The sequence below is a fragment of the Tauraco erythrolophus genome, chromosome 4 (assembly GCF_009769465.1).
Source record: "Tauraco erythrolophus isolate bTauEry1 chromosome 4, bTauEry1.pri, whole genome shotgun sequence".
NCBI lineage: Eukaryota > Metazoa > Chordata > Aves > Musophagiformes > Musophagidae > Tauraco > Tauraco erythrolophus.
This window is the reverse complement of record NC_141468.1, coordinates 17,725,152-17,869,330: the sequence shown is the minus strand read 5'-3', so window position 1 is coordinate 17,869,330 and position 144,179 is coordinate 17,725,152. Positions and strand designations below refer to the sequence as shown.

The window sequence follows — 144,179 nt, the reverse complement described above, 5'->3', positions numbered from 1 at the left end:
TTGAAGTGTTGCTGCTAGAATAGTTCCCTCTCAGGTTTATTTTCAGTCACTTTCTAAGTAACTAATGCAACTGTCACCTCTGCAACCACACCAAAAACACTTGGATGCTTGTTTGCAAGTATTCAGGATTTAGAAGTGCATCTGAAATTCAGTCTCCAAACACTTAAAAATAATCTAGTTCATTCTAGTCATTCGTCATGGTTCAGCCCAGCTGCCAGCTAAGCCACCACGAGGTCCCTCGCTCACTCCTCCTGCTCCGTCGAGTGGAGAGGAGAAAAATGTAACAAAGGGCCTGAGGGTCGGGATAAGAACAGGGAGGGATCACCCACCAACCACGGTCCCAGGCAAAATGGACTCGGCTTGGGGAAAAATCAGTTCAATTTGTTAACAGTTACTTCAGAGGGGATAAGGAGAAACAAGTCAGATCTCCGAAACACCTTCCCCCCACCCCTCCCTTCTTCCCGGCTCTACCTTCTCCCCCAGTGACACAGGGAGACAGGGAATGGGGGTTGCAGGTCAGTTTGTCACATGCTGTTTCTGCCACTCCTTCCTTCTCAGAGGGAGGACTCCTCACACTCTTCCCCTGCTCCAATGTGGGGTTTCTCCTCACTGAAGACAGTCCTCCAGGAACTTCTCCAAATACGAGTCCTTCCCGCAGGATGCAATCCTTACCCATCAGTTTGCTCCAGCACAGGCTTTTCCCACGGAGTCACGGCTTCTAAGGGTGCAGCCACCCGTTCCAGTGTGGAATCCCTTCCCACAGACTGCAGATGCATCTCTGCTTCACCATCAGTCTCCAGCAGCATGACGAGTCCTTCCTACAGGGACAATGTTCTAACAGCTGTCTTAGGCACAGGCATCTCTGCTCCAGCGTGGGCTTCTCCACAGGCTGTGGGCACATTTCTACTCCACCGCTAATGTCCATGGGTGGCAGGGGGGCCGCCTGCCATCTCACCACAGGCTGCAGGGGAATCTCAGCTCCAGAACACCTCCTCCTGCTCCATCGTTGCTGACCTAGTGTCTGCACGGCCATTTCTCTCAGATCTCAGTCCTCTCTCAGCTGCAGCCGTGCCGGGCCTGATGAGTCTTGGCAGTCCTGCCAGGATGAATTCTGCTCAGCAGGTGACCCAGAAGATTCAGAGCATCTCCAGTCGAGTGGTGGTGGCCCAGTGCAGGCAGTCACCTGGTCAGGAGGCCAGCGGGAGCCAGCCCCCCCGCCTCCTCTCTTCAGTGTAGGTCCAGCCTGGTTCAGGTTCCTTTGTCCCCATCTTATATAGGGCATTTGCAGAGGCACTGACTGGCTCGGCCCTGACCTAAGGGAGGCTGGGGGCAGGTCTGACCTGACCAGAGACTGGTACAACCCATTTTGGAGCCAGGAGAGCTTCTCACAGCTCCTTAGAGGGGCCATCTCTGCAGCCCCTGCCCCCCTACCAAAGCCTCACCACACAACCCAACACACCACTCAGTACTCCCAGTGAAACTTGATGAACATGGCAGTAAGGTGCAACTAGCCCCAACATACCCAACCAGGTGTATCTCGTCTCCATCACTTGCGTGTATGACCACTTGCACTTTCCAACATCCGCACACCCCAGACTTGCTGTCTTGACATGTTTTTCATCTCAGTTAAAACTCCAAAGCATACATGATCCCATATGTGGATTTTACCTTACACAATGGAAAAAGTAATCCTGAATTTCTAACTTGGGCATTCACTGGACAAAATGCAGTTTTAGTGTAGTAGAGAAGACAGGCATGATATTGGAATCTGGCCTTTGAAGCCAGAAAGCTGGTCCCTCTACAGTGCTCAAATTACCCTGTGCTTAGCGTACGCCCTGTGACAGGGACTGCAAGAACCCGAGAGCCACCAGAGGCCCACGATCTCCAAGTGTGGTGTACAGATACCAGGACACACTGCAACCACTCGCATTTCCCAGCTGCAGGCAAAGAGGTGTTAGTTGCTCCTGTATTTCTCTCTGAATACGCGCAGCTGGAGCCTGCTGTGGAAAGCCGTGACGTTGTTATCTCAAAGCCATCTCCAGGCTTCATGCGTAACGTGGTGGTGTCAGAGCTGCATTTGGTGGGCTCAGCTTCCTCCTGAAGAGCTGGCTAGAGAGGGAGCTCTCATGAATGCACCCCACCAGGGTTTCTTATATTTGGCTGATATACGTACAGCAATCTCCACATATTACCCTGTTCAATGCTCCTCACTTCCTTAGTCACTGCCAAGACAAGAGATTTGCTCAAGAGCATGAAAGAGATTTTGGGAGCAGATCCTTTCCCCAGTCTGGAAAAGGGTCACGCTGCTGCTGCTATGGCACGTGCAAGCGATGTGGTTGTGTGATACTGAACCCCACTGCTCCACCCTAAATCCCCCTCCTGTGGCAGGAGGGCAAGGCACCAGAAGTGCTGTGGCACAGGTGGGACCTCAGCTGCCCTGGCTGTCCTGCAGCCCACGTGGGTGAGAAACCAGTGTGAGCAGCTGTGCTCCCCATATAGACATCCATCTCCACAGGCGCTGGCAACTCCTGGGAAGAGGGAGGCACTGAAGCTATGAAACATCCAAGTTATTTCTTGGATGGCAATCTGGGAGCCACCCTCAGTGAGACCACATCAATGTGCTGAAGCAAATACTCTCCTGCCATACTTGCTCTGCTTTTTCTGAAGCAGCATGGCCCTGTATTTTCATCACGGAACACAGAGTTAAATGCAGCAAGTGACTCCTTCTGAGGACATACATCAGGCCACTCTTATCCTGGTACTTCACAGGCTCTGTTGCCTCAAGATCATGTTTTCATAGCAGGCTTTATGTTGGAAGGGTTCCCTGGATGACAGCTGGTCCAATCTCCTGCTCAAGTTATATTGGGTTTCTTGGGTAATATCCAGTTGAGTTGTGAACGTCCCCAAGAGATAAGTTCACTTTTAAAAAGAGAAAATCTTCTCTCCTCTAGGCAAAACATGCAGAGTTTGAGTTGGCCTGGAAGATGGACCCTGACTTAGATGTTTGTGGTGAGGGTACGCTGATCTACAGCTGAGCTCTGAGTCATGTCAGCAACACCTATACTGCTCTGCACTGCCAACTTGCTTCCATGCTTGGGATCCTCTGAGGCCATCCAGTTTGTTTCCTCTGGTTGAAATATTTTTAGCCCACCCTAGCAGCCCTGGAAAGGGAGCTCCCGCCTCAGAACAAGCATTTTTTACTATGGATGAACAGATAAAGGAGAGAGGAATCAAGAGCTGGCAGACCTGTGAGCTGAAATAAGACATGACAGCAAGACGAAGACAAGAGGGACGTGTAAAAGAAGTGAAGGCAACACCAACAGTGAAGGAAGAGGACACTCAAAGGACATTTCTTTTATCTGAACAACTGTTTCGATAGTGATGGAAGTTGTATGGCCAAGGCAGACTTTTTTCATACGGAAACCTTTTGCATAGTCACCTGAACCAGACTTTGTCCTTGTACCTCCAAATGACAAGGCCTCTGCCTCCCTGCACCAGGGAGAAATATACCACGGAGGTGTAGACCCAAGTGGAAACAGCAGTGGAGCTTCCTCCAGTGCTTCATGGAGTGTGAAGTGGAAACTTTGATACACAAAGAGCCACCACAGACATATAAGGGATGCGGTTCTTATCAGTAACATCTCCACAGCCATGCCCCATGCCTGACGCCCTGCTCTGCCTTGGCATCCACCTGCTCGCAGCAGGAATTGCCCCGTTCCACTTTCCTCCCAAACAAGGAGGTCAGTAGGAGGCTGAGGTATGGTGCTCCCCTTGCTGCTCCCACTTCCTCTGAAGAGGAGCCTGTGTGGCACAGGGACCCACTGCTGCCTGGAGGAGACAATTGCAAGTCCAAGTTTAAGAGTAGATGCTTCACAGCCTCTATGAGTGAAAAATCAAACGGAGTAGACTAAATAGATTACACTAATTAAGAGATGCAATATCCAGAGAAGAACAAGGCAGTATTTTTTTTGAGGGACATTAGCTGTTGCCCAGGTGAAAAATAAAGTTTTCCCAGCTGATCTGTCCTGGCTAATGTCTCTGCAGATATGCTTTGGAATAAATTAAGCAAAGTCATTGGCTTGGGTTTGTATCTGCTCTGTTATCCCACACCCTTCAAGGCTTTTCCTATTTAAAATCAGTCATTAAAAGAATGAACAAAAAATACACTTAGTAATTGAAAGGAAAACTAATGCTATTTTACCAGCACTTGGAAGCACAGACGCTGTCTTGCATTCAGCTAGGCGAGAGCTAAGCCTTGTCGCGTTACTGTAGTTGTCGGAGGTTTTCTTCTGCACTCCTCTGGCTAGGAGGCTGCTGTGGCTGCCTTCAAGTTCATCACTGTCCAACGTGATTCACAGCATCTCTGGCACAGACCAGGATTCAGCCCTTCAATCCCGAGCCCCTCAGTGCTACCATTGCTGACAGCTGTATCAGGACAGTGGCTGCTGGTGCAGTAACATCTGCCATCACTTGTGCCTCTTAAAAATGGAACAGCAGGACCCAAAAGCAGGGCAAGGATGGGCACTAGAGCCAGGGAATGAAACAGCACTATCAGGAACAGGGCAAAGAGCTTGTTGGTGCATCCAAGTCTATTTAACACTTCTGGGTGAATGGCAAAACAGCATGCTGAGAGCAGATAAATACTGCGGAGATCCTCGGTTCGTGAGGTTTAGTGCTTCTCTCCGGCGTGCTGGAAATCCCACCACACGTGCCACAAACAAACGCTACACTAAGGGGCAAATTAGCAGTGGAGGTCTCTTTTCTGACTGAAATCCAAATGAGTTTTAATGCTGCCACCTGAACTCCTCCAAATATTGCAAAACCAGACTCGGCCCTGGCAAATGAGGCATGGATTTGTGTGGAGAAACCTTTTGGCTGCTGCAGCATCCTGTGAAAGTTCTTTCCCTATGCAGGCTAACTAAGAAACACCTGTAGCTCGTTACACTGGGAAAGGTACCTTGAAACAGGTGCTGTAGCATTCAGCCAATCACTCTGGGAGATGGATGGTCAAGTGACCAATAGCCTTGACCCATCTAGTAAACCACGTGACTCCTGACTATTTAAGGTGGGGCGTTTACTCCTAAGGGAGAGGTATTTCCTTCTGAGCCTTGGAGGAGTGTGGGCTTGCCTTACAGTAGAGCCTGAAGCCTTTGCATTAGAACATTGGCCTGCTTGGAGCTGCCTGAAGCCTTCCTGTTGCGACAGATTCGAGAGACATGGATTTGATGGATGGACCACTCTGTGGATAAGGAATTGGCTGGATGGTCACACTCAAAGATCTGTGGTCAACGGTTCAATGTCCATGTGGAGGCCAGTGACAAGTGGTGTTCCTCAGGAGTCAGTACTGGGGCCAGTGCTGTTTAACATCTTTGTCGGTGATATGGACAGTGGGATCAAGTGCACCCTCAGCAAGTTTGCTGATAACACCAAGCTGTGCGGTGTTGTGGACACGTTGGAGGGGAGAGATGCCATCCAGAGGGACCTTGACAGGCTGGAGAGGTGGGCCTGTGAGAACCTCATGAAGTTCAACAAGGCCAAGTGCAAGGTCCTGCACATGGGTCGGGGTAATCCCAAGCACAAGTACAGGCTGGATGGGGAATAGACTGAGAACAGCCCAGAGGAGAAGGACTTGGGGCTGTTGGTTGATGAGAAGTTCAACATGAGCCGGCAATGTATGCTGGCAGCCCAGAAAGCCAAACGTATCCTGGGCTGTATCAAAAGAAGCATGGCCAGCAGGTCGAGGGAGGTGATTCTGCCCCTCTACTCTGCTCTCACAAGACCCTACCTGGAATACTGCATTCAGCTCTGGAATCTCCAACACAAGAAGGACATAGAGCTGTTGGAGTGGGTCCAGAAGAGGGCCATGAAGATGATCCGAAGGCTGGAGCACCTCTGCTATGAAGACAGGCTGAGAGAGTTGGGGCTGTTCAGCCTAGAGAAGAGAAGGCCCTGAGGAGATCTTCTAGCAGCCTTCCAATGCTTAAAGGGGGCCTACAGGAAAGCTGGAGAGGGACTTTTTACAAGGGCATGTAGTGATAGGACAAGGGGTAATGGCTTTAAACTGAAAGAGGGTAGATTTAGATTAGATCTAAGGAACAAATTTTTCACTCAGAGGGTGGTGAGGCAGTGGAACGGGTTGCCCAGAGACATGGTTGTCCCATCCCTGGAAGTGTTCAAGGCCAGGTTGGATGAGGCGTTGAGCAAGCTGGTGCAGTGAAGGGTTTCCCTGCACATGGCAGGGGGTTTGGAACTAGATAATCTTTGAGGTCCCTTCCAACCCTAACCATTCTATGATTCTAAATCATCCCCATGGGTGAATACTAGAAGGACAATACTGTCAGCAGTCTCACCACAGGGCTGTGAAGATGTCAAGCTCTCCTTTCCCCATTCCTGCTGCCCAGACTGCTGGGCTACCAGCCTGGGGGAGCCCTTGGACCCTTGCCCACACCAGGAGCCTGGGCACTGCAGGGCTCCTCCAGGCTTTCTCCTGGGTGTCTGGAGACGTCTCCTCTCTGCAGTGCTGAAGACGCATCCTCAGCTTGTGTCATCTACCTTCAGCCTCCTGCCCTCACGTAGTCTGATGTTTACAGAAAAGATGTGCTGTCCCCTTTGGTCTCTGTTTTTCCTTGTGCAGAGTCTTCCCAATCAGTCATAGTTTTTTGGCTCCTTAGGAAATGAGTCCTTTGTTTGCATATTAAAATTTTCCCCAGCCTGTTTGTTCGGTGTCCAAATGTTTAATCAGTGATTGTGCTCAAGGGTAGTCTGTATTTTTATTGTTTACTTAATCAGATGAAAGAAGGCTTTTTTTCTCTTTTTTTATTTATTCTTAATTAAGAAAATGCCTAGACTTGTTGCACAAGAGGAGGGCTGCCTTGTACCTCCTAGGCAGGAGCAAGCAATGCTGCCAGGGGAAATGTCTTACACACAATCTTCCTTTCAGATCTGGTTAGAAAAGATAAGTGGCACCAACATGATCAAAGCGATAAACACCAACTGCTGACTTACTGAACCCTCTGCCAGCCTTTGGCAACTCAAAATGCACTTATTAGAATGGCTTATCCCCATTTGTTTTTGTAGATAAATATATAAACTAATATATGTCATTAATACGCAGAGGTTTCTTTTCTTTGAGGCTAGTATTGATTTCAGCAAAGCATGAATATGTTGAAAGAGAGAAAAACCCAAAATATTAAATATATGGTTAATTGAACTTGAAAATCTCCTTGAATAGTTCTCTTTTCTTGCCAAGCCATCTGCTTCTTAGCTGGGTGTCTCCTGCCCTTGCAGCAGGAACACATCCCTGGCCGGACACCAGGCGCCAGGAGAAGGATCCAGTTCTACAGCACCTGTCTCACCACTGGTTTTAGGTCAGCAACAGCTCATCAGTTTTCTCTGTTTAATATTCTCTTCACTGCTTTCTGTGGCATTGCTATTCCTTTGGGAACTGGGGCTGTGCTCAAATCCTTTCCCTGTCCCTACAAAGAATTAGGCGCTAATGGCCCCGCAGATGCCCCTCTCCCCTGAGGAAGCCCCCTTAGCCACTTGCTCTCCCACAGGCTGGGGTGGCTGAGAGATGGCATGGCCAGTGTTGGCCTCTGTGGGATTTGATGTCACCAGTGCTGTAGTGCCCATCAGCGACTGCGGTGGCAGGGCTGCACCGCTCTCCTTGTGCTCTGCTTGTTCCTCTGTCTGTCCGTCTCCAACATCCCCACGCGGTGCCCAACACCACCACCCTCTGACCACGCACGCACCCAGCCACCAGCCCTCCGCTGCTCTGGCAGCCATTCCCACCCAACGCCTGTCCGCCACCTGCGGGGCTGCCTTCTGATCTGGGAAAGAAGTGAGGGGACTATTTGGGTCCCTTTGGAGGTATGACTGTGTTTGCAAGACCTCTTGGCCTCCTCTAAGCCCAAGATGGATGCTCGCGCTCCCAGAAGTGCTAGCACCTCTCCTCTATCCTGCTTCTTCCACTAGAGCCCATGAGCACAGCTGAAACCCTCCAAGACTTTTTCTTGCATTGCAGCCGATGCTTGACTTGAGAAGGGATTTTCATCAGCTTCACAGAGCACCTATTACGGCATTACTTCAAGTGTCAAGTGCTTCTATTGAAATTAAACCCTGCACGCTTCCTTGGAGAGGCTCCTTGCAGGCCAGGGTCCTCTGTGCAATCACTCCTGGATCCTCTAGCGAAAACTGGATGTCAGTCAAGGCTGCAGGAAGAAACTCCTGTCACAGGCAGTGAACACCACTTCTGCTGCTTCTGAAATGCCTTGGAGCACCTCACCTCGGGTGCGCAGCTTTGATGTCCTGTCACTTGGCATAGGCACCTTCACTCTTCCCGCCCCATCTCTTGCTCCAGGATCACAGAAATCCCTGTCCATGCCTTACAGGAAGAACCGCTGCTCTTCTTCACCACGAGGTGCTTGAGCATCCAGCCACTCATTGTGAATGCAAGCAGTGCTGCTGTGGATGGACCTGAGGCTCTCTTGGCTCTGCTGAGGTCCTCTGCAGGAGGAGGACCAGTGAGGATCCTGGCTGCCAGCCCTGCACAGACAGATTCTTCAGCTCGTAGCGTGTTCTGGCTCCCTTCTTAGCCAGGGGAGACAGGCAGGGGCTGGTTAAGGGTGGGAGCAGCTTCAGTGGGCATAGAGCTCCCTGTCTCAGTGCTCAAGAGGGTTGAAGCTGGGCCAGCAAACTTTACTGATGGGTAACACCTGCCCTTATTGTGGTGAGGGGTGGGTAAAAATTAGTAAAATTGATATTGTCTGTCTACTCCAGGCATGTCCAGGAGCCCTCAGCTTCAGTCCGTCAGGAAGATACAGCCTGTGCTAAGCCTTGCTTGTCCTGGACATCACGCAAGGGGCTACACCACTGGGGCAAAGCACATTAGTGGGACTCCTCTGCTCAAAGGATCTGCTGTAAACCATCTAATACCAGGCATTTAAATGAGGCTGTGCTAGTTGTCACTCAGGGATGGGCTGAGGTTTGTGGGGAGCTTGAGTCAGCCATGTGTTTGTCTCATTAGTCACGTCAAAAATCATGCCCGTGTGGGCTTACATGGGATCAGGGCAGAGGCAGCTTTGGTTGAATGTCAGGATCCCAAAGGTCTTACCACATGCCTGGAGGAGCTCAGGCTCGGAGCAGCCCCATGAGGGTACAAGCTAGAAGGAAAAGTTTCCTCAGACGTACATGTAACACCTCGAACTCGCTGTCTTTTTGCACAGACCTTAGTTACAAAGTTGGCTGAGCCCACCTATTTTAATAAAAACAAACATTAAAGCAGTGATCCTACAGCAATGTGAAAATTAACAGTGAAAAGGAGAAGAGAAAACATTATGGTCTTTTTTTTAAACTAGGATTTGATCTTCTCCCAGAGATACTGACATGTGGTGTTGAGGCCATCAGTTAGCTGCACAGTGGTGGTGGCACTGACCCTGAGGCCTTCTGCTCCAAACTCTTTTAGAAGTAGAAACGCGAGTCAGCCCTGTTCCTGCCTACCTGGGGTCACTGCAGACGCTCCTGCCCTCAGAGCCACCAAAATCCAGCTCTGCAGAGAGCCGTGTCCTAGGACAGCCTGTACTGAGACAAGACCTTCAGGCACAATCCCACTGAAGGTAGCTCAGCACAAGATAGTTTCCCCAGTGATTGTTACTATATGAAACCTCCTAATTGGAAGCACCTCTTTGGCTAATTGCTTCATTTTGGGGTATTTGTTTTTCTTCCTGTTTCCCAGCGTTGTGGTTGAAACCAGCCTGCCACTAAGCACCACACAGCCGCTTGCTCACCCTCCCCCACACCAGGGGAGGGAGAAGAGAATTAAAGGGGAGAAAGGAAGGAGGCTCGTGGGTCGAGATAAGAACAATTTAATAATTGAAATAAAATAAAATTTAAAGTAATAATGATAAAAATAATAAAAATTATAATAATATATGACAATGTCTAAAATTGATAATAATATATACAAACAAGTGACGCACAACGTAATTGCTCACCACCTGCTGACCAATGCCTGTCCTGTCCCAGCAAGAGATCCTGAATCAGAGAGATCTCATAACCTCTATCCTGGAGGAGTGAGAACCCCAAAGAGAGCTCCAAAGAGAGAGATATCCGAAGAGCAAGATATCCGAAGAGCCAAAATACCCTTTAAGGCCAACCCTCATCTATATACTGAGCATGACGTTGCATGATACAGAATATTCCATTGGCCAATTTGGGCCTCAATTCTAAATCTAAGCTCAAATCCTAAGCTAGGAGTTGTGGGTCCTTTGCTCTGGCCATGCTCCCTCCCAGCTTGTTGTGCACCTGCACACTGGCAAAGCACGGGAAGCTGAAAAGTCCTTGATGTCCTTAGCAACAACTGAAACCATCAGTATGTTATCAACATTCTTCTCATGCCAAATCCCATACTACATCCAAACCACAGCGCTATTCTATCTACTAAGAAGAAAACTAACTCTATCCCAGATGAAGCCAGGACACGCTGTGAGGGCAAATGCCAGCCCCAGTGGTTTCTGACAGCAGGTAAGACAAATTGTTGAATCTCCCCTATTTCATATCTTCATTCCTTGCGGAATTTGCTTCCCACCCTTTGACTCAGTGGCTCGAGCGGTTATTCTTCCTTCTCCTCCTGTTGTCTCCCACCAGAACTTGGGAAAATGGCCATTTCCTTGCCAGAAAAGTGACTTTTGAAAGACCATTGAGGCTCTGTTTCTGTCTTCATTTTATCCAGGTTTTGCTTGGGTTTAACTGAAGGTTTTTCAGCAGCTACACAGGTGTAGATCAGAAATAGCTTCATTCCTGACTCATTCAATACTCCACCGCATCTCATCCCATCTAGCGAGAGCTCCCCTTTGGCTGCTTTGGCACAGACTTCTTGCTCTTGGGAGGCAGAGCTGGGGGGCTGGGAGGTCAGAAATCATTCTCAGAAGGGGCTTTAAAACCAAAATTTGGGAGTCACTGCTCGTGTCCCCCCCGTCTTCTGGGCTGCCTGCACCCACTGAGGGAGTAAGACCTGCCCCGTCCCTCCAGCTGGTGCAGCTCTCCCAGGTCTTCAGACATTGACTTTCCTGCCTCTGCCAGATGGAAATAATGGAGAAAACAAATGTTTTCCCAAAAATAGTGCCTCCCTTTGTGGCTTTGAACAGCCATGTGTCACTTGTGCTCCTGCTGAGTCTGACTTTAGGTACAGCTGGCTGCTCCGGGTAAGGAGGGCTATTACTTCTTCCCAGAACAGATTGTCCATACGATGGACAGACTTTGTACGTAATGACTCAATCTCTTAATAGAGATTTAAAAAAAAAAACCAACGAAAAACAAAACCCAGGAGAGAAGCTATTGAATCAACCCGCTGGGCTGGGGCGGAGGCAGCATGAGGCTGTGCCAGCCAGATGGGAGCCCAGGAGGGAGTCCCTGCCGGCCCTGCTCCCCTCACCCACAGCCCACCCAGCTCCCCTGAGGATCAATCCCTTGGGCCAACGCTGGTGACTGTGAGGCACAGGAAGGTGACCGTTGCTGCGATGGCTCGTGCTCCATCGCTGGACATGGGAGAAGGTGCCAGACAAGCCGTGGGTTGGATGGATGGAAACCACAGCAGGAGGAAAGCAAGCAGAGCAAGGTGCTGCTGTTCTGAGTCTCCACTAAAGCTCTGAGTTGAGGTTAAACACAGCACATAAACTTCAGATGGGAGAGTTTTCAAAGCATGCAGGGACTTTTCCCTCCTCCTACACTCCTGCAAGACCTGCCCGGGGGAAGTGGGCACAGGCATGAGCTGGCGGGGAAGGGAAAGCAGCGCATCCCCCCAGCCCTGAGCTCTGGCTCCTAATGAAATTAATGCAAATTTTAGGAAGCGATTGAGATGTCTGGAGCTTCCTCTACCTGTCACTGGCTTGTTTCTAACGGAAGCTGTAATAAGGCGCCTGGAGGACAGGATCATTTAGTTTCCTTTACAGTAATCACAATTTAGATGCTCCATAATATAATAAGAGCGAGAAGGGAACGGCAACTGGAACAGCTCCTTGCCTTGTCAGGCCTGATGAGCTGCAACACAGCGGCCGGACAGGCTCTGACCTGCCATGTTGGGAATATGACTTTGCAGTCCTATCTGGCTATAAAATCTTCTCGTTGCTGTCCCCGCCAGCCACGCACGCCGAGCGGAGCCACAATCGCCCCGCAGCTGCACACCTCGGTGCCCCCCGCCGCCCCGCGGCACCTCTCGTGGCACACAGCAGCCCAGCACACAGTGAAAGCCAGCAGCTGCCAGAGGCAAATCCACGTATTTCAGCTCCCACTGACTTAGCCGGGCCTCTCTGAGGGCCCTTGGGGACCCAGATGTGTGCCCAGCGTGGCCCAAGCATCCCGCCACGCTGGAACCAGGCAGCAGAGGCATGTCTGCCCTTGGAAAGTCCCGGCTTGCATTGCAGAGCGCTGCCTTCAAGCTGGGAAATGTACCTACACACCATGAGTGCAGAGCTCGGTGTGCTCCTTTATATATTTTATTCATAGATTCACCTGCAGCTATCTCTACAAAACAAATAAAACCCTCTCGCACTGTGCTGAGCAGCGAGCACTCCTTCAGCTCCCTTTATGCCTCGGCAGGAGCTGTAGCTCACGTGTAAGATGCACAGCGCAGAGCTCAGCTGAGCTGCACCCTCATCTACTCCTGCTCTGGAAAGCAAAAAGTCCCTTTTCCTGATTAAAAGAGCAGAAAAGTGTCTGACCCTTCCTCTCCCAGAGCAGCTGCCAGCAGCCTTGGCACAAGACAACTCTGCCATTTTACCTTTTCCTCCTGATTCTGCAGGAAAAAGAGCAGCAGGAGAAGCAAGGAGAAACCAGAAACCACTGCTACCTCTTGCCAGGTGTTTCCCAGGAGGTTGTAGCGAGGAGCTGGGCTTGGGGAGAGTGGCCAAAGGCCACGGGCAGGCTCTTAGGGGCCACCAGCCTGGGGATGTTTGGTGCCCATCATTCCTCTTCCCAGCATAGAGCAGGGGCCACTTTGGGGATGTTCGTGGGGTTGGGGGCTTGTTGCCTCCAGCCCTGGAGGAAGTAAATGAGCTCAGGCACCAACACCACTGCCAACTGCTCCTGGCAGGGATTGGCATTCAACGGGTTTCACCTTCCCCTAACCCTCACACATTTACAGCTTCATCAAAAAAATGAGCTCAGTACCATTTGCCTCTGTCTTCGGTTTCTCCAGTGGTAACTTCTCTTTCTGTAGATGATGGAAAACTAAAGGACCATCGCCAAGGATATCCTAAACTCACACCCGTGACCACCTGCTGTCTCTGAGGGCTCCAAGTGTCCTTGGTGTAAATCCAGCAGCATCCCTCGCCACACGCCGGCTGATCAGGAGCTGCACAGAGCTGGGGAGCAGCTGGGGAGCAGCTCTGCCTCCTTCCTGTTGAAGCCTGTGCCTCTCACAGATCCCACCCTGCCACTCTCAGACATCTCCTAAAAATCCAGTTTATCATTTTGCAGAATGATCTGAGAACCTCAGCCAGCTGTGAAGCCCAGCAGGAGCCAGGCTGCTTAGATGTGCCAGTGTGCATGCGTAAAGGAAGAAGCATGCCCATGGAGGAGGACATCCCGTGCTGGGAGACGTCCTGGGGCAGGACAGTGGGCAAAGAGGCCACAGCACAGGCAGGAGTGGCCAGGGCCCCAGTAGCTCTGCGGTGGGCAGCTGTGGGGCTCTTGGCTGGGGCGTCAGCTCCACTAACAGCATTGGAAAGGGAGAATCTACTCTCAGATAATACAAAAATCACAAATCCTTTTTTCACTGTGTTTTCTTCAGCAGCTTTTTGAATTACCGTCTATGCGTTCTCCCGTATCACCCTCTCAGCTCTCCACCGTCTCTCAGCTGCCAGACACATTTAAGGTGCCTGCCAGGCTCCTGGCAGCGATTTCTTTCCATCCCTCCTGCCTATAGCCCAGCGCTGCCACGGAGGAGAGCCGGGCTCATGGCCTGACTGCTTGGATGCACTGAAGTCGGCGCAGGTTTTGCACGTCGCTGCTGTTCTTTCCTGTGTCCGCGGTGGTTACTAATTCATTTATTTAAGAAAATCCATATTACACTTGTAGTCTTATACTAATTAGACCTGCTGCTATGATTCTTTGTTGTAAAACTGGACTTAAAACTGGGGCTGCCCCTCTTGGAGAGGCGGATGGATTTGCAGCCCCCACCCACCTGCACTCCAGGAGGAATAAACTTTCCGTTTCCCCTCACTCCATTTTCTTCCTTTGCAAACCCAGATGACTACCTCATTCTCCGGTAATCACAGCCAGTCACTCTCATTTAGCTTCTGCCCACCACACAAAAGCAAGCCCTAAGTGCCGTGTTTAGCACCAGGCTGCTCGATGGTGATGGTGGATATTTTCCTCCTGCTTCCCAAAGCTTTCTTGATTCACTGATGTCCCCGCTGCTCCAGGATGACCTTACAGGGCACTTTTCCATGAGAAAATGGTCCTAAATTGTCGGCTTTTACCTTATTTGCTGTGATGCTCATGTGAGTATCCTCAGCCCTGAGCACCATCCTGCCCTTCGCTTCCCGAAGCAGAGCAACAAGGGGTGCGTGCTGCCCGGGCATTGGCCGCCAGCAAGGGACACCCAGGGAGTGTGGACTGGGAGGGAAATGCCATTCTTAAATTGCCATCCAGGCTCTGGGACACAACTCAGCGGCTCTGAAGACGCAGCGTTTTGGGCTGTGGGTGTCCGAGCTCATTTAGCACCTCGTTGGCTACCCCTGCCTGGTGCAAAGGGGTGTCTGCATGGGGTGAGGGCAAATGCCCACGTAGAAGTGGGGGGAAGGAGCTTGCCTCTGCCAAACGGGCTTGGGGATAGAAGAGGAGGGAGGAAAGGGAGGGAGAAGCAGAGAGCACCTGCCTACGAAGCACAGCAATGCTTTAAATATCCTCTTTTTCCTATTTCAGTCTAATGATTTTAAATAAAGTGTTTAAACTGTTTTTGCCACCGTTAAAAAGAGGTTTCGGGAGTCTGGTACTTCCTTGCAATGACAGGTAATGGAGAGATCTATTGATAATGACACGGTGCACATATGAACAAGCATTTAAAATCTCTCTGTACTGTGAAATACCTAACAATGCCAGAAAAAAACCCTCCCTAATACAGTGGGTGTGTGCTAGAACGTGTGTTTCTTTTCTTGCTAATTCGTCTGGGGCAGTGGAAAATGTTGCGATGCAGCTGACAGCATCTCTCAGGTAATGAAATGCTGCGATTCAATGGTTTTCCACACTCACAATGGCATCACCTTCTTCCCATTTATATTCCTCCAAGAGGCTTAGCAAGATGAGAAAAGCTGCTTCAGAAGCAATTGCGGTGTGTCTGAAACTGACTTGTGGGTTTGAGGCTTTTCTTTTTTAAGGCTTTATCTGCTGTAACACCTCTTCTTATGCTGGAGGGAATTTAGCAAGGGGTAAATAGCTAATTTCGTTAGCAGATGTGATTTCTCCATAGTGTGGGTTCTACTGACTACATCACAGAGTAAAATGCTAAAAAGGAGTTTTATTCTAAGCTTTTTGAAGAGCTACCAAAGTGGCATTTGCAGAGGAGATTTGTATGGGTCTAAGTTTGAGAAAGGTGACAAGTTTCGATGAGATCTACATAGGAGAAAATGAGGATTACTTTGGTTTAAAACCAGTGGTGTTTCTTTTATCAAATACTTGTCACAGTTGCAACAAAAGAGCGTCTGCAACTCCAACTGGAGGAGCAAACCATTAGCTCAACAGAAGGCTGGTGGGGGAGAGGATTACTAACTGACAGCTTGCCTTGTAAAATGATTTTCCCTCCACATCAACGAATTTATCTCTGAATTTTTATATGACGAACACGCAAAGCACAGATTTAAGGGCATTTGATAATGTTAATCCAATTATAGTTCTATTCCAACATCCCTTAAATGCTTCTTCAGATCTTTTATCAAGAGCCTTAATTCTCTATTATGACTGAGTGAATTAGAGCTATGAGGAAAATATCAGTTCTTGTTACTGAAGAAACCGAGTGGTTCAGTATTGCCTGGCACTATGAATCCTAAAGATCCAACAGCACATTCTGTGTCCCTCCCTGTAAAGGAATCGTAGGGAATATTTCTGTTGATTTTTTTCTGTTCACCAGCCCACATGCTTAAAATGTGAGTTTTACCTCCCAAGCTGTTACGTGCCAGTCATGGTAACACTGTGTGATGTTCATTTATTGAAGGACAGGTAAACATGGCTGATGGAGTACGTTGAGCCATGGTGTCATGATTATAGACTTGACTGCACTTCATTATCAATGGGAATTGAAGGCCAGTGACCAGGAGATAAAGCATGCAGAGATTTTGGTGCCCAGTTTGCAATGCCAGTGACCTGGCTTCCCAGAGCACCCAGCACCGTGTTGTAGGCCACGCTGGATGCAGAGCTCCTGCTGGCTCTGGTGCTTTGGGCTAATTTCTGGGACTCCTTGGACTCTCTGGTCTTCCCTGAACATGTGCTTTTGCATCCAGCTGGAAGCACGGAGGACAGCAGCGAGCTGGCGGTGCCGTTGGCCTCCACTGTCCGTGCTCTGTGAGCCTCCAAAAGCAGTCTGGTGGTGGGGAGATGTCCCGTGTGTGGGTGAGTGAGAAGAACGGAACATTATGGAACTCGATTCCCACATATTGCAGGCAATAACGTGGTCTCAGGTCTTCCATAAACTCTCACAGAAACAAGCCAGATCTACTACTGTTCCAACACCTCATCGCTCTTATGCTTAAAGACCTCAGGCGTGTAGACAAGGGCTCCTGTCTTACCATGCTCTGGCACTAACTCGCTTGGCACGTCTTGTTCCTTACTTGATGTTCACCACACTGGTGTGACTGCTGCAAGACTGTAGCCCCCAGGTAGCCTTTGATCACACACAGGGGCTGGTCATCTCATCCTTCCACCGAAGGGAAATGTCCAAAGAGCCTCTCTCTTCGCCAGCCCATAATGCTGAAATGCAGTGACTGGAAGCATACACATATTTCAGACAAAATCTCACCAGAGCCCTCCTCAGCCCTGCCGGTGCCTTCCTACCCACCCACCCACTCGCTCCTGTCCCCCTCTCCCGACGTGTTATCCTTGCCTCTATCTGAATTAGGCCACCTATATTAGCCAGACTGACAAATGGGGCTTTTGGAGGATATTTAACCGTTTCATGCACGAGTTCCCTCCTTGGGGGGAGGCCACACGACGAGGCCATCCCTAAGTGGCTGTCCAACCTGGTCTGAACAATTTCTAAGACCCAGATGACGCAATGTCCCCACGATGCACTAGGAAGTGCCTCCAGTTAGTTAGGGAGGTTTGTCTATCAGCCCATGTAAGCCTTCCTTGCTGCCGAGGATGATAACATCACCTGTCACTGCTGAGATGAGAATATTTCATTACAGCTCCCCTTTGCGCAGCCACACAGCTACCACCGTCCCTCTGATTTTTTGCATACGAAGCATACCCAAGTGCTTTAATTTTTTCCTTACAGGTTAAAAACATCTGCTTTTGCTCTCTCCTGGCCTCTTTCATAATTGTCTGCATCATCCTTAAAGTGTGGTCTCGTAGTCCAGACACAGTGCCGATGGCTTCAGCCCAGCTTAGAGTGGAACAATAATTATCTCCCTCCCCATACGAACACGACCGCTGTCAACGTCTTCCAGGGTGATCTTTGCTCTTTATGCAGCAGTATCACAATTTGCTTCATATTCTGTTTGGGTCCCAGCTGTAAGATGAAGATTATTAAATCCAGAACTGCTGCTTATCCAGGTATTTTTCATTTTCATTTCATTTGTGCTTATTTATTTCCCTCCTGAATGTAGTATTTTCCACTTTTTTTTTTCGCAGTTTATCTCACTGATTCCTGACCTTCCCTCCAATTTATCAAAACCAATTTTGAATTCTAATCAGGCCTCCCAGCCTGCAACCCTGGCGAGATGATACATGCGTCGGCTTTATAAACCTAGTCTCTAATCCCTTTGTTAATTGCATTAATGACAATATTTGCCAGGAACAGCCATGAGAAACTCTCACCGAGCTCCCCTCCTCCTCTCCAGGTGTGACAACCTATTGATATTTCCCATTCTCTTGTGCTCACAGAATGTAATCAATCAAGGCTGTGTGCTCACTCCCATACTTTTGGGGGCTTTCTGACAGTAGAAATATTTAATGACATTGTGAGGGGATTACGCACTCCCTTCTCCGCAGAGGAGTTCCCCATCTGCAGCACTCCTGTGCTCATGAAAAGTGGCCAGTTCGCTTCCCCTGAACTCCCTTTGGCTGGTGATTGCATCCTGATGGCCCACTCAGTTGACGACGCCGCGTTCAGTGCTGATCACTTTGCACATGCAGTCGATTGCTTTGATTTCATGATCAGCCTGAAGCAAACCAAACTACGTAACAGCCTGTGGCACGGGGACGCACAGGCCTCCCAGTTATTATGACAATCACGTTCGTGTCAAGGCTGAGCAGAATTTTTGCTCCCTGTGGAAGAGACCCAATGCAGAAGTGATGGAATTGCTCAGCGCCCAGCCACAGCCTGCCGTGGCTGGGGAGGGCTGTCCCACCACCTGCAGCACACCCGGCACTCGGCACCACGCTGTACGCTCGCGGGGCAGGTGTCTCACAGCAGTCGTACACCTTCTGCAGTATGGAATATCTACAAGATCACTCAGTTGCTTCAACGCCTTTGATTGTTTGCAAATCATCAAATAAGAATCTTGACGATGAAATCTATGATTGTCAAAGGTTTGGCTGTAGGCACACACTCAGAAATGTAGCATTCTACACCCTCTGTTTAGCTGGCCAACTTGAAAATACCAGTCATCTACAGCCATTTGCACACTTAATGGCAATGAACATAAATGCACAATGCTGGCTTGAAATAAACCCTGAATTCATACCGTATCAATTCAGTGGCAAAGAAGCAATAATCCATCATGGAGTGCTGGAGAAAATTTGTACTATTGCCACAAAGCATTTTGAAAGAGTAAGAGCACGTTTCATATGATAAACGTGAGCAGTATGAAACAACAGCCTAACAACGTGATCGGACACAGTCAGTCCTTCCCAAAAATATTTCTGCTGCGATGGCATCAACTTGCTGCCCTACATGTACTCGCAACAGTAGGGCTTGTCCTGATCTCACGTGGTGACCCTTGCTGTGGAAGTTCACCATGGTCATCAAAAAGAGTTAGACACAGCCTCTGGTGGAGAGACTAACCCCACGGAAACCTTCCCTGATCATCTGCCCAACTTGTTTCAGCAGTCCTCAGTGACTTGTTCCAGTTGACCCACATCTCATTTGAAGTTTCAAAACTGGACCTGGTACACTACCTGAAGCTTTATTATTTTGAGAACAATGAAAGGATTATGTCAGGTGGCCTATATAAAAAGCTTCAACTTAGACAACTTCCCCTCAATGTCTGTTTTGTGATCTACTATGACCTCAGACAGTTTTGCAGAATTGCTGCATGGCCAGAAACTACCGCAACTGTGTTTTTGTTACCTAAGTACTCTTACCTATTTGCCCTGATTGAATTTGCTCCTCTTGCAGGTACTTTTTCTAATTCATAAAAATAATTTCCAGTTTTAACGCCATCTTTGGAAGGGATTAAACTATCTCCAGTTGATATAATCTGCTAATTTATAACCATCTTTTATATATTGCGCCATCGATGGAAATGACCAACTAATACCAAAAACAAGACAGGTCTCTAGGCAGCATCAAGTGCTGTATTTTTCCAGCTTGATGATGAAAGACTGATAGCATTTTTCTGAACCGTTTAAGCAGTTTTGTGGTGTTTCATAACACTTCAAATGAGGCCCTTACCTCCTGCTTCGCTTTTAAAATGTCATGTCGAAGCAGCTGTTTCTCTCTTTTATCCTGAAGCTCATTAAACAGCTTTTCAAGAAAATTGTTTCAAGAATGTGTATTACTAATAACTTTTTATTAGTAGATGTAAATCTAGGTCTAGATTTAGTTGTGGTTGTCGTTTTTCTTTTTTTCAATTGACTATTTAATTCAATTATTATCCCTCTCTCGTGAAGCCTGAAGGAAAAAAGACAGTGAGCATTTCGGTTTTCCCTAGATTTACTATTTGCTCACTCTTTTGTTAAATAATGGACTCAACTTTCCTTCCCTTTCTGGTATGGAATTTGCTAGCCTTTGGCTGTCATAATTTATTTTGTGTTTTTCTGTCCTTTTGCACACATATCTGTGCTATCTTTTACATTTATCCATAACCACATATTCTCCCTTTCTATTCTTGTTGATTTTTCTGTTTAAAGAACTTCAGATACAGTCATAATAGCTCCTGCTATGCTCCCTGGTTTCCCACTGCATGGGCATAATTTGTCATTATGCGTCATTTTATTAGTTCCCCAAAATGACAATCGTTTATCATTCCGATTGTTTCAGTAATTTTATAAGATATTCTGGAGTGAATTTCATCTGTTCCTACTTAGGTGAGAATTTCCACGTTTTCAGAATTTGTCTTTTCATAGAATACCTGTTCTCCTGAACTCTTCCTCTCCTTCAGATACCTCCCTGGGGGACCACATCTAACAAACCTTTTTATGTATAGAAGTAAGCTGACTTGGAGTCCACATAAATTTTGTTGTATAGGTTTCTATCTTTGTCTAAAGTTACAAAATGAGGAGAAGGACTTCAGGGTGATGGCCGATGAGAAGCTCAACATAAGCCACCAATGTGTGCTTGCAGCCCAGAAAGCCGACTGTATCCTGAGCTGCATCCAAAGAGCAGGTTGAGGGAGGTGATTCTCCCCCTTTACTCTGCTGTCATGAGACCCCACCTGGAGTATTGCGTTCAGCTCTGGGGTCCCCAACACAAGAAGGACATATTGCTGCTGGAGCGAGTCCAGAGGAGGGCCACAAAGATGATCTGAGGGCTGGAGCATCTCTCCCATGAAGACAGGCTGAGAAAGTTGGGGCTGTTCAGCCTGGAGAAGAGAAGGCTCCGGGGAGACCTTGGAGCAGCCTTCCAGTACCTAAAGGGGGCCTACAGGAAAGCTGGAGAGGGACTTTTCACAAGGGCATGTAGTGATAAGACAAGAGGCAATGAATTTAAACTGAAAGAGGGGAGATATTGATTAGACTAAATCTAATTGATTAGACATAAGCAAGAAATCTAATTGATTAGACACAAGCAAGAAATTCTTCACAATGAGGATCATGAGGCACTGGGACAGGTTGCCCAGAGAAGTTGTAGATGCCCCATCCCTTGAAGTGTTCAAGGCCAGGTTGGATGAGGCTTTGAGCAAGCTGGTGTAGTGGAGGTTTTCCCTGCCCATGGCAGGGGGGTTGGAGCTAGATGATCTTTGAGGTCCCTTCCAAACCAAACCATTCTATGATTCTAAGATTCTATGAAAATTCTATTTTGTAACTCAGATCAAACCAGTTTCTTCTTCCAGATTAGCAAACAATTCCTCACTAGTTGGAAGTAAAAATGGCTGCATATGATATTCTGGGGAAATTCAAGTTCTAACCATTAACTCTCATCTCTAATACTGGAATGACTGAGGCTACTATATAAGTCTACATAATGATTCTCAATACATATTACAGAATCACGATGCCAAACATACAGGGATGTCACAAGTCTGTAAACAGTCTCCTTTTCCCACTAGAATACTTAGTTCACTGATCCCATCTATTTCTTTCCATCAAATATGTTAGATTTAGAATCCAATACCAAACAGAAGAAAAAAACAGAAGAATAGAATAGGCTGGAAAAAAAAGAATTTTGATTAAGTAATACCCATCTTTAAAAGTTCGTTCGCTTGCTAAATTAGTTGCTAAATTAGTTTTGAGACTGATCTTTGGATTAATAAAAGATACTGCTTAAATAAGAGCTAATAAATTACATTAAACCAAATAAAAAAAGCTTGTAGTTTTGGCCTTAGAATGAAAACCTGTTAAATACACAGGCTACTGGGAACCAATACAAACGTCAGCACAAAGACTGGAAACAACAGAAATATAATATTAACTGAGTCACTTCTAAAGTGTCAACACTCTAAGTACCAAAAATAAATGCATTAGATGAAAGGAGAACACCACCACCATTCAGTAGATTTAAACTTATTCTTTATGATGCACTTTCATCAAAATTTGTAGTTGCCAGGTATCAAATTTCATTCATGCAACATCAATCCACTAAGAAATACATATTTTGGTGAGAAAATTAAAGTCCATATTTATGTAAAAACTGTTTTGAAATAAAAATAAAATGATATTTATTTTTACAAAAAAAATTTTTTTTGTTTTTACTAACAGAATAATTATCTGGAAAAAGGAAGTTTCCACATGAGATAGTTAAAGGAAGTTAAATATATTTAAAAATGGAAGATTCTGCATTTACAGAGTTATATGCCATTAATATTGAAGATATGCTTTCTGGCAAAAAACTTCTCATGCTTAAAAAACGCACCTTAGTTTTATACTGTACATTACAACATACAGTAGTTAGAAACAGAAGTAGTAAACAGGTCATATGCAAAGAAAAATGTTACGTTACAAGACAGTTACAACTGTGACACAAAAAAATTAAAATGTTCAGTTTTAACAGTATTTGAAGGCAATTCACAATCATTTCAGGAGTTTTGTGAAATTTAAGGCCATTAGTTCTGAAGAAAATGTTTCTGACACAAACTCACAAAACTGTGTATTTTGTAAAAACTGTACATGCAAAACCATTTTATAATTATAAATGAACAGGCATATAGTAAAATTTTTGGGTAGTTCCGTACACAAAATTGTGCACAAAGCAACATTGTTGTGCAATTTTAAAACCAGTTAAGTAACATTATCATTCATGCACCCTGAATGGAATTGTGATTAAATGACAATATTAAACCCAAATATTAAGAGCCAGCATCCCTTTGAATGGGCAATCTAGACAAAAAAAGTTAAAATTTTAAATTAAGTTTAAAATGGTCCATTATAAAACATCTGCTGTAATCACTCCAAAAGACTTTTCTGATGCAAAATTTCCAGTGCTTTAAGGAATGCATAAGATTTAACGAGCTCAGTGAGTCGACTACAATACTCCAATAGTTCTGATTTGAGGTAATTTTCTTTAATTACTTATAGCAAGTAACTCTTCTAATTTGCTTCAGTAACTAGGTTAAAAAACTGTAAACTTAGATAAACTTAGAAATTGAAGAATCTCTGAAAAAATACACATACCTCCCCCTCAAAGTTTGGAGTTAGTCATAAATCACATGCAATTATGATATTCACATTTTAGGAGTCTATCCTCAAACTGTGAGATGAATGGATTACTGAGCATCGATTGAAGCAATTCAGGTATTGGAAAACACGTATGTATTTGTCCTTTTCTTAGCTTTCATTTGTATTTGTCTGGACAAACATTCAAAGAGATATTGCTTCTCTCGTTATCTTGTGACAAACTATTGCAAGCTAGAATACATATGAGTCAATATTCCAAACTTTTATTCTTAAGAATAGTTATAAAAGTACTGAAATTTAAAAATAGTAACATGTAAACATTGATACAGAGTAATAGCATTCCTATACATTTATGTACACACAGTATTCAGAGAGGACAGTATCTTCTGAGTTGAAATCCTGACTTGTGCTTTCCCCTCCAAGAAATACATCAAAAAAGTAGGGGGGTTCGTCAAAAAAAAAAAAAAAAAAAAAAAGAGACTCAGAGAGAACATCAACATTTTATTTAAAAGCTTTCAAGTTGCTCATGCAACCGTAGAAGAATTTTGGTATGTGAAGAGAATTTTCTAGCTCCAAAAATCTGTAAGAAGCAACTGCTGCATCCAGAGACTCTTAAATTGTGGTAAACTCTAAGCACTTTGGAGCAGTCATATCTGAGTCTGCAACACATGGATAGGGGGTGTATAAGGTGGCGGCGCCGGCAATGGCTTTATTCCTCTGACTCTCATGTAGGACAGAAACTGCTCTGGAATCTCAGCTAAAACATCTTTAGCAAGTCTTGCCATGCTTAACACGTGGTTTCCGCTTCTGTCAATGTAATCACGGAACGGCACAAACTGCAAAACAAGAGAGATGTTCACACAGGTCATTATGCAGACACAGAATACATTTCACAACATAAAAATAATAAAGTTTTATCTAGGGAGTTAGAGTACATGAATATAGTACCTTACACATTTTATACACTGGCTATTTGGGAACAGAATTTTTGCCATCTGTTTTTTTTGTGAACAAAACAGAAAGGATGCCTAATGGTGCCCTTTCCCTCCCCTCACAAAACAGAGAAGATTTAATTGTTAACTGTTGTACTCCAGGATAAATAGAGCTAATTGAGAAGTCAGATTCACAGATCTCTCATCTCCTGGCCAAACTCTAAAATCTGAAGACTCTTTTGCCCATTATACCAACCGGATAAATTTTGCTTTTTTGGATACACAGCAATGAAGGCTACAGATTAAATTCAATTTTTCTAAAAAGCATTTAAGTTTTCAAGATTTAGAGGAACACTGAATTACAGTGAGAGTTTAGCCTACACTGTATTTCTGAGATCCTGAGAGTTTTCCAGAAAAGACAGAAATAAACAAAAGAAATCTACTAAATATATTAAACAAATTAAAAAATTCTTGGGGGAGTACAAGAGTAGTCAGCAAGACTATTCAATGACAGTAGCCCTTATTCCAGATAGGAGTATCCTTTACCTCTGTTGCGTCCAAGAATGAATCAAGCACAAGGGCAGGAGAACAAGAGGCAAAAAGGAACCTGATTTTAGGGTACAAAGCCAGGAAGCAAGGTATCTGCAGTTCCATGATTAGCGGTCTTAACTATTTCTGTGTTTATTCAGTAACTCTTCAATACAAGAGACAAGCTACATACTGTGACATTTATTAGTACTGACTCCTCCATTTCATTAAAAAAGCCCTGGCAGATTTCAGAAGCCAGCCCCGCACTGCCCTGTTTCAAGTGACAGGTCCTTCGTAAACTCCATCAACTTTTCCGTAAGAATACATCTGTCTGTCCCCAGAATCACGAAGTTAGAAGAATAACAGAACAAAACAAGCATCGCTGTAGCCTGCAGGTTTCCACATTCAGCTGGGAAGGGTTAAGCTTGGTGTTCGTTTTCCCCTCGTGGTTATTCGCTTTCTACTGCAATGTCAGTCCCAGGTGAAAAGTACATGCAGACAGATAAAGAACAAAACGTGTCCCATCCCAAGAGGTCACCTTACCCACCAGTCTGCAGACATGGAAATTCAGACCACAGTTCTGCAGCAAAGGAAGGCTATTTCAACAGTGTAATAGTTGAAGTGCAATTATACTATATAGATGGCCTGAATTAGTTCTCCCTCCTCTCTCCTGGAGGAACTATGGACAGGTAAAGCACGCATACAGGTAACACAAGGACAGCTGGCAATGACAGCAGGGCCTACAGCTAACGTGTAGAAGAAGCGGGAGTGGCAGAGGAATGGCATGAAAGGTGGAAGAAAAACCAAAGGGCAACTGATGGAATGTAAAATGCTTTTTCTGTAGTTTAAGAGTTTAACTTTAAAGGCTAATATACAAAATTTTCAAGAGGAACAATAGGTTCTTTACTACAACTAAGTATTTTCCTGAAACTTCTTAAATAGAAAAAGGATAACAAAGGAGCAGAAATGAAATAAATTGAGGAAAACTGGTACACATAAAATACAGAGTCCCTGTATGTACACTAGTGAGGAGGGAAAAATGAAGGTCATGTCTTTACACGAACTGCAGTCAGTAGTAAATATAACACACAGTGACTCACTGTTAGCAGGCAAATTTTTCATTTACTAACTTAATTTAAATATTTCACAGTACTGACTGTTAAAATTAACAGTTAATTTCACTAGCTAATTTTAACTAACCTAATACACAAAAAAGATAAACTTTTTATATTTGAGTAGTTAATTTTATAAAAGCAAGTCAGTTTCATTCTGCCAGACAGAAAATAAAGGTCATACCAAACCTAAAGGGTTTGACATTATCCCTTTTTATTTATTTAGCTAGCCTATAATGTATTTGTTAGTATTTAGACAGAAAAAAGAGCACAAAATAATACTGTCTTCAGGTGATTTAATATGGTTTGGGCAAAGTTCTGATTGAAATATGTTAATAGTAAATAAATGCCTTATTGCATTTCTGATATGCAATGAATTGTAAAGAAATACAAAAGGGTATTCATTGCATATTATTTTTTATTTCTCAGCAGAAATTAAAATACTTCTGATGCAGACAATTGTTATAAACAAATCTTGTTTATAACAGTTGAAGAACTCTATTCCATTTATGCTTTTTGAATGTAAACCCAGCAGCTTTTGGAGCTGCTGTTGTTTGGAAAAATTATGGATAATTACGTTGCGTACCTTTAAATACATTTAAATGTAAGTGCTGTGCATGCCAGAGATATCTGAATTAGCTTTAAAAAAACCTGACATGGAACAGGGCTTTGCAGAAATACTAGTCTGGGGTCCAGAAAAGTTACAGTTCCTGTATGTATAAATGAAAACATATCTACACATTCCAAAGTTCATCAGCTGCAACATGACCTTAATTATTATTAAAATATTATCACCTGCAATATGAGCTATTCATATAGCTCAGTTATTCAATATATACATATTCTACTAACTAACAATAATATAAAAATTCAACCTGGATTGGAGAGATATAAGATAAAATAAGCAAGAGGAAAAATAAGTGAAGACTATGAATTTTCACAAATAGGAGGAATAAAGGGAGAAGAAGATATGGCAGATCTAAGGTAAGGTTTGAACCTAAGGATGTCTGTCAGTGTTTAAGAGGCATTTGGACAACTCACTTAACATGCTTTAATTTTTGGTCAGCTCTGAAGTGGTCAGGCAGTTGGACTAGATGACCATTGTAGGTCCCTTCCAACTGAAATATTTGATTTCATAAATGTATCCAGACACTTCCAGGAAAATACACCTTCCATGAAAGACTTAGTTTTAGGTAGGTATCATTCTTTCTACAGTCATCAGCTTGATCCAATTTTTCAGTAGTTTGCTGCTTTTCAAATGTTAACTTCTTTAACACTTTACTTTAGGAAGCAGGGATTAGCGTTCTGAGCCATCGACTGTCTTTCTCTTCACTTTGTTCCACCTTAGTATCCCATGAAAATAAAAAACGTGTAGCTAGTTAATTTTATTTGATCAAGAAAATAATAAAAAATGAAGTTTCTCCAGAGGGGTATGTCATCAGGAGGCAAGATGAGGTGCTTGGAGCATGGATGAAGTACATGATTTGGACAACCTGTGGAGTTCTAGAAATCTACAGCAATGAGGGTAATGAGGATTATGGTGAGGTACGTGGTATGTGTGTGAAAAACTGCTATACCACCCTGCCAGTGGTTGCCGAGGTTTGAATGACTACTACTGGGCGGACTGAATGATTGTAGAGAGTAGGAACACAACCAGAGGACTTTGGCAGAGAAATAGAGGTGTCTGTGGAGAGCAGCACTTTCGGGGCTTGGTTCAGACATGCAAACACAGATCATAGAACCATAGAAGTTTGGGTTGGAAAGGCCCTTTAAAGGTCATCTAGTCCAAACCCCTTGCAATCAGCAGGGACATCTTCAATTAGATCAGGTTGTTCAGAGCCCTGTCCAACCTGACCTTGAATGTTTCCAGGGATGAGGGATCTAAAACCTCTCTGGTCAACCTCTTCCAACTATCATCTGAGGTTCCTTGACTCATGAGACATCTATATGGCTGTATGTAGTAGATTCAACATAGGAACTGGGAGACACTCATGGTCTTCTGGACTGGCAGTCAGAGGCAAGGAAAGACACCCTAGGCATCTCAGATGCACTTGTTAGAGGTCTGGGTATTGCTAACTTCTGCAAAAGTTGCAGTTTTTCTTTATGGAATCACATTGAGATTGCAGTACAGAGGCAAATATCTCTTCTTCCATGGCTGTATAACCTTAAGACTTTATATTACTGTACTGCCAGTTAGAGGTAATTTCCTAATGAATGCAAATCCATTACTATGTGTTATATAAAGGCTTATACGTATCACAGAGCGTTTCTGAGCTGTTATGAACACCCCAAGATTAAGTATGTCAGTGCTAAGGTAAAATAAAAGGCAGGACTATCGATAGAAAGAAGAATTCAAAACAAATAGGATCAGTAAAATCTAAGTATTTGAGTAAATTTTCTGTCCCACCTGCACAATGTCTCTTTCTGCAAACTTTCCTCTTGAAGAAATTCTCACTACATCACCATCCAGTTCTTCCATAGCTTAAAAAAAAGAAACAAAATGAATTAATCTATGAGTTCAGCTGCACAACAAAAACAATCTTACTGAGAAAAAGTTTATAGTCAGTTTACACTTTAGAGCAATAAAACCAAAAATTGTTATTTATGTAACTTTAAGATCACTTGTGCCATAAGACACATAATGCTTTGTAGTTATTTTGCACTTTTTCATGCTGACAATACATGCTTTCTGCCTTTATTGTCATCTTCAGAACAAAACAGATCATGATAAAGTCCTTATCCTTCCAGCTCTCAAACCAGCAAGTATATCTGTTTTGGTAAGACTATATTCATACTTTCATAGGTGGAGAAGAATTCATCTTCAGCAATTATTCTTACAGAAGATATCATAGGATACAGCATAAAGAGGTAATAACTCACATTCATACTGGAAAAGTAATGACTGTTAACTCACAGGAATGAGCAGTTCTTAAAAAAAAATTAAATTTTTTGGGTAACACTTGTTGTATCTTTCTGAACAGGATCCAGGTCCCCAGACACGCAGAAGCCATTCTAGGTAGAAAGGCATACCTACTCTCTGGTCAGTATTGAAATGGATGGACTTTGGATGACAGACTATTGCTCAGCTGCAATCCTACAACCCTTCTTTTAGCATAACCTATGAAAATCAAAACCCTGCATCACTAGAGCTTCTCGGGGGTTTACAATTGGGCTGAGTTCACTGAAACTAGCATTTCAAAACCTAGTTCTTCTAAAGCAAGAACTAGAAAGCATAAAGCATGCTATCAGGAGCCAAGTTCAAACCAAACAAAAGAACGTGTTCCTTCAAAGAAAAAATTACTTGGTCTGTAGAGTACACTGCCAGATGATGCTGTTGATGCAAAAAATGTACGTGTGTCCAAACCAGGAGATTGAACAAGTATTTTAAGGAGAGATCCACTGAAAATTTCCAAAATAGACATAAAGCACATCCTGCTCAGAAAACTCAAATCGAAAAACAGTATTCAAGGGAAGTATTGTATTTACTTATTCTGTTGTTAACTTTCTCTAGTTAACCACCTATGGCCATGTCAGATTCAGAATACTGGGCAAACCAGACCCCTGGTCTGGCCTGTTACAGTCATCCTCACATCCTTAAGTAAAGATCTGCCAAATACACGTGCCATTTCTCTGAGCTCCAGACTTTTAAGAATCCCGTTTGTAGTCCCCAGGGGTTGGGAGATCTAGGGGGCAGTGATACCTGGAAAGGAGTAGCTTAGTCTCTCTACAGCAGAACTGAGGCTTGACTGGCATTTGAATTGCAAGACAGTGTGGCTGGAACACACACCCTCCTAGACACACAATTCTTCAGTGTCCATATCAGACATAGAGTCTGTTGTTTTTTCCAGAACGAACTTCTGCAGATGGAAAAGTCATTTCTCTGCCCTCTTGGGCACTGAAGGACTACTGATTTGGCACACATCTAACAGGTGAATTTCACTGAGGCAGTATACCATGGAGTGTGGGTCCAAAGATGGAAACTGTATCCTGCAGTACAAACAGAATCCTGCCTTAAGAAAAGTGATAGCCATGACACTCCAAGAATCCTGCAAAGACAACCTCCAGAAGTAAAAAAGAATACAGAATCTACAAGTCCTGACTGAGCTAAGGGGAGCCTGGGCAAATCCAAGGACCAGGCAAAGAGGGAGAAAGAGAAAAGGCAAAGGAGGAGGTGAGAGAAAGTAACGTACAACTAAAGTTGGAATTCTCAGGGGGAAAAGTTAAGTTTGCAAATTTCCCTCATATGCATTTATGAAGATAAACTGTCTATTCTCGTTGCTTGTGTCATACAATCATTTGAGGTGTAAGTGTCCACCCAGACAATCTCTTCAAGGAATAAGATGCTTGAAATTATCACTAATATATCACTTGCCAAAAATTGTAAGAAAGTCAACCCTCAATAAATTATTTTTCTTGTGTTATTTTTTCCTCTTGTTTTCATACTCTTAGAGTATTTGAACAAAAATTAGTATGTATAGTCATTAGAGACTATTCGTATTATGCATCTGTGGTAGTACTAAGTACATTTTATGTACAAAAGAAGGCTTACTGTGTAACCAAAAGTACTAGAATTAAAAAGAAAGGACGTTAGACTTTGAGGAATAGATATACAGGGAATGTCTACACTTCATAGTGCAGTGACACACACGATGGCACTTAACAAATTAGCCCAAATAACAGAAGCAGCTTAGTTATTGCAATACAGAATGGCATTCCAGAACATCACATGAAAGAATATGTAAATAATCCTGGTAATTTCTCTCCTGCTGTAATATTCTCTCAATTCTGCTAGACAGTGCGGCTCATTCCTGTTATCTAGTGAAACCCAGCTTAACCTAGAGCATCTCCTCAATTGTATTTATTTTTCTCAGTATATTATTACTGCAGTAAAAACAGATGATTAATATTTCCAGTCGACTGACACTTCACAAGGCCACTAAATATCTGTGTGGAAAAAATTCAACATTACTTGAGTATACTTACTTTACTGTGGTTTTTTTTTTCCCACTTATCTTCTGGAGCTCTGTAAATGCGTAGCCCCCATATGGTTCTGTGACTTGAACAGAGAGCCTGAGGGGCTACACAGCTCCACATGGTAGCTTGTAATCATACTGTGTTATCAATCAATCCAGCTGGAAATGTCAGCAGTGCTTACTGCTTGTTCCATATTATGCTCATTTGAAGAACAATGTTTGTTTGAAAAGACGCATATTACTAAAATGTAAACAAATATAAAAAATTCTAGGAAAAACACTAGAACACTTACCATCGAACTCTGCTGGTCCTACCCCCACTATAATTATTGACATTGGAAGCTTTGAAGCCTTCAAAAAAAGAAGCAAAAGAAGTTTAACATGTTACATAACCTCTGCAAATAATATGTGAGATCTGAGAAAATCTGAATAGAAAACACGCAGAAGTTATGTGTTTTTCCACCTAAAAAGTTGAGTGGTGTAAACTGTCTGCTTAAGTGGCACAAAACTTCTTCTATGTTCCTTCTTGCATGAAGACAGAAAGGCAGATGATTGTTTTAATTTATTTTTTCCTTATAAAGTTTTGAATCACATAGATCGTAATTAAACATAACAAACTATGCTAGCATTTAATACTAATATGACAACCAAAGACAACAAATTTATATTAAAAACTTTTGTACACTGACAATAATTGCAAATGTGTACCTAATGACAGCTTGACATTTATTTAAATGTATTTTGCTGTTTCTCGATATTACATAGCTGTTTGGAACTATGTGATGCTATTTTTTACATAGATCTTATGCTAATTTTTCTCGAGAGAATAAATCACCTATTTGAGTAATATGCATCTTATATTTCTTCTACAAATGAAATTTTATTCCAGTCAGTCATCCATGCCACAAAGTAAACAAGATATCGAACTGGCTTATGGTAAGATTTTAAATTTTACTTAATCTTTTTCATTCAATGAAACCAGGCAAAGACAATATCTGGCTTTCCCTGAATAAACTCTCTGTAAAGCCTTTAAAATTACAAAGACAGTATTATAAACATTGGATTCTCCTGCCCTGATAGTAGCACCAGATATCTGCTGGTTTACATAAATAATCTGAAACTCCCTCTGTTGAGGAGGGTAACAACTGAAAAAAAAAACATCTACCAAATGTCAGGGCTGACAACTGTTCCTTAGTGAAATATTCTGCTGAACTTTTACATTTCTACAGTAACTTTAAACAAGTAGTGGCCAAAAATCATAGATGTACACTTTCTGCTAAATTAAACTCGGCTTCACTGAAGTCTGAAATCAAGTGGTTTTAGAACATATTGTTATATTTTTCTTCTGGAATATAAAAAATGTTTTTCTCCCCCATTTAAAAGGTATTCTCATTTTAGATACATCATCACCATTTCCCATTCTTCATCTGTCATAATACTACATACAAAACCAACTTTCCTTAAGCAGATTTACAGTTTAATTACTGTAGACATGCTATTGAAAACAATGAAAACATGCCATTCTGTAAATCACTATTATATGCTATATACTATACATTGACTGCAAATTCATCACAAAGTGTTACTAAATAGTCAATCTTCCAGTTAAATTTTATAGCACAGTAAAAAAATGTAATAACCCCTTGTTAGTTAAATACTAATACGCTGCTGATGATAATGGTATAAGCTGTTTGGCCACGGTCCTGGGCAAACCGCTCTAGTTAGCCCTCCTTGAGCAGGGGGCTTGGACAAGATGACATCCAGAGGTCCCTTCCAACATCAACCAGTCTGTGATTCTGTGATTCTGTGATTAAGGGCCACAAGTACAGTGTAACTGTAACCGAATTACAGTGCTCAGCTCCTGTTTTTCAGATGTTTTCTAGACTCTTACTGCCTGATTGTAAAGAGAACATCCTTTAAAGACATTCCTACTCACACAGACACAGTATTATGTGACACAATGTATATGAAACAGTAAGTGGCAAGGACAGCATACACACAAAAGGTTAAACTTTTGCATACAAACCCAAATAGTGGCATTTCCTGAATGACAGCATAACCTTTAAAGAGTTTGGTAAAACAGAATGTGTCTGACATATGTGTTGTAATGAGAAAGATGCCTAAAAGCATAATTAGTGTTAAAAAAAGAAATACACTCTTCATGAGTTTTATGCATATCAAGTTGCACTGAACATCACTGCCCTTTTTATTACTTTGGATATTATTATGACTGAAAAAACCACTATTGAATAGCATTTAATAAGTTCTGTCATGGCACACTGTGCTCACATTCAAAAAGTATACAGAAAAATGAATGCATCTTCATAAAAAGGAAAGAAGGCAAATATTCCCAAACTTCCACTCATTTTAAGTTAACAACACATCTGCTGTATTTCCACGCAGTTGCAGACTAACAGCTATTATTCCTGGAAATGAACTATTACTGGAAACAAAGTTTTTCTGTATGTCTTAGTGGCAAATTACTTAATCTAACAAAATATCAACCAACTAGACTTGCTGGTCTTTTACGGACTTCAAATTGAGGGATGTGTAAAATCAAGAGCTGCTCTTTTTTCTCCACGAAGCCTTTTTATCACCTAAAAGAAGGTTCTACACTTCTAGGCTAGACTAGAGGATGAACATCCAAGCTAAAAGCTTGTTTTTCTACTTTAAAAGTGAGAGTCAGTTTATCGTATTTTAATATTGAAGGCTGGAGGAGTAGAGGAAGCAAACTGGTACCTTCAAACACAGCTGTAGCTTTGGGTGTAAAAACTTACCGGGGGGGCTGTCAGAGTCCTTATTAACACACACTCTGTTTACATGCTGCTGGCTAGAACTTGAGGGCATCTTGCTCTCCAGTGAAAGGCAGAACATTTCAGCAATATTTTCATGTGCACTCTACAAACTGGAACGGTTTGAATCTCTACAGGAGGTAATGAAAGTCGGCCTTCGAAAATATGTCACCTAATTCTACAATACTCATTTTGACATGATGCTTAATTATTTTAACATAGGCTTTTCACTTACCACTTCACTAGTAACTAGATTCAGTGTGGTATGCTAAAAAATACTAGTATAGATCTTTTCAAACCTGTCTGAACGCTGTTTCTGTGTACTTTCACCTGACATTCCCTAGGGGCAAAAGAAAAATGGAACCTGTTCATAATACAGAATATTAATTATAAGCACAGCAGTTTTGAAGATAAAAATATTGAAAATAATGCAGAAACTGGGAAACAATTAAGAATTTTTTTAATTTCAGGAAATCAGATGACTGGTATGCTTGCCATTTTGGATCAGAAAGTTTGGAGCAGGTTTTAAAAAGCAGAGAGGTTGAGGGGTGGATCAAAGCTGTCTGTAGTTGTTAGAAAGATAAAGAACAGTTCACTATGAAAAACTGTATTGTGGGATGTGTATGAGGAAGGAGGCAGCAAGAATCAGATGATGAAAATCACAGGAACATACAGTTCATACATCACTCCCCACAGAACCCTATGTAATTAAGCTGTGATTCAACTTTTGGTTTCTTTTTGTCTTTGTGGATAATAAACTTCTGCTGTTTGGAAAAACGGTTAATTTATGGAACAAATTCAGTGCCTGAAATATTAGCTGATTAAGTTTATTGCCTAAAATATTAATTCTTAGAAACTTAATTCTTTTACATTTCAACACTTTCAGCAAAACTTACATTCACTATGGATTCTTTTGTCTGAGCCATATCAGAAATAACTCCATCTGTAACAATGAGAAGAACAAAATACTGGGAGCCATCTTTTACTGAAGCAGCATATCTAAGGAAAGAAAAAACAACATTATAAGAGTAAAAAACCCCTTTGTACAAAGGAACTAATATGAAAAAAAGCTGTATTTTAAAAATTTGACTACTGAGGACTAATAAAAACAAAGAAACATGACGCAGTAGATTTCAAAAGGAAAGACATTCATAAGATGGACAATCTACTTTTAAATGAGAACATAATATTAATAATCGGCATGTGCTGAACCAGTGAAAAACGGGAACTGTATCACTACCGAGAAGAGCACAGACAGCTTCTGCTTTACAGAATCCTGAGTAGTTAGAAAGCCTGAGTTATTTAACAGTTATTACCTCTGGGGAACACAGTTTGGTATGAAGGGAATATATTACTGTAGTGGAGGGATTTATAGCACAAATAAAATTTATCAGGAATCAGGATGTTGCATAAATATTACATTAATTTTTTTTGGTCTTACAAAATCAAGTTACTTACTGTTGACCACGCTAGCACATTTATACTTCCCACTTAAGTGCACATTTGTAAAATGGCTGAACATGCATCCTGCAAACTTGGCTTAGTTATTCATCTCTTTGCACCACCCACAAATGTGCTTTCAAGACTCAAGCTTCACCCTATGCTGTACACAAATACAAGACAAAACATATCCAGTGCCATTCCAGTCCTGCCTCAGAGGAAGGACTCAAGAAGCAGCTGCTCTTTGAAAATGAGCAGCTTTTGAAGATTTTGAAAGTCCTGAAAGACAGTGAGTCTGTAGAAGCCCGCTGAACAATATGGCCTGCATGCCAGAAACTAAGACTTCAGTTCATTTATCTTCAACTCCCAAGGGTCGGAGTGTCCTATATAGTTAAAAACTTTTTCTGTGTGGAGCCGGCTGCTCCACTTGCTGCTTCACATGACAGCAGCCAATATAGTTACTACTTTTATGAAGACTCTTGGTGCTGTGAAGGAGTCAAACAGAACTTTTATTACAAAGTGGCAATGAGTAGTATGGAGAGCAGGACAAAAAAAAAAAATCTTAGTCTCCGTATGAACACTGTGGAATATATGCCCAAGTACAGAATAAGACTGTCAAAGAACTCACTATCTTATCAATCACTGAATATGAAAGGTCTGCATCACTGAATAGGAATTGTTCTAATGATGCTCATGATGATTGCATGTGCTTAGAAAATTCTAACTCTGATGTTACACAGTGCATTTGCAAGCGAGTATTGCCAATAAATAAGATGCTGTAACTGCAACATTTGCAAGAGTTTGGAAGAATGTATGACTCATGCAAAGCCCTTACACTCCTCCTCCTCCTCTCCCCAGGATACAGATGGGTAGAAAAGCCACGCAGACAATGAGCCTATTGAATATCTTCTATTTACATGCTGGCAGTAGGGACTGATAGTTAAATATCTAGATTAACGAGACCTACTGTGGAACACGGTTTCCCTACCATATGGAGACTTCTTTTATCTCTTTTTTTTTCCACAATGCTTACATTCTTTTCATTGATGTCTGCCGTGACAAAGGATGATGAAAGAGTAAAATAAAAATTCATTATCCTTTCTGAGCACTTAATACTGTCTCCACACCTACACTGAAGAAATGCAATAGAAATTTGGTTTATTTATATTTTTCCACAGAATAAAACATTCTGACGTCTTTTGCAGGAAAGATCTTCTATGAGGAGGGGAGGTAACAGAAGACACTAGGTAGAATCTGGTGTAGATAACTCCCTAGCTAGAGGAAGGATAATAAACTCATTATCTGCTTAAAGAACTTCTAAAGAGTTGTGAGATCACAACGGGATAGTAATATCTGTCATATTTTCCAGAGATTTCATCAGAGGCATATTTTTAAGTATGAGGGATGTGGGAAGAAGGAATTTCTTTGAGACTGAAGGTAGGTTCCAAGAGTAACTGCAGCTAGATCATAATTTCTACTACTATGTCTATAAATCAATAGAATAGCCAAGAAACTGCACACTGAAGGAAAATTTTACTGAGAGCTGGCCTGGTACATGAATTGTATTAAGGATGATCATGCATCAGAAATCTTCATGAAGATACTTAGATTTTCCACTATAACGTAGTGTGATTTGCTACCAGAAGGAGCTCCCAAAGTTTGCAACCACTTGATATTTAGACAGAAGTTCAGTGGAAGAACTACATATGATGGTGACAGGCTTCTGTGATTCTGCAAAAGCTGACAAGTACTCCTGAGAAACAACTGGTAAGAAAAGGAACTCGATTTATGCCAATGCTTTGATGGTACTAAATAATGAATTTCAATTTTAGCAATGACCAGGAGGCTTGAGGTTAATTGTCAAATCCTGAACCCGCCAGCTCAGCTGATACAACAGTTCTAAAGAAGAAGAAAGAGCGAGAAAAGTCAATTGGATCGATTTCCAGTTAACATGGCTAATGCAGACACAGAATGCCACATGCATGGAATTCAGCTGTCATAAGGATTGGCATGTTTCCTCACAGTCTGAAAACTGCTACCGGAGAGAACCTGTCAAAGGGAAGATTAAAAGGAGACAGCTAGTTGCTGAAGAGAAGCAATTGAATATACATGTACACAATTTGAATTGTATGATTCAAAGATGGAACAACTAATCCTAATGATAAATAATTGAAACCAACTATCTAGCCATGCTGGGGTGCACAGAAAATTCTTTGCACCATAGAATTAGCAAATTATTTTTCACTAGGCCGTAGAACTAACAACAGCAAGAACAGATAGTAAATAAATATTTCTTGCTACAACAACTATTTTGCAAGCTCATAAATAAACATTAACAGTACAATGATTTACACATCCCTACTGTTTTATTTTATAAACATTAGCTCTTTCTCTGTATCCATAAATAAAATAAAATCTGTTCAGGTAGTTACTCAGCTAAATTATCTGAGCTATATCACTTTTCCTATACCAACACATGGAGGGATACCGTAAGTCAAAATTTTCTCTGCCAAAATAAGGCAAATTATCTTCCTTAAGAAAATTCTACAATCACAAGAAGGGTTTTGCTTTGAGAAGTTAGATGAGGTGTTTCATAACAGCACTGTGGCTCCCCAGCGGTGGCTGCTGCACTATTGCCTTAACAGTACCACTACCAGCTGGGAGCTGTTGCCACAGAGAGACTTAGAAAATTGTGTTGACCTTTTGGACATTTTGAGATTAGACGAACTACACATGCATTAAAAAACTGTATTTTATAAATTTTTTGATAGATTTATGGCTTTTCTGTAAAGCAAAAATTCTGTGCTCCAAAGGACAAAAAAGGAACATGGCAGAATGATCTCACAAAAGTCTTCTGCCATTATGATTCCTCCTAAGATTTTAACACAGGGTGGATCAACTGGATCACTTGTATTTATTTTTAATCAGTGATGAAATTCTGCATAATACTAGTACATGGTCTTCTAATCTATTCAAAAGTACAAGTTAATCACGTTAAACAGAATAAACAAAACAACTATAAATACCTTTTTCAATGTTTAGCAACTGTTGGCCTTTTATATATGATAGTTATACTGACAATAAGAAGTTTCTGAGAAGTACCCGCTGGGATGCTTACCTGGCTACATGATTAATTACAGGGGCAAAGTTTGTTGGTCCATAAAGCTGTACAGATTTTAGACTCCTGTAATATGCCTCCATTACACCATCAATTCCATGACAGTATGGATTTTGAGGGTTTCCATTCTAATGAAAACAAGAGACAATTAATCACTAAAAGTAATTATGAAGCAAAAATCATGTAGGTTAGTGAACACTACCCACTGTACATTTCTAAATGGCAAAGACCTAAGCATTCTAGGATCTCTGCAGAGAGAGTTTACTACAAATGCTTAACGTGAGTGTCATGGCTGGTTGTGAGTGTTAACTGCCTAGGGAAGGAGATTCTAGCAGCCTCAAGTAATATGCAGTCTGAATCACTGGAACTGGTTCCTAGACATAAATACCATCTTAACTGGAATTGAACAGTCTTTCTTACATGCAACAGTAACAGGCATTTCCCTGTGTGGATTTAAGGTATGAATTACAGGGCAGACGTAAAACTGGAATCATGCTTAGGAACACAGTTCTGACTTAATGATTTCTTATTTTAAAAATGTGAAAAAAGAAACGGTAGCCAGAGCCTGATGTTCATACACTATGTAAGTATAAGGTAAACTATAAACTCTTCATTGTTTTGGTACACTGTTCTCCATTGGAAAACTGTTTTTCAGCCTGGTATAAACAGATGAAGAAAGCATCTTATTCTTTGGGAACCCACTGAAATGGCTGAGACTGTAAATTCTTTGGGTATATATTTTACTCCACAATGACACTATAATGAGGACACATATTTAGAGATGACAATACAAACATATAAACTAAATCTCAGATTAATGACCCATGTCAAGCCAGACAAATGACCCACGTAAGACTTCAAAACCTTTCAAATCACTTTACTCTCCTTCATGTGCCAACACCTCATCAGTTTAATGTGCCAGTATCTCATTCTGAGGTAGAGTATATCTCCCTGAGAATCTAGAAAAGCACAGGAGATTTTTCACGGAATTGATCTGGAATGTTAAGAAAGAATACTGAAAACACTGCTTAGCATTAAATGGGAGACACTTAAATATGTTTATATATGGAGGAAGGAAAAAAAGGCTGTTTTTTCCTCTGTAAAAGCACTGTAATGCCTCATGAATTAACTGAATTAATTATTTTAGAAACAACTTTTAAAACTGAAAGTAGCCAGGAATAAGTCCACTGTTTTAATATCCTTAAGATTATATGTACATTAGAACCTGCTATATGGAAGTCCAAAGAAAGTTGGTGACTCAAATGAACATCTGCAATTGCACCTATTTAAATTACTATCCATGCTGAAAACCTTTCCTTGAGATAAGACATGTGGCATTGTTTTCTAGCACAGGCTAAGAGAAGAAATACACATCTACAATCACCAGTCTTCTGCCACGTCTTTGCTGCTATCTAATTAAAACTCTCCTGATAAACCTACACTTGCTGTAATTCCGATAACTTTATCCTACTCACAGAAAAACAAAAAAACTCAAAAGTAGAGAAACATCCACACTAATCACAAGCATCATTATAACACACCAACCTTTCTGAGAAATCGTGTTAGATTTTAGTTTTGTAATTTAACTGGCACATAGATCAGTCTCAGATTTGTTTTGCTACCTCAGCTTATAGTCCACTTAGTTATCTCTGTCTCTAAACTAGCAGCCTGTAAAAGATAAAGAGATCCCAGAAAATGAGAGAGAACAATAACAATAATAATGAAAGATTATCTTGGATCATGATTCACTTGCTTCTTAAGATAGATTAGCTTCAATCTAAAGTCTTTCAAGCATCTGTTCCTCATGCTTCTACAGCTGAGGTTAAAGATGATTACTTTTCTTTGGCCTACAGGGACTTCTTCACTCTGGATTTCTGTCAAGAAGTTCACTATGATGAAAAATTTTGAAATAAGCTTTTAGACAGAAGAATTAGCACATTTTCTGTACTTTACCTGTCCAGTGATTGCTTAAGACTGCAACCTTAATTTCCTAAATTCTGTTGTAGTAAAGAGATTCAAACAATGTATGAATATTTATTTACTTACCAGTGCAAATTCATGTGATACTCTTCCATCTGGAGGCAGTCTGGCTCCAAAGCCTAGAGCTGGGAACATTTTATCACTATCATAGTCCTGAATTATTTCACCTACTGCTTTCAGGGCCATGCCATAAGCATTCAGCTGATAGGGATTCATGTAGTGCAGTGAAGTAGGCTGTGAAGGGTTACCTGTAGAAACACGGATCAGATATACTTTAAAACTGAATCACTTCAAATTTTTTCTCTTAAAAATAATAGAAATCTAAGAAAGCAGAAATTGAAAAGATCATGAAAAGAAAACGGAACTTATTTCCTGTATACATAACTGTGGTTATAGCAGGTAAAAATGTAATGTTATGTATATATTTTAATAGATTAACAGTAGTAGCTGTAAACCTTTCAGCATCGAATAGGTAGGAAGAAACTGTGATTAGACTTGTAAATTTGTGTCATTTTATAATATGATACACACTTTTAAGATGAAATTTACAAAAGTATTTTGACGTTCTGAACGCAGCTTTGGAGGAGGATCAACTTATCTCTGCTTCACCCCGCTTCAGCCTTGCTCCACCTGAAACTCCTTTCTTTTGCCCCTCTTAATGGGGTCTTCCAAGTTAGCCAGTTTTCTCCCAGCAATAATAAAGAAGCAAACAAACAAAAATAAATCAGAAAGTACACAAATATTTGCAAATTGCTCTTATTTACTAAATTTTACATGTAGTTTCTTCATTTTACCTATTCTGTTTGCCCTGCTTGGGGCCTCTAGTCTGTTGCTCAGCAAAATGGAACCCTGATTCCGCGTGGTGCCATGCATACAGACTATCAATAACACAATGAAGTTAAGCAGAATACTGATATAGATACATACACACACACATATGTACACTTCAAACTGAACACAGCATATACATACACAAGATGTTTATTCTTACCATTTGAGGCTGTGAAATCAATAGCTACTGTGAAATTGATTTGGGTTCTGTAGAAAAAGCAAATACAAATCTTATTAATAGTTTTACTGTCATGTGGAAAGGCAAACAAGAGATGATAATGTTGTTTGTGGACAAACTCTGGGACAATGACTTTCTAATACAGGAAATAAACACTGAAAATACTCTTTTATAAGTTCCAGCCAAGTGCTACACAACACTGTTTTATTAACACACTGCAAACAGTTACTTTACTCTGTCTTTCCTCTTTTCATTATTTATGAAAAATCCTGAATCGTTCATAAGGTTATTAAGATCTACAAACATTATTAATTCATTTTCAACAGCAATACTGATATTTCCTTGGACATATTTTAGCCCTAGTCATGGAAGACTTTGACAAGAGAAGTAGGGTTTTACTAATCTGCTCCTTTCCTTAACACTAAAACTGTGTCTTCATTCAGAACATATTTGAAATCATACTATCCATAAAATGTTTGGACAGGATATTATAGGTTTTGGCAGTGGATTTCATTCATGTGGACACAGTCAATACTTGGAGTGAGCATATCAAGGTAATTCTTGGAAGACAAAAGTAAAATCTGGAAGCAGGAGTATTTAGCAGTAGCTGCATAAAGCCATTATCATGCATAGATCAATTGTTAGCATAGAGTTACAGTCAGAAAAATTAACCATTAATAGACTTTTACAGGGTGACAATCCAATTAAATGCAGTTCTGTTCCACAACTTCCTTCAGGATGAAATACTGTCATTCTGGAGATAATCTCTTAGCTAGTAAGACTCTATCAGGAAAAAGAGTTTGTATGAATTTGAAAATTGACTTTTTGCTCTGATCAAGTATTTTACATCTTCCTTCAAATTTCTGTCTCAGTGTGTGCAACTGTGAATTTAATGACCAAATTAGCAAAGATTAAACCTCTTTGAAAGTTAATAAACAGACTTAACTCATGCACGTTTAGACTGAACACCAACAATTTGACACCTGGCTTTGCAGTAGTCGTTTTACTGCTTAAATAACCTGATGTGCCCAGAGAAAATACTATTTATTTCATAAAAAGCTGGGTATGAAAAAACATTTTATCATATTGATCAAGGCTAACACAAACCAAGCTAGGTTACGGACAGTATCAAGAGGAATCATGCAGTTCCATGGAACTTGGTCAGCCCAGAATACATCTAAAACTGCTGTGGCCTCTATATGACTTGAACAGAAAAACAGCGAAAGCTGCTTCAATCTCCGAAAACTTCAGAGACCTAAGATTTATGAGAGAAGTTTTCTGCCAATACTTCTGCATTCTGCTTTATGCAGTTTCACCGAAAAATATTTTAATGTCATGAAAAGTCAGATCTTGTTTGATCTGTACGCGAAATTCAGGCCCTGTGGCTTCTTAATCACAATGCCCTTCTGCACTGTCAGTTAGTTGTAAGAATAAAGATCCTAAAAAGTGCATATCAACTACTTTTCTAACACCATCACTATAGTGTGCAGAAAAGCTGTCTTCCTCAGATAAGAACAGGTTAGGAAAAAGAGCAACAAAAAAGTCTAATATAACACCATTTCTAGTTTTATGCTTAGAGTCCTTACTGGAACTGCCAAGCAAAACTGCTTTGGGGCTATAATCACTCTGTACTTAAAATTTAAGGGCTTTGGTGTGGTGCAATGTTTGAAGAGTAGAACAAGACTTCTCCAAGCACTACATGTCAGGTACGTCAAGAACAGAAATCTTTCAGTGTGCTGAAGAATGTGCCACTGAGGAAAAAGAACCTCAAACAGCATTTCCTCTGTGTAAGAACAGCAAAACTTATTTGTAAACTCATTTCCTGGATCAGCTATTCTGATCCCATTGGTAAAAAGAAATAGAGTTTTGTAGATTTTGAATTCAAGACAGAAACAAGAGAAAGCACAGTAAAAGAAGATTACAAAGGAAAACTGCTAGTAAAAGAAAAAAATATGGAAACTACATTTAATGGCAAAAAGAACAAAGCCAATTTTCATGTGGCTACAGGTAGTGACTGACAGCATCAGTTTCTGAAGTATTCCTCAAAGCGGTGTATCTCTGTTAAAGTATACTGCTCTGGACAACAGAAACCCATCTGGTAAACTAGAAAAACTCTCTCTCTCATTTACAATCCAACATAATCTGGACTATGACTTCTGTCCAAGCAGAAAAGTATATGTATGACAGTGTCTGCCAATTTGACAACTATAAAAGTTGTGACATAAAATAAGATCAAATCTGATATCTACACCTCTAGAATTTGTTCCCATCTGTATGTACATTTCCAAGACACTGCTACAGAAAAACATACAAGAACTTAAACCAATTACTTAATTTCAACCATTTATAGATGACTGTATATAGATTAGAATTCAGTTTCCTAAATATAGGCTCCTAATATTATTTTAAAGCCTGCAGGGTACTTACTACACCATGGAAATTTTTGGGCATCTAAAATGGCATTAAATGCCTATGTAGTTCAGGAAACTGGATCCCACTCAATGCAGCTGTCACTTTGTGTTATGGATTCATGACCACAGAGAACATCATTGGTGTCTTGCAGAGGACCAGGAAAGCTAGAACAAACTCTGTTAGAGCAAACCTGCAGTGTGATCGCCCTGTGTTTTCAATAACCATTTTGTTACATATATCATAAAACACGCACATGGAGAAAAGGAGGCTGAGGGGAGACCTTATCGCTCTCTACAGCTACCTGAAAGGAGGTTGTAGTGAGGTGGGTGTCGGTCTCTTCTCCCAAGTAACAAGAGATAGGACAGAGGAAATGGCCTCAAGTTGTGCCATGAGAGGTTTAGATCGGATATGAGGAAACGTTTCTTCACCACAAGGGTTGTCAAGCATTGGAACAAGCTGCCCAGGGAAGTGGTTGAGTCACCATCCCTGGAGGTATTTAGAAGATGTGTAGATGTGGCACTTAGGGACATGGTTTAGTGGTGGACTTGGCAGTGTTAGGTTTAGGGTTGGACTCAGTGATCTTAAAGGTCTTTTCCAACCTAAATAATGCTATGATTCTATATCAGAAAGATCCTTCTGAATATGATCTCATGGAAAAGAGACATAGACGTCTAAGTTACACAAGGCACCAGTGTCCTCTGAGGAAAGGAATAATAAATTGCAAAAAGGTATAAAATACAGGGCAACCCTTGTAGTCAAAATTATCAAAATGTGATTAAATCTTTTTTGAACACAAACCTGGGTCTGTCAAGCTCAAACAAACAATTCAACTTCAAATTAGTACCACTGGATAAAATATTTTCAAAAGCAGCTGTAATATTGTGAACATGTGTCTTTTGTGTGAAAGATTATTATGAAAAGGTATTAATTTCTCTACTGTTTCAACAAGACCGAAAAAGTTAACCAGCCATATCTAAAAATTAATCCAGGAATGCTAATTTAGAAGCTGTGCATCATGAAAACATTGGATACAACTACTTTGGAAGCAAATGGGATGACTGGAAAATTTATATGGATGACGTTTTAAGAAGTATTTTCATGGTAACACGTTATCCTGGAATCAAATTAGATGTAATGAATATACCTGAAAGTCTACTGGCCTGTTTTTAGTTCTACTACATATTTCATTTCTTTTTAACAGGCTAATTCTCAGGTTGTATTAAGTGCATATTATTAGGTTACTGTTATTAACATATTAACCTTCATCAACAATAACATATTTTTAATGAGATTATGGATTAATGTATTTTGTGTAAGGGACATTAGCTGAAAAATCATTAATTCAGAATAAGGTCAAAATTCTAAAAAGCATATAAAATTGAAGTCTTTGAGACAAATTCAGGTGCCCGATTAAATGATGCAAATTTTTAAACACATCAAACCAACAAAATCTATTGTTTCTGACTAGGGAATTCTTTGGCTAAGGCTATGTCCATGCTTTCCCAGCTCTACAGTTCTCCAAGGAGCTACATTAAAAGCTCATGACACCTGCTGCGTCAGTGATGCTGCCAGGTCATGAGGCTTTTGCACGAGAGCTGCTAAAACATTGATACATGGCTAGGAAGGCTGAGTTGCTGAATGTCCCGTCCCAAGGGAGAACTCAGGTAGAATATCCACTCACAGCAATGTGCCTTATGGATTCAGAGCTGGATAGATCACTACTACTCTGCCAGAATTTAGTTAGCATAGAAAACCACGATCTATTTGATACCTGGACAGGTGATTTTACCCTATACTACCACAAGAAATGAAGAAAGTATCCTAAAAGGAACAGTTATCTTCACCTCACAACCACAGAGCATCCATTTTGTTTGTTTCTTTGGGAGAGGAAGGTGAAACCTTTAACAAGAGTTCTGTCAGCACTGATACACATAAGGGAACAAATTAAGCCTGGGTGCAGCTTTTGACTAGGCTTGCTAACATTTGTAATGATTAGGTTCTTTTTAAATAGTACATTGGAAGAAAACATGAATTTCCCCCTGTGGCTTCAGAGTGACAACCAGCTGGTCTGTTAGCAGGGGGGTGTTGTAGAAGGTCTGAGGACCACTTACTGCGCAGAACTCTACAACGGAGCTAATGCAGTTACTAACACTACCAAGAGGCTGTATCCTCTCCATGGCATTTAAGTCCCCAGTGACAGTAATTTTAATAATTTCCCCTTTGCAGATGCTTGTTTGGCCAAATGCAGTATCAACATAAAGAAGATTTTTCTGATAAAAGCTCTACAAGATCTTCCTCTTATATAACCTTATTACTCCTTATTATTCTACAAGGATACAAAAAATATATGGTAAAGACTCCAAAATACGTAGCTATGGCAGCCCGTACGTCATAACTGTATCTCACACCAGGTCTCATCTGAACATCAAATATGCATGCCATTACATTATATGGTGTACTGGTTGGATGAAAATAGCTGTCATGAAAGAAGTTCTAAATTTCCATTTTGACCATCAATGACTCAATACAGTTCAGTTAAAAATGTATGTTCAAAGCCTTTAGAATACAAACAACACGTGGGTGTTCATTTACAAAAACATGGATGAAGGTAAGGCTTTAAACATGATGGGAAGAAAATATTTCCTCTTGCCTTCCACTAATATGGGACAGAAGAGATTACTTAGCATTTTTTAGTTGCAAAAGGATTCAGCTCCTGAATTTTATTGATTTACAAATGCCTAGAGTAACCTGTCAAATCACTCCCTATTCTAGTAAGTCAAACAGGCTAGAAACTTCTGCACCGAAATATCCTTTCTGTCCTCTAAGTCTTGCAGCTTTTTGTCTCTCTTCCAGACAAAACCAGAGCAGACTATAAACTAACAGTTTGACCGTCATTCCTGTAAACCAGGATAATTTCAATTGCATTCCTCTTCAAGGCCGTATCCCTTACATTCCTGAGCTTATTCATATATTTGGAAGTGTTTTGATAGGAATATGTTACTAATTGTTAAGTGGCAGGAGAAATCCAATTTTGAAATATACATTAATTTTTAGCACAATGTACCTATTTTAAATGTGGGAAAGTCAGTGTGGCAAAATGTGTGATTAAGTATCAAGATGTAAGGAAAAGTCAGCTACTAAGATGTCATCGCTTGATGTAATATTCAGATGCAAAAGACAGATCCACCTCTTTCCTACCATACTGCTATAAAATCCAGTCTTATGTAGTAAAAGGAAATTAGAATTTAGAGACAAACTTCTATTTCGTTCCTCAATGCTCTTTAAAAAAACAACAGTCATTGATGATATTTATAATGGAATATCCCAATTAAACAGATGAAGACGTAAAACATAAATGAAATCAATACTGTAATTCCAATTTGTCACAGTTAAAGCTGTCAAGATTTCCATTAAATCAGTATTAATTCTAGACACCTCGAATCAATTACATAAAAGTTCTGAACATGAAGTATTTCAAAACCATCCATTTATAGAAGAGTCAATATTGTGCCTACTGCAGAATCAGTCTTTTCTTCCCCTTGCCTAACTAAATGGAAGAACAACAGGGAACTAAAAAATAATTTTGGAGGAGATACTCAATGAGAAAACAGAGTGATTAATGACAAAATCTTCTCTTCCCCCTTCCTTCAAAATCTGTCAACTGGATGCAACTGACATGTAGTACTATTAAATGAGACAAAGGAAGGAAAAAATAGTCAAGGAATAACTCTGGTCATGTTTACAGATAACAAAACTGTATAGGTTGCACAAGGAAAGGTAACATTTATACAAGTACTTCTACAGTTTTCACTGGCATGTACATAGAAATAACTGTATGAATCACTAAACAAGATTCTATATAAAATAATCAAATGGTAAGTATACTTATACTTCAAAGCACAGAGCATTCTATTGAATCATACTCTTATCACACAAAGGAGAGGAAAAAAGCTTGAGCGGTAATTACTAGTATCACAAGTCTTCTTTGACTTGCAGTTACAGAGATATGTACGAAATGTCAGTAAGAACAACAAAGTATTATTTATATTCAGAATTCCTATTCTTCGTCTACAGAATGTAGATAATTAGGTTTATTAACTTGTATTGTAACATCTCAGTGCGAAATGTGATAAACCACCCTAAAAAGATTACATATGCACCCACTATATTATTTTCTTTCCAAATTTAGATATAAAACTTAATTCCTCAGTTCCTTATACACACTCTTCTTGTAGAGATGAATTTTGAGTGAATGGGAAATAAGATGGCTGTGGCATGTATCTACAACACACTTCAAAGAACAAATAGCTGTCCTGCTCCGGCAGGGGGATTGGACTAGATGATCCTTTGAGGTCCTTTCCAATCCCTAACATTCTGTGATTCTGTGACTAAGGGTAAAACTGTTTCTTCATGCATCTGTGTATACGTACGCTCCATTCAGTACAAACTTTTGGTAAACATAGGTGGCTGGCCGTTTTCTACTTCTGTTTAAGGCCACAACAGGAACACTCCTGAGAAAGGCTAAAGCAGTCCTAATAAAAGTGACCTATTTCTCTCAAACTCTAGGATTCTCTACTAAAACCAGAAAACTTGCACAAATCAGAAGGGCTTCACAGCTGATTGACCATGACTGTTCATACAGAAATCACATCCAGAACCTTGATGCTCCAAGTACTCTTCTGATACCTCAAGTAGCGGTCTATCTGTTCCAGTGATTCAGAGCAGGCACAACAAGCCATACTGATCATTAGAAATGGGCTCAGAAACATAGAAATAACTGGTTTCCTAACCATGGCAATCTAAGTGCTTCAGGAAGAGATTATCAAGCAAACGTGCTGATAGAATTCTCTTTACAGCACACAGAGTTAACATATTCTTCAGATGTTAAAGATGCATGTGATAGTTCAATGTGGGGGAGGGGGTTCTGGTGGTAGGAGATGGGATTTGCTCCCTGTACCACCATATCGGACTCCCATCCCCCTCGGGGTTGAGCCAATCATCGGCGCCTCTGCGAATGCCCTATTTAAGTTGGGACAAAGGAACAGAAAAGGTGCTTTTGCCCAGGAGCGAGGACAGGGGAGGAGGGCACTGCCCTCGCTCCCTGGCCCCGGCTGGGCGGCTGCCCACACCGGGCCGGCGCCATGTGCTCAAGATGGTGGCGACGGAGCTGCTTGGGGAACTCGGGGAGCACCTCGTTCCTGGGGTGCCCTCTGGGCCGAGTTCACCCAGAGAGGACTAAGACCTGACAGAAACAGCCACACAGACATCAGGTCAGTGAAGATGGAGTGGGAGGAGGTGCTGGAGCTGAGTTTCCCCTGCAACTGGTGGCGAGATGGCAGGTGGCCCCTCTGCAGCCAAGATGGGCTCAGTGGAGCAGAGACCCACTTGCGGCCCGTGGAGAAACCCACGTTGGGGAAGAGATGCCTGAGCCTGAGAGAGGTCGTGGAGCATGGGATGCACAACAAGTAACTGTTAATAATGGAGCTTGGGATGCACGACAAGGTCGTGAGGCATCTAGAGTCCATGGGACCATCCACGGCGAAGTGAGTGGCCACAACTCCCTAAGAATCTAAGACTGTGGTAAAGCCCGAACTGGAGCAATCTGATGGGGAAGGATTGTGTTCTGCGGGTAGGACTCACGCTGGAGAAGTTTGTGGAGTTTTCCTCGTGAGTAGGGGATCCATTGGAGCAAGGGAAAATGGTGTAAGGACTCCTCCTCCTTTAAGAAAGGAGTGGCAGTAACAACATGGATGAACTGACCTGCACTCCTCCATTTCCTGTCCCCCTGCACCGCGGGGGGAAGGTAGAGCCGGGAGCAAAAGGAAAGGGGGATGGGGAGCTGTTGTTTTTAAGATCTGGCCTTGTTTTCTCTTTATCCTCTCAAGTAACCGGTTTTGTTTCCCTTTATCCTTTTTAAGCAACTGTTAATAAATTGTTTTGCTTTAAGAAAGCCAAGTCTTTTTTTGCCCAGGACCATGGTTGGTGGGTGCTCCCTCTCTGTTCTTGTCTTGACCCTCAGTCCTTTTATTATAAAACCACAACAACGCAGTAGTACCTTGATAGCATGCCTGACTTATATTAGTAAGTTTTACCTTTGCTAAACTGTAACAGATTCTAATGCAGTCAACAACTGAATTAAATTCTCTCTGAGGAGAAACTATAGGATCCAAATAGTGCAAATATAGACAAGTACTCCAGCAGCAGTGTTTCCAGTTAAGTGAAGTGAAGGTAAGGATAGCAATTCTAGGAGAGCTTGAGAATTTGCAGTCCAGAAGCATCCTGGAACATACAAAGTGTAGGGGTGCTGAGTGTACTAAAAAGACTTTGAAATGCCCGAAACAGACTCACCTCAGCCCTCTACCAAATGACTCCTCTTCCCTCACAGGCTCAGGAGCCCCATTTCTGCTCAGCCTTCAGTCCCTGCCTGAGCTACATCAGAGGAACACAGGTCTCCAGCTCAGCCAAGTCCATGACTGGCCATGGACTCCATTAATCCAGATCCTGACCCACGGACTCACTTCCTGACTTGACCTCCCTGCCTTGTCCACCACAGCCCTGCTGGGCAATTGCTGGACCTGATCCTGACATGGATCTGTGGTCTGTCTTCCCAGCCTGGCCTTGGTCTGTCTGATCACCACAAACTTGCCTGATGATCTAGACCCTTAATTGAGCCTGGCCACCATCTCTAGGCCTGCCCTGCTTGCCTTGCCCATGTACTGCACAACTGGGCCCTGCCTGGTGAGACCCTGCCCTGCCAGCCATGCTACACAGCTCTGCTCCCAGCTCCCCAGCCATGCTGGGGAGGGACCACGGCTCCCTGACACAGCCCCTTCCCTCCATTAATGTGTCCCACTACTTTCACGTCTCAATGATGAGCCTATACAACTCCCTCTCAAAGTCACCGATAACCAGTCACGTATACCAGACAACATTGTAATGTCAAACAATCGAATCAAACGTTGCAGAGGCTCTGCATCCTATCCAAATGAGAAAATGTTTCTTCAGCCACCAAAGAGCAAGCAAATGAGCAAGCCAAATCACAAATTTCTCCAAAGATATTGAATAAGAATTTTAAAGAGAAAATGTCTATATTCATGTTAAAACCTTAATTAAGCATTCCCATTTTTAAGTACTATGCATAAAATATTATTTTCAGGTTTAATCTTAATAAGCCAAAAGATACAGTGTTTTGTGATTTTTTTGAATTCACTCAGTGAAAATATTTATTTTCTTGGATGGAGATGGAACAGCAGTGAATTTGGATTTTCTAACTTTAAAATTTAACTGCCTGGGAGAACTGAAAAATCAAAGAGGCTGTTAGTCCTTGAGAGAGAAAAAAAAAATTACACTCTGTAGCAGCCCACAGGTTAGAGTCAACAAATCTGGAGCACATTTCTACAACAATCCATTCTCTCTACAAGTTATCAGTTCGGTATGGAGTACAACCTCAGGCTGCACTTTTTCAAAACCTTGAATGCAAAGGTAGTGGAGATAGCTATAGAGAAACTGTCAGTAAGCTAACAGTTACGACTGGGGGAGTCATTTTAACTTAATGAACTTCAGCGATGAATGTACTAGGAATAAACCTTAAGCATATTCTCATCTGTAGGATTACTACTGTCGGGAACAAAGGCAAAGCCCTCTACTGCTACTGCCAAAACACAACACAGATTTCTTTTTCATTTCAGCTGAAGCCTGGTTGAAGACTGACACAAAAAAAGTAACTTGCTCCTTCAGGTGAGCAAGGTGATCAATGCTGTAAAATAAACGTGGAATGTATATTCATACTGTATGCCTCAAAAATCCATACTAAGTGCCTAGAAATGTGTAACAAATTATTTCTGTTTATCTTAGAGAAGAATTGTGTTCTGTTAGGGAGGTTAAGAGCCAGGAATTTCTGAAATTTGATCCCATTTCCAGGCATGTTCTAGGGTAAGCCATTTGATGCTTCTGTCTCTACTGCCCTTTTGGGAAAATGACGATAAATGAGAAAATGGACATGTTATAAATTTTACATAATTAGTATTGAAAAAATGCCTTTGAAGAGGAAAGGCTCTAAACAAATGTCAATATTAAACACACCAAAAGTCAGTGTAATCAGAAGAAATCAAACAGCATTTTACTGATTTAATGGTATATAGATAATTCCTTTTTGGTTAATCCAATTTTCACTGGTTGATCAGAGGTCATTACTCAAGCTCAGTGTTTTAGTATCAACACCAATTCTAACATTATAAGTGAAGTTATAACTTTGTTATAACTACATAACTTACATCAATAACTATCTGCAGGTTTTATGTAGGAAAGTACAGCCTCTAAAAAATGAGGAAACTATACAGGTCTTCACAAAAATTACTTAGAGTCATCATATGCAAAGTACATACCCAAATTATTAATGAATTACAATGAGACTGTGAAAATAAGAAAGGTTTGTTGCCAATCACATACCCGCCTTTAATATAGTCAAGGAATGAAACTTCTGTTTCAATTAGGAAGGAAAGTAATGTTACCTGAAAGCAAATAAAAGAGAGTCAGACATGAATTGTCATTTCTCAGCTGAACAAGTAGAGACATAAGCACAATGTTTTTGGAGCTCTATCCTTAAAACAAAATATTGTACAGTATGAGGGGAAAAAAGAAGATTTTTTTTAAAAAAAAGAAACCATTTCAACAGGCAGTTCTTGAAAGAGAAGAGACAAATTTGGAAGTCTACTACAATTGCTTTTTCTTTTTTTTTTTTTTTCAGTAGCATAGCCTTGCATATAAGACTGAAATTTCTAAGTGTCTTCCCACTGGACACAGTCATTTTAATGGTTCATCTGTTATTACAGTTGGCCCACTGGACACAGTCATTTTAATGGTTCATCTGTTATTACAGTTGGTCATCTTGTTCCTAATTACTTCAAGCAAATGTTTTCAGTGAATCTATTTTAAAAGCGGAAACAGACATCATTGTTCCAAAGTGGCCAAAGGGTTTACTTCCACACAGACAATGACTACCAATGTTCCAAGTTTTATACAGTGAATTTTAAATTTCACTACTTTGCTTTGTTTGAAACTAATAATGTATCTGAAACATTTCTGCTTAGTATGTTGGTTGTCTGTCTGAATTTAAAATGACCCCTTAAGTAATTATGAATTGAGATGGCTACTGCAGGTATATAGCACTTAAAAGCTGCAGTGAGATAGCAGTCAATGATCTATATCCACTTTACTTAAAGTTTTCCAGAAGTCAACTTCCTATTAGTGAGAATGATGGTCTTGGTGGATGGTTTGGAAATTTAGAAATCTGTGGGATAACAAATATCTTCAGTGAATGACAGGGAGAAGAAAACCAAAACTGCAGGCAAACACACAGTAAAGTGACAATTTGGAGAAGCATAAGGGAAGCCTGAAGGACTAACAGAAGGAAGGGTAAATGGGGGCAAGAACACTTGATAAAGAAAAAAAAATTACAAAACCAACAGTAGAGAACACTGGTAGAGAAGGAAAGAGGAAAGAAAATAGCTAACAACCGTTGTTTGGAAATTTCCATATAATTTGAGACAAAGGATAACAAGACACAGTTTATTTTGTCTGTCCAAACATGAGTAAAATATGTCTTTCAAGTGCAGACAGATACATATGAAGATGTTAAAATATTTAAAACCAAAATCAACAGGAAAATGTAACATGTAAACACATTTTTTGCTCTTCTGTACCCTAAGCCAGATTTCACACTGACAATTTTGAGTACACTTACTTTTTGTATTCATTTAAAATAATCACTTTACGTAAGTTTCTAACTCACTGACCTAGCATAATAGAACTTTATTTTAACACATTGAATTCTAGTAAAAGGAATATGTTGGCAAAAAGCAAATTATCTAACAAATCAGATCTTGTATGGTAAATTTTCATGGACAAGCTGCTTCTGTCTATTTTTTACAATTTAAAGCAGTACAAAATAAGTGTTTAGTTTCCTACAAATGAACAGACTGTGAGAATGACAAATCATTCCTTCAAGGCTACAGTTCAGAGCAAAAGTAGCCCTGCTGACTTCAGTGGAACTGTTCATGTGGAATAAAAAACGACATGCTTGATGCATTTTCAAAAACCATATCTTATATCTGATTAAGTTTTCCAATACACAATTCTTCAACATTTATCTTCATTTTTTGTGATGTTTTGAACATCATGAATGCTAGAACATGGAAGCTGAGAAAGTGCTGAAGGGAATTATTTGCATTGCTAGCAAATGGTTCATAAAATAGAATATGGAATATGAATGAAAGGACATTAAACTCTCAATCCAAACTATACTAACAGATGTTTCAACATAAATTTACAAAAACCTGCTGGCAATATAAAATGGTGACTCTTTTTGGTTTAGCCATGATAAGTCTACTAACTTTTCCTGATGGTAGCTCAGCAGTTACATTTAAAAAGAAAATTGACTTTTAGAAATGCAGATACATTTCAGATAAAAATTAAGTGTTCAGTTCAATAATTTCAAGGATTTGACCGAAATTTTGGTATAACTAATTTTGGAAATGGTTGGTAACTGAACAGCACACTTGGACACAACTTCTATCAGATCCTTCAAATTAAAAAAATCTGAAAATAAATGCTCTATAACAGTAAATAGTGGCCTTCACAGAAGGTTCTATTCGAATCCTATTAAATAACAAGTCAACTACACTGTGTTTCAAGAGAAAAGCATCCAGTAATATAAAATATATCTACTTACTGTTCCAGAATTAATGTACTTTTTCTTTTTTCCTTTTTTCTTTGGATTTATTACCTACAAACACAGATACAAATATTAAAGCAGCATGATTTATGATTTAACATAAAGATAAGTGTTAAGATACTTTCAATGCAGAAAGTAGTCTATTTTCAGTGGATTCTAAATTTATTCAGCATACTGTTTACTTATGCACCTCAATATATGCATATTTCAATACCGGTGAATTTATATTCATGGTACCTGCTCAGTAAGCCAGTGCTGCTATTCGCATTTGACAAAGAGAGGATTGGGGCAACAGAGGTGAGAATGTTCACTAAATCTGAGTGCTCACTGAAACACTTTGAATTTTCACAAGATTCTACATTTTTCTGCATTCCCGATTTCAGTGTTTCAGTGTACTGAGTCACCACTTCTCCATCTCACGATGCACCTCTTCACATTTCAGTTAATCTGTTTCTATCTTCTTGTCAGGATTATCTGAGAAACATGAGAGATGTTCTACTCCTAGTTTCTGTACTTGGTGCAATGACAGGATCCTAACAGGAAGAGCAACTGGGGGGACAGATCATACTGTCCTGGAATAGAAACCAGTCAGTAATTTCAGGAAAATAGCACAGACCACTACTTGACTGGCGTACAGGAGTTGTGGGGGCTCAATGCAGTCCCAATACACAAGAATTTTCATGGAACTGGACTACAAAGCATTAAATAGCTTGAATGTCTTGAACCTACAGCTATAACATTTCCCGCTGTAGCCACCAATAAAAATTGTCTCCCTTCCAAATACCCACCCATTCAAAAGCAAGTCTCAGTCAGTTTCATTACATAGACATAAAAATGTACTCCTGCTTTTGTTCAAAATTGCGCATGAAATTGGAAGCAAAACATTATTTTGTTAATTAGGTTGATCAGCTATCTCCTATATAACTAGGAAACGGAAATCCTTGTGGCTTACTGCCAAGCTTTACTGTAAACCACTCACAGATGTTCTGTGAATGACAAGGAATGAAAACATTCCCAACTGAAATCTTAGTCATTTAACTGCAATAAAATATTTAAACAATTTTGCCTGAAAATGGGAAAAATAGTAATACATGTCTTCCAAAAATTCTCTTCGCCCTACCAAAATGAAATTACATTTACAGATCGTATTCCTTGAACAATACAGAACAGCTGTGAAATGTAAGGCAGAAACAGATAGCTATCATTTGAGATCTTCCCAAACAGGCTAAATGAGTTACTGTTTCTTTCCCTCCAGTATGCCACACAGTTATCCGCTAAGTATTCTTCAAAGCGTTTACTGCCTTACACATACATAAGCTCTTTAATACTTAAAAAAAACGAAATAACCTCTGTCCCTCCTACTAATAGTGTCTTGTCTGGTAAGTAATGGATTAAATCTGCGTAACGTTGGTTTATACAAAATGCAGTAATCCTTGTTGAACCAGAATCTTAGCCAGAAAGTGATTTCTGCTGACAATTGCCCAGAGAGGAAGATGAAGGTAACAGACTGCCTGCTTGCCCTGTGGCCCTTCATTCACAATTCTCCAGAACCCAGTGATCAGGCCTGAGTTAGCAGCATATTTCTTGCCAGCAGTCATTAAATGCCAGAAGGACATTCATCTGCATCTTCTGCTTCAGGTAACTTGACAATTGGTTTCTTAGGAATTGCTAGGAAATGCACTAGAGCTTGGAGTGAAATATTATGGGAAACAAGACATCTACTTGGTATCAAAGATTAATTAAATCACAGCTTGTCTCTCTCCTATAATTCCAGGTACTATAAATATTACAATATTTCTGTGGGTTTTTTTCTCAAATTTCAGATAACTTTATAAATAAAACCCATTTTTTAGCCTCTGAAAGCCTTCCACCTAGGAAGCTATATGAACTCCTACCTATTAAAAACAAGTCAACTGAAAACAGCTTGTTATAGCAATGTTTCTAATGTGAAAATACGGGACACCGACTCAAACACAAATTTCTCTACCTGTCTTGAGTTAATTTGTAAACGCAAAACAATTTAAAAAGAATTTGTCCAATCTCTTTTGTTCTGATATTGCACAGACTGATCAAGTAGAAGCAGTACCAAAGTACAGAGGATTGCAATGTCGGGAGGCAAATATGGGATGCTCAGGAAACGTACGCTATTGCTGGGAGTAAGATATTGATACTATATTTAAGAAACTGCAAAGTGACTTAAGATGTTATGACAGAATGTTCCTGGTAGGGTAGGAGTTACGTCAGTGATACAATAGGAGAGGACATTTTCACTGCATACAGTAATGTGTGCTGTGACACTATCCACAGGAAACTGCTGTAAATTACAGTAATTCTGGGGTTGATCTTGGATCTAAAAAAGAAGAAACCCCATGGCTTTCAGTTATCTTTGTCCTGCTTTGCACAGCAGCACCTTTGCTCATCTTCAAAAGAAAAGTGCAGCACAAAATTGGAGCACCCTCCTTCCCTACCTCGCATCAGTGCTTGCCTAAACCATCATATTTGTGATCACCTATATTAGGAATATGAAATCTCACAAAATCCTGATGTTTAACGGCAGTAGTCCAAGACCAATTAAAGGATAGCTTAAGGAATAACAAATACCTGCACACCATACAGAAAAAAAAGGCTATAGCCACATAGGCTTATCTTCTCATTATTAGCAAGAGTAACTTTCCATGAGGAAGAAAAAACACATTTCAATTCTGAGACACTGTGCATGTAAACTGTGTGATGCTGGAATTCATGGTGCAAATACAGAAGCTGACCTAAATCCTTCAAAAAGCATACCTAAACCCCAGGAGAAGGTCTTAAGTATTTATTCTGAGGGACATAAGAGGTCTTGAAATTAAACTGTCTGCCAGGATAACCATGACTACTTAGCTGGATTTGTCTCACATCTGAATCACCCTTGGGAGAATCAGAACTGAAACAAGTTCTGATCATGGCATTAAGATTACATCAATGAACATGTCGCAGACAGGCTGGTCAGGAGTTTCGCCAATCTGGACACATACGTGAGTCTAAATTCAGGAATAGGCTGTCCTACCAGAACAGACAAAGAGGGAATAGAACTGCAGTCCTCAAGACAGCTAGTCATGGAACCATCCCAAAAGCAACTACCGCCCGTATGAATCCACAGGTCACCAGGTGGCATCACATGGCAGAAGCGCCTGTATTACCTGCAGTAAAATTTGAAGGCAAATTAGACGCTAATTTGAAAGAGGAGATGCTCATACTAACAAGACTACATTAAAGGGAGATATGGTGGAAAAAGCTATTCCTGTTTTTTCAGATGGCACGTATGACCATTGTTGCTTTTGAGGAGCCTTAGATATTACTTTTCCCCAGGGAAGGTGGGAAGGGAGGGATAAGATCAAAATCTTGGCTTCTAGTAACACTGGAGATCAAGGATAGAGTCACTAAAGAAATACCAAGAAAAACATCACATACAATGTCCCAGTAGATGCTGGGAAAGACCTCCAGAATACATGAAAGAAGAAATACTTCTAGGGACTTCTAAAACAACAGGGGTGGGGTGGGGAAAGCTAAGCACCTTATTTTTACTTCAGTTCCTATACTTGGTCTGCATTATATAAGACAAGAGCTGAAAATGCTAATGCAGTAAGAGGACCCATTTTATGCTACCAGAATTCTAAAGAGCGAGAGGATTCTGTGTATGATGACATTTTCCAAGAGATGGCTGCTTTTAATTAGAATAATCCTGCTGGTAATCAGACCCAGGAATGGGTATTTTTACTGTGGTGTGATGACAGCAACCTATTGCATGAAGGTAAGAGTCAAGGTCTAACTCAAAGAGCCAGGCTTCAAGAAACAAGGCAAAATGAAGACAATTTCCAGTAGGACGCACTATCACTCTTCCTATCTTTCCCTTAGGCACTTTGGCAGTTGTATTTTCCTCGGTTATGTTCATTACTCAACTGATACAAACATCTTGTAAATTCTCTAGAGAGGAGACTATAGCCTCTTCAGTATGGAAGAAAGGAAGATACAACTAAACTCAAAACTGGACCATTCCTGTGTTTAATACTACTCATAAACTCTGAAAGGGACACAATATCTGATGTTTTATAATCAAAAGGATCTGTCAAAGAGTTATTAGACAGATAATACTGTCTGGAAAACATAAAAATACCGCATACCGAAAAAGTCTACCTATAATACACAATAATGACTCTGATCTAAAGCACTGAATATGAACTTCATACTTGAACAATTCCAAGGTTCCTCTATTCCTGGTATATAAACATCTTAGGATGATAAATACAGCACAGACCATGCCTTGCCTAAACAGTACTTTTCTTGTATTGCGTCAATGCTTGTGTCCAGAAATGAAAGACAGTAAAAATGAGAACAGAAGTGACTGAGAAAGACAGCAAAATAGTGAAGTTAAAAATAAACAAAGGCAGCTCTTTGCAAGTCTCAGTAAGTGAGGCTATGAAAGACCTACAGAGCAAAACCTACAGATTCAAAACTTCACCTTAGAGAAACCGAAAGCATCTAGCACAATCCATGCACTTTGTCTACAAGCACCTGTAAGACAGAGGGTGCTAAAAAGCTTTAACACAAATGGCTGGACATATGCATATGTGTGTGAAAATGCAATAGCATGTATTTTCACAAAAGGGAATATACAGGTGCCTGGAATACATGCATTATTTCCATGTGAAAATTGCTACTCTTGAGCCCTTGAAGGGTGCATCTCCTTATGGCAATGCTGCTCTAATTAAGCAGACCAGCTGCTCCCAAACACCACCACCACATCAGTATCACGAGACAGCTGTGGGGTTTTGTGGAAACATATCAAGAATGCCTACTATTAGAATGGTGAATTAGATCCTTAGGTGCTGTTGTGTACCCCTGACCACTAGGCTACTGCTGGGTGAAAAAAAATGGTAAAAGGAAATACAGGGCAATTACCCGTATCACCTAAATCAGACGCAATACTTCCTGGCTTTTGTACATACACACAAAACAAAACAAAAAAGGAGGCGGAACTTGAAATGCTCCATATTGTTTTACCACGGGAAAGAAATCAATTTCTTTTACAAGAATTTTACAGATGACTCCAAGTACATGATTCAATACCATGCAGATACTTGACACAGACCTAGACAAGCCAGTATGTGTACACAGCATGTATAGGTAGACTTCCTACCACTGGTCCTAAAAGGAAGATAACCATGTCACATCAGCACCAGAACTGATCACTAGGCTAAGACAGTCTAGGCAGAACTTACTAGATCAGATGCAGCCCAGCTCTAACTCACCTGCACTGCTTCTAGCTGGGGAGCACATTCACTGTATTTGAAGTTACAGTACCACACACTGTTACCTACTGAAGGTAAAGCTGCAGTGATCCAAGTTATGCATAAAAATAACGGAGACTCAAAACTGAAAAAGAAATTTCTTGGACCTATAAAAATATAAGCTGGAGTTTAACACTGCAGAATGTAATGCATTTTAGGAAGAGTCTGTACGTTGACATCTCTTCCCAGTGACAAAATACATTTTAAATCTTTTCCTCCTATTGCCTCTCCTTATTTAACACATTTTGAAATTGCATGGTACATTTCTCATTCCAGACTGAGATTCTTCTGGAATATTAATTTAAAAATGAAGTTTTAATGCATAAGTTTTAATGCTTAGACTTTTGCGGTCATTTTTTTGTGCCTAAATCTGGGATAATTTTTAAAGGGATCTTTCAGAAAAAAAAAAAAGCTAAAAATGTGTCCCTTTATGACACTTCAAATTTGTGCACCTCATATTTGTTTGCACAAACTCACTGACTGCTTCTGAGAATAAATGACAACATATTTTGGAGATTCAGTAAAATTTGATCTTGGGGAAAAAAGTTTACCTTTTTAGCAGATCCAAATTATCTCATACAAGTCTTAAACTAGGCATCTATTAGATCTGAAATAAACAAGCCTGCACAATTTTGGCCACAGGGCCCTGAGGAGAAAAGAGAAAGAAGACTAAGAGGGAATGTGGATGTAGTCTGCATTCACCTACAATACATAATAAGATCTTACCACAAGTTAGAAGTCATCTAACTATATAAAACTCTCTAATTGAAATTACAACTGCCTGTCAATCCCAGTAGCTGGCAGATGTAGGAATTCTAAATTGGAAATGAGATGCAAATTTTTAAGCAAAGATGGTAACTGACCACATGAAAAACCCTACCAATAAGTAAGCTAAATTGTCTGTCACTTGTAAGCTCTGCATCAAAACTCTAAACATTCTAAAGTCTGCACTTAAGATCAAAGGCATGTGCCTGCAGCTCATACAGGAATCACCAGATGTTCTTTGAATATGAGAAAACAGCATACACCACAAGTAAAGTTGGCAAAAGGAGAAATAAACAACAAATTCTTCATATACAAATGGAGGTAACCCAGTATTTCCTCCAAGTTATGTCACACCAATCCAGCTGCTTGAAGTGCTCTTCTTGCCCTATGACAGCCCAGTGTGCATACACATGAACACATTCTTTATAAAAGGAGAAATGTGAAATAATTCAAAAGTTTGATTTTGACAAGCACTGTGCAGATTGGACCAGTTTTCCAGGAAAAAACATTGGAAGTGTTCTTCATTTATTTCCTGAGAGTGAGTAAATACTCACAATACTTACCTCATATACGTTGAACTGAGATTGCCCTCTTGACAACTCTCTGTAACTTGTTGTGAATTCTCCAATGAAATCATGGCTGCATAGAAAAAGAGTTTTCAAATCAAATGCACAGCATTTAGTAATTTATCCATGTATTAGATAAATTTATGAAAAACGGATGCACAGCCAATATGAACTGACACCCAGGAAAGAAACAATGACAAAAGATATAATTTGCTTTTAAAAAAATAATCTTTATTTCTCCCTCTGTTGTGTGTTCACTGTATCAGTAATAAAAATTTAGAGATGAAAAGTACTAGCTTAAATCTTTCTGATGGCTTCTGCTTAATTTAGGTGCACAATGAGGACTAGGTTGTAAATTAGTGATCTGACCCAATATAAGCTTAGAGAATCTGAAAAAACAGAGTGGACTATGAAAGACTATCACCATTTTCTCACTGCTTCACCACTGGCACCACAGACTGTGAACTGTGTGTGAGACTATTTGAGAGAAAGGGAGATGCTCAGAGTGTGAAAAGAGTAACTTAAACCAGAAAAGACCAACCCTACCAATTTCTGTAATATAGCATTGAATGGTACTTTTAAGGGGAAGACCTAAAGCTTATTTCTGCTGCTATGTCTTCCCCTCTGCGAGGAGAAAAGCAATTCACTGAGGCTACGGTATTAGATGCCATTGGAAAGTAGATCTTAACCTAACATGAAAGCAGTGGTTATCAAGCTTCTCTTTTCTAAATTCTATTCCTGCTCCAAGAATACATTTGACACTCCTGTGCTGTCACCCACCTTTTGAAATCTGCTTTGTCAACTCTTAAGCAGGGGATGGCATGCTGCCAAGGAGCCACTGTGAGCAGGGTGGCCAGAGGGAAGGTAGTGGATGAAGCATCACTGAGAAAGGTGGCTGGGGTCAGGGAGCTGGGGCACAGAAACCACACGGCTGCCAGAAGTGACTGAACTGCAGGTTCGTATCTCAGACAGGTACCTGGAATGGAAGCGACTGCAGGGGCGATGCCTAACATCTGGCTACACAACTCCCAGCAGTCACAAGACCTGTTCCCATTCTCTCCTCTTCCCAGCTGAACTTTCCTTACTGCTGCTCCAACTCTCATTTTCCCCTGCTGCCTCCATCTCCTCCTGTTTTCTCAGTTATTCCCTAACAAGGCGTTGTATCTTCTCTACACTCTGCCTCCACATCTGGTGAGCTGTGAAACTATTTTTTTTACCTTCCCTTCAATGATAAACTAGAATAGAAAGTCAAAGTTTAATGACTTTGTTACTTGTAAAATTTTTTTTCAAGAAATATTGTGCACTTCTAATTAAGCTATAAATATTAAAAGAAAATTTAAATAAATCTGAATGTTGCAAGAAGAGGAAAAATGGAAACTACCCACAGTAACATGATTTTTTTTTCTTGAAATGAAAACAACAAACTCCAAATACAAATCTCACTTTCTGAAACCAGCATGAATTCACAAATACGTAAAACAAACAACTAAAATGTCCTCTCATCTTGCTAATGCACATGAAATAAGCAAATCATCCTGTAAGAAAGCTTGAGAAATAATACATGGTGAAGATATTCCTGATTACTCAGATTCAGAAAGGACCACCTTTCACAAAACACTCCCCTTCCAGTTTGGAGATCAGGAAACTGCTTCCGAGACAGACTAAGACTTTTCTTAGAAACATATTTTGGAGGTATCACTTCCTTTGATAAACCGCTCTCCAGACTGCAATGACTATTTAACCAGGGGAACAAAGCAAGCCATCCATACAGGCTACAGAACTTGAGTTCCACATGAGCAGTAGCACTTAAGGTGTATCTAACCTTAGGTAACCATGGCACTGGAGAAAAATGCACCTTGGTTAAAGAGGAACCTTTCCTTTTCATAATAGTTCTAACCTTAAATTTTCAAGTTGGCTTGTATATTTCAAAGGCAGGAATTCAAACAATAGCTGAATGACTACCTACAAACATGCTGTAGCAAACAGAGGCAACATAAGCAATTTCAGACAGGGCTGTCTCTGGGGGAAAAAAGTCTGTACTGCTTAAAAGTAATTGTTTCTTTAACTCTAAGAGACACTGGAAAAGCTCCTTTCCTTGCACCAGTATACACAGACTGACAAGAACTGAGCTAGAAAGATATAATTCCTCTGACTAATCACGTTAAAAAGGTATGGGCATATATAACCAGGCTGGAAAGATCATCAACCTGGATCTTAACACTCAGTATTCAGAGGGATGTACAGCCCTCCACTAGGTTGCCTCTGGAAGACAAGTGTCTGTCAGACATTTGCCTTTGCCAGAAGTGTAACTTGTTAAGGAAAAAAAAGGCACTGATCCCTCTCAATACTCATAATCACACTTCACCAAATGGATCTCCTTACTAGTCTCTGGATTGAGAATCCAAAGAAGTTATTCTCTTTGCCTTCCTGACACCAAATATTACTAGACTTAAAAGACTTTTGTCCATGAGTGGCATATCAGAAGACTGAATCGGAGACTCTTAACATTTAAAATAATCACTTGAACCATATCTTCCTAAATCTGCCACTTTTGGTACCATGCTTTTGCATAGTAAAGTGCTGAAAATCACTTTCAGAATTGTATTAACTTTGATTTTTTTGATGACCTAAAAAAAAAAAAAGGAGGATAGGAAAATCATGACCAGAAATATGTCAATGAGAGGGGAAAAGTGCGATAATTTAAAAATCAACTATCTAGCTGGAGAAGGAGGATGAAGATGGAGGACAAGAAATAAGGTGAGAGTGCCTAGAATCTGAAATTTACAATCTCTCCTGCAGTGTTTAGACTCTCAGATGAATGCTTCAGTGGCCTCAGGTTAGCATGGTAATATTTAGAGTCTTCAAATTCAAGAAAAAAACCACTTATTCTGCGTAACAGATCATAAATGTCAAGATTGTCAAATGGCTTTTGCACCATGTATGCTAAGTAACAATTTATCTGAAATTAGTGAAAAGGCCTTAGAAGAGAAATAAAAACATCAGAGTATTGCTGATGTGCTGATGTGAAGTTGCACATCCTCTTATTTTTTTCCTTCCATAAGACCTGTCTGCAAGTACTTCATTAATAAGGACACTCAACAACAAAAAAAAAAGTCACTCTGTTTCACACAAGTGGGCTTGTCCAAAGCAACAAAACCAACTTTTGTGACTTCTTATAGCATCAAATATTTTGGAGCAATAGAAGGTATCAATTAGAACAAGTGGCTCCCATTTTGACAATTTTTGCGCAAAAACTGGTTTGAGACAAAGAAACATTGAATAATTAATAGTGTTACAAAGGTCCTGTATTACCCTTTAGTCAAGAAATTTTAAGTGATGTTTGAAAATAAATGAGAGCTAAGAATATACAATTAATTCATGAACATGACAGTAAGAAGCTCAATCCAATGCACCCTGGTGCAGCTTTCCCAAAGCACAGATAACAGAATGGGGAAGACAACCCCAAAACTCAAGGTCAAGACCCAAGAAGTCAGAGTCAAGATAAGCAAAGATTCAGAAATCAAGTATCTGCACAGTAATGTTGCCTTCCTGATTGCAGACTCTGTATATTATACAGAGTACATTCAGTATAACTCGCTTGGCTATCTAGCAGGCTCTCTGTTGACCTTTCAAAGGTTGCTCCTGCTCAGACTGCACATCTCTGGAGCAAAGAGATTCAGCCTAGTGAGGTGATCAGCCAGCGTTACAACTGCTTGTAACCAAAGAGTCTATCAAAAACGGAAACTGATATAAACTGAGTAACAGCAGCATTGTACAAAAAAATTGACAGACTAATTCTTGAATGGGATTCACTGCAGATGCATTTGGCAATGTCAAAGTTAAATCAGGCACTTAGGTTCTTGCTGCAATCACTAGTAAGTCATAGGCACCACCAACTGGCAATTTATTCCAGTTAGGATGGGTTCAATCAGACCATTTCCCCTGTAAGATACTGAAGTAACTTAAATGATTAGTTCAATCTAGTTGTCTGATTTTTGCATTGTCTGAAGCTACATGAGATGAGTGCTGTCTCGTCTTTCTGAGGAATTTAACATGTAAGATGTCAGCGTTCTGCCTGCTTCTAAATTCAAAAAAAGTAGAAAGCAAAAGGCAAAAAATCATACAAATAAAAGAAAAAGAAATAGATGTAAATAGTAACCTTCGCTTTTTGGTTTTTAGACACTAATTTTATAAGTATTCAGAGTGGGTTGTGAGCAATAATATTTCAAGCTGTTTGGAAGAGTGTAGACACTAATGATTGCCTGAAGTCCACAGTATGTTGAAAATTTCACTCAGAATTGCAGCTATGCTATATTATTTGTCAGATTTCTTCCTTTTCTTTTTAATCATATCTCAGTTTCAGATTTTGGAAGAAATGGGACAGCACATGGGGTTTGATGCCTTAACAAAATATAATATTTATTTTTCATTAACTTGGCAATATAATTTAATTTAGCACTGTTAGATTATTTTCAAAAAATACTGTCGTTTATACACAAAAGTGTAAATACTTTACATTTTTAAAGATTTGACAAATCTAAGTGAGGAACAGAGGCTGTTAACAGAAATTCATTGTTACAGTGATGCAGTGATTTTTTTGCTAATATGGCTTTGTTAATTTACAATCCTTGTGGTTTTAATTGCCAGAATATGTTATTTTGTCCCTCCAGGGAACATCTAATCAAGAAGGATGAATTTGCACTAGCAGGTATTTATAGAGGGTAAATATGTGATAAGAATGCTTATAAATCAACAGGCTTCACGATGGAACCAAAAAGACAAAAATATAAGCTGAGAAAGCTGAAACTGGTTTTGGACCTTGCCAGTAAGGAAATGAATAGCAGCACAGGAGAAATTTACCTATTATGATTACAAGATCTATTAGGCCACAGAGGCACAATTTCATTAGCTATAATACTAAAAGTAAATTGCATTAGCAATATTAAAGAAGTTACTGTAAAATAAAAAAATTACTCTTAAAAATCCAAATGTAAGTGCACATTTATATGTTTAAAATATAAATTAAGATTAATAGGAAATAATTAAGACAGATCAACTTAAAGATGAATAGAAATTAACATATTCTTGTATTACATACAAGTTCTAGTAGCACGATCTATGAGTACAGTTTCTAAACAAAGTATTAAGATACAAGTCCAAACATTTATAAAGAACAAGAAGTATCAATTCAGTCTGATAAAAAATAATTCTATCTTGTTTGTCCAAATAAAGGACTAATAAGGCTAATTTCTTCAGAAAAAAGATATACTCAGCACAGACAGCAAGCTTGAATATTAACAGACTGCTCCTCTTGAATTCAGCAACAGAAATTCCACGTATATTCCACCATCCTCTTTCTGGCAATGGAGTTATTTAAAATCCAGGTCCTCCAACTCTAGCGTTTGCAACAACGCTTTGATGAAGACAGGCATGGAAATGAACATTCAAACCCAACTTGAAATTATGCTAATTAATAGGTAGTTTCTACCTTGCAATATCTAGGCAACCATGAAGTAGCAATTGCAGACTCAGGTATTTTATCATATTTGAAAAGCAACAGTTTATGAAGTAATGTTTTAAGCAAAAGAAAGCAGATTATAAAACGGATTGTCCCTCTCTTCATACATGTACCGTAACTGATAGAGATTCACAGAACTGATTTTACAGATCATTCCATCTTGCTTGTTCCATGTACGTTGTACGTATATACACACATCATGTTTGAAATGGGCTAATACATCAGTGTTTACCACAACTGCAATACAAAACAGAACTGTAGCACAGCAAAAACTTTTTTCCAGTAGCCGTGCCTCTAAATATTGATAAAGATCATTCTCTAGTCCTGTTCTAGTCACTATATATTTACACATTTTAAAACATGTATAAATATGCATGGATAATCCTAAAGTTTAACAACAAAAATAATGTCTTACCTTCCATCTCTATCCCAATCATACACTTCTACTTTAATTGTCCTAAAAAAATAAAAAATACAACCCTATTAAAATATAAAAATGTACCAGGATTGCCTTTATTAGTTGTATTTTAATAGCATATGGGTGCATCAATTGTGTCAAATCAGAAGGCAGAATTTCCCAGTCATTTCTCATAGGGTAGGAAATAGCAAGTCACTCAAGTTACCAAATAAACGTTCATAAATTAATAGTAAAATACAGCAGAAGCTAAGGAAACAATGAAACACATTGGAACTTATGGCAAAGGTTGTTTAGGTATATGTTATTATCCGGAAAAGGACCATCTACTGTGGGGTAATAACATCTTACAGAAAGAAGTCATACATCCATATTTGAGAAGTGCGCAGAGATTGAGAAGGTCCTCATAAAACAACATTATTGAACAGCAAAGTACAGATTGAAAGCAATGTTCACAATGCAAAGTAAAGCACATTTAAAGCAGTAAGGAATTCTAGTCCATACATTTTTGTTCTTAAATGAAAATAACAACTCCAGAATACAATAAAGCTTCAATCTAGGAGACAGTATTAATCTCTTGTAAACATTTAGCAGTGGTGACAAACAAAAACTGTGTGAGAACCACCCAAAATTTTGTGAAGGCCCTGCCTGTGACTGTAGATGAAAGAAATGAAACACTGCACTTTTCCCCTCTTTAAACTGCACCCTGCTCATCAATAGAGGCGGCAGCTGCTTGGCTATCTGACCAAAGAGGACAGAAAAGTGCAACTTTTTTTTTTTAATTCCCATAAAGCCAACGGGATAGTTGTTTAGTTCTTTCATCAGATTACACTAGATAAACATCAGATTATACAGCATTACCATCTAGAAGTATCTGGCTTCCTAAAATGAAATGGAACAAGCGGATCGTGGGGTATGGCAGGGAACACGAAGAGGCAGACAGACTCTGGATACCAGTTTTTCCCAAACTGACAGATGGCCCTGGACACTGTGGGAATACTCACCCTCCTCTTAGTGAATCAGGAGGTAGTGAGCAAGCTGGGTAATAAAGTCTGCCAGCACACAAGTACTCAGTGAAAACACTTCTTCAATAGGAGAACTAATTAGAATTTACTTCATTTAAAGCACAGTTGAAAGATAAACTAGTAGATTATTATATGCACAAAATAATACATGGATCTAAAATATTTTTTCACAGTATAAAATAAGTAATTGGCAAACTCTCAGAGAAGCGTCTCATGAAAAACGTTAAGTACATAATGGTTTCATATAGTTTTTTGAGCATGCCCCTGATGAATCTGCAATTGGCAACTGAGTGAATCGGGATACTGAGACAGGATACGAAACAGTTTAACTAAAAGCATGACCCAACAAGGAAGCTCAGGTACCTCCTATGCATTACTTCACATTTCTGATATTATACCTCTCTTATGAAGAAAGGCTGAGAGAGCCAGAGTTGTTCAGCCTGGAGAAGGCTCCAGAGAGACCTTACTGCGACCTTTCAATATATAAAGGGGGCTTATAAGAAAGATGGGGACAGACTTTTTAGTAGGGTCTGTAGTGACAGGACAAGGCAAAATGCTTTTAGACTGAAGGAGTTTAGACTGGACATAAGGAAGAAATTTTTCCCAATGAGGATGATGAGATACTGGAACAGGTTGTTCAGAGAAGCTGTGGATGCCCCATTCCTGGAAGTGTTCAAGGCCAGGTTGGATGAGGCTTTGAGCAACCTCATCTAGTGGAAGGTTTCCCTGCCCATGGCAGAGGGGTTGGACTAGATGATCTTTAAAGGTCCCTTCCAACACAAATCATTCTATGACGATACACATGGAAAAGCTGCAAATGGAAGAAGAATGTGGAGATGAACTGTTTCTTTATGAGTAAAGTGAATCTCTGCAGCCAGCTCTAATTGTTCTTGCTTCAGGGAAGAATGGGAAATAGACAAAATGTAGAAAATGAAAAATACCCACGTAAATGATGAATCTTATTTTACATACTTACTTGAAGAGTGGATTTCTTAAAATGCAAATACTACAGAGAATATCATCATCAACATCATTAACAAAACAGGAAACATATCAGGATGGAGACATAATTTTATTTATCTCCTCTTACTACAGAAAGAGTGTATATATAGGTAAATTAAAAGATCAGTAATAATGAATCCTATCCGGCCTAAAAAAAAAACTAAACATGGGATAGAAAAATAACACCTCCAGATTTCCTATATTTTAAGCAATGACTTGCTTATTTTTATTCTTCAGAACAGTTTCACATGAAATGAACTCATCAGGTCTGTAGTATTAATAGAGGGGACAGGAATCCAAGCAATTACTTTATAATTTGCTTCCACAGAAGCTGCTCCCCATTCTTCCTACGAGATACAGTTGATTACATGCTGAATAATTTTCTTAACTAGGAAGGGACTCTTTGGAGATAAAGCTGATCAGCAGCTGATATTATGTACACCAACAAATTCATGTGTAGATGTTTTTCACATTTTTTATGATATTCCAAAATAGGCAAAGGAGGAGTTGCTTTGTCTGGATGTTTCTCTTGTCAACTCAAATTTCATGGCTCTTACCACACCATTTGGTACATTTTACCCCTCTTGTGGAATTTCAGTTTGGGGTTAAGTTACCTTAGAATGAAAACTGATTAAAGTGAAAGTTGTTCTATGGAATGAAATCAAGAAGAACTCCAAACCTACTTTATCCCACCAAGTATTTGACCCTTGAAAGGAAACCATATTTAAGTTAGTAAGAAAGGCAATATCCCAGAGGCTTTTTCTCCTAGACAACCATTATTTTATGTCCAGGTTTCAAAACACGTTACTATTAGATAGACAGGACACACTAGTAAGTTAAGATTTACATAAGGTTTAGTGGGACTTAAGTTTTGAATTGTCATACAAATCTGTGTTCAAATAGCCAAATCATCTCAGAGAGAAACCTTGAATTATTAAGATAAATTCTTAAGACTATCAAAATTCTTGAGAAGAACCTTCAGACATGCAACTTCAATAAAAGCAATTCTTCCTTGAATAAAGCTTCTCTCTCCTGAAATTTATTTCATATTAAAAGAGAATTGATCACAGACCTTGAGTTTTACCTATTTTGCATGACATGCAAGATATTAAAGGCCTTTCAAATCTTCACATATTGATATTTTACCCTCTCTACATTGCTATTTTAATCTTAAAGAACACAGTTTAGAGGACTGGTTCTCTATTTTAATTGTAAGAAATCTTTAATTTAAAAAAATCAAGATTAGAGAAGGTTGGGGTTTAGGATATCTCTGTCTTAAAACTTCTGTGCAGAAAATAACTGTGTGTAAGTGCTATTTGAGAACTCATATCAAGAGAAAGAAATAAAAGAACAAAAACATTAGAGATACTAAGTACTACTGTAGTATCAAAATCCCTGAAATCCCATTCCTGTGATGGCTGAAAACATGTTGTATAATTATATAGTTTGAGAAAAATTAAGCAAACCCTGACCTTTTCACAATGAAAAAGTAGACAAGGTTCACTCAGAAGCATATACTAACTGAAGATTTACTCTCCCTAAACCAGAATGAATGTTTACTGTGATATATTCTTACTACTGACATTATTCCTGCTTTTCACATCTATCATACAACCCAGAGCACCAAAATTTGATCTGTCAAACTATCACTAACTGAAAGAGACTTCTGGGGTTTGTGTTTTTATGTATTATCATGCTGAGCTTAGGAATCTAATCCTTACCTTTAGAAAGAAGAGTTTTCAAATTAAAAAAAAAAAACAAACATTGGATGCTTTTTCTGGACTATAAGCAGATTCTAATTTGAATTAATCTGACAGCTAATGATTTCTTGATTTGAAACATGATTGTTGTGGGCAGGATTATGACTTCCATGTAGCCTTTTATTCATAAGGCATTGACTGAGCACATTACATTGAAAAACTTCAAAGTAGAATCAACATGAGAAAACAGCAGTTAACACAATTATTTGAGGCATGGTATTACACTTCCTAATTCTCTTTTGGAATGCTGGAGTTATTTCAATATGCTTCTAGCACAATATCTTTTTTAATTATTACGATAAACTTTTTTCTTTAGTAAGATAAATAGTGCAGCGACCAGAAACTAGCTTCATGAGCACTATTTTGCTTATGTATCATGCACATGAACCCATATACTAGTTAAAAACTCTATTTGATTAGAATATACACTATGAAATTGCTGCATTTTTATTGTATCTAGTTGAAAGAGTAACCAACATGGCTAACAATGACTGTATCAAGTTGTACACAAGGAGAGTATCAGCAACTTAGAACTCTTTTTCCTTCAGTTTCAATGAATGTGATATCAAGTACTGAAAGATTATCACAGATGTAATAAAACAGCTAAGATTCAGTAGTAAAGACTAAAAATTTCCATTCCCTCCAAAAATAATTAAAAAATACCACTTTCCTAGGGAAGGAAAAAAAAAATCACAAGTCAATTAGCTTTTGACTTTTTAATAAGCAGAGCTTTAAGTTTATTCCTGTGAAAGCATTCTGCTTAGCTTAGCGAATATAAGCACTTCTTACTCTGCTTCTTCTTCATATTGACTACTGAGATTCAGTCAGTTGATTCAAGAGTTGGTTTGTTTATCCCTTGACATTAGCTAGTAAATTACGAGTTCAAGGACTGTCTCCCCAGAAGATCAGGCTTTCGTGGTAACTGATTAAAATAATTTTAGTGTACACATTTCACTGAATTAACACACTCATAGAAAAACTATAAATTTGAGCAAAGTCTTACTTAATTTCCCTACATGCAGTAATATGTTCAACAAATGATTTGGCTTCTGCTGAGAGAAACATTAGTTCGTGGTTAGAAGAATGCAGTATATTAAAACTCTTCTTATTTTAATCAATAAGATAAAATACCTAACTTATATAAGGTAATAAGATATGAACATACCAGTCTCAACTCAATAAAATAAAAGTTATTTAGGAGTTAGGAGGCATTCAAACTACATTTTTTATTTTTTGCCTTTGAAATACCCAGACAAGTACATTTTGCATCTCTTGTACTTTTCTCACAGTCTGTGTAAAGCTCAACTGAACCTTAGCATATCTCTCCATCTACTATGTTCAGCTTATGCTTTATGCATATTATTAGTCTTCACATACTTTCTTCATGATTTTAAACTAAATATTACACTATACACTGCTAAAAGTATTATGACTAATTGATAAGTCTATACTTCCTCAAAGTCTTGCTAAAATATTTCCTGTACTCCAGATTTCAGGTAGCAGAGACAGATAAACTACCAGACATTTAACTGGGTACTTAACAATAACACCAGTATCTAAATGCATTTCAAAAATATGAATGGTGACAACATAACAAAAAGTCATCAACAGGGAGTTAAACATTTTTCTTATTGATATTGTGGGAAAATGACTGAAATCGATGGGGAATGGGAGAACATTGTTCCCTAGAATTCAGCTAATATTAGAGCAGCTCTGACATGAAACACAGCTGCTACTCCCAGGAACGAACAAGGCCTCAATATCCTTGAGATGGGGAGGAGAGTGATACGAAGGTATCACGGCTCATCCCTGTTATCGGGGACAAGAAACAACAAACAAGGCCCACGCAATATCCTTGAAATGGGGAGTAGAGTGACACGGAGGTATCACGGCTCATCCCTGTTATCAGGGATGAGAGGCGCCTGGTAAAGATAACCATAAAAATGCCATCGAGGAAGTGAACCACAACCGCTGTCTCAGCAGTGATGGCAAAATTGTGCCCTTCAGCTACTAAATCACACCCCCACCCGTCTCTGAGCTGTGACCACCCCTCAAACGAGCAATTTACACCAATCCCAATTAGTGAACACCCCTCACGAGAGAAATTTACACCAATCCTAATAAAAGTTGTGTATGACTAGAATCACTTGAGCTCCACCTAAAAGATACGAAAAGGTATAAAAATGGCAGCAAACAAAGGGGATGTTAGGGAGAAGCCCCCCACATCGGAACGTCTGGGATCAGTTGACGGGCTGGACCTCTCTTCTCCCCCCCCATAGGGACGCCTATTGGGTAAGAACTCTGAGTTATAGAATCATAGATTCATAGAATGGTTAGGGCTGGAAGGGACCTTCAAAGGTCATCTAGTCCAACCCCCCTGCAAGGAACAGGCATATCTCCAACTAGATCAGGTTGCTCAGGGCCTCATCCAACCGGGCCTTAAACGTCTCCAGGGATGGAGCACCCACCACCTCTCTGGGCAACCTGTTCCAGTGTTCTACAACTCTCATGGTAAAGAATTTTTTCCTAATATCCAACCTGAATCTACCTCCCTCTATTTTAAAACCATTACTCCTTGTCCTATCACAACTGGCCCTCCTGAACAGCCTCTCCCCATCTTTCTTGTAGGCCCCCTTGAGGTACTGGAAGACCGCTATAAGGTCACCCCGGAGCCTCCTCTTCTCCAGGCTGAACAGCCCCAACTCTTTCAGCCTGTCCTCATAGGAAAGGTGCTCCAGCCCTCTTATCATCTTCGTGGCCCTCCTCTGGACCCTCTCCAACTGGTCCATGTCCTTCTTATGTTGGGGACTCCAGAACTGGACGCAATACTCCAAGTGAGGTCTCACGAGGGCAGAGTAGAGGGGGAGAATCACCTCCCTCGACCTGCTGGCCACGCTCCTCTTGATGCAGCCAACTTATGCGCACTTACTTAATTATGCGCACTTACTTAATTACCTCTTATGCGCACTTACTTAATTACTTACTAACATCTTGCTAGCTATTTAATATTATCACTGATCAGTAATCGTTTTATATTATCACTGCAGTATTTCAATTAAAGTTGTTTTTGTAGTCAGTCACTATCACCGGCTATCCTCGAACCTGTATTCTGTCACAAATAAAATATATATGCATGTTTCCGGAAACTTTTGAATTATTATAAGGAGTTGGCCCATAGTACTACTAGTGACGATCCCTAATAAGTGGGCGAATCACCCTCCAACTCACTGAGCTGCCAAGAGAAGGCAGGGGGAGTCGGGCCCAAGGGTCTCGTCTAACTTGGGAGCTGGTATACTGGCCAAATTACCTCCTGTTTGTCTATTAGTGACGGATCCCACAATAAGTCAAACGAATCACCCTCCGACCTACTGAGCTGCCAAGAGAGGGCAGGGGGAGTCGGACCCAAGGGTCTCGCCTGACTTGGGAGCTGATAGACTGGTCTTTTGACCTCAAAACGTGACAGATATTGTTAGAAGTTAATGGGTCCATTTTTTAAGAAGTCTAAAAATATCCATTGTTCCTCAACCTAACTGATTTGCTTGTTATTATTGGTAAAATATTGGTTAAAAACATGGTATTATTACCACGTTTTTCAAACATGGATACTTTTGCATGGGATGACTGAAAACTTAAAATCTGACGATGATGATGATTACCTTCTCTGTTTCTTATCTAATTACATGTGTATTTTCAAAGCTTTCATTTATCAGCATCCTCTGACATTACAATGTCACCCAAGGAAGACAGGTTATCATTGTTTTTCATTGAAACATTATTAAAAAGTAATTGTGCATACTAGTGTCAGTGGTCATTCTTCAAATTAGTCTTTTCTTTCTAACTGTCTCTAACTAATCACACCATAGAGAGCAGAGAATTTTTTTCCAGAAATCACCACTAACATTTCCGACAGATCTAGCATATTGGCTTTATTCTTCTAAATTCTTTAACGTGATTAACGGTTTTGAATGCATATTATCCTTTCAAAATGCTGATTAAATAACCTAAATAATATCAGGAACTGAACTGCGTAGAAAAACTTACATATAAAAGAACACATGAGTTAGAGGGGGGGGAAAAAGTGCACGCTAAGAAAGCTTAACCAAGAGCTTACCGGTCATAGTCTCCATTACACAGTGCTCTGACAGAAATCTTGAACGCTTGCCATACTGGATTTAATGTATTTTTTACGACTTCTGTTTTGTGGCAGATTGTAAAACTGTAATAAAAAAAACCAATATACTTTGTATTTATTTACTTTTTCTCTTGTGTCATCAAACATGGAATGAAAAGAGCTATAATCTGTATTCACTCATACAATGTTCATATAAAATTTAAGATAAGGAAAAAAAGAAACGCAGCGAAATCAGAGAGAAGGGAGGACTGAAGAGGACAGACCTGTTTGAGAGAGATTACAGACTAGGATGCTAAACAACTCTAAACTTAAAATGTTTTCACCCAAAACTTCAACAAAAATTACAATCATTCAGTGAGTTATTTCAGGCAAGAGCAGTCTCCATCCCACTTGTTTAAACAGGCCTTTCACAGCCAGGAGTCAGTCACAGATCTAGACCAAAAGTAGTCTCGTAAAATTTGACTCTTGCTTAGCGATTAAGAGACTGAGCCAAGGGAGTCGTGGCTTTCTGATGCTTGTTCCCTGTTTTATGTCTATGATTTTTTTAACCAGGGCTTCCTCAGGTAAAACACATAAGCCTCTGTGAGATTCCACAGTCACCTTCTCTCAGGTGAAACACAATGAATTGTTTTAATGCATTCTGCTTTCTCTAAATGACACAAAATTAAAATATTTCTTTTGAATCTTCATCTTGGGGACTGAATTGTTCAGAAGAAAACAGAAGGCAAGGTCACTGGTGAAATCGCTACTGAAATTCTACATACAGATGTAACTGAAGTAGTCCTTTGACTAGGAATATCTTTCTTACACTCCAAAGGCTTATGTTTTTATCCTGGCTATGATTCAGAAGGCATGCCTGAAGCTAAGAGACAGAAAATGAAGCATCTTTGTGCCCACGTGTGCGGAAGTACTGTCCCACCTCCTGCTGGATTCAGGAGACCAATAAAGAATCGGTGGCTCACCACTCACCTCCTGGAAGGAGGTGGAGAAGCACGGCACTCAAGACCAAGAGAAAGTGCATACACCAGCACTCCCAGTAACGCCCAGAGAAATTCCACTAATAACCTTAATGCCATTCACAAAGGACCCATAACTCCTCCAGGCTTGCAATTTAAGGTATCCAATGTTTATTCTGGAAGCTGTTCCTATAATCTGCCTCCGAGGGAAAAAGGGCAGGGAACAGGCACACATATACACCTATACATAGGTTTATGTTAACAATTGCTCCAGTTAAGCTACTGAAACAAGTAATATCAAACACGTCTAACCTTTGGTTTGATACAACGTTCTATGTGAGGACTGTCAGTTTCCAAGAAAACTTAACCTGCCAGTAGACCCCCACATAAGGAGTATGTTGACCAGAAGTCAACATATGTCAAGTCTTAGCAGCAGAACAGGAGAGATTAATCTACTCTAACAAATTTAAGCAAAAAAGCCATTAGTAAAAAATCTTTCTATTTAAGGTATTTTTAAATTCTGTTTCCTAGAACTCAGACAAAAAGATAAAAGATATTTCCAGATTTGTAGCATAAAATGTTTTTACCTAAAGCAATTTCTAAGCATTAACATATCCTGCAGCTACAATTTCCTTTGAGAATTCTATTTAACTTAAAGGCATACTGTATCTTAGCAAAAGTAATGCTATTTAACTATTTTTATTACAGTTAATTTTCATAGTGCTCTATATTTATAGATTCAATTTTTAAAATCCCAAGTTGCAGTATTTGATCTATTTGTTTCAGTATTTTTATTCCTATACTGCATAACGTGATATACTTAAATTCAACAAACATTATAAAAGAAACATAGTTTAATCTGACAAATATTAAAAAAATTCGCAAATAAGTAAGTTGCCTACTGTTTAGCAGCAGAAATACTTAACAGGCATCTACCTGCCATCTTCATTGCTTCGATGAAATACAAGGAAAGGATCAGATTTCCCAAAGAAGTCCTTCTTGTCTAGTTTGTTCGCACAAAATTGCATTAAAACCGAATCCTGAAATAATACAGAAAAGTTACATACAGCATGCAGCTTACTACACTAAAATAATAATTAAAAAAATCATTGACTAATAACCATACAAATAGAAAACAAAATAAATGAGGGTATCTGCCTTCTAGATGCCCTCTACATATTCACATTCCTGCAATGTCCTTATAGTGCAGTTTGAATTGCTGGAATCAATAATTCCTTCATAGGGGGATGCAATGCTAAATGCCTCATTTTTTTTCCAGTATTTTCTGACATCCAAAGTTGCATTCTAAGGAAAATAGACGCATAGGCAAGGAATGCATATTAGCATTAATTTTAAAAACTCCAGTGAGATATGACTAAGCCTCATTCCTTCAGTGACTTAAACCTGCAGTTGTCTGCTCCTGCTGTCTGTAAAGCAAATGGCTTAGGAGCTTGTTATTAAGAGTCTAGAAACTTCCAGCAAATGAGCCTGGAAGATACCAAATACACCCATTCTGATGACAGATAAGGAGAAAAGTTTCTTTGCTGTGGTCAGTCAAACTGATGGTCATACACTGTCACCTCTTTGGACAGAGTCAAGGATGTGAGAAGGATTATAAATGCAAAGATAAACCTGCAGACTCACCAGCTAACTCAGGCAGGGCCTGCTGGAAAACTCCGTTCTATAAACAGGTCTACAGGTGTAACAGCAGTGAGGGGAAGACCAGAGAAACTGGGGGCTCATCACTGAGTGGGGCAGGGGACCAGGTAACAATGGAAAAGTCCATGTGTCTCACAGCCTTCTATGCCTTGGTCTTTACTGGTAAGATTTGCCTTCAAGAATCTTGGGCTCCTGAGACCCAGACCTGAGAAAGTCTGGAACAAGGACGACTTAGCCTTGACAGAGGAGAACCAGGTAAGGGAACATTTAAACAGAGTAGACATACAGAAGTCCATGGGACCTGATAGGATGCACCTGTAAATGCTGATGGAGTTGGCCAATGTCACTGTGAGGCCAATTGATTATCTTTAGAAAGTCATGATGTTCAGGAGAAGTTCCTGAGGACTGGGAGAAGGCAAATGTCACTCCTGTCTTCAAGAAACAGCAAGAAAGAAGATCCAGCCCAGTCTTTCCTCAATCCCTGAGAAGATGACAGAGCAAATAATCCTGGAAAACAGTTCCAAACACATGAAAGACAAGAAGGTGGCTGAAAGTCATCAGCATGGATTTAGAAAAGGGAAATTCATGCCTGATCAACCTGAAGCCTTCACTCCTTAAATGAGCAGCTCAGTGGATGAGCGGAGACTAGCGAATGTTGTTTATCTTGACTTAACATGGCCCTAGGCACTATCTCCCGTAATATGCTTGTTCACAAACTGATGAATTACAGACTAGGTAACATTGACAGTGAGGTGAACACAAAACTGGTGGAACTGGTGGGCTTCAAAGGACCATGATCAGTGGTACAAAATCCAGCTGGAGACAAGTCACTAGTGGTGTACCTCAGGTGTCAAAAATGGGGCCAATAATATTTAACATCTTCATTTACAACCTGGATGATAGGACAGAGTAAACCCTCAGCCAGTTTGCAAACGATACAAAACTAGAAGCAGCTGCTTATACACCAAACAGTTGTGCTGCCATTCAGAGGCACCTGTACAGGCCAGAAAAAACAAACCAACATGAACCTCATGGAGTTCAACAGAGGGAAATGTCAAGTACTGCACCCAGAGGGGAATAATCCCATGCACCAGGGCAGGCTGCAGGCCAAACAGCTGGAAAGCAGGTTTGCAGAAAAGGACTGGGAGGTCTTGGTGGACACCAACTTGACCCACGTGCCCTTGGCAGCAAAGAAGGCCGATAGCCTCCTAGGCTGCATTAGGAAGAGTGAGGACAGAAAGCTGAAGGAAGTGACTCAGCACTGGAGAAGTCACTCCTGCAGTACCGCGTTCAGTTCTGGGCTCCCCAGCACAAGAAAGACATAGATATACTGGAGCAATTTGAGCAAAAGGGTCACTAAAGTAATTAAGGGATTAGACCATCTCTCATATGAGGTAAAGCTGAGAGAGCTGGAATAATTTAGCCTGCAGAAGAGAAGGCTCAGGGGAATTTTATCAATTTGTATAAATACTTGATGGGAGAGAGTAAACAGACTCTGCTTAGTGGTATCCAGTGAAAGAACAAGTGGTAATAGGTACAAATTGAAATACAGGAAATTCCATTTAAATACAAGAAAAAACCTTTTTACCGTGGGTGTGGTGAAACACTGAAACAGTAAGACTGTGGAGTCTCCTTGGAGATGCTCAAAACCTGAATGCACAGAGCCCCAAGTAACCTACTCTGAGAAGAGCAGGAGGGTTGTTCTAGACGATATCCCAAGGTCTCTTCCAACCTCAGCAATTCAGTGATTCTAAAAATCTTCGCCATTTTAAATATGAGCTATAAAAGTTCAGAAAAAAAATCTCAGAAAAGCAGATAAGAATGAATAATATCACAAAGTTTGTGACAGCTGGTGAGAGAGCACAAGGATTATGTGAGAGTGTGCACACGAAAGAGCATGGCAGAGAACGCAAAAGAGAGTGCAAGAAGAAAGACAGTCTCAAATTCTTTACAAGTGCCCTTCAGTGACTTTGAACTAGTCATCATATACGTAAAATTTGAGTGGGGTGAATCTGGAAGAACATGAAGGCCTTGCAAGACACCTAGTATTTGTCTTCATTAAAAGAGAAGGAAAAAAAAAATCCTGTTCTGATTACAGATTTAATGACACATTTGTGACTTTTAAATCATTTGCTTCAACTGGGATACAAATGTTGGTCTTGGAGGACAAACCCAGAATATCCGGAAAAAAAATGCCTTTAGTCTCTTTTAAGGTTACAAATAAATGCTTGAGGTGATGGCAAACATCTCTTGCTTAACTTCTTATGAAACGTAGAAGCACAATTTCTGCAGGAAAGCAATTAAATGATGGACCCATCTTGCCATCTGATAAAAGTGTGAACATTTTGACCATGTACTACATTCAAAAGTTTGAGCTGATGTAAAACAGAGGGGAAAGACAGGCATTTTCCATGACTATACTTATTCATTCGTACCAGTAACACAGAAATTTCCTACTGCTAAATGGGAGTTAAATGAGACTGAGTTGGTGCACCCTATTAACATAACTGTGCAGGATCAGCAGGTTGCCCGGAAAAGACAAATTTAAGATTCGAGCCCGTGTGCTATTCAAATATACCACTATACCAATTCTGCAGAGAAACAATACAAACTTGACTAAGCTGGAAAGAAGGCACAAAATTAAGGATTTCTTTTTACTTCAAAAAATCTAATGAACTTCAGGAAATAAGACCTAAACAGATTAGCTATCCAATATACTAGTGAAAAGAGAAACATGATTATTGCATAAATATAAATAAATTAACCACTTATCATGGTATAAAAGTTAGAAGTTATACAAGAAGTGAAGCATTACTCCCTCAACAACACCAAATTACAAAAACTAAGGCCCAGAAACAAATCTTTTCAAGCCTCACGGTATTTTTGTAGGTTTATGTCTGTAATCTACTCTTCAGATCCCGTGTACATTCTCACCAAATGTCTGATACTATTGCTTTCTTCAGTTAAGAGTTGCTATCTTGTCATTGCAAACTCTTCAAAGATACACCCTACAGCCCCATCCAATATATACCATGCTTTGGTAAACTGCCCCCCTCCTCAGATTCCAACCAGTCTTTTACCACCTCGTACCTATAACCCTTCCTTATTCTTCCTTCCAGTCTCTGTTTCCCTACATTTTATGGATTGCTGCTAGCTCATTCAGTGCTGGGAAGCAACTGAGCTGACCTGGCTGCCATGTGCTTTCTGACCAGCAAGCCTCCTTCTCTACACAATCCACTTCTCCATGAACCCTAGGAGAAGGAGGAGCCATGACACTCTTAGGGAAGGTCATGACCACACCATGTCTCTCCTTTAACCAGACAAATTCCCCACTGCCCCCCGATACTACTCTGTTTTCTATTAAACAAGTAGGCATATGCCATTAATAGGCCAAGGAAGTCTTCACTTTCTTTAAAGAAAACAATTTAAACTCTTCTTTTACGGTGATTTTTCGAAATATCTCACTAGTTTTTTCCAATAAACATTACTTTCACATTTTTAAAATAATATGACTCACAGTTTTGACAGTCTGTTGCAGTGTAAATCACAAAATCATTTGCCTTTTACTTTTCAAAAAGCAATGAACACACACTTACTCGACAACAGCCCAGTTCCTCTGCTGTTACTATGACTGTTCCACATTTCTTCCCAGGAATTCCTCTGCAAGAAAACACAACCACATAACCTCAGTTCCTTAATATCATTTCTGAAAGTTACAACTGACACAGATAAGCACAAGGTAAGCTTCCAAGTCACAAAACTGATGGCATGCCATCCAGTTTCCCTTTTCTGTCATTGGTCTTGTGTAAAAAAGTTGGTTTATCCTAAGTGAATTGGTAAATTAGTTGCATACTTATTCTAACTAGCAAGAAAAAAAAATCAGTATTTTAAAGGAAATAGCATTAAAAGTTTAAATGGGATGAAATGATAATATCAGAAATTCTGTTTTCCACCCACCCATTGATGTTTTATTTACAGATAACTCTAGAGCTTACTGATTTGCAAGAAGCATCCTTTCGCAAATTTTCCTTAAACAAAATACCTAAAACATAATTAAAACTATACACTAGCCTTATTTAAAGTATTTACTCTGAAATGTTTATGGAGGCACATAATAATCTCACCATCACATCAGACATAGTAGTTACGAAATAAATTATAATTTACCCAGACATCAATTAAAAACATGCTGCTGCAACAACAGAAAGCACAAAACATATCTTTAGCATAAAGAACAACATAGGAACAGAAAAGCCACACATAATTTGATAGTCTTCAGTGTCAGCAGCCTTTTGGGGGGCAAGCGGCGAGTGGTGAGGGTGGAAGTACAAATACTTAGGTGTAACTTTTTGTATGATGCTATACTATAAATGAGAAGTTCCGCAATATCCTAATGTCCATCAGTGTGTCCAATAGCACGTATCTTGGCAATTACTTCTATGTTTTTTTCAAAACTCATACTATTGCTTATGCTCATTTTATTTCTAGTTCTTTTATTTCTTTACATCTTTCTTGAAAAATGAATTATTTAAATAAAATTACTTTCCAAGAAGACATTAAATTATATTTTCAAATTGACTGCATTGTTTAGTTTTTTCTAACAGAACTAGAGGGCACTCCTGTTCTTCTGTTATGACAAAACACTAATTGATTTACTGTTGTCTTTACTTCGATTATCAGTTTCATTAACTCTTTTTTTTACAAATTTTTTACAATGCTCTACAACTTTAAATAAGTTTAGCAAGGCTATGGTATAATAAAGAACTGGTTGGAAAGCAGTTCTTAAAAGCAGATAAAAGTTTAGAAATTATGACTAGAGGAGCAAATACTGATGTAAATTTATGCAAGCTCACTGAAACTCTTGTTTAGAAGTTGATGTTGAAGTCTATAAGGAATACATCAGGGAATGCTGCTCAGCTCAGCTGCTCATACTGCTGCAGTCATTTACCAGGAATCAGAGAGATACATGACTGCTCTCCTGGACCTCCTCAGTGCTAGATGGCAAGTCTGAATTTCACAAGGAAAACTGTGGACAGGGAAACTATTCAAGATTTTGTTGTGAAATTTTAAATGACAATTTAAATACATACAAAACTTATGGCACTCTTCCATTTAATGCAGTATGACGTAGAAACTACAAAACTTTAAGAACAAAAAGGAGAATTTTCTTCAAATAACAGAAAAAAAAGAATCTGGTCATTCCTAATGTTACATAGTATGATTCATAGTTTTATCAGCACTTTCAAATCATCTGGTTTTAAAGCTGCCACCCTTTAACAGCTCATGACTGAAAATTATCCATTTTAGCCTCTGTAGCAATGGGATATTGAAATTGAAATATCAAATTTCAAAAGATGAAAAAGCTGCATTTTTTCTTTTGAATAGTACTTGAAGCTTTAAAAACTGTTGAAAGTTGGTAATAAGAGCAGTAGTAGAAATGACTTAGTTATCAGGGTGATATTGACCTTACATGGTAAAATGTTTCACGAACAAATTACCATGACCCTGGCTTTGACAGATAACAAAGAAACAGAAATCTCAGCAGTATAAAAAAGCACAAGTTCCCAGCACCACAATTCTGTAGATTATGCCAACTCAAATAGAAGGCACCGATATCAGAATTACCATTACCTGAACCAAAATTCTTCCTATTGAAGTATTTAAGCCCAGTTAACTGTGCCATTAAGGACATATTTGAGACAGAGTCTAGGCAGTGACAGTATTTGAAGAAAAAGCATGAAATATTTCCTTTGGTATGAAAAGTCAAATAGATTTATCCCAACTCCAACAGATTATTGCGTCAGATGCGACATTGCGAAAAGTAAAACTCTGACCACCTCCTGAAGAGCTGGAGGCCTGAAATAAACTGTTGATAAGCAAGCCCCATTTCTGACCAAACAGTTGTCATTTGACAGAGAACCTTGTGCCTCCCTGCCTGAAGTTTTAACACATGGCAGTCAACACCTGCCTCTGAAATGGAGATTTGCACATGAAGACATTTATGCAGGACATACTTCAGTTCATCTTATGAACATGAAGGCCAAGGGAGGCCCAACCCCAAGAGATACATGTGTCTAGAATTATCACTCTGAAGGATGAGGGAAACTGAAGAGGTAATCCCCTGAAGATATTTGAGTGGGCATGTCATAAAAAATACAGAATTATTGACTGTTGAGTATGACACAGTAGAGTCATATCTGAAAGCACTTGGGGTAAGGTTTAGCTTGACATATCACCAAGGTTCTCAAGGACATATGCCTTATAAAAGAAGGATAATATTACCACGATGGCTGGTGAAGAGGTGAAATGCTTAAATGCTTAATCAAGATTAGCATAGAATTTCTCTACAGAACAAAAAGTTCTCATTATTCATGAACTAAAAACTCTACCAAATGACCTCTACAGTTTGTGATGCTATTAAGTATGAATTTTGTATGCTTGTCTTGAAAGTAGAAGCATGAAAAAAGTACTGGACCATTTGCAGACACTAATGGGAATTTTTAAGAGAACAAACTCTCGCAAACCATTAAGAAAAAAAATACTTAAATGTAAGATCAGCATCCTGATAAAAACTTCAGTGGTCACCAATCAGTCAAACGGAAAGACCTTTAACTAGCAATAATGTGAGAAAACAACAAAAGACTTTCAAGCTGGTCTTATCACTATATGAAAATAAATTACTTGGAGATTCAGCATTACAGACCAGTCCTTCCAACTGCCAGGGAAACGCTGACTAATATTACCTTGAAGATGAGCACGTAAGAGTTCTACCTGTTTAAATCCAGAATGCAGTGCCACTGCCCATCTTCTTCAGCTTTAAGGAATAGCTGGTATTGAGCTGCCCTGGAATTGGTTCTATAGCACTGAAGTGACAATCAGAATTTATATTCAGGAAACCAATTTCTCAGCATAGAGTCTCTCTAGAAAGTGTTACAGATCAGGTTTTGTGGAGTAACAATGAGGCAATCTGTATTGCATAACCACTGCCAACTCCACCACTCAGTGCTAGTTATCTCACACTCAAGATACAGAAAATGTGTCAGTCTAAGTGTGAATAGGGTGCAAACCGAATAAAGGAAGGTATGTCTCAGTGGGTCATACTGGTTTGAGAGCTCAGAACTTGTAGGTATTCTACAGTAAACCTCTCTTTTTAGGTTGTTTAAAATGCCTTGCTGGCAGTTGTTATGGCATAGGGTTGACCTGAGGCCTCTGATACTAAAAGCTATGGAATGAGAGATTTTAGAATCTTATCATCTTAGAACAAAGATGCCCATGGAAAGATTCCCAAAGACGTCAAAATAATTGAACAATATTTGAGGGAGCAAATAATTTGACTGTTAGAGGAACTGAACAGAAACTGTCATCAAATGAAAGGTCTTCAGCAATAGCTGCACGTCTCCAGACAGGATACAGTCTTGAGGAGTAATTATTGTCTCCTTAGAACAAACGATTTCACAATTGAGACACCACATCTGCAGCACCTAAAGAAGTTTGAAACGACACTCTGAAGACTAATTGGGCTTTAACAAAGACTGAAAAGTGGACCTTTCCAGAGCTGGTGAAAAAGTTGGAGGAAGATGACAATTCACCCGGGAATTCAAATCTGAGAGGTTAAACAGAGCCTCCAGTTTTGCAAGCTATAACTGCAATGAGGCAGAGGATGGAACAGTTTTCAGATCGTTCAGAAATGTACAGTCTTATCCCTGAATTTACAGAACCTAGCCCTCTGGCAGTCACAACCACAGACAAGAAGATACGACAGATACATAGGAAGTCTCAATGCCAGGGTTCAGGTGTTTCTCTATCAATTATGCTCACAGCAAGACAACAGAAGAAAGAACTTCCCAAAATAGGCCAGCTGGCTCCAGTACAGGCTCATTAGCAGGCAATGGCACTCAGATGTGAATAACTAGCACAGAATGCTCATTAAGCTTTGCAATATCAGCCTCCTCATTAAAGGGAATCCCTACAGGAATGCACTTAGACCCTGAAAGAAGCATTGCTCAGTTATATACATGGCTAGTATCTTCTCTCTAGGAAGACAGAACATGCAAATATCTAAATCCGAATAATGTCTGGGAAGGTGACACTCCCTTGAGAGAAAAATAAAGTTGTGTCATTTCTGCAAGCAGATACATCTGCATCTTATACTTTCATGCTAATACAATTGTGGCATGCAAGGCCAGACTGAGTAAATCTTACACGTGAAACTTGTCTTAAGAAGGCATTTAATGAATCTGGTAACCCAACAGGTCAAGAGAGTAAACATTACTGTTAAAATGTTAGATTCTCCACTTCATCTGTTTTGTATGACTGGATTTATTTTCCAAGAGAAATTACCCAGAGCAAATGTTCACCTCTGTACTTGGCCAGCCTGTAAAATAAAGTGCAACACTAAAGTACGTTCTTCAACAAAACCATGCATCGTCACAGGGATTACAGGCTAGCACACTACCACACTGAAAGCAAGTCTTCTGCAATAGACTGCATTGAATTCAAAGCCCTTCATGGTGTCAGACATAGAGAGGGAGGTTCAGGAGACATCCTCATACTTGCCAAGACCAAATACTATTAGGTTCATGCGTCAGAGGTGTAATCCACTGATGCTTTTAAGACCAGTGAAACTGCAAGACATCTATGTCATGAAGGTGAAGAAGAAAAATGTGCGTTCACCATGAAGGTTAGTAGCAAGTTATGTCTCAACCACTGCAATGATGATCCTCTAGGCTTGAAATGCTTTGCTGTCATTTTGACGAAGGACAAGAACATCCCTTTCACTGTAGGCTTTCTAAGGGAATTTTCCCTGGTGATATACAATCTGACTTGGAGTTGGCAAGCTCATGTAAGCCACAGAGCCATGAATCTTACGAGGTTTTTGTAAATGTCCAAAGTAGATAGATCTGAAGTTTAAACTTCAAGTCTTCATAATTTTCATTTTGAAAGAATGTCAGAGCTTACTTGAATGCCAATCAGAGAATGGAATTCAAGCTTCTCAAGCTGCTTAAGTACAAAAATTGCTACTTCAGTAGAGTAGCTGATTGAGACTAAAACAGCACTGGTCATTCTCTTCTTTGCACATCCACTGGCAGAGAACAAAAAAGGCAAAACTTTAATGAACTTCAAAAATAATGTGAAGAGAAAAAGCTCCCTGATCTCAAGTGACATCATAAACAACATTGAAGTCCTGTGAATGTGGACTTGTCTTTGTAAAAAGAAAGGTAAATTCAAAGCAGTAAATATCCCTAGGAACGGAAGGCATGCAATATTGTAAACTGAATTATTGTTATTTGAGTATTAAGAGACATTAAACACACATCTATAAGCAAACAATCCTGAAATGCAATACAAGGGTTTAATGAATAAAATAAGACAACAAATATCTCCTAGAAACCAATGTATCCAGACTGAACAATCAACCAGTCCAGAGTGAACAATCGACCAGGCCCAGTTGTCTAGCCACAGCGCTGTCGAAAGCACCAAAGACAAAATAAAACCTGAACACCAGGAAGAACTGATAAAGAGTCATGAATGCTTTCTCATTAACACCAACAAATATCCACATCACATATACAAAAAGGAAGGTATATTTCAAAATCTCTCATGGGGACAACTGATTTGAGTGCATTTAGTAACTGCCATACAACAGGGTATCCTTGGAAAAGCCAGACCTGAAAAATGCTTGTTTACCCAGGAAATGCTTTTGTTACACAGGCCCACAAAACTGTGAAACAATTATAGGACGTTTCTTCCATAGAATCATAGAATGGCATAGGCTGGAAGGGACCTTAGAGATCATCTAATCCAACCTCCCTGTCATGGGCAGGGACGCCTCTCAACTAGACCAGGCTACTCAAGGCTTTGCCCAGCCTGGCCTTGAACACCTCCAGGGAGGGGGCATCCACCACTTCTCTGGGCAATTTATTCCAAAGTCTTACCACCCTCGTACTGAAGAATTTCTTCCTAAGATCTAATCTAAATCTGTTGTCCTTCAACTTAAACCCATTTCCCCATGTCCTGTCAGTGGACACTCTTGTAAAAAGTCCCTCCCCAGCCTTCCTTTAGGTTCCCTTCAGGTATTGGAAGGCAGCTATTGGGTCCCCCCGAAGTCTTCTCTTTTCAAGGCTGAACAATCCCAGCTCCCGCAACCTGTCCTCATAGCAGAGGTGCTCCAGCCCCTGGATCATCTTTGTGGCCCTCCTCTGAACACGCTCCAACAGATCTATGTCTCTCTTATGGTGGGGACACCAGAACTGGACACAGTATTCGAGGTGGGGTCTCACAACAGCAGAGTAAAGGGGGAGAATCACCTCTCTTGATCTGCTGACCACACTTCTCTTGATACATTCCAGGATGCAGTCGGCCTTCTGGGCCGCACGAGTGCACTGCCGGCTCATGTTGAGCTTCTCATCTATAAACACCCCAAATTCTTCTCTTCAGGGCTACTCTCAACCCACCCTGTGCCCAGTTTGTATTTGTGCCTAGGATTGGCCCGACCCAGGTGAAGGACCTTGCATTTTGACTTGTTGAAGCTCACGCACAGTTAGCACTGGCCCATTTCTCAAGCCTGTCAAGATCCCTCTGGATGGCATCTCTTCCCTCAAGTGAGTCCATGGCACCACACAACTTGGTGTCATCGGCAAACTTACTGAGGGTGCACTCAATGCCGTCATCCATGTTGCTGACAAAGATGTTGAACAGCACTGGACCCAAAACAGACCCCTGAGGGACACCGCTTGACACTGGTCTCCATGTAGACATCACACCATTGACCACAACTCTTTGAGTGCGACATCCAGCCAGTTCTTTATCCACCGAGTGGTCCATCTGTCAAATCCATGTCTCTCCATTTTAGAGACAAGGATGTCATGTGGGACAGCGTCAAACGCCTTGCACAAGTCCAGGAAAATGACATCCGTTGCTTTACCCATGTCAACCAGCGCTGTAGCTTTGTCGTAGAAGGCCACTAAATTAGTCAGGCACGACTTGCCCCTAGTGAAGTCATGTTGGCTGTCACCAACCACTTGGTTATTTTTTATGTGCCTTAGTACAGCTGCCAGGAGAATCTGTTCCATGATTTTACCTGGCACAGAGGTAAGGCTGACTGGTCTGTAGTTTCCCGGGTTGCCCTTGGTCCCTTTTTTAAAGATGGGGGTTATGTTTGCCCTTTTCCAATCTGTAGGAACCTCACCAGACTGCCAGGACCTCTCAAATATGATGGCTAGTGGCCTAGCAACTTCAGCCGCCAGTTCCTTCAGGTCCCGTGGATGTATCTCATCAGGTCCCATGGACTTGTGCACCTTCAGGTTCTCTAGGTGTTCCTGGACCTGATCTACTCCTACCCTGGGTGGCTCTTCACTCTCCCAGACCCAGCCAACATCCTCTGTGATTTGGGTGGTGTGGTTCGAGCGGTTGCCAGTGAAGACTGAGGCCAAAAAGTTGTTGAAAATTTCAGCCTTCTCCATGTTCTCAGTAACCAGGTCAACCATATTCTTCCAGAGAGGCCCCACATTCTCTCTCGTTTTCCTTTCTTCTCTCACATACCTATAAAATCCTTTTCTGTTATTTCTAATATCGCTGGCCAGATTTGACTCTGTCAGGGCCTTAGTTTTTCTAACCTGGTCTCTGAGTACACGAGCAACTTTCTTGTACTCATCCCAGGTTACCAGTCCCTGCTTCCATACTTTGTGTAATCCCCTTTTGTATTTGATTTTAGCCAGGAGTTCTTTGTTTATCCATATAAGTCCTCTGGTGTTTTTGCCTGATTTCTTCCTTTTAGGGATGCAATGCCTTTGAACTTGGAGGAAATGATCCTTGAAAGCCAACCAGCAATCTTGGGCTCCCAGTCCCTCCAGGGCTTTATCTCATGGCACACTACCAAGGAGGTTCCCGGAGTGGCGAAAGTCAGCTCTTCTGAAATCGAGGGTTTCAAGCTTGCTGAGCTTCCCCCTCTTAGCTGCCATTAGGATCTCAAACTCCACCATTTCATGGTCACTGCAGCCAAGGCTATCCACGAGTTCAACATTACCTACCAGCCCTTCCCTATTGACGAGAACGAGGTCTAACATGGCACCTCTCCTCGTTGGTTCCTCTATCACTTGGATAAGGATCTTTTTCTTTCTCATAGCTACCTTCAAACTTTAAACTTCATCTGTTACACACTTCAGACTTCACTTAACTTGTACGAAGTGATGACCAACTGCTGAATGGATGATTTTTAATCTACATGTTTAAAATAAATTTCAGGAATTTTCTCAGAAAGAAAATGTGTAGTGTGTTGAATAATTTACCACTTTGAAGACAGAAAGAACTACAAAGACCTTCAGAAAGTCAGTAAGATTTGTCTTACTAAATACAGGTGTCTTCAAAGTCAGCACTCTTCTCTGACTAAGTCACCACTTCCAGTACTGTCAACAGACAACCAGTCAAAACAATCACTGGAGTTGCAACAGTGCAATTCGCTGTGGCAGTCAGCACGAGTTAGGCCCAGACAGTGAAAAGTTAGTCAAATTTTGTTTTAGTACAAGTAAACCAAATAGGGCCAACCTCTTGCCTGGGTCAACAGGACACATTTGTGTGCTCAAGTAGACAGTCAAACTATGCAACCAACCTGCTCTCCATCAACAACTAAATACATGTCCAGAACAAGTAGAGAGTGTGTGTCCCCATCCCACGGTGCTGAGGCTCTCCTGGGACAGCCCTGGTACGAGCTGGGCAGGTGTTTCTCTAATTGGGTTACTGGAGTTCCCTCACCTGCCTTGTACCTCTACGCTCCTTTGTTGGTGTAAAGATGAGACTTTGATGGGCTCGTGGCTCTCCTGCAATGGATCTGGAAGTAGCCAGGGCAAGGTATTATTTGGGCTCCCCCACCTGCCATTGTGTCTCTCTTCTCTTCTCTTTGCAGACAAGCTTTTTAATCACATAACCTAACACACCTCTTCTATTATACCACTTATTATACTTGTCCTATTTCCTGGACAGGTTTTTAAACGTTTAATATCCAGAATGGGATTAAGAGGAGAATTCCTCGACAAGGGTCGACCAACAGATATCATCTACCTGGACTTGTGCAAAGCTTTTGACACTGTCCCGCACGACATTCTTCTCTCTAAACTAGAGAGGCATGGGTTTGATGGATGGACCACTCGGTGGATAAGGAATTGGCTCAATGGCTGCACTCAGAGAGTAGTGGTCAACGGCTTGATGTCCAAGTGGAGACCGCTCACGAGTGGCATCCCTCAGGGGTCTGTGTTGGGCCCGGCCCTCTTCAACATCTTTGTCGGTGACGTGCACAGTGGCATGGAGTGCACCCTCAGCAAGTTCGCCGATGACACCAAGCTGTGTGGTGCCGTCGACACGCTGGAAGGGAGGGATGCCATCCAGAGGGACCTCGACAGGCTGGAGAGGTGGGCCCGTGTCAACATCATGAAGTTCAACCAGGCCAAATGCAAGGTCCTACATCTGGGTCGTGGCAATCCCATGCACAAATACAGACTGGGTGGTGAATGGATCGAGAGCAGCCCTGAGGAGAAGGACTTGGGAGTACTGGTGGACGAGAAGCTCAATATGAGCCGGCAATGTGCTCTTCCAGCCCAGAAGGCCAACCGCATCCTGGGCTGCATCAAGAGGAGAGTGGCCAGCAGGTCAAGAGAGGTGATTCTCCCCCTCTACTCTGCCCTCGTGAGATCTCAACTGGAGTACTGAGTCCAGTTCTGGAGTCCCCAACATAAGAAGGACATGGACCAGTTGGAGAAGGTCCAGAGGAGGGCCACGAAGATGATAAGAGGGCTGGAGCACCTTTCCTATGAGGACAGGCTGAAAGAGTTGGGGCTGTTCAGCCTGGAGAAGAGGAGGCTCCGGGGTGACCTTATAGCGGTCTTCCAGTACCTCAAGGGGGCCTACAAGAAAGATGGGGAGAGGCTGTTCAGGAGGGCCTGTTGTGATAGGACAAGGGGTAATGGTTTTAAAATAGAGGGAGGTAGATTCAGATTGGATATTAGGAAAAAATTTTTTACCATGAGAGTTGTAGAACACTGGAACAGGTTGCCCAGAGAGGTGGTGGATGCTCCATCCCTGGAGATGTTCAAGGCCAGGTTGGACGAGGCCCTGAGCGACCTGATCTAGCTGGACATATCCCTGTTCCTTGCAGGGGGGTTGGACTAGATGACCTTTGAAGGTCCCTTCCAGCCCTAACCATTCTATGATTCTATGATTCCAAACCATTGCTGTCTAATAACCACAATGTTTGCTGACGTTAACGATTTTGGAGAGGGACTTTTTACAAGGGTGTGTAGTGATAGGACAAGGGGCAATGGATTTAAACTGAAAGAGGGCAGATTTAGGTTAGATATAAGAAAGAAATTTTTCACTCTTAGAGTGGTGAGGCAGTGGAACAGGTTGCCCAGAGAAGTTGTGGATGCCCCATCCCTGGCAGTGTTCAAGGCCAGGTTGAATGAGGCTTTGGACAACCTGGTGTAGTGGAGGGTTTCCCTGCCCATGGCAGGGGGGTTGGAACTAGATGATCTTTAAGGTCCCTTCCAACCCTAACCATTCTATGATTCTATGATTTTGTATGATTGTATTAGAAATCTGATAATCTGAATAGATGATTCTTTATTGTTCATTTAGGCGGGTTTTTTTTCAGGAGCTAGAATACAATTCGCAGTTTCCTACTGTTCCACAGTAGTCATAATCTATTAAACAGTAATTTAACAGTTGTAATAGTGATGCAGTCAATTTCAGGGGTTTTAGGGTTGTTTTGGGGGGTTTGGGAAGTTTTTTGGGTTTTTTTACTTTTTTTTTTGTGTTCAGTTTTATACAATATTTTATTGCAGACAGCTTGTGATTAGCTACTGAAATTGAAGGACATTTTAAAAGGTTCATCTCCAAACCTAGATTGCAACAGAAAGTGATGCAGCTTTAAAGTACCTTTTTCTGGGTAGTTTTTCAAGTTATTCAAGGAAGTGATATAGAGAAGTAGTATTAATTCTAACGTTACTGTGTGCATAGGTGCATTTTTAATTTTAGATAGTATGTAAGAGTTTTCTTGAGTTACGCTGCAGATACTGAAACTTCCCTCACCCATGGAGCTGAAGAATTTATTTACCCTTAAATGAAGTAGTTCCCAGTAAGCACAGTTGCACTGATACAGAGAAGGGAAATAACAAGGAACATGTATTGGTATTAATAGAAATGTCCATGTATAGGACAATTAAGCCCTTCATTTAAAAATAAACAGTGTAAAAAGTACTGGTGTAGTCCTTCCTTGGGGAGAAAGGGTGAGGAAGGTAGGGGAGGTTGCAGGGTGGGGTTCAGGGAGGATTACTAGGGACTTGTCATAAAGACTGAGTCCGTAAATACAGTGATCAGGTGACTGAACTATACTTGGAACCCCTCAAAATTCAGCAAAAACGCATTTATTACCGACGTCAATTCTGAATATTCAAGGGAATATGAATCATATTGTTAAAGGATGTTGCAGCAGTAATGATCACAGCACTCCGAGAATTCAGAAGAGAACTAACAGCTTACATTTGTTATAAACCAATGTGAATCATCTGCAGTTCGCTGTAAATTAGGGAAACTAAATCAAAGGATTATTTTGCTAAAACATTAAGTGAACATGTTTTGCAAAGACTTTTCAAGTTTTTTCATGTTACTCGATCTTTCAGCGTGAACTGTATGATAAATAAGTCCTGCTGAATAGCTGAAATTTGCCTTTGTACAAAACCCAAATGATTGGAAATAAGACTTTTACCGACAGAATTTAGTCAAGGTTAATGGACTGGAAGGGCATAATTACAGGAATGCCTCCCCACAAAGCAATGCTAGCCAACCCCTGACATTTATGATTCAAAAGGATTTGTTTCAGGTATGTATGTCTCAGAAATCTAAGTAGATTAAATCCCATTAAAATATTTTACAAACTTAAAATATAATTAAAGAAAGTTTACCATAGTTTTTGTAATGGAAATATTTCTTCTACTTTACTTTAAAGTTTTTATGATTTCATAAGGACCCTTAGATTAATTTAAAGGAAAACTATGTAAATTCTCTTTTGTTTTATCCATTTAAATAGTCTGTTCTGAACTGCTATTTCATCAAGAAATAGTTCTAGAGACAACCTGAAATCATTTTTGGCATAGAAACAGGAAACTTCACATGCTTTTCCAAGCTTATGCTTGGGTTGGAATTGTAAAAATTTAAGTATTTAATTGGATTCAAGTATAGAGAAGATTTTTTAACACAACAATTCAACACTTCCAAGTTCTCAGAAGAGAAAATGATAGCTATCACAGGTGGGTCTCCTTGAAGCTGGTCACTGTTTTCATCAAGATGAAAAGTTTAGGGCCACCTCCATAGAACATCACCCTGCTATTTGATACAAACTAGAGAAATGTTTTTTTTTCATTATTTTTGCAATTACATTTAGTTGTTTACATAAACAAGAAAAAATCTCTAATAAAATCTAGGGAAAAAAGCTACCACTGGTATATTTTGGACACTGATAACAAAATACCAACTACTGAGATTTTTCAAAGGAATTCAAAGCTATTACTATAGCTATTCAAAGCTATGTTTGAGTTTGAAGTTGACAGGTACAGAATACAAGATACGTACATGAAAAGATAAGTAGCGTATAAACCATATAAACACTAAAGATGGACATAAAAGGGTCACCTGAGTCAACAGAAATGGTTAATTACATCAAATATACACATAGAAGAAAATGTATGGCTAGAAACATATTTCTTAAGAATTTTACATCAGATTAATAGTGCATCATTAATATAACTCAATTAGGAAGTTTTCTTGTATTTGCAACTATACGAAAACAATATCTAAGAACATTCTGAATTTTGCAAATCATTTTAGTTCATTCAGATCCTGGTTCTTGTTATTTGAATACAAAGTCAGAATACATGCCCTGTGTGATGCTTTCACCAAAGTTTGGCCCAGAATAATACAAGGCTTGCTAAGCCTGAAAACTTTATTTGCCCGTATTAGGAAATCAGTGATGAAGAAAAGTAAATGAAGTAAACCTGGCATACTATTCATAATGAAACCAGTAAAATGGGACAAGAAGAATGCTCCATCAGACACAGTAACAAATTCATGATCACTCGCTGCAGTGCAACTGCTATTAAAAAAAATCCAAACAAACAATAAAAATCCCACAAAAATTCCAAATCAAAAGATATTACCATTATATTACCATTATATGAAATGTCCAGCTATACCTTTAAATGTTTGCTTTTAATGTCATATGTGAATTCGTAACACACTTTTAAATGAAAATTGTAAAATATTTTCAGTTACTCAAACATTATTTAGGAATAGAAAATGAAGATTGTTCAAATAATTTCTGTTTTTAAATATCTGTACAGCCCTAAGAACAATAGTTCGCAAAAGTCAAAATCCTCTCAGTGGGAGAAAAATCCACTGATCATTAGAAAGTTTTTGATAAATTTAGTAGGATAAATAGAAAATATGTGATACTACAGATTGCTTCATTGTTTGGGAATTGTATTACTGGGAATAATAAAAATCCAACTAGGAATGTTTGGATTTGAAACAGTGAGAGTTTTCTTCCTTGATGCTTGAACAAAATGCAATAAAGATTCATGATGTGTTAATTTGCGAACTAGAAAGAAAAACATTTTTAAGATTAGTGTACTCAAACCATTTCTAATGTAAGATTGTAATGAAGTTGACAAAAATTTTGGATGAGTCAATTCCTTTGCTAATTGTCCAAACTGAAACTTAAATTATCCTAGTCTATAAAGAAAGAATTCTATTGTCCCTAACAATTTATTCTCACTTAGCAGCCATGTCTGTCAATTCCGTAAATCAAGACATCTCACAGCGAAAAATCCCACAACTCTCACCTCATGAAGCAGCCTGTATTCATCCAACATTCAAGCATGCCATACTTACACAATTGATTTTTCCAGTCGGCTCCCCTGTGATCCAACTATTTCTCCCAGTGTGCAAAACATTTGTCCCAAAAAATCCTGAAAAGCAGTAACATAAAAACTCTGGTGAACATCACATCTTAATAATAATTACACAATAATGAATCATAAATCAGACTCATTATTACATGTTTAACATAACACTGGGTTACATTTACAGAAGTAATTCTAATGCACTTCACTTACTGTTTTTATATTACCTTTTTCATCAACAAAAATGAAACTAAGATGGAAAAAATTTAAAATCATTAGAAACATGACTGTTTCTTTACCTCCTTTAACTGGAGGTAATTTTAATAATTTTCTCTTTTATGAAGAGATTCTACACCGATTCTATTAATTTCTTGGAAGTTAATTACGTTGGCAAAAATTCAAGCCTGTGCAGGATCTGTACGAGCATCCTGGATTGACAGCTATACACAAGCATTGCTTTAATGACAGTCTATTTTTGTGTTTTATAATTTAACTATACCACTAAAAATCAGCTCATTTTCATATTGTATCTCCCTGTTACATAAGCAGCATAAAAATATGAATGGATTTTCAAACTGTTGTATGTATATTGAAAAAAAATTTATGCTGCAGTCCAACTCTTTTATCTTGCAAGTGAGAAGAGCTTGCTAGCTCTGTTCTTCCCAGCATCACTGGCAGTAATGGTAACAGCAGCTTGTGAGATTTGTTCACAAACAGTAATGAGAACTGTGACACTGTAATTCCTATAACTTTATGGTACTCTGTATCGTAGGGAATGTCTGTACAAGTGGCTCTGACTCTTCCCTCAGCCCAGGCCACTCATTCCCGTCTCTGAGCTGTGTTAGCTACAGGCCCATACAGTGAACTGCATCCAAGAACTAATCCCACTGAAGAGGAAAATAACCCTGCAAGGAATAAATTTTAGAACTATGTCCTTTAACTGATTTGACACTGCGACACTGTTTCCATAAAGACTGAGTCTTTTAAAATGGCTAAAATTCATCTGAAAATACTCAGTTCCTCATTCATTTTTAGAAACATCAGGCATAACATGCTCTAAAATAACACCATTTGCTACACTGAAACCATGTATTCCACAATTTTCTTCTTTTATTTTTTTTAAATGCAGTTTCTATGATTAATTCTTATTAGTTGCATAGTCTGTTATTAATGACAACTGTTCATTACCCTGTTCATTTTTTCTTAAATCAGGAAGCCACCATGACCACAAAAGTCTAATTTCAGGTAGTCAGTTTCATAAACATTATTACAGACAGCCACAATGGGCAGCACTGTCTAGTCTGGTTACTTCATACATCCATTATAAAACTTGCTTCAGTTGCTTCTCATTTCACCAAAACTGAGTCACTGAAATTGAAATACTCCAAGTTGACTCTTTTTTCATCCCTCAAACTGTTCAACTATTAAATGACACTGCCCACTACTTCTAAAGGAATGGGTGAACAGCTATTTTTAGGAGCAGGAAAGATCTTATTCCACATGAGGTGACTACAACACATGAGTAGTCTAGCTATGCAAATACCACTGGCCTGACATTTTTCAGAAACACTCAGCTCCCAGTGCATGGATATGAGCAAAGCTTTGCTCACTTCCTACCTACTCGCTGCCCAAATTCTTAAGAGCTATGGGCAAGAGACAGGAAGCTGGCAGCAAAAGGAACAACAAGGCAGACCAACCTTGAGCACTCAAGAAATGATGGAAATGAATTGCTGTGGTCAAGAAACAACATTTCTAGCTATCATCTATCACAGGGTTCTCAGAGCCATTGTCTTCTTTGTGTGCATAATAATATATGGCATAGTTTGGATGTCTTCAGCACAGATACCAAGTCTACACCAACATGTACAGAGTTCCTCTTAAAGACAATGGAGGGAAATAGGTATTTCTGATATTAATGCTAATATCTAAAGAATAAAGTTTCCCTCCACACTTGAAGATCCCAGGAAATTAGCACTGTTGAAAAAACAGGACCTAATGTGTCCGAGTATGCTCAGCCTGTAATTAGAATGTAACAGACACATATGTAATTCAAGATCTACTTGAAGAGTCTTCAGAAGAACACTGGTTTGTTTTCTCATTGTTTTGGGTGTTTTCCCATGGGCTCAGCAAGATACTCAAATCTTCAATTGCTGTTTCAGTAATTAAACAATGAAATCTAGGCTATACATTTGCACATATTTTCTTTGCGCTTCCATAATGACTAACTTATCTTGTGACTTTTTTCTTAAAACTTAATTATGAGGTGTTTGTACAAAGAAGTATGTTTTAGGGAAAAAAAGAAAAGAATTCAGATAAACTAGTTACTACAGAAGTGCAAACAATCTTGGGCAGAAGCCCAGGATGAGGCTTTATCCTTGTTGAAGACAGTGTAGGGAAGATTTCTATTTTCTGCATCCTCCTAGCTAGCACTGCAGTTATTCAGACCACCTTTCCATGATGACAGAGATGGAAAATAGTTTGCCAGGGGCTTTAAATCTTTACAGGGAGGATCTAACTGGAGACCAATGGCTAAAAGCCTTATCCTTTCACTGTGAAGCACACACACAACATTCCTTCCACTATTCTCTTTTCTTTTGCTTCAGATTCTTAATGGTTCTCTTACCAAAGTCTTAGTGTACATATTAAAAAAAAAAAAAAAAAAAAAAATCACTCAGAAGCCTCTGAATTCTACTCTCGCATCTCTGAAATTTAAAATTACTATTTAAACCTTCCACTTCGAGATTACATAAGCATAAAAGATTTCTACTAATATCATTTGGGACACAATCAAAACATGTTTACAATTTTTAAGACCCACAGAAGTATCAACAAAATGCAGCATATCACGCATTTGAAAAGGTATACATGTGTGCTTAAATATGCTCTTTACAGGAGGAATGTCCCATTAAAATTATACTCACGAGCATTATATATGTTACTAACCACAGCTCAATTGCTGTATTTGTCTCTATGTATCTAGTATTACTTACATTCAAAAGAAAACAAACATATTTAGGAAAGCATAAGCATTTCAGCACAAGAAAGTACAATAGCAAGGAAAAACTTACATGTTTTGATAGGTTAGGACTCTTCGAGTCAACATCATAGCTTAAAAAAAAAAAAATATATCAGAGTTGCCAGATGACTGATCTGAGGACAATGTAAAAAAAGAAAACCCAAAATCAAACAATTCTTTCACCTATTTCAATGTGTGAATTTTACACAAATAGATACACAAATGGAAGTCTCACCAGTAAGGAAGGCATTTTGAATCATCAGAGACTATAGGATTATGGTTTGCTAGCTATTTGAAATGAAATTAGTTTTCAATAAAGTGTAGGCTACTAGGAGAAATTATTCTGACATTCTTGTTTGAACAATGAAAGCTGCCAAAAACCAGAACAAAAATTTAAAAATAATCTTAGAAAACAAACTTGTGAATTATTTTATTAGGTATTATTTCAGTAATTTGAGTAATTAAATAGTAGTAACTGACAATATATTAAATTCCTTTTAGCAAGAGTTTGACTTGTTCTTTTCAGCTTATCATAATCTTGTTCTTCCTTCAGCTAGAAAATGCCGTTGTTTCCCTTCCATGATCAAGACACATTTCAAAAAAATTACTCTGAATTTAAGATAAACTAAAAAAAAAAAACCAACATTATTGGGGTATTACTAATCTTAATACTCTTTCATGGTCTTCCATCTTTATCAGATAATCCATAGTAATATTTTTATCAAGTCCTACATTCAGATTCAATACCAGTAACTCAAGTGAAAAAGTATCCCCTATGCCCATCTCCCTCTCCTGCACGTTTCCATCCCCACTGGGTGGTATGCTATCCCTTTGGTTTTGCTGCCACAACCGGTTGTTGGGATGCATTATGGACCAGATCACTAGTCAGGAGGATGGAAATACCAAAATATAGCTGGATGTGGTGCAGTACAGTCAAAGTTTTAGAAATATATCTGCAAACAAAGGAATGACTGTAAAAATCACTAACATGAGTTAAAAAAAAAAAAAGTAATTGCATGCTGAGGGCCAGCTACATGACTAAAGCAAAGAACTACTCCTCTGGCAAAATCAGTAACAAATCATCAAATAAGAACAGAAAGAGGCCTGAGATATTGGCGGCTATACAGTTTAGGAGAGGGATCAGAACACCAAAAATCAGAGATATACTTGCCACTTTCTTTTTGTTGCAAAAAATATGAATCATATGAGGAGTTTCTTTCTTTGAAAAATAACACTTTGGCCAACAGTTACATACAATTTTGCTGAGGAATTTAAAAGAGGAAGTTTTCTAAAGATGCTTCTTTCCTTACCTAAATCGGAGTTTTAATCCATGAGTAGCTATGTGAGATTCACATTTTTAACTCCGGGTTCTACAATATTTAGTTTCTCATCTATCACTGATAAAGGGCTCTAAAGTAAATACACAGACTGTGGCTATATGGTCACTTGCAGGCAAACATTAAAAACAGTTATTCAGCTTTGAGTTCAGAATAGACTTGTGACCAGGTAATCCAGAACAGCAGCAGAAAGCAGTCAGGCCTTTCTGATAAGTACAGAGTATGTTTGATATTTACAGCTTTTTGTAAATGAAAAATCAGAATTTTTCTGCATTTCTCCGAGTATGTGAAGAATCAAACAGAAGACTGTGTTTGTCCTTCCACATCCAAGTCCTTTTCAGATAGCGTTTATCCAGAAGTTCTTCACAGACTTTCCTGTCTTTGCCTAGACTGAGTCTAGCTTGCTTTTTCTTGGTTCATTTCTTCTGTCCTTCTCTTCTGTTACACTGCCTCCTCCCCATAACACACACGCATCCTACCAGGAGCAAGATGCAACCAAATCAAGATTCCTGCATAGCCCCAACTGTGTCTTTATTTCAGCAATGCTTTACCTACATTTGGAGGAGAATCCTTCATTTCCCAAAATGACTAGCTCTTACTTAAAGTTATTTTAAATAGCAGGCAACAGTTATACTCAGCAGATTTAATGACATTAAACCCAATTTCTAAAATAAAAAAATAAAATCTGCACCAGGCTTCCACGGCAAAGATGACAGAATTCGTACCTAGCCGTCTACAAGCATCCTGTAATCTATGTTGAAATTGAGCATTTCCTTTCACTTCTTGAAATAGTTGAAGTCTAGATGGCAACAGCTAGCTGCTGTCTGTGTAATGAACACAATGGAACTCTATTCCTCAATCATCCCTCCAACACTTCTTGTTAACTTAGGAAGCATTCTGACATGCTATAAAAGGACATTTACAGCTAAATTAAAATTAGACATAGGGTTTTTTTGTTTCCACAATATAGGAAATGCTGCCGTTCAAGAGCATTTCAGTACACCCTGCTGGCAGTTTAAAACAAAATCAGCAAATCTACACGTAACTTTATTAATGTTGCTAACATACATATATCAGGCATCATACATTTTCTTCCACTGCTGTGGGAAAAATCATCATCAGTGATCACTGCCTTATTTATTTTATGTCCTGCAGTTCTGGGTTTACGTGATGGGGTTTGGTAGCACGGGAGGGGCTGCAGAGATAGCCCCTCTAAGTAGCTGTGAAAAGCTTCCCGGGCTCCAAAACCAGTCGGACTGACCTCTGTCCAGGTCAGAACCCTCATCCCCTCAGGCCTGGGCTGAGCCATCAGTGCCTCTGTGAATGCCCTACTTAAGTCTGGGACAAAGAAGCTCAAAGTGGGGCTGGACCTACAGTGAAGAGAGGGGGAAGGCGGGGGCTGGCCCGCAGCCTCCCAGGTGGGCAGCTGCCCATGCTGGGCCACCACTACCTGACTCGAGATGGCTGCAGCAGTGCAGCTTGGAGAACTCCAAAGTGCCCCGCTCCCGGGGTGCCTGCTGGGCAGAGTTCGTCCTGCTGGGACTGCTGAGGTTCATCAGGCTGGCTGGGCCCAGCACAGCTGCAGTGGAGACAGGACTAAGACCAGAGAGAAACGGCCACACAGACACCAGGTCAATGAAGATGGAGCGGGAGGAGGTGCCAGAGCCGAGATTCCCTTGCAGCCCATGGAGAGACATCAGGCGGCCCCCTGCCACCTGTGGAGATTAACAGTGGAGCACAGATCCACCTGGAGCCCATGGAGAACCCTACACAGGAGCAGAGATGCCCATGCCTGAAGGAGGTCATAGAGAAAGTCTCCAGCAGCAAACGGAGACCACAGGATGATGCAGAGAGGCATATGAAGCCTATGGAGAACCCCACACCAGAGTGGGTGGCAGCTCCCCAAGAGGCCGTGGCTCTATGGGAAAAGCCTATGCTGGAGCAATCTGATCGGCAAGGATTGCGTCCTGCGGGAAGGACTCATGTTGAAGAAGTCCATGGCCTGTCCAGTGAGGAGGGGATCCATTGGAGCAGGGGAAAATGGTGTAAGGAGTCCTCTTCCTTTAGGAAAGGAGTAGCAGAAAGAATGTGTGACAAACTGACCTGCAATCCCCCCATTCCCCATCCCTCTGTGCTGCTGGAGGAGGAGGCTGAGCCGGAAAGAAGGGAGGGGTGTGGGGAAGGTGTTTTTAAGATCCGGCTTTGCTTCTTGTTATCCTCTCTGAATGAACCGTTAACAAATTACATTGATTCTTCCCCAAGCACAGTCTGTTTTGCCCGGGGCCATGGTCGGTGGGTGATCCCTCCCTGTTCTTATCCCGACCCTCAGGCCTTTGGTTACACCTTTCTCCTCTCCACCTCACAGAGAGGCAGGAGTGAGCGAGCAGCTGCATGGCACCTGAGCTGCAGGCTGGGCTGAACCATGACACCTGCTTAATGTACAAACTGATTTGCATTCCAGAAACTCGTGGCGGGGGTAGCGGGGGGAAGAGATCGTCAGAGTCACTTTGAAGCAACTACTTGTTTAAGTAAATGGCACATTGACTAAAGCCTAGAAAATTTTAAAATGGCTTTACCATGAACTTGCTAGGAGATTTTAGGCAAATTATGAAGTCTTTCTTCATCTGTTTTGCTGTCTACAAGACAGAAACGCAATAAATGCAATTTCTATAGCAAGGCAAACTTGCATCGTAACTTTAAATTGGGAAGCGATAACTTACTACTGCTGTAATCAACAGCTGAGTAAGATTTGTCGCAATTCCATAAACCATAGCAGGAGACCTCAATCTTTAGGATCAGAAAGTATAGGAACGCGGACTACACTGTATCTTTCTTGATATATTTGTTCTGTAACTTAACAGATGATTCTCCTAAATCTTTCTCAAGAACAAATAAACTAAAGTACACATGAAGGCAGAAATCTTAGGAACACAAAATAAGAACTGACAAAGCTCAAGCTAAAGTACATCTTACAAAGGAAACGAAAAGACATAGGGAAAGGGATCTTCAACTAAAAAGGACATGTAAAGAAAAATTGTGGCCACTATGCATACTGTACTGCAAAACTGATTGAATGGCTTTCCCTTAATTTTCTACAAGGATCACTCAAGTGCTGTCTCCCAGGGCAAGGTTAGGAAGAATCGCTAATAAAAAAGAGGATGAAAATTTAAAAAAAAAAGGCAAGCTTGATTATCACAAAGACTGAAAAAGTGAGAATGGGGTGAAATGTAACAGGTGACATACAATGTAACCTAATGACTGGACTCTCAATTCTATTTTCCAAAGAATAAAGTGAAAATCACATCAATTCCATCAGTGGAAAGAAATAAGTACATCTGGAACAATGTCAAAAACCATCTACTTCTAGAACAACTGCTTTCATTTTAAAATATTAAAATTTAGTATACTTAGATGCCTACTTGCATTTATTTTAGTAAAGAAAACTTTGGTGCTGTATTACTTATATAATATTTTATTTTGGGACAGTATGTCCATACCTGTTTTATTGGCCATTCTGCAAGAATATTTTAACATTTTGGTATCCTTAGCTTTCCAACTATTTTCTAGAAGTAATGTCTGAGGATGATCGTACTTCGATTAGTTAACACCTGCCAGTTTCTTAAAACCTGATCATTATTATGTTACACATTTACTACTGACGAAGCAACGCTAAATCAATCATGTTTACTAATGTATTCCATGTCAACAGACACTATCTCTTTTCAAGTTAATTTTATGGTGGACAAAACTTTATGTTTACAGAGGCTGCAATATTAAAAGTCAAAGATTGTTAACTTACAAATCAAATCGCAGATTTTCTCTTTCTTCAAAGAAGTAGTCCATTATAAACTTTCTTACAAAATCCGGATTTAAAGTATTATCAATTACTTCTGTTCTTCCAAACTGTAAAAGAAAAGTATGAGTTTAAGCCACATGCTACAATGAAGTATAATTAAGTAGACTGCCAATACCAGCAATGCGAGATACGAGACAGCCCGTAAAAAATTATCTTAAACAGATGCCATGAAAGAAAATGACTATGTTCACACAAACAGGTCAGTTATTTGTGGATGAAGACAGACTGGCAGAAGACCTCACATTTCAATATAAAGAGTGGTCCACACCCTGTATCTTTATGATCTAAACTTTATAAACCTCACCTCCCAAAGCCAATCAGAATCCACAAAAATTTGGAGAAGAAATTCAGTAACATAAAAATGCACTGTTTCCTGAAAAAAAGTGACAACAGCAAGCGACAATTCCATCAGAGTTGTATCATTTTTGCATTATCCAGATCCTACTTCACCTCAGTTCAGCTCTCTCTTCATCTCTTCTCTCTCTGAGCTTTCTGCAAAATGCCTTTGCTTTCTTGGTGTTTACAGGAAGAGCCTTAGCTCTCGTCAAGCTGAAAATATTTTAATTTAAAAAAAAATGAACAACTTTCGACTTTGGTTCATATACATCACAGATATAAATGACTGACCATAAAGTATCAATGTGATAATTTTGTTCTTGTTTTAGCAGTTTTTTTCAAGATACTCAGAAAACAAAACAAAAATGAATGAGTTGTTATTGAAATGAGCATTTCATTTTGTCCTACACATTGAACGTATCAAGACATATTTGAGTATAGCCTACTGAAAAGCTTTTTGACAGTCTGCTGAAAGATCATCATTAAGGAGCCCTAAAATCTGCAATTTGAGACTAGAAACTTTTGAATGACTCAAAGACTGTCAACCTCTTCATTGACAGGACTTAAGTAAATCAATAAACACGGATAAAGAAAGGATAAACCTTGTAACTAAAGGTTTTTGAGATACAATTCCTAGAAGTGTTTTCACATCACAGACATGAATCTAACCGCTATAACCTGCACAGAGCCCCTAAGATTCCGACAGGAGCCTCCCTAACCTGATCCCTGCATACTTACTTTATATGTGATACGGAAGGACAGGGCGTACTCCACTGTCTCTTCCTCTCAAAACTAAGCAATTTCCCTTCATTGCTTGATTCTTATTAAAATAAAATGGTACTAGAACTCCAGCCACGGTATTTGTGTGCTTTAAAGAAGCTCCATTACTGTCAGCAGCTCTTTTTTCTCCTTTGAACAACTGTGCACACATGATTCAAACTGCAGGGGACTGACTCCAAGAACCATTCATTCACACAGGTCATTTGGAGAAGTGGGCTTATACCTAAAGAGGATGACTGCTTTGCAAAAAAGTCTCCGATACAATAAAATGTTAACACATCTTCAAGACACAGCTCTATACAGTCTCAGGAAAAATCCTCAGAAGTGACACAGTGGTGGTTTGCGTCTTTACAGAGCGTGCTTGAATCCTGTTAGGTACCTTCACTTTCGCTATGCAGTGAGATGTTCAATTGGGACAGTCTTATTCAGAGATCTCCATATTCCAGCACTTCCTATAAAAGACAGAGAAGCAAAACTATCTTCCCAATGAATGATACCATCTCAAAATCAAAAGGCAAAGAATATTTAACACACAGTGTCAATTAGCACACCCCTTGCTAAGGCTTTACATCATTTCTTAAAACACAGGTGGAATGATTTCCTAGTCTCATTGGAACCTTGATATCTCCTTCAAGAAGGTTTCTGAATACGTTCTAAGGCACAAGTTGTTTAGAAAGCAAGATTACTCATTAGCAATCACTGTATTTCTTGAACTCTCCTAAACCAAAGCATTAGCTATAAAGGGGGTAAGCATTGTACAGATGTGGGCAGAAGAAACCTCCAGAAGCTCTCCAGAGTGATGAAAATGCTGGATATTCAAAATAAAATCCCTGAGTGTCTTAAGAGAGGACTAGCAGAGGATGCACATGATCTCAGATCAGAACATGAACAAGTACTTTGATCCTTACTGTTTGTGTCAGACAAAAAAAGCCAGTCTCTTGAGAAATGATTCAAGGTAGCCTCTGAAACGTTGGGATAAAGTTGACAGGCAGAGCGCTGGAAAAAACACTCTTTTGAACCAACACTGGTGACTACTATGGCCAAGTATTAATCAATGAGAAAACATTAGCAGTGGTAGAAAGTTGGGAATAAGTATGGCTGGAATACTTGCCTGGGCTAAAGGACCTTTCTGTCCCCTCTGAATAGTAGCGTTCAAATTTTATGTATATTCAAAATCTCCAATCAGTTTCCAGGTCAAATAGATCTCAGTGTTTATAAATAAAATCTTCCCGTCAGCTGCATGCTTTGTAACACTTAACAATATTGGAGCTAGGAAAAACTGAAAGCTGGAATGACTGATAAAATGAAAAATGCAGCAATATCTAAGCATTTAGTACTGTTCAAAGGTATGCACTGAAAACGAGAAGCCACTCTCTGACACAAGCCAGTAAACAGCAGTTCATCAAACTAGGCAAGAGAAACGAAAACAATGGGGTCATAAGGACCATCCGTTTTGCAGTTCTGAACAGGAATATATCTCATCTGTAGATTTTTTTCCTCTCAAGTGTCCTATTTCTTCCATTTGCGCTCTCACAGCGAACTGCCCAAATTCTCTCAAAGACTGAAGTCAGCTGCATAAAGGGGAGATTTACCCTTAGAACTGAAATCTGATGAACATTGACCTACTTTAGAAGCGAAGGACTCTGGACCTTCAAAAAGAAGATCCAAGCGTGATTGCACTGTAACTGGCAAAGCTACCAAAGGCACAGCAGGTAAGCAAAGAACACTGACTAAGTTCTGGTACTCTCATGCTATGTCCAACAGAATCAGACACACATACACAAAGATACCCATAAAAGTATCTCCCAGCCTGTGCAGATTCAAGTAGTAAATTGTCCTGGGAGACTCTTTAATCACCAGGCAGGAAAAGAGAGGTTGCTGAAGTTCTTTAAATCCTGAGATTAGGACAAGCTTGAAAGAGAGTAAGGGGAGATTCAATCAGGTGAGGCTTACACTTGTATATACAGGGAAGACACAGAGGAACAAAGAACACAGGGAGCTGTAGCGTAAGAAAGCTTACTTTCTGCTGCCAAAGTCATAATCTAAATTGAAAGGCATAAACCCAAAATAACTAAGTCAGCTCAGAGGATAACTTGTCAAAACAGTCCATTGAGGAGCACTAATACCTCTGTTGACAAACCTCTGGCGTGACACCTTGATAAACAGATCATTGTCTCGATCCTTCTTGAAATAGTAAAGGAAGTTTGCACAACAGGAGGATATACTGGACTTTGCAAAAGCCATTGAAAGGAAAAGAAACACAGACAATGGCTAAGGAACACAGACCAGAATCACAGAATACTTGAGGTTGGAAGGGACCTCAGGAGATTGTCCAGTTCCAACCTCCTGCTCAAAGTAGGATCAGCCAAAGTAGGTTGTCCTGTCAGGTTTTGAGTACGTCCAAGGATAGAGACTCCACAACCTCTTTGGGCAACCTGCTCCAGTATATGGTCACCTTCACAGTAAAAAGATTTTTGTCTTCTGTTTGAAAAGAATTGAGTCCAGTTCGTACCCATTGACTCTTATCCTTCCACTGGATACAGCTGAGAACAGACCATCTGTGCCTTCTTTACTGCCTCACATCAGGTATTTATAAACACGGATAAAATGAAAGCCTTCTCTCTCCAGGCTGAACAATTCCAGCTCTCTCAGCCTCTCCTCGCATGAGAGATGCTCCAGTCCCTTTAACATCTAAGGGGTCCTTTACCAGACCCACTCTAGTATATCCGTATCTTTCTCAAACAGGGAAGCTCAGCATTGGACGCAGCACTCCAGCTATGGTCTCACTGGTGCTGAGGGGCAAGGATCACCCTCCTTGACCTGCTGGCAATGCTGTCCGTAATGCAGCACAGGATGTTGGGTTTGTACCCTCAAAAAACTCTCCATTGCACTCAGATGGAAGGTAATAAGGGACTGGGAGCATGACAACTTCTACAAGTGCATGGAAGAGCAAGACACAGGCACATAGCTAGGTAACGGAAAGCACTGTTCCCTTTGTTCCTACATACCCTAAAAGGATTGTGGCTGGAGGGAGACACAGACACTCACCTCAGACAAAAACTCCAGCTTATTATATAACCTTGTGGACTCTCTCATGAAGACCAACAAAGACACATTCCAAGTCTGCACTGGTACACACTGGGGACTGAATGGTGGGGTATGAGCTGTGCAGAAAAGGTCCTGGTGCAGCCATGAGGGTTCAACACCACTTGGTTGCACCAGGGTCAGCACAGCCTGCAGATCAAGGGCAACAACTGTTCCCCCTCTATTCGACACATGTGGGTGCCCACCTGGAGAACGAGGTACAGTTTGGGGCTCTAAATGCAACTGAATCAACAGTCTGGAGGCAGTTCAGTTAGACGGACCCTAAAAAAACAACAACCAATCAGCAGGGTGGAGAACACAATTTGAGGAAAAGCCAATGGAGCTCAGTTTGTTCAGCTCGGAGAAGAGAAGGTTTAGGGAAGATCTATTTCCACGACCAGCCTCCACTACCTAAACTGTATTATAGAAGGCAGAGCCAGACAGTTCACAGAGAGCACAACAAAAGGACAAGATGCAATAGTCAAAAGCTGTAACAAAGGAAACTATGAAGGGATATACGGAAACACGCTTCCAGAAGGAGTGAATAAGCCCTGGAATGGGTTGCCCAGAGAGTTGTGCAGTCTCTGCCATTAAAGAATTTCAAATCTCAGCTGCGAAAGGACTTGAGCAACCTGGCCTTACTTAAAAGATGGCTTTGCATGGATCAAGAGGCCGAACGAGACAGATGAGTAGGAGGCTGGATAACACAAAGGTTCCTTTCACCTAATTCATTCCATTTATGTCATATTTCATATCTCAGGTTTTTAAGTTTTATAGTTACACTAGAAATATAACTACCCATGAATTTGAAGGAAAAGTTACTTCAAAAGGAAAAAAAATTGTTATAAAATAGCAGCTAAATGTCCATTTTAATTTTTAAAACTGTAAAATATCTTAAATTTGTAAGTAATTTTCATCCCTTCAAATCTGCATTTTTTTCAGTAAACAATACTTCATTTTACACGATAATGATGACACACTTGGGAAATCTTTCAGACTTGATTTAAAATGCATAACAGAAGTGTTTAAGTAAAAAAAAAAAAGATAAATATGCAATATGATGATGATGAAATCACACTGAGACCAAAGAAGGCCTAACAGAATGCCCGTTACACTGCTACCTTTATCTCTCATCAGTTATACCAAAATTGTCACAAAACTCAAGAGATTGAATTCACTGGCACCACTAACTTTTCTTCAAATTATTTTAAGTTACTTTTTTTAAATAGGCACTTCAGATTTCTGGTCTGTTTACTTTTTTCCAAGGGCTACATAAATGATTCCTTCGCATTAAACTAACATAACCAATTAACTTACAAATTACTATTAAAATTTATCTTACAGATTACATTAAAATGTTGGCCTCTAAAAATCACCAGTCTACACTTTTTAGCTAAATGAAGCACCACTTTTTAAACCTGTTTTTCCAATTACCTATAGGCTTTTTTAAGCAGAAGAGGTTATTTCTATAATCCAGTAACTTACGCCTAATAATATAGCTGCTAATTAATTAGTTCTTCACATGGCCTGGTTTCTCCAGATTGTGTAAAGCTAAAATCTTAACATGGCCAATGAGCAAATACCTTTAGAAATGTCATTCAGGCAAGTAACAGAATCAATTTAACTATTTAAAGGAAAATAAATGTTCAACAATGAAAATCAAGAACAGAGTATCTTTTCTGGATTTCCTGAGATGGAGAGTCTTTGTCACCTCATAATGCAAGTTCTCCTGGTAGAAGGGGATTTTTAACTTTTATTTAGATATTTCAACTTTTATAGCATCTCAATCTAGTGATCCAGCCTAAGGGGCTATGAGGCTAACGGAAAATCATATCCTTCATTTTAACATCAGAGTTATAAAAGACTAGCAAGTTGAGTAAGTCCAATATCAAAGATACAAAGCAACTGTTGTAACTATGAGGGTCTAACCTAACCCTCTTCTAATCACCTTCTATATGAATTCTCTGAATTAACTCTTGCTGCAACTTTATGGCCATGAGTGAATTTGAGAATAATCTTTAGCAAGCCCTCTTGTTTTTTTAAATTTGCAGGGTTTTACCACAATTGCAACGAAGTTGTTCCAATAATTAATCACCTCCATTCTGAAAAATAAGTTCTTATTTCTTGCCTGATTTTTATTTCATTTCCTTTTCCATCTTTTGGATCTTTCTATACCTTTGTTAGCCAGAAATGTGTTCCATTATGAAATTTTTGTTCTTAGTGTTGATATTTATAGCTGATTATATTATCCTTAGTTCACTCTTTCATTAGGAAAATAATTTGAGCTTAAGTTTTTCAGTGTAGCATCTGTTATTTAATCTTTTAATAATTCACTACTTTTATCTCTAGTCTTTGGTCTTTTAAACATCTTTCTTGAAATGTGAACAGTCAGTACTCAGTATTCTGTTACAATTCTAGGAAACTAAAGACCTACAAAATAGTTTAAACTATCACTAGGTTCTTGGCTCTGATCTAAATGGCTTTTGAAAATTCTTTAGGAAGCTCCATATAACACTCTCCATTGGAAGCTCACTGCACAAAATAGTATATGATCACGCAACAAAAGATAATCCTCTTCTCGGAGTTTGTAATCTAGCTTCAGTATATGTGAACAGAACAAATAAGAAACTTGAATTGTAGAGAAAGAAATGCAGCACCAGTAAAATGAGCCTCTTATAATAATGATTAATAGTCTCAAATAATCAGAATTAACAGAGACTGCAAGAAAACAAACAAAAAATTCACAACTGCCAACTCCACTCCAGAAAAAAGCATAGCCCTAAAACATTCGGTAGTGTTTCTCCCAAAGGAATAATAATGTTTTTAATATATAAATTCATACTAATTATCAGAAAAAACACAACATTCCTCTAACATACATGCAGGAACTCATACGAAATCTGTATACTGCATGTACACGACAGTGATTTCCACATAACCCTTTTTAACTGACAGTTGTACAATCATAAGTATACAAAAATCAGAAAGGATTGCCCATTTTTCTATGCTTTGGCATTTTTCCATTAACTGTTTTCTTTGAAAGGAAACATGACTGCCTTGAAAAGATGATGATGTTTTATTTCAACTATCTTAATTCCCTCAAACAGTTGATTCTTTCTAGAAATCTGCCAGGGGAAGTGTTCCAGTGAATTGAATATCATGCAACACCAAAATGCATTCTTCACAACTGGGACAGTATAGACTTCTTCCATACTCTCCATCCTTTGCTTCCTTGTACTGAAACTTTTTCTAGTAATCTGCTACAAACTACCTTCCTATTTATTTCATGTCCTTCTACTAAAGAAGATACAAGCTATTGTTCCAAGGAAATTTCATCAAACCTATAAAAAAAACAAAATCTAAATCTCAATAAATGTTGATTATAATACATCTAGCCTTTGTGATTGTCATTAAAACAGCCTTCAAAATCTATAAAGGGGACTCAAAAGCATGTCTTACTATGGTTCAAACAGCAATCAAATTAGTAGATGCTCCAGTGAAATGCTTAACTATTAGATACACAAGTAAGTGTCCACTTGGAACAAAATCGGTCAGATTGTCACAGAATCATTTAGGTTGGAAAAGACCTTTAAGACCATCAAGTCCACCACTAAACCAAGCCCCTAAGCATCATGTCTTTTAAATACCTTCAGGAATGGTGACTCAAGCACTTCCCTGGGCAGCCTGTTCCAATGCTTGACAACCCTTGCAGTGAAGAAATTTTTCCTCATATCCAATCTAAACCTCCCCTAATGCAAGTTGAGGCCATTTCCTCTCATTCTATCACTTGCTGCTTGGGAAAAGAGACCAACATCCACCTCGCTACAACCTCCTTTCAGGTAGTTGTAGAGAGCGATAAGGTCTCCCCTGAGCCTCCTTTTCTCCAGACTAAACAACCCCAGTTCCCTCAGCCGCTCCTTGTAAGACTTGTGCTCAACACCCTTCATCAGCTTCATTGCCCCTCTATGGACACATTCCAGCACCTCAATGTCTTTCTTGTAGTGAGGGGCCCAACACTGAACACAGTGTTCGAGGTGTGGCCTCACCAGGGCTGAGTACAGGGGGACAATCAGTTCCCTAGTCCTGCTGGCCACGCTATTTCTTATACAAGCCAGGATGCTGTTAGCCGCCTTGGCCACTTGCGCACACTGCTAGCTCATATTCAGCCAGCTGTCGACCAACACCCCCATGTCCTTTCCCTCCAGGCAGCTTTCCAGCCACTCTTCCCAAGCCTGGAGCATTGCATGGGGTTCTTGTGACCCAAGTGCAGGACCCAATACTTAGCCTTGTTGAACCTCACGCAGTTGGCTTCAGCCCACGAATCCAGCCTGTCCAGATCCATCTGTAGAGCCTTTTAACCCTCAAGCAGATCAACACTCCCACCCAACTTGATGTCGTCTGCAAACTTCCTGACGGTGCGCTCAATCCCCTCGTCCAGATCACTGACAAAGATATTAAACAGAACTGGCCTCAATACTGAGCCCTGGGGAACACCATTATCTAATATGTTATGATAGAAGGGGAGGATATTCCCCTCTTTGAGATTGATTAATGTCATAAGTTAATTATAATTAATTCTAATTTATTAATTAATTATATTTATTATTAAAATAATACATTTATTTATTAGTTGATAGGAAAGAAAACATAAGAATAAGCACTCAATTTGGTGGATAAAAACTTCCTGAAAGGTCTCAACAAGTTCCTATGGACTTGGATGTCCATGGATGGACCCACGCACGCCTAAACAATCTGGCACAGGGACTGAAAGAATAAAGTCACAAAACAAATAGATTTTTACAGAATTAAACAGGATAAATACATAAAAAGCAGCTATGAATACTTGGCAGAATATTATTATTAATACTGAGTGATCAGACAATAAAAAGGCAGATGAAATTCCATATGGAAGAATGAAACACTATATGCACATGAGGAAAAAAAAGTAACAGCTAACTTAATACAGAAGTTAGGATGGCTTAATGGGCAATGTGAGCACATAAAGCGAGAAGACTTTCTGTTGATAAACTGTACAGTACAGGGACTAGGAACAGCTCATGATAGTATTTTTTTTATTTCCTTACAAACTGGTCACCCTTGCTATCTTGGGATTCCACTACAACCTTGCCTACCTGCCTTCTCTTTCAATTTGACGCCTCAATCAAACAAGATACTTTTTCTTGTCTCCGACATATTTACTCCAGATTAAAAAAAACACACGAACAGAATTAATGAACAGGAAGGCCTGAAGAATGGGAAGCCATAAATCATTTTAGAAGACATTTGGCAGCTCATGAAACTGGAAATCAGTATGATGAGTACCAGTCAGAAAACACAATCCGAGACAGGTATACAAATTTAATTTGCATCCAATGCATTCTTACAGTAGATGGACCAGAGGCTCAGAGCCTCGCTCCATAGGCACTTCCTTAACACTTACCATTGGTGGATATTGCCAGTAAAACCACAGTTGGTTGAGAATTTTGCAACATCTATTACTTATTTAACATTCACTTTTGAAGTGCTCCCTCTTGTTTTCAGAATTAACACCCTCTTCAAAATGAAGAAATTCAGATTCTTTCAATACATTATTTAAGGCTTCTGTAGATAACAGTAAGTTATACTTAGCCAGATTTCAAATGTGGCCTCACAAAGTAAGGGGAAGTAAATATTTTAAAACCAAAGCTCAGATTCTGATGATGCATTTGTCAATTAAATTAATTGAAATACCTGATGATAACACTGTAAGTGAAAACAAGGAAACTATTTTGGAAAACAACGCCCTATTAAATTCAGAATGAAACATTTTAATTCTTTGCTGAGGATTTGGTGTGCAAGAGTAACACTGGGTAAAAACACCGGAATCTGTACCACAGGCAAACAGGAGTCAGTGCCCAGAAAACATCTACCCTTGATTAAACGAAGGGTTTGATTTTACTATTGTATTGAATCCATCTGAATAGTTTAGTTGAAGGGGGAAAAAAGCACACTGCTAGAACAGAGTGCTAGGGAAATTATGGATATTATGAAACAATTTACTGTGTTTTTGATCCTCAAGCATTTTCTTCAGTGTTCAAAAGAAAGTAATTAGGCAAAAGAAAGAAGAGAACTATGCATAAAAGGATATGGAACAGAAACAAGGTAAAGTATGTTGCCATGACTGAACACCATTCTTTAACGTCTACTCATATCATCAAGTGCTTATTATTTGTCTCACTTTTGTCTTCTCCAAACAGTTCCAGGTGATTTCCACCTTTACAAGCTAGTGAAATATTAAATAAGTGTTTAAATGCAACAAAATGGACACATATACAGAATTTTATTGAAAAACACGGTATTAGTGCATTCACCGCTGCAGGCAGAAAAAGCACAAAAATAAAGATATGAGATTACCCATCTAATGTATATATCAACTAATCATCTACCTACCACCTTATTTTTTACCATTGGTATCCATATAATACACTACTACATATAAAATGCAATCCTGACTCGGCCCCTCTATCATGCCAGCCTCTGAATTTTGACTGTCATAACAGCTACTAGGAACGGGATTCTACTCACCGAACTTTACATCTGACCTAGTCGAAAGCGTGGGCTTTTGATCATCACTTGGAGGCATTTCTAAAGAATGATTCATTTGATCTAATGCAGACATCTAAATTAGGTCTGATGAACCGCCCTCAGGATGTTATCTTTTTCCATTAACTATAAATAGTTTAAACAGTCAACTGAGTTGTAAATACCTATACCTAGACCTTCTCCTGATAGACAAGATAGAGATAATTATGTCTTAAAAGAAAAATCTCATAATATTTTCTAGCAATTGCCATGTCAAATGCTCGGTTTAACCCCTGTAGTTCCTAACCTGGCATATGATACCATAACCACATACCAAAGTGCATCACCTGCCAAGATGCTCTCTAATGAAGATGCAATACAAGCAACAACGTTGCACGCTGCCCTGTTCAGGTGGTTTTGCTTTGGTCAAGGAGATAAAATAACAGAAGACAATACAAAGCTATAAGATGGTGACACACTTCAACCATTACAAACTTGGATCTGTTAAAATCAAGAGCAGATGGAATCTTTCCATTGACAATCTCCTAAATCACCTCAAAACAAGCACATAGAACATTTTCTAGAGTAAGGTGATAATGTTATAATTTTACCGTCAGTACAATTATGATATTAAAAATGGTTAATATTTATTTTAAGTTACACCAGAGAAGTATGAAAATTCCACAAAATTACATGTGAACCTCAAACAACACTAAAAGCCAGAATTTCTGAAACAAATCCTCTTAATCCTAAACCAGAAAACGACTCAAATGCTTTAGTGATGATCTAGGCTTGACTACCAAACCTCACCAAGCCAGCTAGTCACCTGAATGCCCGAAGACTCCTCTGTTTTCAGAGTTAGCTATCCAGACATTTAGAACTCCATGTTATGTCCACTACTTCTGCCAATTTAATTAAGATTAGTGAATTTCCATTTAGGGTCCTCAAACTGACATTTTTTCACACAAATCAGAGGAACATGATCCAGTAGATACACCGAGGGGATGTCTAGTACACAGCTCAGAACAATAGAGAGCTTCAATTTAACTAAAACCTACAAATTCAATAGGTACAATGTTTCACATATTGCCTAGTTATATGAGCTTTTCTCCAAGCAGGAGACAAATTCAATTCTCTCATCTTGACAAGACTGAGACCCACGTTCACCACGTTTCGGCAAAGCAGAAAACACATTTCTCCAGCCAACTGGCAAGGACACCAAATATAAGGGAAGAAGTCTGGTTTCTATGCCCCTGGCCCCTCCACTGGAATTTTTTACCCAAGTAGTAATCACATAAAATATCAGTTTTGAAAACAAGAACATCAGACCTCCTCTCTTTTACAGGGAAATATAGTAAGACAATTCGTTCCTCTCTTGGCTCTATTCTTAGAGTGCATGGCCATACAGCGAACCACCTACAGTGAAGAACAGTTCCATCGAACCTCTCTGCAAGGCAGCTAAAGAGCATATTTTATCAGTAGAAAGATGACCACCCTTCCCCCAACACTGTCAACTCTTTCAAAGAATAACATTAAAGGAAAAGAAATAGATGACTAAGTGCAAGGACACAGTTTCAAGCAATCACTGTTGATATGCTGTAGATACCCAATTTAGAGGTACTTGATTTTGTTTCTTAAGATGTATCTCTCCAGTGTTTACACTGATAGGTTAAGAAGACATATGCATAACACTTTCCCCTCTCTCGTTGCCTGATGTATACTCTACTCAGCAGCACCTAACTTCTCCCAAACACTACCCCGGAAAAGTAGATCTCTGCCACAACTACGGGCTAGTTTTGCTGACACTGATCATCACCACAATTGAATCCTTCCATAGATCTTGTGCTGTTTGAGCATCTTCCTCTCTTGAGATCCACAAATCTTGTCCAGATTGCCAGCTGTTTGATTGAATTTAGCTCAGGGAGACTGTAAAACAGGAAACTCATGTATTTTCTCTAATTTTGTTTTCCCTTTTGACAGAAATATGTGACAGGTATGGAAACTGAGATTAATGTAACTAGGTTTTAAGTGTTTACTAGTATTTAGGCCTCTTGTTGTTCGGCACGGCATTTGAGAGGCTATGACATGCCCTCTTCTGCTAGGGCAAATGACCGCCCTTAAATATACTCAAAAAGTTTATACATCTATGAATAAGTTTCTTACCTCTCTCCATTCTTTGTTTCCAATGGCTTGTGTGTACAAAACGCAGACTGTGAAAAGAAAAAAAATGTTCGGTCATTTTCAGAATTTAACATGTTCTTAAATCAAGTGCTCCAATTTTGTAGCCTGTTGTGCTGTTGAAATTAGTAACTAGGACAATCATAGTAATATGTTTTCCCTTGGTATTCAGTATGCCTAACCAGATCGGAGACAATATGGTCTAGTTGTTGCAGCAATGAGCTAATAAATAGGGTGGTTCTAAAATGGGAGGCAACACTTATGCTTGACCTCCAGCAAATCACTTGACAATCCTTAGCAGTAAAATTGTATAAAAGCGGGTCTTCATTAAATGCGGATGCTTTGGCTATCCTAGTTAATCTAATGCATAATTACCCTAAATTATGCTTCCTTAAGAGATGAGAGAATTAAAATAAAGACAAATGAGGACCCTACTGGAAAAAGAGACAAGGGAAATAAAAGTGGAAAGAGGAAAAAAATAACTTCTCAGGTTTTCTTTCTTAATTCTGCTTCAAATTATTTATATATATTTAAGTTCAGCGTGACCAGCAGGTCAAGGGAGGTGAAAGCGTGGCCAGCAGGTCAAGGGAGGTGATTCTGCCCCTCTACTCTGCTATCGTGAGACCCCATCTGGAATACTGTGTTCAGCTCTGAAGTCCCCAACACAAGAAGGACATGGAGCTGCTGGAGCAGGTCCAGAGGAGGGCCACAAAGATGATCCAAGGGCTGGAACACCTCTGCTATGAAGACAGGCTGAGAGAGTTGGGGCTGTTCAGCCTGGAGAAGAGAAGGCTCCAGGGTGATCGTATCGCAGCCTTCCAGTGCTTAAAGGGGGCCTACGGGAAAGCTGGAGAGGGACTTTTTACAAGGGTGTATAGTGATAGGAAAAGGGACAATGGCTTTAAATTGAAAGAGGTCAGATTTAGATTAGATATGAGGAAGAAATTTTTCACTCAGAGGGTGGTGAGACACTGGAACAGGTTGCCCAGAGAAGCTGTAGATGCCCCATCCCTGGAAGTGTTCAAGGCCAGGTTGGATGAGGCTTTGGGCAACCTGGTGTAGTGGAGGATTTCCCTGCCCATGGCAGGGGGGTTTGGAACTAGATGATCTTTGAGGTCCCTTCCAACCCTAACCATTCTATGATTCTATGATTCTAAGTGTCTTGCATATGCATCCCTTTTTAAAAAAAAAAATTAGAAGAAGTGGAATCAATGAAGTTTGTCAACATCAGCTGTTTTTGAAAGATCAAGCAGCATAATCACACAGGTGTGACTCTCACAGATCTGTTTTTCCAGTACAGAACCCACTATACATTAACCTGCAACTTCCATCCCAGAGACTGGTGACAGAGCTACAGTGACTACAATCAGGTCTTCTAAACACTACTACAAGTACAAATAATTTGCACTGAAGGAGTACTATAAGCTTTATTTTCTACAACATTGAACTAGCTGTAGCTAACAACCATAAAGCAATTTTTACCTCAAGCTCTACAACAACCCTTTTCCAAACAATGGAAATAGAGATATTTGAACACTTTCTTCCTGACAAATTCTCATCCTGTGCCAATCATTATGTTTCAGTGGAAGGTTAAAAATAACAGTGTTTTGGTTTGCAGCCTTGAACAATAAAGGTAGAAGCCTGGTTTTGTTTTCAATGAAGTCAGAACCATCATCAGAGCACAGCAGAAATGAAGTCAAGCTTCAAACTGCATTTTCTTCTTACTTGAAAGGTATTTGCTCCACACCAAAAAAAAAAAAAAAAAATCCCATTAGGCAGTAGCAAATAAGGGGAAGAACAGAAAAAAGCAAGTTCAATATTTTAGCTCACATGGAAGTTAAAAGTCAACACAAATCAACTTTTTTTTTCCAAATAAGATGTCTTGTAGAAGAAAAAAAGCTTTTACAAAAAAATTCAAAATCATTCTCTGGAGATGACTGTCTTTCTCCATTTACTCTAAATGAAACCTTGGGCAATCACACTCTCAGCTTTCGTTCCTGCTTACAGCAGGATGAATCCAAACCAACAAGCCTATTTTTACAGCACACTTTGGAGTAGATTGCTGAACTATACTACATGAAGAATGAAGTTAAATGGGAAAATGTGAGAAAACAGAGTGACATGGAAGCTATGAAATCAGCTACAGAAGTGTCTGAAGGTTACTGAACTTCTGACTAACCTTTGCATCTAGTAAGATCTGTGCCAAGGTAACCCTGGGAGAAGAAGGAAATGTTGTCAAAGGAAGTTTCCATAAATAAAAACAAGCAAAAAAATATTTTCTGGAAATACTCCTTCTGCTAACATAAAATCAGGTAGTCTCTCACAAACATTCTTTTCACTTTCCCCATCGGAAACCCTTTTTAAACTAACATTACCAGTTCCGCAATAATGAATATTTTCCAATTTTCAGTAGTGGTTTCCAAGAATGCTAATGTCTTACTAATTTCAAAAGCAGACATAATTGTGGATTTTGTCAAGAGCTTACATCTAAGTTTTCAATTAGAAATTTCTTCTGCCTATAACCCCAGTTGAGAATAGAACTGAAATTCACCTAGAGCCACTCTTTACAGATAATGTGCACTTTTGCTATTCAGATATTTATATTGTCCAGATTTTTCTTAAACCTAATCATTTTTCACTATTGATTTGCTGCTTCATTTTTTGTACTACATCCTGCCCTGTGTATTAGCATTAATGCAGTAAATCAAGTAACAATTGTGTATTGCAGCTGTAGAACAAACAGAGTATTAAAAAATGAGAGATTAAATATTGAGGAGAAGAAAACAACAATGCAACTGTAAAATATCCACTATTTGCAAATTTTCAGGAAAGAAACATTGGCACTGACTTATCTCTGTAGCTTATGAAGCCAAATAAAAGAACAGCTATGAAGAAAAAGCCTAAAAAAGATTACCGGAGGATAATTTTAGTCTCCTACCACAGCTGATGAGAAGGGAGTCACACAATATAAAAGGGTTAAAAAACAGGTGTGAAGCTCCACCTTAAAACTAATCCCGTTTCTTACTCTATTCCTGCTTTTTAGAAGGCTGCTCACTCCTGTCTGTCTGTTAGAATCCTAGTTTCCAAATACAGTAGCCAGTTTACTACCATTTTTTTATCTTTGGAGGACTTATAGCAAGCAATGTTATCATTCTGACATCTTCACTGCTGAGGCATTATGGCAACGAATCATTATTACCCAGCTGGACTGAGCTGAGATAACGAACTAGTTACTAATCAACTCAAGGTACCAACCCTGCCTACAAGAGGCAGGCCATTTCCTCCTGGCTGCGGAAGGTGCAACAGTGTCCTTGGTGCCGCAGCCCAGGCTGGTGAGTGACAAATGGTGACCCTGATGTGATACATCCATGAGACCCTGGGAAGCCCCGACTCCCTCGCCAGAGCTGAGAGCCCGAGCCAAAAGAGCCGGAGCCGGGAGCCTGAGCGAGAGTCCTTCGGAGAAGAAGGTAAAGCTGCAAGCCCTGATGTGGTATTCGCAGGAGGGAAGCGTGCTGGAGTTGGATGAATGGACCGGGTCTCTGCTCACCTTAAAGCCTTCGTGAAAACAAAAAATGGTAAAACAAAAAGGGGGAATTATGGCAACCAATCATTATTACCCAGCTGGACTGAGTTGAGATAATGAACTAATTACTAATCAACTCAAGGTACCGATCCTGCCTGCCAGAGGCAGGCCATTTCCTCCTGGCTGCGGAAGATGCAACAGTGTCCTTGGTGCCGCAGCCCAGGCTGGTGAGCAACAAGGCATTAGTAGACTCCTGTTCCCCTCCACTACCAGTGGCTCCCCAGTGCTTCCAAAAGTATATCCCAGGAGTGGGACCACCTCTCTAGTTTAAGAATCATTTACATAAAACCTTAAATGAGGGGAAAAGAGCTACGAATTTGTAGTATGACTAGCAATTTCCTCATATTTATCTAGGCTGCAGATGTGGCATGTACCTTAAATACGATGAAGATACAGACTACTAATCATCTAATGGAATATTTATTTTAAGTACGAGGTGCAAGCTTGACAGTGACACATACATGAGCATCTCAAACTGACATTTCAGAAAAAAGTCAGTCCTAATGAAAGCTTTAGAAATTACGTACATTCCAGACTTCCTGATAAATACTTTGCGAATTTAGAATAACTTGAAAACTTCCTCTATCTTTCCTCTAAAACTCACTCCAGAAATTTTAAGGAAACCGTCTATGATACTGATCTCCATCAGTGGCAAGATTCACTGTCCTTAAAGGCTCTTGGAGAATCAGTTTTATAAAGACCCTGATATCATACTAATTACAATAATCCCTCAAAAACTTCTTCAAAGTCATATCCAACTGGAGAAATGCAGATAAATATGTTGATCTAAAGCACCTAAACTACTCAAACCAGATATCTAAGGCTTCATGAAGCAACCACACATGCATACCTATAGTCAGAAATACTAACATTTAGTAATTTTTGACTCTGGACACCGATACTAGAATGTCAAATTCAAGGTAAATTTAATGAAATCTTGCAATGAAAAAGAGGGTAGAAGTGTCAACAGTTATCACTCAGTTGTAGATTCAGTTCCCAAAATGTTACAGTCTGCATTTTCTTATTTTCCCAGATAGTTTGGGCCTCCCTTACCCTACTCTGGTCCTTTCCCATTCAATGCATATATGCTTATCATTTTGCCTGGCAACTACTGTTACATCCAAACTCAGTTTTCCCAAATGTAACATCACATCTATTCCCTTCAAAGAAAGTCTTAGTCACAATAAAGTTGGCCCATGCTACCTGTAGTAGGTTGACCCTGGCTGGACACCAAGTGCCCACCAAAGCCAGTCTATCACCCCCCTCCTCAGCTGGAAGCTGGACAAGGGAGAGAAAAATGTAAGGAAAGGCATGTGGGTCGAGATAAGGGCAGGGAGAGATCATTCGCTAATTACCATCACAGGCAAAACAGACTCAACTTGGGGAAAACAGTTTGATTTATTAGTAATCAAATCGATGTAGGATAATGAGAAATAAAACCAAATTTTAAAACACCTTTTCCCCATGCCTCCCTTCTTCCCGAGTTTAACTTTGCTCATGATTTTCTCTACCTCCTCCTTCCGACCGGCGCAGGAGGACAAGGAATGGGGGTTGCAGTCAGTTCATCACACGTTGTTTCTGCCGCTCCTTCTTCCTCGGGGCTGGGGAGGGCGGACTCCTCACACTCTTCCCTTGCTCCAGCGTGGGGTCCCTCCCACGGGAGGCAGTCCTCCATGAACTCCTCCAACATGAGTCCTTCCCACAGGCTATGGTTCTTCAAAAACTGCTCCAGCATGGGTCCTTTCCAGAGGGTGCAGTCCTTCAGGAACAGACTGCTCCAGTGTGAGTCCGCAAGTCGTGCCAGGAGCCTGCTCCCGCACAGGCTTCCCATGGGGTCACAGCCTCCTTCAGGCATCCACTTGCTCCAGCAGGGGGTCCTCCACAGGCTGCAAGTGGATCTCTGCTCCACCATTAACCTCCATGGGCTGCAGAAGGACAGCTTGCCTCACTGTGGTCTTCACCACAGGCTGCAGGGGAATCTCTGCTCCAGCATCTGGAGCACCTCCTCCCCTCCTTCTTCCCTCACCTTGGTGTCTGCAGAGTAGTTTCTCTCACGTACTCTCACTCCTTTCTCCAGCTGCTGTTGCTCAGTTGTTTTTTTTCCCCTCCTTAAAAGTGTTATCACAGAGGTGCTACCACCACCACTGACGGGCTCGGCTTTGGCCAGCAGCAGGTCTGTCTTGGAGCCGGATGGCATCGGCTTGATCAGACACAGGGGAAGCTTCTATCAGCTTCTCACAGAAGCCACCCCACTACCAAAATCTTGCCATGCAAACCCAATACACTACCTAAACCTTTCCATGATCCTGCACCCAGTTCTAGCAAGGATTCTCCATTACTCTTCACTAACCAGCTTCTATATCTTCTAGGCAGAGCTTCCTGAAGGTCCCTTTGTCCCAATTGTCATGAGATTCTTCTCATTGTTACTGTCTTCCATGGGGAGATTCTCCAGATGAAGAGTTTTTACCTCTCCACTCTTTATATCAGACTCTTTCTGTTACCACACTCAGGAGTCATAGGGCTCCACAGGAGAACATTCCATCCTGACCATGGTGCTGCCACCACAGCTGCACAGTGGCTCAGTTTGTCTAGTCAGTGCATGGGAAGAAAATTATTCTGCCTAACTGTCATTAGATGAAGAAACATGCCAAATTCATTAATCTTTATCTCCTTTGCAAGCCTTGTCCTTGCCTCATCAGGGAAGCACTGCTTTAAAGCAGCTCATTCTCTCCAATAAAATAAAAAAAAAAGTACTTCTCAAAAATATTCCTTGAAAAAACAGTTTCTAAACTGGAAGAACAGAACAATCCAAATTCTACAATAAATCAATATATATGACTTGCTTTGACACCACTGAGGAGAAAGCACTGTCAGTAAGAGTTTTCAGTATTGTTTAAAACACTTCATGAACAAGGGCTATCCAAGTCTGTTCCACCTATATCTAATATCTCTACATTATTTCTGTTTTCTTGCCTCTAGTGAGGCAAAGTGCCAGCTTCCTCCTGGCACAAATATTCTAGATTGCAGGGAAGTGATAGGAATGGGAATAACTACTGAGTAACAATTCCAGTAACAAAAAAAGGCTAAACAAACCTCCTAAGAGAACCAAAGAAATCACAATTTCCTTTTTAATTTCATGAGAAAGCTGTTTATGTTGACATGGGAGTCAACTATATTCATGTCTGTCACTCTCTGGGAAAAAGACCAAGAGCATAAAATCAGATTTTCACTGTCAGTATGATCCCTAGATAACTGCACTGGAGTTTGAAATGCATACTAGAATTGGTCTAGTCAAATCCAGCGAGACCTCAACACACAGAGTGACTCTTAATTGTTCTATCTTGTATGAGATCTAACAGTTGCAAATTCAGTGGGTCTAAAAGTAGATCTTGTTAAAGTGGTATGATGCTGGTTCTGACCCTTTTTTTAGCTAACACGATAGTTACTGTACACAGACCAGCCTAAGAATGGTCTTTCTCCAAGCAAACAGATGCTGGGGAAAGTTATCCTGCTGTATTTCCAACTACAGAAAAGAGCAGCACTTTTTATACTACACCCTCACTCCTTTCACTTTTATAGTAGGGCTGTATCTCTGTGCTCAATTAAAGGACACTAGGAGCAAACAAACTAAACTGGCTAATAAAAACCCCCTGTAGAATACTAAAACTAAATGCACAATGTTTGGAGAGTACCCATAATCAAAGCTGCTTTGCCAAGTAATTTCCTAAGTGCAAATACAGTACAAGTGCTTACAGAGCCAACAGTTTCCCCCTTCTCTTTACCACGGACAGCTTTATTGTATTCCATGTTTTTGTACTGGTAACCTGTGACAGATAGGCCTGATGGGCAGTGTAACCAGGTGCTCACAACTTGAGACCAGATCTCTAAAGCACATCACCAATTTGAGTGCTTTAAATAAGCTATTTACCAGAAACGAGAAAGCAGTATGTTTTGAACTGATATGCAAGGTTATGACACTTTAAAAAGTATTTCCATGTGCTTTGTATCTATAAAAAATACCACCAGTTTACTTCTCAGAAATATTTTAAAGATAGATATCAAGATTTCTTCAGGTTTTCCTAGCACTCTGTTTCCTTGTGTCCATTACCCATCATGGGTCACCCACCAGCCACAATTGCTTGTGTTCGCCCACCTGCCCCAGCCTGGGTTGCCCACAGGCCATAGAACCTTCAGAGGTGTACTGCCTTTTGCATGGAGTATCTCCTTTCCAGAATGCATCTCCAGCAGCGTACCTTAAGAAGCGTTGCTCTAGCAGTGTCTTCAGCAGCTGTGTCTCTAGCTCCCAGCTGCTGCCACCTTTCTTCTAAAACACGTTTGGGCAGGAGCACTGTGTGCTCCCCTGGCTGGCAGAAGTTCTGGCAAGCAATGGTTACTCACATGGCTTTCAGAGCTGACTGGAACCAGCTGTGACTGTCACACGGTAGTTCATGGCCTCCTCCCACTCAGGTCACATTGCAGTCCCCTGCTACTCAAACCCTGCAATTTCTGCCTAATACAGTTCCCTATCTGACAAAAACTTGAAGCGCTTTCCCTAATAATATTTGCACTTCAAAACTAGACACCTCACCACTGTTCTTGAAAGGCGCCTTGATTCAGTAAAGAGATCTCTGAATTCAATCTATCAGGCAACAGGTCACTGACCCACTGTTCAAAATTCCCTAACCTAGTCAACTGAGTTTTTATTAGCCAACCAAAAACAGTTAGTAATACACAAGACACTCAATTGTGCTTCTGCATGATCTCCCTACACCAGAGGCATGGTATTGCCCACATCTCCTTTTTTTAAAAACAATGTTTTATAGGTTAGGAATGTCAAAGGTAGTCCTAACTTCATGCAGCTTTTCCCCAGGAAGTAGACATTTTTCCCGTCAAAAGTCTCTTGCGGAATCTCTCTCAAGAAACTTTTGGTTAAGGACAGACAAACATACTCTCACAAAAGTACTCAAATATTTCATACTGTCACATGACTCAGTATATCGCATCAGGACATGGTTACATGTCTGGACACATGATAGAAGTGTTTGTGTCTTGGGTTATTTCCAACATTAGTAAGCACAATATGTGGTATTCTAAGGAAGAAAAAAATGGGCTTCAATCAAGTAAATGAACTTACAGATAAAAAGATGCAGAGAGTTGTAGGGGAGACGTTATCCAAGACACCATAACCTAAGGACTAGACCTTTAACACTACAGAAGTACTTTGACTAAACACTATCAAAGGAAATCTTTTGTGGTCTCAGTTCCTTGACAAAAGTTTTATAAAATGCCCACTACAAGAAGATATTAATGGATTTTAAATAAAAGTCCCATCATATATAAATTCATAGGCATAAGAGTTTTTTGGGATTCAGTCATGCATTAATAAAACTTAAGAGGAAAGTGGGCGTCACTATCTTACATATCTGAAAACATTAATTCAGAAACCATCACACTATTTTTGATCAGGAAAGGTTGTGTTTCCCAAAGACAAATTAATTTAATTTTATTTTTCAGAGTTTGACTTAAGATTAGTGGACACTATGTACTAACAGCACAAGTGCTTCTAGCTTATTTAAACGTTTGCTTACTAGCTTTGAAAGAGATCTAGAACAACAGATACTAAAAAAACCCACAACTTTTCTGCATTTATTAATTTTAGGAAAATGTAGGTTGACTGCTAAATAACAGATCACATAGCTCAGGAAAACAATACTGAATATAGAGTTTTTAAAATTCCAGTTCATGTAACAGAAACTATAAGTGTAACTTATTTAAGTGTAAATTAATTACTTTTAATAATTGTCGCAAAACCAATGCAAACCTAACTGACACTGAAGAAAATCATCCTTCTAATTTTTAATCCAGTGTTTACAAATTTTGAATATATGATGAGAAGAAAAAATAAAATGCTATATACTTACTTGGATCAGATTTAGAAAATGTATCTCTGTCCAAAAGATTTCTGTTAAAAAAAAAAAGATAAAAATAATCTTATTTATAAAAAAATAGTGAAACATACAAATCGGATAACAATATACATGTTTTTAACAATTTTGATCGCGAGTCAGCTTAGTTTTCTGCCCTCGTAATATGTAAGATTTACTTGAAGTCAGTCAGCACTAGCACTTGAGTCATCTTACTTTTCATTTTACTACACATTTTGGATTTGAGCAAACCGTGGCTCATGTACTCCATTACCATGAAGTGAAAAGCAACACAAGACAAGAACACTAAATGTATATAATGGACATCAGGAACAGAAATACCTCTAAGTCACAGATATCTACCAGAGATTAATGTGCTAGTTGAACCTCAAAACTTTACACTTTACTTAAGAGAATGGCTATGAGAGCTCAGAGCCATCAGGAAATATCTGTAAGAATCAGTCACAGATAAGTAAGGTAAAGAGAACTAAAGCATACACAGGACGTACACCAGAGTTAGGAATTTTCTAAATATCTACAAAATACCTAGAAATAAGCAGTAAAAACTAATTTCTTTGTTATGCAATACAGTCACAATACCATAGTCACACTTCAGTCAACTGAGAACCATACACAGATGAGGAGACTTAAATTAACAATAAGTCTAGAGAATCAGGACTGACCAGAAAAACATTCTTGGAATAGTTACCAACATTTCATCATTCAAAAATAAAAAAAAAAAAAAAAAAAAAAAAATTATCTCGACAAACTTGAAAAACGGTCTGAAAACAGGATGCCATTGAACAGGGACAAGAAAGAGCTATTAAACTTGGGCAGGTAGTTTAAGTTAGGTATTAAACTTAATCAACAGCAAAAACGCAGCATAGTTGCATATAGCTGGATATACAGCAGTTACATCAAAAATGGTTCTAGTCAGGAATCTTGTGCCCTTGGGAAAAAGCCATACTGGAATACATAAACAAAAATACCTCTTCAGAGTAATTGTCTGGTCTTTATAATACTGATAAACACTCAATTCAAGCAATAATGTTTTGGGCACTCCAGTTTCTTGTAATCTAATACAGACATGGAGCCACCAGAGTCCAGTGGAAGCAGAAATAATCAGAAGTCTATAGAATATATCTATGAGGAAAACGCTGCTGCAAATTGAAGCTGATCTTCATGTAGACAGTAGGAACAGGTTTAACCCTAAGGTGAATCTTCTGCATTGCAGGTGAAGTTGAACTTTATTCCATTGTTTTGCCATCTTTCATAGTTAAAGGTGGCCAGACACTATGTGAAATCTCCACCACTGAAGGTCTTTAAGAACATTTTAGGTAGCGACAAGTCCTAACAAGTTCTTTCATCCTACCCTGGAGCAAAAGGAAGGATTAAATAACCGGTTTACATCCCTTACATCTTATTATTTTTAATAATTGGTACAGCCTCTTCAAAGGTCACCATTTACTACTCTCATTCAGATCTAAATCACATTATTTTTGTGCTACTTAACAGTGATGAAAAGCATATTAATAATGTTCTGTACAGGTGTTCTAAGTGGTCCACTCGGACTTCAACAAGGAAAAGACACTATTTCCAGTTTAGGTACAGCCAAGTCCGCATTTCAGAACAAGCAATATGAACAAAATACAGCTTTAAAAGAACGTTGGGTGCATCTGTTTTGTTTACTATTGCAAATGTAGGCACTAGGATTAAAATTAGTATTTGTGAATGAACCAGAAGTCTGCACAAGCTACTTCTTCAGAACTTCATTATCCACTCAGAAGCAGGATTTTTATATATGCATTAAACTATACTCAGATAGACTGTATTCCATCGTAACCAAAAATGTGCAAATATAAATTGAAATATTGACAAACTCAGGAAAATCAGCAATTCCAAGTCTGTATTTGACAATGACCACTACAAACTGCTTTAAAATTCAGTACAGTAAGTTCTGCAATATCAGAACTGCCAATCTAAAAAGAAAAATTTCCTCTTTTCCTCTTTAATTACACATACCTAGATATGCCATTAATTCATGGTAACTAGAATTGGTTTTATTATCTCAAAATGAATTGCTATAAAAACCTACAATTAGGGCTACATGAAAGAAATAGTAATTAGGTTTTGGGAAAGGCCTTCCATGCTCACCATTAGGATTCCAAGCAATTTTAATTCCTCTGCATAAATACTATACAATGACCTTATAATTGGTATGTTAGTGTTTGTGACTGCAGTTTAAGATTAAAACATTTTAATGACTCTTGCACTGAGCTAAGGTGCTTTGAATTTTTTTAATATTTCCTACTCTTATTTTGTTCCTTTTTAAGTTTTCTTCCTCTATTTTCCCATATACCTAAGAAAATACAGACTGGCCGTACCAGGCACTGTAAGGCTCAGTCTATGCTGATACTCTTATTCCAGCAGTGGCAAAAAGTAGCTACCATGGAAAAAGCCTAAGGACAAGGTAAAAATCTGCAATATTTCCCGAGAATGTTCTTGGTCACCAACCGTTTACTGCTCAGGGACTTCTTGAATTAGGAACATTTCTACATAGACAATATCCCTGAAAAGATTGTAAAGGTTGAGATACCAAAGTTTAACATTTTAATTCAGGTCTGTAAGTGTCATTAATTCACAGTTTTTAACTATACAGCTTGTAATATCCTCAATTTGATCCTTCACACATTTTACTCTAAATAAACAAGGTCTTCAGCAAAGTTTGCAGACATGCCTGATCTTCCAAGTCATGCATAACCAACCAGAATATTAATATGGGAACTTAACAAGCTGTTCCAGCTAATGGAGTCAGTTTTGGATGGAATTTATCAGTGACAACAGAAAAAAAAAAAATGTCTGATTTGTCCACTAAATCACCTCACAGCTCAAGAGGCTGCTCAGTTTCATTTGTGCATTTTCATTTTAGGGGGAAAACAATCAAAATGCTCCTTTAAATATATGAAAAATGCATGCACATAAGCATAGGACAAACTACAACCAAAAGAAATGCTATAAGCAACAGGAGAAAGAATAGTGGGGCTTTAGTTAAGCCCCAATAGATAAAGATTGGGGAGATAAGACTTCAGTCGTTATCCCTTTAATAGTCAATGGCATTTGCTGCACAGGGTGAGCAATACAGGGTGTGTCTCTTTTTCCTCGAAAAGCATTTTCTTTGGTAGTACACTATTTTGTCTCAGGAAACAGTCCTAGGAAAGCTCACAAACTCAGAAACCATAAATATCTGAAAGTTGTGTTTCTTTCTCCTAATCAAAGTATCAAGAGAAACAGACTTTTATTTTGCCTGAACACAGCGAGTGTATTTTTTCTATGCTCATTAAGCCTTTCAGAAAAAAAAAAAATGCGAAAAGAGAAGGAATTACTATCAACTATGAGGAAGGGAAAAAAAAAGAAGATATATACTTTTACCTGGAAAAACATGCACATCAAATACCTACAGCAAAGAAGTCTAGCAACATCTGTGCACAAAGCATTATTCTACACCATTACAGATCCTGAAGGAACTAATTTTGCATCTGCTCATTCTGGAGTGGACCTTTGAAAATGGTTGCAATAGCACAGATGACTAAGGAAAAAAAAAAACCCACAACAAAAAACAAATAGGAGCCATGGCAATAACACCTACTTACTCTAAACTGGAAAGCACAACACAGATTAGAAATGCTGGGATAAAGATTCTTCTGTATAATGAGATCAATTTCCCCAGGCAAAAAATAAAAGTAAACGGTAAATACAAAAAGTTAAAACATATTTAGCTATGCCTTGCAGAATCACTTTGTTCACACAGTTTCATGAAATCCATAGAGATTTGTCAAAATAACAGTTTCCACACAGAGCTTTCCTTCTTTTTTTTTTTTAATAGAGTATTTCAATTGGAAGGAACATACAACATCCTTGTAGTCCAACTGCCTGACCACTCCAGGGCTCACCAAAAGTTAGAGCATGTTATTAAGGGCATTGTCCAAATGCCTCTTCAACCCTGACAGGCTTGAGGCATTGACCACCTCCTCTCCAGGAAGCCTGTTCCAGTGTCTGACCACCCTCTCAGTAACTAAAAGTTTCCTAATGTCAAGTCTCTTGTACTATTGTTTAATGTAACAACAACTACTCTTGTTTATGTAACAACAACTACTCTTGTTTAATGTAAAAACCTCTCATGTATCAATCGGCTATTTCAGGATTCACCGATCTGGTCGGCAGCAGCAGCTGAACAGAAATCCCTCCGGTCTACGTTGCTCTGTACAACCTCATGCGTGCTCCAGGCACTATATGTACGTGGGCAAAGACTGACCCCCGTTAAAAAGTAACATTTACTCACTTTGTTCACATGTACTTTGCTTCAAATTTGACTTTATTTTAATGATCAGTATCTGAACTGCCTGCTCTTTAATTTTTTTTGGTTTAAATTTAACCCTTTCTTAAGCCCAACCGCAGAAGTAAATCCAATCCCCCCATTCGGAAATGACAGAATTTTGGCACTGAAGAACAGACCACAATAACTATAGCACTGAATAGCTTAAAATCTATTTCTCTAGTTTAAAACAAACAAACAAACAAAACAAAACACAAACCCAACTGTGTTCATATGACTGGAAAAATACTTATCTATACATTGCTTTCAAAAGCTTTGAAATCCTTAATGAAAAAAAAGTGGTTTACTTAGATGAATTTGTCAGAATCTCTCCAGGTGTCAAGGTTTTATGTTTCTCTTCATCTTTAAATTACGTTTAAGTGCATGCAAAGATTCCTTGGTTGTGAAATAAAGCACTCAGCAGTTTGCAAACACACAAGTCAGTTACCCGTGCAAAACTATTTTTAATTTTTAGAAAACATATATTTTCAATATATTATATTCTCATATAAGCATACACTGCTCTTCTCACAGTACACTTGTATCCCTCCATGGGAAGAGGAATTGTCCTTGGTTCATTAAACAGTTCATTAAACAAATGCATTTGTTTCCCTCGCCTAATGCTGGGCCTATGTGCCTTTTTCAAGGAAGATCCTGGAAAAAAAAAAAAAGTATCATCTCCTCACTTTGTACTGTGCAGAACAGTATCCATCCCACAACTAGTTGTAACACAACTCTATTACATCCTAGTAGTCACTGTCCCTCAGCCTTAACTGATATTACTGGTCTTGCAACGGCCAGCCCTCGGTAAGACAACGTGTGATCCAGAGAGCCTACTCGAGCGAAGAGACCACTTGACTTCTTGCGGAGTAATTTCACAAACAACTTTTCAGTTGTAGTGCTAGCTTAAGTAGTCTCCCTTCCCTGGCTATTTACTCTCTCCTTCTGTATTCCACCAGAACACAATAAAAAGCAAGCTATTAGCCTCGAGATCTCTAGATTAGAAACGCCCTAGGCCTAAAAGCATATTAGACAATTTCTCAGAATTTTATCTTCTTGTCAAAATAACTGGTTCTCTTAGGAAAGGCTCACAGGTGAGAAAATGCTGGCTCTCCTGACTAAGAGGCAATTAGGATGACCTCCTCCTTTCTGTTCGGATTGTCTCCACTTTTTGCGGCACTAGAAGGACTGGGAAGAAAGCAAACATATCTCTGATATGCAAGCTTAAGAAAACATCCACAATACCTCTTCATAACCTTTGGAGAAGTAATTGACTTTTACTGTTCACAAGAAGACGAAGAAATAATTTTCAGCCTCCCAGTAACTTTCATTGTCAATTTAAACACATATGGGTTCAGAAGCCATTCTCTTACGGGAAACAGAAAGAGAGAAGTAATAAGAAGGGTTAGACCAGAAGTGCTTCCATGAGTTTTGCGACAACCCACAGAAAGTCTTCTCTGGCTAGATGTACGCAATTTTAGGATGAAACCTCTATTAAAACTGCTGACTGGGGGTTAAAAAAACCACAAAGGAATCACCAAGTTTATTTACTTAAACATAGCAATAGTTTTTCAGCAGTTCCATGGAAACAGACAGGAAGTACTGGATTACGTAAAGATACTCTTGCAGATGAAGCAGACCTGAACACAATCTTGGACTGTTCCAGCTTAAAAAAACCCATCTATTTAGGAATACCAGAAACTGGTTCAACTCTGCTTCAGTACCAACCCAATTATTATTTGAAACCAACAGAACAAACCATCTACATTTATGTTTCTCAGGCTGCGAAGGTAAAGCCTCTGGCTCTGAGCTGCTAGTGACGTATCCTGGGGATGGCACTAGAGACTGCTGGTGGTTCAAAGTCTTATTCAATCTAGTGTCAACTCACTGGTCTTTCCAGCTACTTTCACCCAGCTCATCCAAATCCATGGACATGCTGTCCTATTTTAGCTCTAATTTCTTTAGGAATGTATAGTTAATATAGTGTTTCATAAATGTGTAACAATATATAAAACACACAGACTGGTTCTGCACAGTTTTTCTGCAACAATTCTTTAAAAGGTATACATCAACGAAGCCACCAAGAAAGCAAACGTATACCATCAATGTAATACTCCTCATCCCTTTTCAGCCATTGCAGGGGTGTTGGTGAGGGAGGCACTGCTTAGATGGGCACAGAAAGGAAAAAAAAAAAAAAGAAAATGAGGAAAATACCACTACTACAGGAAGTCTTCATAATAATACGTTTAAACTGCTTACACACTTCCTAGTTCCTAGCCCTTTTCCTGCTGTTAGGCTTTCCTCTATACCACCCTTCTGAGGCCTAAGATTTTTGAGTTCAGCTGCGGGAGGGTGTTACAGTGAGCGATCCCTCAGTGTCCCATGACCTGTATGGGGAGAAGCATGAAGTTTACAGTGGTGGCAGGGGTAGAGCAGATGATCTCAGAAGAAGTATAATATTGATGGCTTCTTCCTCCCCATTCTGAGAATCTCCACCTGGGGTATTGTCGTGGTTTTTGGACTGAGGGTCGAGACAAGAACCGAGCGGGAGCACCCACCAACCATGGTCTCGGGCAAAACATGACTCAGGCTTTCTTCATAAACCAGAACAATTTATTAACAGTTACTTAACAGGAGACAAGGGAACGAAACCGGTTACTTGAGAGGAGAAAAGAGAAAACAAGGCCCAATCTTAAAACAACACCTCCCCACCCCCTATTTTCCTTTCGTTCCTGGCTCTGCCTTCCCCCCAGCGGCGCAGGGGGACAGGGAATGGGGAGTGCAGGTCAGTTCATCCATGTTGTTCACTGCCGCTCCTTTCTTAAAGGAGGAGGAGTCTTTACACCATTTTTCCCTTGCTTCGATGGATCCCCTACTCACAAAGAAAAAGTCCCCAAACTTTTCCAAAGTAAGTCCTGCCCGCAGGATTGCAATCCTTCCCCATGGATCGCACCAGTTCGGGCTTTACCAGTCTCGGCCTCTTAGGGAGCTGCTGCCACTCGCGTCGGCGTGGGTCGTCCCACGGTCTCCAGATGCCTCCACGACCTCGTCGTGCATTCCATGCCCCATTATCAACAGTACCTGGTCGCGCATCCCCTGCTCCACGACCTCTCCTGGGCTCAGGCATCTCCTTTCCGACGTGGGTTTCTCCACGGGCCACGAGTGGGTCGCTGCTCCGCCGAGTACACCCTGGCTGCAGGGGGGCCGCCTGCCATCTCACACCGATTTGCAAGGGAAGCCTCAGCTCCAGTACACCTCCTCCTGCTCCATCTTTGCTGACCCGGTCATTGTGGTTGTCTTCTCTTAGATATTAATCCTCTCTAGGGGAGCTCGGCCCGGCGGGCACCCCGGGAGCGGGGCACTTCCCGAGCCCCCCATGCGGCTCCCCCGGCGCCATCTTGAGCACATGGCGCCGGCCCGGGCCCAGGCAGCCGCCCGGCCGGGAGCCGGGAGCGAGGGCAGCGCCCTCCTGCTCTCTCCTCGCTCCTGAGCAAAAAGCCCCTTCCCGCCCCTTTGTCTCAACTTAAATAGGGCAATTCGCAGAGGCGCCGATTTGGCTCAACCTCCCCCGGGGGGGGATGGGACTCAGGTCTGGTGGCACAGGGAGCAAATCCCCTCCCCTGCCACCAGAACACCCCCCCACACATCAAACTATCACAGGTATTTAGCCAACACGCTATTGCACCTTCCTCTTGCTTCACTGGTCTGCAACTCAATCATAGAATGGTTAGGGTTGGGACTTTAAAGATCATCTAGTTCCATCTCCCCTGCCATGGGCAAGGACACCTTCCACCAGATCAGTTTGCTCAAAGCCTCATCCAACCTGACCTTGAACACCTCCAGGGATGGGGCATCTACAACTTCTCTGGGCAACCTGTTCCAGTACCTCACCACCCTCTGAGTGAAAAATCTCTTCCTTAGATCTAATCTAAATCTGCCCTCTTTCAGTTTAAAGCCATTGCCCTTTGTCCTATCACTACACACCCTTGTAAAAAGGCCCTCTCCAGCTTTCCTGTAGGCCGCCTTTAAGTACTGGAAGGCTGCGATAAGATCACCCCGGAGCCTTCTCTTCCCCAAGCTGAACAGCCCCAACTGTCTCAGCCTGTCTTCATAGCAGAGGTGCTACAGCCCTCGGATCATCTTCGTGGCCCCTCTCTGGACTCGCTCCAGCAGCTCCATGTCCTTCTCGTGTTGGGGACCCCAGAGCTGAATACAGTATTCCAGATGGGATCTCATGACAGTTGAGTAGAGGGGCAGAATCACCTCCCTCGACCTGCTGGCCACACTTCTTTGGATGGAGACTGGGATACAGTCAGCTTTCTGGGCTACAAGTGCACATTGGTGGCTCCTGTTGAGCTTCTCATCCACCAGCACTCCCAAGTCCTTTTCCTCAGGGCTGCTCTCAATCCATTCTCTGCCCAGCCTGTACTTGTGCTTGGGATTGCCCCGACCCACGTGCAGGACCTTGCACTGGGCCTTGTTGAACTTCATGAGGTTCTCACAGGCCCACCTCTCCAGCCTGTCAAGGTCCCTCCGGATGGCATCCCTTCCCTCCAGCGTGTCCACAACACCACACAGCTTGGTGTCATCTGCAAACTTGCTGAGGGTGCACTCAATCCCACTGTCCATGTCTCCAACAAAGATGTTAAACAGCGCCAGCCCCAATACCAATCCCTGAGGAACACCACTCATCAACTCCATTTTACATGCAAATTTACTGTATATGGCGTGTATTACGTCTGCTTGAGAGTTGCTCTTTCATTTCTTTTGGTTTTGTCCAGCTGCCAGCTTGCATTTTTTTACTTACCACTGGTGACCTCTTTACAGCACTGGAGTCTCCAGTGGCATTCCCAGCCCCCTCTTTTCAGCCTCTGCTCCCGCTCCTCCACCCCGCATCCCGTGTCCCCACCTGCAAGGCCTCTGTTATTGCACCACGTCAATGCTCCTCTGCACTGCACTGTTCTGTGAGGGCTACAATTAGGTCGTTCTACACAGAATAACGACTTGCTCCTACTATCAGTAGAAAGAAATATAGTTATAAACATAATTACACAAAGACAAGCTGAAGTGAAACTAAGCAGCAGCCATCTGGTCATTAGAAAAAATGCTGGGTTTGTGTTTGCAGCTTAGCAAACCCGAACAAACCCCACACAGGCAAAGACAAGTTTAGACAGAATCAGACAAGTTCTGAGACTTGCACAGGTAGTGTGAAACCTGGGGACTATTCCTAGCAACCGCAAGACTGAATTAACAGGGCAAAAGATCTGCCTTAAATTCTGGAAGTCACATGTCTGCATGCTTAGAGTCCAAATAATGATACATAGGTGAAAACCAAGCTGTGCAGGCCATCATAAAATCATAGAATGGTTAGGGTTGGAAGGGACCTCAAAGATCATCTAGTTCCAACCCCCCTGCCATGGCCAGGGAAACCCTCCACTACACCAGGTTGCTCAAAGCCTCATCCAACCTGGCCTTGAACATCTCCAGGGATGGGGCATCTACAACTTCTCTGGGCAACCTGTTCCAGTGCCTCACCACCCTCTGAGCGAAAAATTTCTTCCTCATATCTAATCTAAATCTGCCCTCTTTCAGCTTAAAACTATTGCCCCTTGTCCTATCACTACACACCCTTGTAAAAAGTCCCTCTCCAGCTTCCCTGTAGGCCGCCTTTAAGTACTGGAAAGCTGCTATAAGATCACCCCGGAGCCTTCTCTTCTCCAGGCTGAACAGCCCCAACTGTCTCAGCCTGTCTTCATAGCAGAGGTGCTCCAGCCCTCAGATCATCTTCGTGGCCCTCCTCTGGACTCGTTCCAGCAGCTCCATGTCCTTCTTGTGCTGGGGACTCCAGAGCTGAATGCAGTATTCCAGGTGGGGTCTCACGAGAGCAGAGTAGAGAGGCAGAATCACCTCCCTCGACCTGCTGGCCACACTTCTTTGGATGCAGCCCAAGATACGGTTGGCTTTCTGGGCTGCCAGTGCACATTGGTGGCTCACGTTGAGCTTCTCATCCACCAGCACTCCCAAGTCCTTTTCCTCAGGGCTGCTCTCAATCCATTCTCTGCCCAGCCTGTACTTGTGCTTGGGATTGCCCCGACCCACGTGCAGGACCTTGCACTTGGCCTTGTTGAACTTCATGAGGTTCCCACAGGCCCACCTCTCCAGCCTGTCAACGTCCCTCTGAATGGCATCCCTTCCTTCCAGCATGTCCACAACACCACACAACTTGGTGTCATTTGCAAACTTTCTAAGGGTGCACTCAATCCCACTGTCCATGTCATCAACAAAGATGTTAAATAGCACTGGCCCCAGTACTGACCCCTGAGGAACACCACTCATTACTGGCCTACACTTGGACATTGAACCGTTGTCCACAACTCTTTGAGTGCCATCATCCAGTCAATTCCTTATCCACCGAGTGGTCCATTCATCAAAACCATGTCTTTCCAGCTTAGAGACAAGGATGTCGTGTGGGACAGTATCAAATGCTTTGGATAAGTCACGGTAGATGATGTCAGTTGCTCTTCCCCTATCCATCAATGCTGTAACCTCATCATAGAAGGCCACCAAATTAGTCAGGCAGGATTTGCCCTTAGTGAGGCCATGTTGGCTCTCACCAATCACCTCCTCAGGAATGCATCTTCATGACTGTTTTGATGGACACTGTCAGTCATTTGTATTTTTTCTCCTGATCCACTGTTTTTTCTCAGCTGAAGTCAGCTGGTTGTCTAAACTGTTGCATTTCAAAGAAAAAAACATATAAGATCAACTTCCTGTTGTCAGTCATTCATAACCACTCCACAGACTTTTAACCTAACCTGGACACACATACACCAATAAAGCAGAAAAATGAAAACCTAACTTACAATCAAGATTAATTTTATATTCTGTATTTTGTACTATACAGAGTTACAAGCTCAAATAATTTGTTATGGATATCTCTTTTATCATTGCATCTTTCTGCGACTGGGATCTTTAACAAACTATTAATATTTAAAAAAAAATGGGAGTTAAGTACAGTGGCTGGAGAGAAGCAATCTTGCCAGAAATCTATGTCTAGGACAATCAAAGATATAATCGAACATATTGTTGGGAATCACAACCACTAGAAAGTGGCCGGTTAAGACTTTCAGACTGCCAAACAAAAGGAACGACAAAAATCCTGAAGTAGTACGTCTTGTTCCCCTGTGCAAGAAACTTGAAATTAAACTATCTTCATTACTGAGAACAGGAGTTGCTTAATTCCATTCAGCCCATTCATTAATATTAGATTTCTGTACAAATGGTGAAGTGGCATAGAACTGATCCAAACCAGGCATGGGCAACCAATTGTATTTCTGTTGAATTAACCATGATAAGGAGTTTATGCTTCCTTTATGCACATTATGCCTGGTGTGGGAACACAGCCAGTGCAGAGCCTATCCAGCTCAAACCCAGAATGATGAGGACAGACTGTGTGATCCAGCACGAAGCCTAGCAGAGCAATACTACCATTCAAACTTCCCGAACTAGCAAAGTGACCCTGCACTGTGTCAATATTTTACAAAACTTTTACCATCTTTCAGATAGCCATGGCATCTTTGATGCACTACCAGAAGTCATAAAGGAATCAAACTACAGCTTCACTTTCCTATAGATATTCAAAAATTACTCTCAAGAAGATAATTCTGATTGATAACTCCTTATTCAGTAAATAAATAAACACTAACATGAGGCATAATGAAACTCTTCACCTTTCTTGTACGATAAGGTTTCACAAAGGCTGTGGCCCAATCAGGAGACTACAGGAAACAAACGAGGTCAGTCCACACAGTAACCATGAGAAGCAGAAATCACCATTACATAGATCACAACAAAAAGTGAACAACTTGAGAGCGCACTGAACTACGTTGCACTTCATATGGGTTCCCCAGGGCTCAGTGCTGGGTCCAGTTCTGTTTAACATCTTTATCAATGACCTGGATGAGGGGATTGAATGTACCCTCAGTAAATTTGCGGACGACACCAAGCTGGGAGGCTGTGTCGATCTGCTCGAGGGTAGGGAGGCCCTTCAGAGGGATTTGAACAGACTGGATCGTTGGGCTGAGGCCAATGGCATGAGCTTTAATAAGGCCAAGTGCAGAGTCCTTCACTTGGGGTATAAAAACCCCAAGCATCGCTATAGGCTCGGGGAGGAGTGGCTGGAGAGCTGCCTGGCGGAAAAGGACCTGGGGGTGTTGGTTGACTACCGGCTTGATATGAGCCAGCAGTGTGCCCAGGTGGCCAAAAAGGCCAATGGGATACTGGCATGTATCAAGAATAGTGTGACCAGCAGGAGCAGGGAAGTGATCCTGCCCCTGTACTCGGCACTGGTGAGGCCGCACCTGGAATGTTGTGTCCAGTTTTGGGCCCCTCGCTTTAAGAGAGATATTGAGCTCCTGGAGCGAGTCCAAAGAAGGGCAACTAAACTGGTCAAGGGGCTGGAAAATAAAACTTATGAGGAGCGGCTGAGGGAGTTGGGGCTGTTTAGCCTGAAGAAGAGGAGGCTGAGGGGAGACCTGATTACGGCCTATAAATACTTGAGAAAAGATGGTGGGGAGGTAGGGGAAGGGCTCTTTACATTAGTGATGGGAGATAGAACAAGAGGAAATGGGCATAAGCTTAGTCAGGGGAGATTCAGGTTGGATGTTAGGAAGTATTTCTTCTCTGAAAGGGTTGTCAGCCACTGGAATAAGCTGCCCAGGGAAGTGGTTGAGTCCCCATCCCTGGATGTGTTTAAGAATAGGGTGGATGAGCTACTTGAGGATATGGTTTAATGGGGATTAAGGATGGTTGGACTCGATGATCTCTAAGGTCTTTTCCAACCTAGAAATCTATGAATCTATATGTTCACACACAGCACAAACTTCACGACATGCGATAGCCATCGCCTACTTGTGTTCTTGGTGTTAAACACGCTCATTCAGTCAACAGCATAGCAACTGCACTGATAGCAGGGCAGATGGGAACAGCATATGAAGTTTTTCCAAGATTTAACTAGATTGGAAGCAGTGAAGAATATCACCAGAGAGGGAGATACAGGATGGTAAACACATGGCCTGACACTTACCTCCAGCTCACAGGAGACCACAAGTTTACCCACACAGCTGGCAAGTGAAGATTCAAGTCTAGGCACAGCCTATAATCAGTTTGCAGTGCAAATAGCCCTTTAGAGGAAGGGGAATCTTTGGGCTGGAAAACAGTAGTGGAGTAAAAGTTAAAGAGCAGCATATATTCTCTCTTCCTCACCAACTGGAGGGCCAAGGTCCTGATCCTTCACCACATGACAATCACGCAAAATAATGCCAGGCTGCAACAAATAAAGATGCACAGCAGGTGACAGCAAAATTTTCATCAGACCATGGATGCCCTCCGGGCCGGCATGTGATGGAGGGAGCTACAGGACGCAGAGGGAGATGGCTACTAGAAACAATTGATCCAGGCAGTAGTGGACTATTACCAACACCAGAGGATTCTCTGGGATGACACATTCAAGTTGTTCTGCCACATTAGATCTGGCCCTTGAGCCAAAGACTACAGATTTCTGATAGAAAAACTCAGAGGTTTAGAAATCTACATCTTACAAGAGTCAGAAAAGAATCATGAACTTTTTGTTTGATAGGCACTGAGTAGTAACAACTATAAAGAACTCTGGCTTTTCCAGCATTTGTAAAACTACAGCCAGTGCTGGCACCCACTAAGTCATGGGAATCATATGAAAAGTTTTTAGTCATAAAAAAATCCCCAAAAGAGCATCACCTTATATCCACAATGTTTCTCGGTTTTATAATTTTCATAGACTCTTCATCCTATGAGATGCATTTCTCCTAAAGGCTACCTGACGTGCCCCTGAAGCTAAAACAGGCTGGCTTGCACAATAAGAAGCAGTGTGATGCCATCTCCATAGTACTGGAACCTGGCTAATTTGATAACATTGACAGTACGAGTATGCAGGGCAAACTAACTTGGGAAATGCTGACAGATGAACCATATAGAATTAAAAACTAAGTGAATAGAAGCTGTATCCTTACTGAATAAGAAGAAAGAAAGGAGGGGCGAAAAAGAAAAAAAAGAGATGAAAGAAGGCTGTCCAGAATCACAAATTTATTTTGTTGCACAAACAGCATGCATTGCTTCACTGACCACCAAGTTATACCACCTGTACAAACTAGAGAAGTTCTCATAATTCCTATATATGAAAAGAAGCAAAAAAAAAAAATAATCCAGGAACGCAGAATAGTTATCACAGTTATCATAGTTATCAGCTGATAATTGCTAATGTAAATTAGAGACCAAATTGGTTCTACAACTCTTCAGGTGTCAAGGGAAACTAATGTCATGACCCAGACTATTTTAAAAGCATTTCTCTCCAGGTGTTAAGGAATACACTACTGCTAATTATCAAAGAATTTTCCGCATTCTTTGAACTTTGCAGCATGCTTTTGCTGTATTTCACAATCGCATTTAACATTACTTTTCCAGAGCTTTAGACAATGAATATGTTTACAGATGACTCACAAACATATGTTAATCATTAATCTCTACCCTGATGTCATTCATTTTACGCTTAAATTTTGAAGCATGATTTTGTAATCAAAAGCTGTCATTCCAGCACATAAAGAAAGGAATCACCATGGAAATTCCCATCTTCCTGCACTTGACATCAAGACATATCAGGATGAGAGATCATTTTTTAAACAAGAACAAAAAAAAGCAATTTTAACAAGAACAGTCATGGATTTTGAAGATATCTACAGAGACATTAACATCGTAAACAATATACTGAAACTGGTAAAAGTAAGGTAGGTAACTAAGCTCAGAATTGATCAACTATGTCATATACCTACATTTCTTCATAACTATCTGATGGATTCCCAAATCATTATAAAACTAAGGTTTGAAGAAAATATTGCAGGTATATACAAACAATATCTGGAATGAAAGAAACTCCCATTTTAAGTGAACTGGGTCAAATCCAGCATAAATGTTGTGTCATCCATAATTGTTACAGGTTATTCAAAGAACCTGAAAGTAATACTAAAGGTCCTGGCTTGCTTTTACACATAGCAGCACGCCCTTTGTGTGACCAGGGTCTTCTGTGGTTGTTGCCAGCGAACTTTTGCAGTAAACTTTTGAGACAGTCAGTAAGCCTGTTCATATGTCAGCCTAATGACTGTTTCAGTATTCCAAATTCAATCTCACTCTATTTCTCATCGTCTCAGCCTTCTTTTGAAACGCATCCTTGACAAAACATCAAATCATACTTTATTTACTAAGGAAAGGGAGGGAGTGGTCTGACAATTTAAGTTTAGAACATGTCGTTCCGTCCTCGGAGAAGTTGCAGCAACTCCCGGGCAGCGATGTTAGAAAATGGAGCAACGGACTGAAGCACAAACTTAGTCCCGTTTCCCATCAGGAAACAACACTGACGGTTCAAATTATCCGCTAGAAGCTGCCAACTCTGCTGGCGACAGGAACCGCTGCTCTGCAACTACTAGGGAACACTTAAGGAAGCTGCGAAACGTGAATGAAGATCTGAATAGAAAAGCCCACAAATAAAAATATTTTAGACCTCTAATGAGTTTTTTTTTTTTTTAGACCTGCGGTTCGAGGGAGAAAGCAGCGTTTTTGAAATACCGATACAAAAACGACGGCCAAAACTGTATACGCCACGTCTTGTGCCACGGGTCGGCATTTTTTTAACGCATCGGCAGCAGCGTTACGATAAAACGTGACGAGGTAACACGCCCGGTTTCGTAACAGTTTTGCAAGAAATCCTGCAACAGTCCATGACAGGACTATTCCGGACGGGAGTTTTCTCCGTCCGCACCCGCGGCACTTGGGACAGCTCCAGAAGTTAAACAGCTGCCGAAGGAAACGCTCGGCGCGCACCGCGGCGCGACTCGCGCTCCGGGAGAGGCATGGCCGGGATTCGGGGCGGCGGCAGCAGCAACCGCCCGTCTCGGCAAAGCCGACAGCCGCTCGCAGCCGCGGCGAGAGCCGGCGCTTCTCCCCGCGGTCCGCCGGCAGCACCCAGGGCGCGGCCAGCGGCGGACCCCCGGCTGCTGCCGGGCTCTGCCCGAGGCGGAAGATTCGCAACTTCCCGCACCACGCGCGCTCTCCGAGGGCAGGAGGGAAAGCGCCTCGCACAGCGCCGGGCATGGGAGGGCAGCCCCGCGCCCGGCCGCTGCCCCTTCGCCTCCCCGCTCCGCTGACAAGCCCGGGGCCGGGGGCTCCCTGCCCCGGCACACCGCGGGGGCCCGCCCGCCTGCCTGTCTACACCCTCCGACGCCCCGAGGAGGGCGGGCAGGGCGGCCCCGAGCTGCCGCCGTACCTGCAGGACACGGAGAGCTCCACCTTGGTGGCCGGGATGCTGGAGCTGAGCACGTTAAAATCCCCCACGGACGCCATCTTCGGAAACCCACCACTTCTGCCCGGCTTCTGCTGCCCCGCCGGCTTCTCCAGCCCGAACATGGGGCAGCGCACGGAAGGAGGGAAGCCGACGGAGAGGGAGGGGAAGAGGCGGCGCCAGCCGGCCTTCCACAGCGCGACGCCGCCGGCCGCCGCCCGTGGCGCGGAGCACCGGCCCGCGGGCCGCCACCGCCGGCTGAGGCGGGAGCGGGGCGGTGACGTCACCGCGAGCGGGAGCCGCGCGTGACCGCCCCGGCGCGGGGCGCGCGGGGGACTCGACGGCCGGTGCGGGGGGCGGGCGGGGCGGGCGGCCGTCCCGTGGCGGAGCGGCCGCGGCCGCGGGCGGGCTCCTCGCCGCCCGAGGGCACGCAGCGCGCCGGCCGTCCCTCCGCCAACCTGCCCCGTTCGCGCACGGGAGCCCCCAGGAAAACGGCACCGGGGCCGGCGCGACCTCAAAAGGTGTAGGGCGGGGAAAGGCCCCGGTGGAAGGCAGCCCGGGAGGCGGTCCCGAGGGCTTTCGCTCCCGCGACTCCCCGGTCTCATCCCCCTCGGCCCCTGCACGGAGTCTCCCGTCCCGTCCCGCAGGCTAGGCACTGAATCCCTTCATTCCGCGTCTTAGAGTGATCGGGCCCCCACGCCCCGAGAAACCGATCGCTTCCTGGCCTCCGCGGGAGCTGGCGGCTGGGGAGAGCGGGGGTGGGCCGCGCCCCGGCCGATAACGTCCCGAACCTCAACGCGGTCGAGGCAGACTTATTCTGCCGGGCCGCAAGGGAAAACGCACCCCGGCAGCAAACGCCAGAGGTGCCTCGGGACGCGGCGGCTGCCGCCCGGTGCCACGGACCAGGGACGGGACGGAGCGCGGCGCGACGGCTCCGCTGCCGGGCGGGCTCCGCGCCGCCAGGGGGCGCGGCAGGGGGCAGCGCCGGGGCGCACCGCGCGGGGCGCCTCCCCCGCCGCTGCCGGAGCGGCGCCCGTCGGCGCGGAGCGGCGCGGAGCGGAGCGGCGTGCCTTCCGGGCTGCCCGTCGAAAGGGTGATCGTGAACGCGAAAAAGAAAAAACAGAGCTAGAACATGAGGCATTGGTGTTCATCGCCCTCGTAAAGAGAAATTATCATTACAAGAGACTGCAGGGAAAAGTCGTGGGTTTACATTACAGAATGGAAATTTCACCCTCTTGTGTACTTGTGCAGGCCCTTGTCTTTTTTTTAAAGACCACTAATTCAGTCGCACTGAATCTGTTCATATTAATTCACAACAATCATAACAGTTCCATCATCTTATGTCTCATGTATGTAATTTGTGTCCATTATCGTGGCACCTAAGGAGCCCCCAAAAATCATTTGTATTGACAGCAGTTTGATGAGAGATGAAAGGGCTACCATCCCCATGTCACAGGTGGGAAGGAAGTGCACAGGCAAATTAAA

The 144,179-nt window shown here is 40.5% G+C and overlaps 1 protein-coding gene across 1 annotated transcript; it reads right to left on the bottom strand.

The window, feature by feature from the left end:
• Window positions 1–23,852: 23,852 nt before the first annotated feature.
• On the bottom strand, window positions 23,853–142,819 carry CPNE8 (copine 8). The gene is made up of 20 exons (XM_086609716.1): window positions 142,680–142,819; window positions 125,956–125,996; window positions 116,437–116,483; window positions 103,456–103,559; window positions 98,372–98,411; window positions 95,293–95,369; window positions 80,955–81,018; window positions 76,636–76,739; window positions 74,723–74,827; window positions 66,825–66,866; window positions 60,889–60,964; window positions 54,231–54,284; window positions 51,950–52,011; window positions 41,072–41,118; window positions 40,147–40,328; window positions 38,101–38,228; window positions 34,439–34,541; window positions 31,044–31,101; window positions 28,185–28,258; window positions 23,853–24,041 (listed from the first exon to the last, which is right to left on the bottom strand). Exons 1-20 carry the CDS (start codon window positions 142,817–142,819, stop codon window positions 23,853–23,855), a joined length of 1,737 nt encoding a protein of 578 aa, XP_086465842.1.
• Between the last annotated feature and the right edge of the window lie 1,360 nt (window positions 142,820–144,179).

Excerpts from the sequence above, each read along its gene's own strand:
- CPNE8 (XM_086609716.1), bottom strand. The coding sequence starts at position 142,819 with ATGTTCGGGCTGGAGAAGCCGGCGGGGCAGCAGAAGCCGGGCAGAAGT. Across the intron at positions 60,965-66,824 it reads GATTGGGATAGAGATGGAAG|CCATGATTTCATTGGAGAAT; the intron begins GTAAGACATTAT and ends TTTTCTATGCAG. Across the intron at positions 28,259-31,043 it reads AGGACCAGCAGAGTTCGATG|CTATGGAAGAACTGGATGGT; the intron begins GTAAGTGTTCTA and ends CTTTTTTTTAAG.